This window comes from Talpa europaea (assembly GCF_964194135.1).
Source record: "Talpa europaea genome assembly, chromosome: 9".
NCBI lineage: Eukaryota > Metazoa > Chordata > Mammalia > Eulipotyphla > Talpidae > Talpa > Talpa europaea.
In genome coordinates, this window is record NC_140076.1 from 448617 (window position 1) to 561045 (window position 112429).

At 71.6% G+C, this 112429-nt stretch overlaps 5 protein-coding genes across 8 annotated transcripts; 2 read left to right on the forward strand and 3 right to left on the reverse strand.

Annotated features, from left to right (window-relative positions):
• Window positions 1-21354: 21354 nt before the first annotated feature.
• On the reverse strand, window positions 21355-22894 carry TMEM52 (transmembrane protein 52; the record flags this gene model as incomplete). The annotated part of the gene is made up of 5 exons (XM_084243843.1): window positions 21355-21799; window positions 21899-22077; window positions 22548-22589; window positions 22703-22746; window positions 22826-22894. The coding sequence occupies 5 exons, from the start codon at window positions 22892-22894 to the stop codon at window positions 21621-21623; spliced, it is 513 nt and encodes a 170-aa protein (XP_084099969.1). The 3' UTR covers window positions 21355-21620.
• Window positions 22895-24873: 1979 nt separating this feature from the next.
• CFAP74 (cilia and flagella associated protein 74) lies at window positions 24874-50911 on the reverse strand (the record flags this gene model as incomplete). Its single annotated transcript, XM_084244039.1, has 41 exons — window positions 24874-25202; window positions 25315-25449; window positions 25646-25776; window positions 25976-26108; window positions 26372-26526; window positions 26691-26820; window positions 27145-27300; window positions 27414-27533; window positions 28155-28210; window positions 28300-28409; window positions 28527-28661; window positions 29134-29279; window positions 29720-29911; window positions 30576-30852; window positions 31300-31433; window positions 31778-31951; window positions 32292-32379; window positions 32787-32915; window positions 33517-33638; window positions 34230-34352; window positions 34517-34587; window positions 34906-35065; window positions 35333-35497; window positions 36603-36692; window positions 36765-36831; window positions 37622-37740; window positions 37861-38013; window positions 38512-38802; window positions 39209-39401; window positions 40084-40241; window positions 40357-40459; window positions 40709-40819; window positions 41153-41326; window positions 42413-42517; window positions 42737-42835; window positions 43459-43602; window positions 43702-43774; window positions 44375-44472; window positions 45879-45960; window positions 46042-46180; window positions 50654-50911. The coding sequence occupies 41 exons, from the start codon at window positions 50909-50911 to the stop codon at window positions 25101-25103; spliced, it is 5601 nt and encodes a 1866-aa protein (XP_084100165.1). The 3' UTR covers window positions 24874-25100.
• GABRD (gamma-aminobutyric acid type A receptor subunit delta) lies at window positions 50910-58535 on the forward strand (the record flags this gene model as incomplete). The annotated part of the gene is made up of 9 exons (XM_084242992.1): window positions 50910-50977; window positions 54700-54812; window positions 55013-55080; window positions 55148-55368; window positions 56333-56415; window positions 56892-57029; window positions 57418-57573; window positions 57742-57953; window positions 58125-58535. The coding sequence occupies 9 exons, from the start codon at window positions 50910-50912 to the stop codon at window positions 58422-58424; spliced, it is 1359 nt and encodes a 452-aa protein (XP_084099118.1). The 3' UTR covers window positions 58425-58535.
• Window positions 58536-65752: 7217 nt separating this feature from the next.
• PRKCZ (protein kinase C zeta) lies at window positions 65753-101720 on the forward strand (the record flags this gene model as incomplete). Of its 4 annotated transcripts, XM_084241651.1 has the most annotated exons (18): window positions 65753-65823; window positions 68527-68648; window positions 69313-69402; window positions 70022-70072; window positions 90555-90640; window positions 92332-92463; window positions 92648-92729; window positions 93078-93130; window positions 93541-93729; window positions 94555-94652; window positions 98372-98458; window positions 99160-99295; window positions 99376-99463; window positions 99787-99906; window positions 99993-100072; window positions 100151-100240; window positions 101207-101322; window positions 101412-101720. In XM_084241651.1, 18 exons carry the CDS (start codon window positions 65753-65755, stop codon window positions 101497-101499), a joined length of 1779 nt encoding a protein of 592 aa, XP_084097777.1. In that variant the 3' UTR covers window positions 101500-101720. The 4 variants fall into 4 exon arrangements, with proteins under 4 accessions (XP_084097777.1, XP_084097778.1, XP_084097779.1 ...); XM_084241652.1 differs by lacking the exon at window positions 100151-100240; XM_084241653.1 differs by lacking the exon at window positions 99787-99906.
• Window positions 101721-103447: 1727 nt separating this feature from the next.
• FAAP20 (FA core complex associated protein 20) lies at window positions 103448-105243 on the reverse strand (the record flags this gene model as incomplete). The annotated part of the gene is made up of 4 exons (XM_084244040.1): window positions 103448-103586; window positions 104521-104795; window positions 104938-105076; window positions 105182-105243. The coding sequence occupies 4 exons, from the start codon at window positions 105241-105243 to the stop codon at window positions 103514-103516; spliced, it is 549 nt and encodes a 182-aa protein (XP_084100166.1). The 3' UTR covers window positions 103448-103513.
• Between the last annotated feature and the right edge of the window lie 7186 nt (window positions 105244-112429).

Here is a 112429-nt window from a genome sequence, read left to right on the forward strand (position 1 = left end):
GCCGCCGACTGTGCCTTTCTCCCGCAGAAATCCTAGAAGCACAAGCGTGTTTCCGCCTCGAAGAAGCAAGAGACGGTTTTAAAAGGCGACATGTTCCCCCGCAGTCAAGGAAAGGCCGCGCTCCCAAGACGCGGCAGCTGGAGGCTCGGCCCGCTCCCCACAAACCTGTGTCTCACCCAGAGCCCGGAGCCCGCGGGGGAGGGAGGGGGCCCGCCCGGCGCGAGGCCCGCACAGCCCCCCACGCCGCGCCAGGGTGAGGGCCGCTCACCCAGTTTCCAAGCCCCGGTCAGGGCCAGGTGCGCCCAGAAAGCGGTGCTGCCGGCGGAGGTGGGCACGAGAGCCGGGGGCGGCTTTCAAATGCCCGCGGGCCAGGGTGGCCCGTGTCTGCAGGAGGCTGCCGGGAGGAAGGGGGATGGTCAGAGGCGCCGGGTGCCCCCCCAGCCCAGGCTCTGACCCGCCTCTATTCCTTGGACGGCAGGACCCGACAAGCCTGCGTCCCCCAGCCCCTCGGCGGACAGGGCCCCCGCTAAGGAAGCCACGGTCGCAGAGGGGGGGCGCGGCACGGAGCCCCACCCGAGGACGCCGGGGAGAGGCTCCTCCGGCCCTCCCGAGGGGGCAAGACCCCAACATGACGGTGTCCACCGCTCCCTGCCCCAGGAGGCGCGAGGGAGGGAGGGCCCCTCGCCCGGGGGGAGGGACGGCTCTCCCCAAATGCGCCCCCCTGCCCCGCCCCGCGGGCCCCACCGGCCGCCCCGCTCCACACAGGAGCACCAAGGGACGGGCGGCGCGGGCACGTGGAGAAAGTCAAACACGTCAGCGCCAATCGCCGACTGTCCTGCCGCTCCCGGGACAGCACGGGCCCTGCTGGGGACGGCGACGGCGTGAGTGTCGGGCAGCCCAGCCCAGCGCCGGGAAGCGGGACACCAGCGCCTACACCTCTTGGGAAACGGCTGACGCCAGAAACACAGCGCAGGGCGCCGCGCTCCTGGCCCCCGAGCCCCCCAGAAGCTGAACGCGTCAGCCAGGGCTCTTCTGTGTGCAAGGACGACGCCCTCGCCGGGAAGTCGCGAGGCCTAGCAGGCCGGGCCCGGGACGCGCGTGCTGCTGCAGCCCAGGCGCCGGCACCTTCCCGCGGGCCCAGGGCGCAGCCAGCGGACGGCCCACGACGTCCCCGCCGCTGGGACTCCCGACTCCCTGAGCTGCACCTGCCTCAGGCGCAAAGACAAATGCGCGGCTCCTCCCTCGGACCAGGCCCGCGCCCCAGCGCCCCAGCCCCTGCAGCGCGAGAAGCGGCCACCCGCGGCCCTGACAGGAAGCAAGCCCATTTCCTACCGGCTCTGGGGCCAGCACGACCGCCTGACAGGAAAGGCCGACCTGAGGCGGCAGGAGACAGGCCCTGGGCGGCGACGGCCCGCGCCTGCCCCTCCCGCGCGTCCTCCCCAGCGCCCCGGGGCGCTCATTACTGGGGACCAGAGGCCGGGAGGGGTGGGAGGAGGGGTGGGAGGGGGGGTGGGGGGGCGCATCTAACAAGGCCGCGGGGGACTCCGCCTTGGGCTCCCGGGAGGCTCCCTGGGGATCAGGCGGCAGCTGCGGGTCTAAGGGGCCCGCTCCCCGCCGCCCCACCCGCGAGGAGCCCGCCTGGCTCTTCACCGCAAAACCCCTCGACGCCAAATCCACACAGGCGTCTCCCCTTCCCCAGCACCGGGGTTCCACTCCCTTGTCCGCCTGGGCGCCCCCAGCACTCCCAGCACCGGGGCGTGCAGGGCCCGCCCACCGCGTGCCAGGCCCCCACAGCAGAGGCCCAGGGGCCAGACCCTGCCGGCCCAGCTGCGCGTGCCCTCCGCGCCCTCCTGCCCCGCAACCCGGCGGCTCCTGGCGACCTTTCAAAGTCCCTGTGCACGCGCTGCCAGCCGGACGCCTCCCGCTGCAAAGAGGAAAAAGCCAAACTTGCCACCGAGTGGCCCCGAAACACACTTTCTTCCTCTCTGGCCTCTGCCCGTGCCACCTTGCTCCTTGGTGCCAGGCGCCAGCAGTGCCAGCCGCCCAGCCTCTCAGGAGCTCACCTGGCTCCGCCCCCTCGGCCGTCTCCTCAGGGAGGCCTTGCGCCCCCGCCCCACCGACCAGGGCTGCCGTCCCACGGCCTGCCCGACAGCTGCCTGCCCCGCTAGAACACGGGGCTGTGCTGCCCTCGAGGAAATGGAAATGGGGCGTGACAGTGACATGTGGACTCAGCGTTTTCCCAGTGTCCCCCCCTTGCCCGGCAGTGCACCCCGCTCGGCCCCGCCACATCCCGGGAGGCCCCCGCAGCCCGCCAGGGGTCGGACTCTCCCGGCCCGGGAAGCCCGCCCAGAAGCCCAGACCTCACGGGGCTCCGGCCACAGGGCTCCGGCCGCGGCGCCCACGCCTCCTCCGCCACACGCAAGTCGCAGGGGCCTCACGCTCTGCCACCGGGGCCCCCGGGCCCAGACACGATTCCCGACAGCCCGAGAACAGAGGACGCCCGGAATCCCAACCGAGAACGGCCAGAGACCAAGGCAGGCACACGGGGGCTCTGGGGGGGAAACGGGGCAGAGGACCGCAGGAGAGCCAGGGCTGGGGTGGCCCGGGGACGAGGCTGCGTGGCTGACCATGCGGAGAACAGAATGGGGGCGCTGCTGGCCTTGTACGTAGCAGAGGCTCTCACAGATGAATGGAACGGACACCCCCAAATGCTTTCCCACCCCAGCACCATGCTGGCCAGAAAAGCGCAGCTCTCCCTGAACTTGGTTCTGTGAGACCCGGATGCCCAGCGAGACGGAGGCGGCCCCCTCGCCGCCTGCCCCGGGGCTCCTCGCAGCGAGAACAGGCGGAGCTCCAGGGGCCCAAGTGGGCTGGCTAAAGTGTCCCCCCCCCAATCCAGGTCTGCTTGGAAGCCCTAAATGTCAACGGGAGAAAGAGTCTTCGCAGGTATAATTAGTTACTCTAAAATGAGGTCAGACTGGCTGAGGGTGGCCCCACCCCACCGACCAGTGTCCTCAATAAGAAGAGAGACCCCCGGGGGCAGCGTGTGAAGGCAGAAGCCAGGAGCAGCTGGCACCCCGCAGGTCCCAGAGGGCTACCCTGCCACAGCTGGACAGCAGCCTCCAGACCCCCAGTGCATCCACTCTCGTGAAGCCCCCCAGTCAGGCCCCCGGTGGCCCGGGGCAGTCTCAGGCTGTCACCGCCGTGGCCCGAGTGCGTCCCCCGGTCAGGGAGCTGACCCGCAGGGCACGGCACACCCTGCCTGTCTCCCGCTGCCCCTCAGCAGTGTGTTTCAGGGGACCCGCCTGTTCTGCTCCCCACTGTCTCTGGGGAGTACCCTCACCCCCGCCCCCTGCCCCTCTGGCCTGCACCCCAGCCCTTCCATACAAAAACCCCACAATAATCAGTGTCATAAAGGGAGTATAAAATCCCAAAAACCGAACAGCAATTCCACCAGCGTTCGGACGGATCATCAGGGGGTTACGCCAGGAAGGGAAAGTCTTCTGAGAAAAATGAGGGGCGACATGGACAACAGTGAGGTGCTGAGTGACGGGCTACCTGCGGCGGGTCTGGAAGGGAGGGCGGGCTGCCTGGCCTGCCGCTGCCCCGCACCCCTTCACCCCGTCCCCGACAAGACGCTGTCCCGAGGCAACGCAGAGAGGGAACCGCGAACCCACTGCAGGGAGCAGCCCACGTCCGCCTGGCAGGGCCGGCGCCTCCCGCAGAAGAGGGTACCCGGCCGCTGGCCACCTCTGGCCTCACAACTTGGTGTGTTCTGGTTTCCTGAGCCCGCAGTGGCCTCTGGCGCGCGCATCTAACCAGAAAGGTCCACGGCTTCCAGCCTCGTCACCACGCACGGCAGGCAGCCCGGAGCCTCCCGGTCGCAGCAGCGTGCGCCACGGACAGGGACGGCAGACGGACCCGCGCAACCCCGCAAGGACGCGCTCAGCCAAAGCCCCGCGCGCCTGGCCGAGCCCCAGGGAGCCGCGCTACTGAGCAGGCGCGCTACTGAGCGTGGAGCAGGCGGCTGCGGGATCGCGGCGACCCACACCAGTGGCCAAGGAGGCGCAACTGGACGATCTGAGATCGAGATTGCCCAGAGAACCCTGATGTGGTCGGCGCGGCTCTCGGAACGGCCGCCCCAGAGTTTTAGTTTCAGAGGTCAAACAAGGGAACAGCGTCACTCAAGCCCTCGCTTGCGTGGGGGCCTGTGGAGCGGGCAGCCCAGTGTGCGGCGCTGCCAGCGGCCTGCAGGGCAGAGGCGGAGGCGCCCACTCTCAGCACCCACCACCGGGCAGGGACGGCATCCGCAGGCGGCTCATTTCCAAAGGGGAGGAAACGCGCGGACCGAGACTGGCCTGCTGCGACTCACCACCTTCCCCGGTGGGCTTGTCGCGCTCCCCCCAGCTACGCATGTGCGCACAGACAGCACACACGTACGTGCAAGCACACAGCACACATACGCGTGCAGACACGTGTGCTGGGTACATGCGTGCACACACACATGCCCAGCGTAGTTGCGCACACATGCTCACACCACACAGTGCACGTTCAAACATGACACATGTGCACTCAGCACACGTGGATGCAAACACAGCGCACACGCAAACAGCACACATGCACACAGCGTGCAACACACACACACACAAACCAGCACACAGCACATGCAAACACGTAAGTGCCATGTGTGCCTGGACTGCTTTCTTCCTTCTAATCACACCGCACATCCTGCCGTGGCGGCTCCTCTGCGCACACGCTGGCGCCCGGGTGTTTGTGTCCCGGGCTGCGTTCATGGAACCAAACACCGGCTGAGTCCACTGCGCTGGCAGCTCTGAGCACTCTCAGCGATGCAGGCAAACCTCAAGTCAGAATTAACACCACAGTTAAAAAATTCTAAAACGCCTTGTTCAACGCCTCACGAGCCTGCGCTGAACGGGGTTTCGAGATATCGTGGCGCGCCACGTGGTCAAGCCTGGGCGATGGAAGCCAGAGGATCTAAGAATTTAATCCAATTCAGTGACTGACACGAGCCAAATCCTTTCAACAGAGGAAACCCATCGAAGAGTCTCTAGTCACTGCCAAAGCTACAGCCTAAGACCAAATCTACATTTCGGTTAAAATTAGCAGCCGACAAGACAAGCCAGCCAACGCAGGAGAGGCGACCCACGCCCTGCACCGCTCAGGTGAGTGCAGAGAGGCGTCTCCCCAGCCCCCGGGGCAGGTGCGGAGACCAGAGAGAGAGTGACCCCTCGCAGGCCTGTCCATCTCCCAAGGGGCCGGGGTAACCACTGAGCCGATGCAAGCTGCAAAATCAAAGACGGCCACGTGAAAAGGATGTGAAGACGCTTCGCTATTCAAGAAAGAGTAAAGGGCAACGGGTTATTCTGCGCCTCCCGGGGAGCCTCAGGGTCTCTCTTGAGATCAAGAGCCGACGAGGGGAAAGGTGCGGCAACCCCCCAGCAGCGGGACCCGCCCCTCTCCTGGGGGGCACCTGCCTGGCGCGTCCCTGAGGGGACACGGCTGCTGGAAGTCGGCACCGCTCGCGAGGCCCCGGCCGCGGGTCAGCCCCGGCGACAGCTCCCCTCTGGAAGCGCGGCCCGGCCCTCCCGCGGCGCAGGGCGGCCCCGGGGTGGGCACCGGGCAGGGGCGGGCGCACAGCGCGCCCCCGGCTGCCCCCGACCTCGCGCCCAGGAGCGGCGGGCGAGGCGGGCGCGGCGCTCCCGGCGCGGGCCGCACCCTCGGCGCGTCCCCAGGGCGGCCTCCGGCCCTGCCCGCGGCGGCCCACTTGGCGGCGCCGCCGGCGGCTGCCCCAGTTCGGCCGCGGCCCTCCGAGGCCCGGGCGCTTCCCGGCGGCCGCCCCGGACGGGCGAGGACGAGGAAGCAAAAGAGGAACCGCCGCGCCCGCCCGCGGCCCGCCGGAAGGAGCCGCCCGGGCGCCCCGCGTCCCCGCAGACCCCGCCGGCCGCGGCCTCCGGCGACCGGGCCCGCGGGGAGCGGCGGGGGGGGCGCCCCGCGGGCCGGCGCTGTCCCCGGAGGCCGCCCCCCGCGAGCGCCGGCGCCCCCCAGCGGGGGCAGCACCGGGCCCCGGCGCCCCCCGGCCGCGCCCGCGCCCCGGCGGGCCCGCCGCGCCCGGACGCGCCCCCCGAGGCGGGCGCCGCGGCGGCCCCGGCCCGCGCCCGCCCCGCCCGCCCCGCCGCCCCGCCGCCCCGCCGCCGGCCCCGGCCCGGGGCGCCCCCGGCGCGGACAAAGGCGGCGGCGACGCGCCATCTTGGGGCGCCCGCCGCGGGCCCCATTCATTCCCGCCGCGCGCCCCGCCGCCCCCGGCGCGGCCCGGCCCGCCGCCCGCCCCGCGCGCCGCGCGCCCCGCGCCCCGCGCCCCCGCCCCGCCCCGCCCGCGCGCCGCCCCCCCGCCCCGCCCGCCCGCCCGCGCCCCGCCGGCCCCGCGGCAGGAAGAGCGGCGGTGGGGGCGGGGCGGCCGGCCGGGCGGCCGGGGGCGCGGGCGGGGCGGGGGCGCGGGCGGGGGGCCCGGCGTCCCGGGGCGTCCCGGGGCGCGCGGGGGGCGCGGGGGGCGCGGGCGGGGGCCCGGCCGGCGGGTCGGCTGCGCCCGCCGCGTCCTCACCTCGGCGCCGCGTCCTCCGGCCGCGCGGGCCCCGCCTCACGCTCGGCCGCCCGGGAGGGTCGCGCGGGCGCGGTGCGGCAGGTGGCGGCGACGCTCGTCCGGTCCGCGGCGCCCTCCGCTCCCGCCCGCGCTCGCGCCGCCGCCTCCGTCCGCCCCTCAGACGCCTCCAGCCATCGGGATGGGCGCGGCGGCCCCTGCCCGCAGCCCGGGAAACCCCACGCCGCGTCAGCGCGCACGCCGCGTCAGCGCGCACGCCGCCGCCCCGGCCCGGCGCGGGCGCGAGCGCCTTAAAGGGGCCGCCGCCCGCGGGGCCGGCCCCGCCCGCCCGCTGGGCCGCCCGGGGGCCGGCCGGCCGGGGAGGCGCCGCCCGCGGCCGCGGAGCGCGGGGCCCCGCGGGGGGGCGGGGGCGCGGGCGCGTGTCCCGGAGCCCTCCGGCACGCCCGGGAGCCACGCGGCCCCACCCGCGCCCCCGCCCCGCCCCGCCCCGCCCCGCCGCGGGCCCTTCAGCGCGACACCCCAACCCTCTCCTCGGGGGTGTTCGTGGGCGGAGCCCCCACACCCGGCCCGAGCCCGCCTCTTCCCGCACCCCAGCTGCGCGGGGCCCCGGCCCACTCCGAGACCCCTCGGTCCTCGGGCCTCCAGACCCCGCGCCGGGGCCCCGCTGCGGCCCCACCTCGGCGGGGAACCCCCAGAGCCGGTTCCTCCCAGAGGGGCGGGTGCTCGGAAGCCGGGACCCCCAGAGCCGCAGGGTCTGCGGGTGCGCAGGGCCGCCCGCGTGCGCGGCTGGACCCCGGGGTGCATGGCCCAGCAGGAGACCGGCCCCTCGCTGGCCAGGACCCAGGCCCCTCCACAGGGCAGTTGCTGCACCCCTGGCCAGGCCGCTGGGCTCTGCGGCTCAGACTCGCGGGTCCCGGCCCCACGCTGGCCTTGCCCTGGCGACCGGGGTTGGCCTGGGGGAAGTGGCCCCTGCACCTCGCCCACTGGGTCACTGCCTGGACCACCCCAGGCTCTGGCCTCCTGCTGTCCTTTGCGGAAGACCTGCTGGACAGCGAGGCACCCCGCCCTGCTCTCCTCAGAAACGGTTCCCTGTGGGTGGGAGGGTGGGAGGGTGTGGGCGAAGCCGGGCCGCATTCCTAGTGAGGGGCGGACGGGGCTGTCACTGTCACAAGGAAGGACTCTGCAGGCGGCCTCTCCTCCGGGGCGGCCCGGGGCACGAGGCCGGAAGGAGGGGAGTTCTGGGCCGTGGCAGGTCTCAGACACTGTGGACCAGGACCCCCAGACTCAGCTCAGAAACACCCCCACAGGGCAGGGGGTCTGTGGAAGCCTTCAGCAGCCCTGCGAGGGACTGGGGACTGCAGGAACCGAGTGGGGGGGAGGCGGGAGGGGCCGCCTGCCGCAGGAGGGCAGGGCTGTGGGCAGGGGCTGTGGTCTCCGCAAGGACCTCTGGCTGGGGTCGGCAGGAGGCGAGGGACTCTCAGAATCCCCACCTACCACCCCGAGTCCCCAGATGTCACCGGGGCAAAGGCGGCAGGCGTGACTGGACCACAGGGCCCTGGGCCTCCCGGAGCCTTACACCGGGCCTCAGGGCGGGGCCTCAGGGCAGGGCCACGCACCAGGACACACCTGGTCGCTGCCTGCCCTGGGGGTGGAGGTATTGGGGTGCAAGGTGCCGCGGAGCCATCCCTAGAACTGCCCCCACGGCCGAGCTCCTCCTTTACGTGTTTACGGACAGGCTGTGCAGGGCACAGTTGAAGGGCATGGGGAAGGGATGGGGCAGGACGGAGCCCCCTCCACATTCCAGGCCTGGGCTGCCAGGCCCCTGGCAGCCCCATGAGCTTGCTGGCTCTCCAGGCCGCAGCCCTAGGCCCAGGACAGCTTTTGTCAAGCCCTCAGGAGCCTTCTGGCCTCTAGGCAGGGCCTCCCTTGGACACAAGGGCCAGTCTCCCTCTTCAGCCTTCTGCGGGCTGAAGGAGCTCGGAAACCCTCCCTCTCCTGCCTCCATCCTCAGGCCCAGGCCTTCGGAGGTTTGGGGCTCCTAGCAACTGCCTGGTCTCCTCCTGGCTGGGGCAAAGATCAGGGTTCAGCGCCTTTGGTGGCCCCAGAGCCCCACCACAGCCTCCTGCTCTGGCCGACACCCCTCCCACTGCAGATAAGAGGACTGTGCCTCAGCCGGTGGCCCAGAGTCCAGCACCAAGGCCAGGGGGGCGGGGTGGCAGCCCAGATCTGGCAGGGTGCCAGCCCGCAGCCAAGCCTGGGGGGCGAATGCATAATTCAGATCCCGGCCCATCTGCTCTCCAGCGGGGAAGGGCCTGCCGGGAAAGCAGGGCTTTTGAATCTGAATTATTCAAAGAAGCCAGCATGTGACCCGCACCCACAGCGGGGTCCGGCCTCCAGCTGGCTTCGGAGGGTCTCCCTGCGGGGCGCAGCCCAGGTTTCCCACTCAGGGAGGGCCGGGCCTGGAGGAGTCCACGGGCGTGGCCTCTGCTGGCCCTGACCTGCTCCCTGTCCGCCCGTGGCCTGCCACCACGACCATCCTGTCCTCCCTTCCACTCCCAGGAGGAGGGAGCCGGCCCCTGCCCCCATGCCCAGGGGCCGCCCGGGAGGGGCAGAATGCAGGTAATCCGGAAACGCTAATTAGCTGCCCCAGGCTCTGTGCGAGAACCAGGCCAAGGTTTGGGAGGCCCCCCTCCTCCTGGCTGACTTTCACTGAATGTCCACCGGGTTCCAGAAAGTCCCTCGTCCTGACGAGGGGCTGTCCTCCCCCAAAAGACCCCCAGAAGGCTGTCTGTCCCCCACCAGACCCCTGGTGTGGGGTCTTCTGGGGGGGTCTGGGTGAGGGGCTGGGCAGCTTTATGGGGAGTCCATGTGTGGGGCCGCCTGGGTGCGGGGCAGCGGGCAGGTGGACTCAGAGCCCAGGAGAGGGTGGAGGGTCAAGGCTGAGTGGAGATGAGTGCCCCCCCCCCCAGGCCCGAAGGACCTGGCCCTGGCCGTGTGCTGGGCTGAGCCCTTCTCTCTGGAGCCCGTGGTCCCAGGTCACTCCTGGGGCTGACCTCCAAGGCTGTGGCCCTGGTAGCCACTCACCCTTAGTCATATGGGGCACCACAAAATCAGGAAGAGCCAGGGGAGGGGGACCAGGTTCCAACCAGGCAGCAGGGGCCACCCGAGGGGCAGTGAAGGCTCAGTGCTGTGTGAGGTGGACAGAGGGTGTGTCAGGCTACGTGACCTCACTCCTCTGTGGCAGCTCCTTATTGCAAAGCGGGTGGTCCAGGCCGCCCGGGAGCGGGAGGTGGGGGAAGGGCAGCTTCAGTTACAGCCAGGAAGAGCCAGGGTGATGCTGCGGAGGGGGCAGGGCACAGCAGCAGGCCGTCCTGGGCCTGCTGGCCCTCATCACCGGAGGGTCCTCTCCCCCCCCCCCCCGCACCTGCGTGAGAGTGTGACGCAGAGACAGCGGCTGAGGCCACCGCCTGACAGTGCCCGGCCACATCGCACATCTGACACGCGTGCAGTGGTGCATGTTGGCTGTTTCTCAACAAACTGAGAAAAACAAAAGACCACCAGTCTCTTTATTGGAGGAAGATGCCACCGTGAGGAGGGGCTGGACTCCCCACGCGTTAGCCCAAAACACACAGGCAAGAGAGTCAGTCCGGACTCCAGGTCACAGGTGCCAGAAACCCAGCGTATGTGAAAGAGACATGGGCTGCTTCAGAGGCGGCCAGCGGGAGCCAGGAGTAGGAGGTGGGGCTTCAGGCATGGCTGGATCCAGGTATCAAGTGAGGCTGCTGGGATTCCCCCCCACACAGGGTGCTTTTCTCTCTGCCTGGCAGGGAACAGCTGCCAGCACACCCTTCCTGTTGCCCCCCAGCTCAGCAGACACATGTTCCAAAGCCCCCAGATGTGGATGTTGACGGCGGGAGACTTTGAAAGGGTATGCCAGTGAGGACAGAGGGGGGACAGCGGGGCTGCAGTGGCCCTGCTGTTTCAACGGGAAGCTCAGAGAGCAGAGGCAAGCGCTGTGGCCAGGAGGAGGTGCTGGGCAAGGAGAAGTGTGGGTGTCTGCTCTGCCTTTTGGCTAGGCAGAGCTACTTACACAGGAAACTTGGGGGTGCTGGGTCTGAGGCCCCAGCCTCCAGTCTGAGATTGGACGCTGGGGACAGAGCCAGGCTGAAGGGCTGGGCAGGCCCTGGCCTCCTCCCCCCCCCCCCCACTCCCGCTCTGCTCCCGCCCCGGCCCCCAGCCCCATTTCCTGTCCAGGCTTGGGCGGCTCCCTGGCAGGGAGGTCACAATTGTTCTCCAAGGGGCGCGTCCCCCAGCGGCCAGCAGAAGGCTGGGCAGTCCCCCGCCAGCTTGCAGAGCAGCTGCCAGCAACACCCTTGGGGCCACTGGGCCACCGGGCTGGGAGGAGACAGAGCCGAGGGAGAAAAACGGGGTCCACGGGCCCAGAGACAAAGGGTGTCACGGACCCCAATTCCACGCATGGGGTGGCCAGGCTGGCACTGAGGAAAGGGTCTGGGAGGGGACCCTGGTGAGCAGGACTGGGTCATAGGAGGCTCCCCCAGCCACCCCCTCAGGCCCCTCCCGGATGCAGGCCACGCCTCCCGCCCGCACTCCTGCAGGTGCGCTGGGCGGAGTGCCCAGGGCCTGGGAGGCAGGACAGAGCCCCGTGAAGCTCATACCCCGAGGGCCACCCCGGCTGACTGGGCTGAGACCCACTCGGGGTGACTGAGGCTCCTGCCCACCCACTCCAGCCCTTGCTATGGGAGGGGCAGGGACGGGTGGGGCGGCGCCTTGGAACCAAGCCACTGGCCTAGGGGGCAGCGGAAGGGCCGCCTCAGGGCAGCTGCGTGCCCCCACCTGTCCTCCTGGGGCCCTGTGGGGGGTGCTCCACCACTCTGGGTGTCCGTATCCCTGAACGGGGCACCCTGGGACTCGGCCCTGCTGGTGCCCGCAGGTAGACAGCCTGCACCTGAGGGGAGCAGCGGCGAGGGCGGGCGGCCTGTCCTGGGTGCCTGCCGGGGCTGCAGGAGCGCTGTGTGGGCAAGGCCTTCAGCTGTGTGCTGCTCCCCGGGCCAGGACACGGGCAGCGGAAGCTGGGCCGAACCCTAGACCCGCGTATCCTGGCCTCCCCCCGGGGAGGGGGCCGGGAGGCTGGCTGAGGTCACTGGATACCCAGACGCCCTGTGGGCGCCACGCAGCAGGAAGGCTCCCAGAGGCAGCGTCCCCGGCAGCTGGGACACAGCACACACACTGCCAGTGCGCAGGCCTCGAGGCTACATGCGGCCAGCGCCATGGCCATGCACTTCGGCCAGTGCTGGCCCAGGGCGTGCCTGGCCGGGGCCTTCTCCTGGCGTCCTGTGTCAGGTTACAGCCCTGGGTGACCATACTCTCGGGACCAAGTGCTCCCCCCGCCCCCACCCCGCTGCTTCCCCGTCCAGCAGCTCCGGCCTGAGGCCAGGGCTCTCACATTTGTGGGGCTTTAGTTCAGGGCACCCCACGTTGCCCTCACAGGAGAGGCTGACCCTCTGGTGCCCAGCATAGGGCCCACCTCACCAGCTGTCCTCACCTCAAAAGAAAGCCCCGTCGCAGGGTCATTGATGCTGCCCCAGCCCCACGTGGTCTGGGGACTGGCCAGACCCTCCCGACAAGGCTCACTGCCACCGGCCTTCCCGCCCTGCTCCCCAGGCTGCGTGGCCCTGGCGGCCATCCGCCCCGTGGCCGTCCGGGGACAGTCCTTCGGGCTGTGTCCACGGTTTGGCTGCCAACGTGGCCGGCGCATTTTGTTGGAATAGGTGTTGTCAGTTCTTTTTTTTTTTTTTTTTAAAGATTTATTTATTTATGCACACAAGAGCTGGGGTACAGGCCAGAGATGAGGGGCTGAGAGGATTCACCAGAGACAGAGTGGGGAGCAGAACAGGCAGATCTACTGAAATCCACTGTTGAGGGGAGCAGCGGGGAGACAGGAGGGGTCTGCTGCGCCATGTGGGTTGCTCCCAGGTCGGCCGGGAATCGAACCTGAGCTGCAGAGGCTGTGGACAGTGCTTCATAGTCCAGTGCTTAACCCCTTGTGCCATCAGAGGCCTCCTGTTTTCAGTTCTTATGGGTGTTTACTAAGGAGTAGAATGTCGGGGTCACGAGGGGACTCTTTAACTCGCAGAACTGCCCAGCTCTTCCTGCAGCAGCTGCACGGTTTCCCAGGTGCAGGCCCGGCTTGTCCTCGCGGGCTGCTGGCCAGGAGGGCCTCTGCTGCGGCCTGACCAGCGCCTCCCTGCGGCTAAGGCCTGGGGCTCCTTTCCAGTGCTTTCTGGGCACATGGGTCCTTTCGGCAACGTGCCCTGGAGGCCTGGGCCGGAGGGGGGAGGTAGGAGGCCGGGAGGGCACATTCTGGGCTCTGCCCTTAGTCAGGGTGCAGAAGCTTCCACAGCAGCTTTCTACTCCCTGGAGGGGTCCTGGGCACCACCTGGCTCCTTGCCAGAATCTTGTTTCTTTGTTGCTTGCGCTTCCTGCCTTAAGAGGTTTGGGCTGAAAGTTTAGGGAGCTGTGCTCCCCCTTTTTTCTAGTTGTGTGGTTTTGTTAGGGGGAAGTGATGTCCTGAGTTAATCCCATACAGGCTTTGTGGACTCCACCCCCACTCCAGACTAAAACCATCAGGACATTGGGGAAGACAAATCCCATCACCACCAAGGGGAGGGTGGCTGGGACCTGAGGGTGGAGTTGGGCAGCCAGGTTGGATATAAAAAACCAAACACGTGGGCCTAGGGCTCTCTCTGGCTCGCGATCGCTCGCCTCCCGGCTTCACCGCTCCTGGCTGGCGGCCAGCTCTCAGAGCGCCATTTTGGGGTTCCAGATCGGCGGATCGGGTAGGACTCATTTAAAACTTTGTCTCCCGCTTTTCTCCCAGAGCTGCACATTTCCTCATTCCCCTTCCCTTGTAAATAAACCTTTTATTAACCTTTCACGTGTGCCTGCAGTAGAGCATTGATAAGTCCTTTTAAGCGCGCGGGTGAGGACCCACAGTCAGGCACCCCGTTTTGTATCGGGGTTGCTCTACAACAGTTTTGACTCTTAAACCCAATGCTCTGGTCCTGTGCATGAGGCAGGGCCCCAGGTGGGCCATCTGGAGAGGCTGCCTTCTCCACTGAGTGGTGCTGGCCTTGGCATGGAAAATCAAGACGCGCAGGCCGCTCCCCTGAGATCCTGAAGCCAGTTCCCTGGGCCACACCAGTGCCACACTGTTTTGACTGCTGTAGCTTTGTGTTAACTTTTATTTTTTTTTTTTAAGATTTATTTATTGGGCCTCCCCTTGTGGCGCAGCGGTTGAGCGTTCGGCTGTGAAGCTGCCCGCAGCCTGTGCAGTGCCGGTTCGATCCCCGGCCACGGGTGAGGGTCCCACATGGCGCGCAGACCCCTCCTGCCGCCCGCTGCTCCCCCCAGCAGTGTCTTTGGTCCTTCTGCCTGCTCTGCTCTCCCCTCTGGCTCTGGTGAATTCTCTCGCCCTCCCGCGCTTCTGACTGTACCCAAGTGCTCGTATAAATGAATTAAAAAAAAATTTATTTATTTACGCACACAAGAACTGGGGTACAGGGCAGAGGTGTGGGGGGGTGAGAGGATTCACCAGGGAACAGAACAGGCAGATTGACCGAAGTACTGTTGAGGGGAGCAGCTGAGGGGAGTAGCTGAGGGGACCAGTGGGGAGTCAGGAGGGGTCTGCTGTACCATGTGGGTAGCTCCCTGGCCCAGGATCGAACTCGTGCTGCAGAGGCTGCGGACAGCTTCGCAGGTGTGTCTTAACCCCTTGTGCCACCAGGGAGGCCCTGTGTTAAGTCTTAGGCGGGGACTTACGCGTGGGTCCTCCAGCTTCCCCCTCCTCCCCTGCCCTCTCTGCTGCCTTCCTCACCCCTCCCCCTCCCCTGGGTGTGATGGCAGGAGGATGGGGGTGGAGGAGGCAGGGGTGCCAGGAGCTGGGGGGATGGGGAGGGGCAGCTGGGGCTGTGAGGGGGCCTGTGTCCTAAACCTGGCCCTTGTGGAGGGGAAATGGCACATGGTGTTGTGGGAGCACAGGCCCATGAGGGGGCACTGGGGGTACTCCACACAGCCAGAGCATACTGGGGTGCCAGTGTCCTGCCCGGGGAGACCCAGAGGGACTTCTGCGGAGGTGCGAGGGGGACTTCGCCACAAGAGGGTGGACGTGGCCAGGCCAGCAGAAGCAGCGTGGGCTGTGAACGCATGAACACAGCCAGGAGCCGGGTGGATGGCGGAGGCCTTGCGGGGCCTGGGGCTCAAGAGAGGGAGGTTGACGCTCCAGTCTTAGGCTCCTCTCCAGCGCCCCTGGCCCACAAACCCCAGCCCTGCTGGTGGCCCCGCCCTGCCTCCTGGACAGTGCCCATTGGACAGTGCCCCCTTGTAGGCTAGTCCTGGTGGTCTTGCGGTGTGTGGAGGCCCAGGTGGCTCTGGAGCTGGGGTGGACAGGGCTGGAGGCCCTCACTCCACTGCTCCTGAAGGGGCTAGGGTCCTGCCCCTCTGCGTGCCAGCTCACCCTCCCCTGCTTGGCCTGAGCCCAGCCTGTCCGGTGGATCGAGTTGCCCCGGGACCTGCCTGGGAACCCCAGCTGGGACCCCCGTCCAACGGGATCCAGGCCAACTCAAGCCGCCTTCTGAAGGCGGCAGCTGTGGGAGCGCCTGAGGTCGGCTGTGACCTAGTCAGTGCGGGCAGCAAGGGAGTGAGAGTCCTTCTGATCTGGGCAGGGCACCTCAGCCGGGTACCTCAGCATGTGACCCTGAGGGGTCCCATTGCTGCTGTCTGCCCTGGCCGCAGCATCCCAGCTCAGCCCAGGCACCAGGGCCTCTGGCAGGGGACCTGGGGGTGGGGCTGCTGGCCTCTCCCCTGGGCCTGAGGCTGTTTGTCAAGAGCCCTGCCAGGGGACGCCACCCCCTACCTGGGAGGTGATGCAAGCTGTACCTGGGGCTGGCGAGTAGAGGGACCTGGGCACCCTGGGCCTGGGCAGGGAGTCCGGTAGTGGTCTGGGAGGCCGGGGGCAGGGACCTGGGGAGGTGGGCGAGTGGGTGGGCGGCCCGGGCAGCAGGGTGCGGCTGCAGTGGGTGCGGGCAGGCCCGAGGGCGATCCTCCTGGGAGGCGGGACTGGCTGCTGGGTGTTTTGGAAACCAGCGAGTGGCTGCGCAGTGGGGCCTGGAGCCGGCGGCCCTGGGGCTCGGCTGTGACGTCCCTCTGCGCCCTGGGCCCCGCCGCATCCCCAGGGGCCCCTGTCCAGGCCTGCTCTGGGGCCCCTGCTGGCCCGGGCTCTCTGCTCTGCCTGCTGGTCCCTCAGCAGCCCCTCGGGTGAGAGCGGGGAGGAGGGCGCGGGGCGGGCTGCGGGCCCAGCGGGGTGCTCCCTCCTCCAGCCTCGCTGTCCCGGCCGCAGGGGGCCTGAGCCTTGGGGCACGGAAGACTCGTGCGACCTTCAGACAAAGCGACCCGCTGCGGGCGCCGCTCCGTGCGGGCCGCGGCCCCACCCGCCTCCCCGGCCCGGGCCGCTGCGGCCGGGCCCGCCCGGGGCGCCGGGCTGCGGGGCGGGGCGCACGGGACGCGGGGCCGGCGGCTCCCACCCCTGCCCGGACGGTGACCCCCGCCCCGCTCCCACCCCCGAGGCCCGACTCCGAGCCCCGGACTGCCCGGCCCCCCGCGCCGCCGCGAGCGCCGCCCGGTGGAGCCGCCGGTGGAGCCGCCCGGTGGAGCCGCTTCCGGGCGGGGCGGTCTGGGGGCGTGGCGTGGCGGGGGGCGTGGCGGGGGCGGGGCGTGCCGGGGGCGGGGCGAGCGGCTCCGTGGGCGGGGCTCGAGCGGGGGGGAGCGGCGCCCGGGAAGGCGGGGCGCGCCTGCGAGCTCCGCCCCCTGCGCGCCGCGCTCTCTCCCCTGCTCGCGCGGAGGCCGAGAGGGCGTCTCCCCGCGATCCCGGAGGGCGTTCAGCTAACGGGCAGCCCGCTGCGGAGGCCGCGTCCCCCACGGCTGGGGTGGCCCCGCGCGCGCCCCGCCCCGCGCGCCCCCTGCGCGGTGTGGCCCCGGCCCCGGCTTCTCAGCAGCCCCCGTGTTTGCCTTCGACTTTGGGGTGACGGGCCCCGCCTCGGCCCCCGGCCCTGGGGGCGCCCCGGCCGGCCCACCTGCCTCGGAGGCGCGTCTCTGGGGCGCGGGCCGGGCTGCGGCTCCCCGGGTACCGCGCCCGCGCGGAGGGAGGGGCGGCTCCCCGGTTCTCGCTGCGTGGCGGGCTTTCGGGGGCCGCCGGGCACCCCCACCCTGCTGGGAGACCAGCTCCGCACGACCGTCCGCTCGCGGGCGCGGGCGGCGTCTCTTCCCGGCCAGGCGCCGGCCCCGCCGGGCATGACGGGCAGCCGGGCCCAGCCTGCTCTGCCCGGGCCCTGCTGCTCAGGGGCTGGCGCCGGCCGGCAGGGGCGGCCCTCACTGCCGTCTCCGCTGCGGCCGGGCGCCCCGCGTTCCCGTGGCTGCCCCTTCTGTGAGGCGTGCGCGCCGGTCCCTCCTCTGTCCCGCCGGACCGCGGGACCCAGAGCTGCCTTCCGTGGCGTCCCAGGACTCTCACCCTTCGCGGGCGCCTGGGCTGCCGGCGCTGGCCGTCCTCAGCACAGCCTCCTCCCGTGTCCCCTGGGTGCCAGCTGGTCTTGTCCAGCCAGGGCCCCCAAGTGTTCCCTGAGACAAGGACCAGAGCCGTGGCGGCAGGCGGGGGGCCATGCCCTGGGGGTGCAGGCGGTGAGAGGCCACAGGAGGGGACGCGCCCCCCCGGGCTGTGGCTGTGGCCTGAGGCCCGTCCTCCAGCCTGGTCAGGCGTGTCCCCGCAGCGACGGAGGGACCGCCTTCCCGAGAGCCGGCTGTCGGGGGCCCTCGGCTTTGCATCCCTGGTGACTGGCCACCTCCAGGCCAATGCCCACCCCCCAGCTTCACGGCAAGAGTCACGGCTGTCAAGGAGGAAGCAGCCCGTGTTGTGTTGGCACCACCACACTGGCCCGCGGGCGCCGTGGGCCGGCTGCACAGTGCAGGACGCCGCTGAACGAGCGAGACCCTGGCCTTTATTGATGGATCATCATCTGATCAGTGACGTGGGCAGGAGGGCCAGAAAGATGGGTGAGACTAAAGAACGTGCTTTTGTCATCCGGACCCAGCGCGGTTCCAACCTTATCACCGAGGCGTCCACTGAGCAGCTTCTGGGGCCCCTTGTCACACATCGGTCCTTGGCCCCAGGCGCTCCTCGTGATGCCCACCTTTCCCAGCGTGATTTGAAGGCGCCTTGTAGGGGTGGTGCTCCCGGGGCTTGTTGACCGGGCAGCTCTGACCTCGCGTGGGAACGCAGGCCCGCAGGTGACCGAGATGGCCGCGCTGGCTGCGTACGTCTACCGGACACAAAGGCCCAGACTCTGTCTCAGAGGAGCGGGTCAGGCGGCGCCGCCACACAGGCCAGGCCCCACAGAGAAGCGTTGTGGTCACAGCCCCCCACTGGCAAGCGAGGACACGGCGGTGAACTGGCCGGGCCCAGAGGACACACTGCCTGCTCTGCCCGCTGCACTGCTCAGGGACCCGGGGCGTCACAGTCGGAGGCGGTCACGCTCGGGAGCAGTCATGCTCACGGGCGTCACGTCCGGGCAGCAGGAGAGGCTGGGACTTGGGGGGCTCAAGCCACATTTCTGCTCCACAGGAGCGGCTTGGAGCTGCTGCAGGACAGCCTGCTGACGGCCCACCTCCACACGCTTAGGGGTCCGCGTCAGCTCCGTGTCCCACCCCGCAGAGAGCAGACTAATGGACGGTGGCTCGGCCAGCGCTCCCTCCTCGGGGGACCCATCTCGCCACTGTACTACATGAACAATACACGTCGTCATGGCGATGTCTCGTGTCGGAGTGAACACGTGGCCACAGCCCAGCTCGAGGGATGCTGGAGCCAGCCCTGCCGTGCCTAGGCCCGGGGCCGCCTGCGCTGGCCAAGGCTCTCCAAGCCCGCCGTGTCCAGGCTTCGGGGTGCGCTGCTCCCCCACACTCCTGCCCTTGCGAGCTTTGTGGAGGGGGTGCGAAGATCTCTCCTCACCGCAGAAGCTGAGGCCAAGGGCGGCCAAGGACAGAGGTGGGACGCCCCAAGGCCAGAGTGGGCGTCTCCTCCAGGCCCACTGGCACCTTCCTGCACCTGTCAGCACAGATCACTTGGTCTCAGCAGCTGGCACGGCCTGGACAGGAAGCGTGCCCTGGGCGGGCTGGGCCCCTGCGAGGGCTGTGCTGGAGGCTGAGTCAGGAATATGGGGCACCTCGCCTGCCAGACCGGCCGGATCCTGGCCGCGTGACTCAGGGCCGTGCATGCGGTGGGGGAAGAAGGTGGGGGTCCTCTTGAATATCCCTGGGCAGGGCCGAGGGGGAGCTGCCCTCCACTGTGAGGTCCCACATGAAGCCACAGCTACTGATCAGGGTGGTGCTGAGGGGTCAGCCAGGCCAGGGGCACTGCCAGTGCTCATGGAGCCCGAGGAGGCCCGGTTGAGGAGAGCGGCTGGTGTGGGGCCCTGGTGGGGGGCGGGAGGGGCGAGTGTCATGGCTGAGCAGCGGGCAGCTGTCTCTCCATGCCCATCTGTCCAGACTAGCTTCTAGGCCACCCACCTGAGCTCCCAGGAGCCACCTGTTGTTCTGGGGGAAGGGAGGCCACTCCCCAAGCAGCTCCAGTGTGCCCAGCTTCTCCCTTCCATTGGTGGCTTCCACCCCTCCCCAGGGGCGGGCAGAAGGGCAGAGGGTCCCGAACGCCCCTGCTCCTGCCTGTGGGGCATGCGCCTATGGGGGCAGGGCACTGTGTGTTGGCACAAGTCGAGAATCCACAGCAAAGGGGTGGGGGCACCCAGCTGGTGGCAAGACTCCAAAGCCCCATCACAGGCCGGTCCTTTCCTGCCCTCTGCTTAGGGCCCTCAGTGTCCATCCCTGTGTGGCCCCGGCGACCTGAGGAGGGCCCGGGCTGAAGTGGGGGCGCAAGTCTGCCCTGAGGGCCAGCAGGGCCCCCTAGTCATAAAAGGCCATGGCATCTGCACTTTGGGGACCCCAGGCCGCCAGCCCAGCTGAACGGCAGCTGCCACGGCTGGCCTCGTGCACTAGCTGCACGCTCTGGGGCTGCCCAGCCAAGCCTGCTTGGGTGGCAAACGTGGTAAGGCCAAGCTCGGGGGATCCTGTGTGCTGGGGGGGCCCTGTGGGCAGGGGGGAGGGAGCTGGGAACAGCACCCTGGTGGGGAGAGGGGCAGGGCCCGCAGACACAGGCAAGGGAGCTGTGCCCAGAGGGGCCAGGGCCTTTCTGGGAACCCAAGAAAGACACTCTGGGAGGCTGCTTGGAGGGGGCAGAGTGGAGGGCTGAGGCCTGGTCCCGCTGGCTCCGCGCCGCCCTCCCCCAGGGCCGGTGTGTGGCCAGGCGCCGGGTGACCGGGGCCCTGTGCGCTCCCACGCCCGTCTCGTGCGGGTGGAAGCCCCTGCCCCGGCCTGGCTCTGCCCGCACGGCCCATGGCCTCCTTGCCCAGCCTCGGCCCAGCCGCTGTTTTGGCCGTAGGGCCTGGGCCTGGCCCAACTGGCCTGCAGCCCTGCTGCTCCCCGGGGTGCTGGCCCTGCGGCGCCCCGCCTCTTGGGCCCTTCCCCTTGGTCTGACCAAGTCCTGCTGTCTCCAGGCCCTGCACTTGTGCCCCTTGCCTGGGGCCTGCTCTGGCTGGCAGCCTCCTCTAGGCCCCCAGCCCTCAGGGACTGCGCGCAGGCGGACGGGCGGGTGCCGTGTCCTAGAGCCCCGACTCGCCTGTGCTCAGGGCGGGGACCCCGGTGACGCTGGCCGGCCCGTGCACCGGACCAAGCACCTGGCGGCCTGCAGGCCAAAGAGCACGGGGTGTTCGGTGAGGAGGGGTGGGCAGGTGAGGACGGTGAGCCGGAGCGGCTCACCAGCTTGCTGGGCATCAACCCCACCAGGAGCGAGCTGGTCTCCGTGGCCAAGGAGGTGGGCAGATGGCGAGCTGGCCGAGGCCGGGCGGGGGCCTGCGTGTGCCCGGGGGCAACCTAGCTCACACCCTCTGCTTGCTCCCCACAGACCAGGGGTGCTGGTCGCTTCACCTGCGACAGCGTCCCGGCCTCGACGGGAACTTACTGGGAGAAGCCCAGCCCCAGGAGGCGAGCCAAGGGCGGAGGCTTCATCAACTGGGACACACGGACCTGGCCGGGTGGGCAGAAGGTGGGGAGTCGGGCCCCACAGGCTCCGCGCTCAAGGGCCTCTGCACGAATGTGCTGACCAATGTGGGTGAGCCCCTGGATGAGGAGGAGGCCAAGCAGGTGAGGCGGAGGCTGACAAGGCCGGGCCAGGGCCTAGGGGCTGGGCGGCCAAGCAGCTGGCCTGTCCCTCTGCCCGCAGAGTTCGTGGCCATGATGACCGGGGAGCTGAGTGGGAGCAGCGGCTGCAGCACACTGCCACCCCCGTGCCGCCGGGTCCGCCCTGCCCCGCTCCTGCCCTTGCCATGGACAGTAAACTCTCCAGCCAGATGTGTGCTGCTTCGCTGCCTCCAGCCTGGAGAGGAGACAATGGGATGTGGGTCTGGAGAGGACAGGGTTTTCAGGGCCAGCCTTGGGCATGCCGATCCCGCTGTGGGACACCTGCTCTGGGCTCAGGACAGCCTGCGGGCCAGCTCGGGCGCCCGCCTTGCCCACAGCAGACACCACTTAGATGCGAACTTTATTCTCTCCAAAGCGCTGGGACGGCTCCGCAGGCCCCGAGACCTGAGGCTTTGCCTGTGAGACCTCCTCTGGGACCAGGCCTGCTGGGACTGGGCCAGGGGCCGTCACATAGCAACGAGGCCAGGGCTGCAGCAACGTGCTGGACGGCCGGCCTTGCCTGGGGTCCCTGGCGCCAAGTGTCTCTGCACTGGTCCCCTCAGCACAGAGTGGCTGGCGGTATTGAGAGGCTTGAAGAGTTTCCCTGCACCCCTTTGAGGGGCCCCGGGCTCCCAGAGAGGGGGCGTCTGGGCTACTGGGAGGGGGGCAACTCTTCCTGTCTGGGTTTGGCCATCCTGATGGCCTCATCATAAGAGGGCGGCATCTCCGGAGCGTACAGACTGTAGGCAGGTGGGGTCATGGAGTCCAGGTCCAGCTCCGCAAAGGGCAGGGGCATCCTCAAGCCCAGAGGGTCCTGGACGGAGCTGTAGGCTGCAGGGGACCAGAGTGGGTTTGTGGGGGTCTGGCTTTCCCGCCCCATCTCCCCTGCAGGCGGCAGGCGGGCGCTGGGTGAGGTCTGCAGGCACTCACAGGTGACAGTGCTGTGTGCGGGACTGTCGCTGTCTGCAGGGATGACCGTCAGGTCGCCGGGACGAAGTGCTGGGGACAGGTGTGGCTGGGCGTGCGCCCGCTTCCGGAGGCAGCAGAACCGGACACAGCTGGCTGTGACCCCACACAGCAACAGCAGGACGACAGCAAGCAGGACAAGCCTGGGCGGGGAGGAGCAAGACCCGCCACTGGACTGCCCCTGGCCACGGTCGCTGTCCTTGTGGACAGTCACAGCCCGAGCGCTCCAGAGAGGACAGGGACAGGGAGAAGGTCAGAGGACGCGTCTCCAGACCAAGGCCTCCTTTCTGGCCAGAGCTGGGCCTGAGGACCAGCCGGCCCTGGCCGCCTGCTGCTGTCCCTCCAGGGCTGGCCGCAAGTGGCCTTGGGCTCACTCCCAGGACACACTGTCCCAGGCCTGCTGCACAATCCCGGCCAGACCATGACGTGCTCACAGGGCCCCCGCGAGGGCAAGGAAGGCGGGGGCGGGAGGTGGGCAAGCAGGCCGCAGGGGCCGGGCCTGCCAGGGGGCCGCCTGGAGGCCGGTGCGGGCCCGCGCCCTGGGCCCAGCAGGCGGGAGGGCGTCTGGGGCAGGCGGGCCCTGGGCCGCGAGTGGGCCGCGGCCTCCACTTACCCCACGTGCCACAGGCTGCTCCAGCGGGCCTGGGGCGGGCACCTGCGGGGAGGCGGCACCTGGAGCGCGCGGGCACGGGAGGCCGAGCGCTCCGCCCGCGCCTCCCCTGGGGCGGGGCCCGGCCCGGCCCGGCCCCCCCCCGCCCCCCGACTTACTGCTCCGAGGGGTCGCAGCCGCCCTCCGCAAGGCCCGGCGCCACCTGCGGGGACAGGGTGAGCGGGCGGGGCGCGTCTGGGCGCGGCCCCCCGCGGCGAGCCGGCGCGCGCCCCGCGACCCACCTGCGGCAGCAGCGGCAGCAGCGGCAGCAGCGGCAGGAGCCCGCGGGCGGCCGGCGGCCCCGCGAACATGCTGGGCGGACCGGGAGCCGGGCGGGCCGGGCGCCGCTTTATGGAGGCCCCGCCCCGCCTCGCCCCGCCCCGCCCCGCCCCGCCCCGCCCGGGCCCTCCCCGAGGCCCCGCTCTGCCCGGAGGCCCCGCCCCGCCCCGAGGCCCCGCCCCGCAGCACAGCTCTGCCTGGAGGCCCCGCCCCGAGGCCCCGCTCCGCCAGGAGGCCCCGCCCCGCCGCCCCGAGGCCCCGCCCCGCCCCTCCCCGAGGCCCCGCCCCGCAGCACAGCTCTGCCTGGAGGCCCCGCTCCGCCAGGAGGCCCCGCCCCGCCGCCCCGAGGCCCCGCCCCGCCCCGAGGCCCCGCCCCCAGCGGTCGCTCCGCGACAGCCGCGCTTCCTCGGGACCCCGCCTGGGACCGCGCTCCCCTCGGGACCCCGCCCTCAGGGGTCCGGCCCGCTGGCGAGGGACGCGGGGGCGCCCTCGCGCACAGCCCCCAGCCCGCCGGACCAGGCCTGCCCCTCGGCCGGTCTGGGGGTCGCCCCGGCCTCCCCCGGAGAGCGTGGCCGGGGGCCTGGGCGGGAGGCGACCTCCACACCGCGGGCGGGCGGGGGCTCGCGGCGGGCCGGGCCGGGCTGGGCCCTCGGAGGCCCTTTCTGCGCGTTTGTGGCGCGCGGCCCGGCCCGGGCGCGTGGCCTCGGAGGCCGCGCTGGGTCTCAGCGTCCGCGAGCTGTGGGGAGGCCCCCAGCCCCACCCCCACCCCCCACGGGTGCTCTGCGCCCGCGTCCAGGGGGAGGTGGTGGGCGCGGCGAGCAGCAGGGACGGCAGGAGCAGCGACCGTGGACGCTCTTCCTCACTGCCCTCAGGACATGCGCTGCGTGCCTGTCCCCACCGGGAAGGGGCCAGACCCCCAGGACCCGGCCTCCAGGGCTTCTTAGCTCCCCTGGATCGGCACCTGCGTGGGGGCTTTGCCCCAGAGCTGCCCAGCATCACTCAGGCTCCCACCTCCACCCGCGCAGAGCCTGGTCCTCCTCCTTCCAGCCTGCCGGGGCCGTGTGCGGGAGTTCAGGCAGCCTGGAGTGGGGTGGGCTGGGTCTGGAAGGACGCGGCTGCCCCTCTTGCCAGCTGGCCCCAGGGAGGCAGGTGGCCTCCCTCAGGGGGCACCTCTCTGGGGCCTGAGTGGCTCTGGCTCTGGCTGGCCAACTCTGGGGGTAGCAGGAAGGATGGGGTCTGCCCACCAGACAGGTCCCACCCAGGCACTCTAGGCGCAGCACTGCACATGCCAGGCGGGGAGCGGCTCCAGGCAGCAGAGCTGGGGGGAGGCCACGGCTCAGCTGGTGTCCGAGTCTGCTCCCGGGTAGCTGGGACACCCTTCCACCCCAGGCAGGGGTGCTGTGCTCTCCCACCGGCTCTGGGGGGGGAGGGCTGGGATTGCCTGGTGCTGGCCCAGGAGGGCCACCTGGGGGGACTGCCCAGCCCACTGCTTTCCAGAAAGCTCGGGTAATGGAGGCTGGCAGGCCCAGTGCCAGGCCCAGACTCAATGCGGACAAGAGAAAAGCCAGCCCTGTGCAGGAGGCTGGGGGCACAGAGGGTGTCCCTGATGTGTGCTCACTCTTTTTGGGGGTCTCCAGGCATCAGGGGCTTGGAAGGAGCTCCTCGCCAGCCCCTTCTCCTCCCCGCCCTCCTTGTCAGCCATGCCCCTCTTCCCCGGGCCACCAGCTCTGTGCTCTCCCCCCAACGCCAGCTGTCCCCCCAGTGCCTCCACACCCACCCCAGAAAGCACTTAAACTCCCAGGCAGAGATCAGTCAGAATTTTTGCTTTATGGACAGATGGGTGTGTGCCTGTGTGGGCGAGGTGCTGCCTCCCCAGGCTCTGACCACACCTCACTGGGCTGCCGATGGACTGTGGCTGGCACATGGAGGTCGTATCCCTGTACTCGGCTCAGTTTATTCACAGGCTTGTGAGGCATCTGCCCCGAAGGCCTGGAAAGGCTGCACAGGTGCTGGTGGGGTGGGCTTGTGGGGGCCAGGGAAGGGGTGCTCTTCATCCGGGCTCTCCGTGTCCAGCAGGAAGCGGCTGTGTCTGCGGGCATCCAGGGGGCACGCAGAGAGCTGCGTGTGGTCACCTGCCCAGCAGGGGCCGTCCAAGCCTGGGGTCCAGCCCGGTCCCCCGAGAGGGAAGGCTTTGAGGGTGGGCAGGAGGCGCGAGCGGTGTGGGGGAGACCCCTGGGCTCAGGAGCTGGTGGCCACCTGGGCCACAAAGAGGATCTTGTAGGTCTCCTTCACGTCGCCCCGGAGCTGCAGCAGGGCTGAGGCTGTGAGCGGCTGGTCCGGCTGCGAGGGCAGGGGTGGAGGGGGGGGGCAGCCGTCACTGCTGGCCCTGCTGGACAGCCCCCCAAGCAGCCCTGCCCCCCGCGGGCCCCCGGCAGGCACCCACGGCACCTACATCAAAGTCGGCGGGCGGCACCCAGGAGATGCTGATGGTCCTCGTCTGGCCGCGCTCCACAGAGCCCTTGCAGGGCTCGATGGTGAAGCCCTTATGCTGCAGGGCGGCCACGCTGTCCACGCTGAACTCCACGGTCTGTGGGGTGGGCGGGGGCAGGTGGGGGCCGGTGGGCACAGGGGCCAGCCACCGCCCTTTCCTCCCTGCAGGTGGGCTTCCCACCCGCACCGTGGCGGGAGCCCGTGCCAAGCCCAGGAAGGCCAGCCCAGGCAGCCGGGGCCCAGCTGGGGGAGGCAGCTGGGGCTGAAGCTGAGCCAGGGTGAGCTGTGGTCACCTTCTTGGGAGACAGCTGGGTGGTGCGGATGCAGCCGACCCGCAGCTCCCGGCTGGCAGGCGGAGCCGGCTCATCTGTGTCAAACTGGACGTAGTCCAGGGTCACCAGGATGGTCCTTAGCTCCTCGGCCTCTGGAGACAGGGCAGTTGGGGCTGGCCCGCTGGGAAGGTGTGGCTGGGGGGGCTGTGTGGTGCGGGGCCAGGTGGGGGGGGGGGTGCTGTTCTTCACAAAACCTCTGCTGGCAGCGCCCCCGGGGGGTGGGCTGGAAGGCCGAGGGTGAGGGTGCGGCGGGGAGGGTGCTGACACTGCCCAGTGCCGCCCGTGGCCCACCTTCTCTGTGCTCTGCGTCAAGGGCAGCGGTCACCGCCAGGGACTCCACGGGCACGTCCAGGGGGTCGCCGCCCTCCACGAACATCATGTGCTCTCGGGCGGCGCCTTTCAGGAGGATCTGGTGGGAGATTTTCTGGGAACAGGCAACAGCGGTCTGGGCCCGCCCCCGGGCTGCGGCTCCGGGAGGGGCTTGGCTTGGGGCGGGGGTCTTCTCTGCACCCGCTGGCCCCCAACCGGCGCCGAGGCCCCCCGGCTCAGCGCCCGCGACCACAGCCTGTGGGGCCATCCCTTCTTTCCTGAGTGACCGCGGCCCCCGCAGTGGGGGTGCAGAGAGTGCCGCGGACACGCGGCGGCGGGCAGGGGGCGGGCAGGGCCGGGCGGCCGGCCGAGCCTCACCTTGTCGAAGAGCACGACCCGCAGCCGGTCGGAGAAGTACAGGCTCTCGTGGTCCGGGCTGAAGGTCACCGTGAAGTCCTGCGCCCTGCCGGGGTCCATGACGCCCTGGACCGGGACCACGCTGAACACGCTCTGGCCGCTGAGGTTCTGCGTGCCTGCGGGCGGGCGGGCGGACCCCGACCCTGCGCTGCCGCGGCGAGCCGAAGCACCTGGCCGCAGGCCCCGCCCACCCACGGCCCCGCCCACATGCGCGACCCGCCCACCCCGCGGCCCCGCCCATACGCTTGGCCCCGCCCACCCCGCGGCCCCGCCCACTCACCCACGACCTCCGCCCGCTGCGCGGGCGCCGTGAGGAAGCGGGGCGGCCGCTGCTGGGCCTCGCGCCGGGAGGCGGACAGGCTGTCCAGGTGCACCGAGAACGCGATGGGCAGCGAGGAGTGGTTCTGCAGCTGCCAGGCCAGGCCGTCACCCGCCGGCGCCCGGCGGCCCCCGTCTCTGCGCGCTGCCCGGGGCGGGGCCCTGCCGCGTCCAGCCGGCCCGGGCCGCCTCTCGCTCGTCTTCTCCCCGGCCGGCCCCGGCCCCGCCCGCCCACGGCCCGAGCCTGCCTCCCCAGGTACCGGCAGCCCCGGCGGCCGGGTCCCGCCAGCAGAGCGGCAAAGGCCCTGCGCAGGGGACCCGGCCCAGGAGCGCGGCAGGGCGGGCAGGGACGGGGCTGCCCCGCCCGGCAGCTGCTGCCCTTCGCGCGGGACAGGACGGCGCCCCGCTCGCCCTACCTTGAAGCCCGAGGAGACGGACTCCCGCGCGAGGACGTGGCCCATGCTCAGGACGCCCCCCGCGACGGAGCACGTGACGGTGGACGCCACGCCGGTGCCCCTGAGCGTCAGGGCGAGCGTGCCCCGCTGGGTGACGATGTCCAGCGTCTCCTGGGCCTGCGGGGGTCACGGCCCTCATGGGGGCGGCGCGCGCCACGGGGGGGGCCGAGGCGGGCGGCGCGGAGGCGGGTCGGGGCGCGGGCCGCGGCCGGCTTCAGGGCCGGGCTCACCAGGACGCTCTCGCGGGGCGCGAAGGACAGCGCCAGCACGTGGGCCTGGCCCGCCGACAGCCTGTTGACGGGGTTCAGCAGGACGAAGGGGCCATTGGGGTTCAGCACGGAGAACGCCAGCTGAGGACGCCCCGTCAAGGAGCAGGTGGCGGGCGTGGGGCCGCAGCCCCGCCCCGCAGCCCCAGCCCCGCCCACCCACGCCCCACAGCCCCGCCCTCAGCGCCCCGCAACCCCGCCCACCATGCCCTGCAGCTCCGCCCCTCAGCCCACCCACTCCCGCCCGAAGCCCCGCCCCGCCCGCTCAGAATCCCCGCCCACCCACGCCCCGCAGCCCCGCCCTCAGCTCCACGCAACCCGGCCCCGCAGCCCCACCGACACCGCCCCCTCAGCCCGCCCACAGCCCCGCCCACCCACGCCCCACAGCCCCGCCCTCAGCGCCCCACAACCCCGCCCACCATGCCCTGCAGCTCCGCCCCTCAGCCCACCGGCCCCGCCCCTCAGCCCCACCGACACCGCCCCCTCAGCCCGCCCACAGCCCCGCCCACCCACCAGAAGCCCCACCCAACCCGCCCCGCAGCCCCGCCCGCCATGCCCCTCAGCCCCACCCAACCCCGCCCCTCAACCCGCCCACTCCCTCCCCGAAGCCCCGCCCCACCCGCTCCGAAGCCCCGCCCACCCACACCCCGAAGCCCCGCCCGCAGCCCCACCGACCCCGCCCCCCACGCCCGCGCGGCGGGATACGGCCAGGTCCTCCCGGGCTGCGTTCTGAATGGAGATCTTCTTCAAGCCGCAGTGTCCTGAAAGGGCTGGGGCGTCAGGTCACCCCCCAGGCCCGGCAGGAGGCGAGGGGAGGCCGCGCGCAGGGCTGGGCCCCACCGGGGCTCACCCACAGCGACGTGGCCAAAGTTGGAGACGGTCCTGCCTCTGTCGGACGTGACTATGATGGACGGCGCCACGGAGGGACACCACAGCTCCAGGTACAGGGTGTTGTGGGGGCTGAAGGGGAGGGGAGCGTTGAGGGCCTGGCGTGGCAGCCACCTGCCCCGCCCGCCCCGGCCCCACGCCCCCGCCAGGTGTGCGGCCGAGAGGCTGACCACCCGCCGGCCAGCGCACCTGAAGCTCAGGGGCCCTGCGCCCTTCCTGTCTGTCACGTCCCCACTGGCAACGACACAGGGGACCACGAGCTTGTCGAACTTGCCCTTGAAAGACCGGGTGAGGGCTAACAGCGCAGCCTGGTACTCGTCGGAGCTGGAGTGAGCCGGCAAAGAGCACTCAGTCCTGCCCCTTCGGGCCACCCCCAAGGCGGTCCTGTGGGGTGAGGGTCAGCTCCCCCCAGGTTCTGCTCAGACACAGGCACCAGGCGCCTTTGGCAGCTCAACAGACAGTTTTGCCTCCGGGGCAGCCCGGAAAGGCCCAGGCAGCAGGCAGCTCAGGTCACCACAGTTCTCTGGGGCTTGGGCTGCACCCCAAGGGGTCTGGGGGTTCTGATCTTGGGCGTCGGCATCCCCCCCTGCCCATGGGGTGGGGCCGTTCACAGTGACACGGGGGGCCAGGGCAATGGGGTGGGCAGGTAGGTGCTCGAGAAGTAGGACCTGAGGAACCTGGAAGCAGAACCTGCATCCAGCTGCACCTGAAGCCTGCACAACCCCAGGCTTCCAATCACATAGCTCAAGACAGGCGGTCTGTGGGGCCAGGGAGGGCCTCCTTCTCCTGGACACACCTGCACTTGAACTCCTGCCTCTGCAGCTCCAGGCCATGGGAAGAGGAGACCCGGCCCGCGGGGTCTTGGTCTGGGTCCTGCAGCAGCAGCGTGGAGGTGGACAGCTTCTGCGGGTCCCTCCTTGGGGCCGCTGTGTCCTTACGCGTCTATGGGAGAGGCTGGCTGAGGGCTGCCCCTCAGGGGCAGGCACAGGTTTGGAAACCCTAAATGCCACAGAAACAAGGGAGCGTCTGGGGGCACACGAGCCTCCAGTGCGAGACCTGGGCCTGTGCACGACTGTGAGGTCAGCCTTCACCGGTGAGGAAGCCGAGACACCAGCAGGGGAGGGCAGAGCCGGCCGGGCCAGGCCCACGTGCCCCGTCTCCTGCCGGCTGCGGGCAGCAGCCAGCCTCACGCGTGGGCCTCGGTGGCACCCGGCTGCGTGGGCTCCACCTCGGGGGCTGGAGGGGCAGGCCTGTCCCCATGGGGCTTGTCCCTGGCCAGGGTGCCGCCTTCTGTCCAGTTTTCATTCTGCAGGCCTCCTCCGGGCTCGCTGTGACTGCTCCCCTCCCTTGGCCCAGAGGGCCTGCGGCCACCTCCCAGGGACCCGCAGAGCCTGCCAGGGCAGGAGGGAGGCACCTCGCCAGCACAGCACTGCGGGGCCAGCAGCAGGCCCTCCCCTGCGAGGGCCCCCACGCACCCACTTGGCCTCCATTTCTTTGGTCTGGGCCTGGAGGACTTCCTCGCAGATGAGCTCGCTGGGCAGCGTGGGCCGGAAGGCCACCTGGACTAGGCACCTCTGCAGGGAGAGTAGGTGGCCCTGGGTATTGGGGCTGCCCCCGTGCTGAGAGCACCCCTGTCCACAGCTGCCTGGCTCCTGCAGTCCCACCTGACACTTCTCTTTGGAGCTCAGCCTAGCAGGCTTCCCCCAGGAGGGCCTCCCTGGCCACTGTGCCGGGGAGGGGGGCTTCAGGGCATCATTACCCGGCTCACACTGTCGTCTGGGTGGGGGTTGCGTGATGGAGGCCCAAGATGGCCAAGACCCTGCCCCTGCCCTCTGGCATGAGCAAGAGGCAGGGGAGGGGAGGGGGAAGCAGGGCAGGGGGCGGGGCGCGGGGCCGCGGGAGAGGACCCGGCGGCCATAACGGCCTCTGTTAAGGCCCCGGGTGGTAAAGGCCCTCTGCCCGCGGGTGTCTGAGCTTTGCCAGGTGAAGGGCTCCGTCGGCAGCGGGTGAGGGTGTCCTCCCCGCTGGTGCCCCTCTGCTGGGAGGTCCCTGCTGCGCACCCTGTCAGGCCAGGGTGCCCGTCCCCCATGGGGTGCTGGGTCCCCTCCCGCCTGCACCTGGCCACCGACGCTTTGGGCTCCGTTCTGGCAAGGGTTGGGCAGAGGCCACATCTGCTGTTGGGGGATCCCTGTGGTCGGGGCACGCCTAGCCGGCGCCTGGGCGGCCTGCGACACCCACCTTTCCAGGCAGCACGGTGCCCACCGATGGGGAGATGGTGATGGGCGCGGCCGGGGGCAGCAGGAACTCGAAGGACGTGGGCCCCACAGGGAAGGCGTCCTCCGTGCCCACGCGGGGCAGCGAGTGCGTGAGCGAGTTCATGCTCTGGTGGGTGTTGATGACATAGAGCGCGGCCACCGCTGTGTCGGCCAGGGCGGTGGCCGGGAACTTGATCTGGTGGTGGGACAGCTCCAGGGGCGGGTGCACGCCCACCGCGCGGCACAGCAGCCGGAAGCACCTGCAGCGGCTCGGCTCAGCCGCCAGCCCCGGCCCGCCCTGCCCGGCCCCAGCCCGGCCTCGGTGCCGCCCCCGCCACCCCACCCCCCGCCCCGCCCCGCCCCGCCCACATGCTGCGTGAACACCCTCCCTCGCACACCCACACGCTCGCACGTGTGCACAGCACACACATGTACCACACAGCACACTTGCATGGCACAGCTCAAGCCCCCAGGCACAGCCACGCATGGGCACGCGTGCACACACCCCACGCACACGAGATTGCACAGGAGCACGCCACAGCCCACGCGCAGACCACACGCACACACTCACGGGTACCACGCGCACACAGCTGTGGGCCTGGCGCTGTTCTGCGTGGGCGGCCGCTGGGGATGGCCGGGCGCCTGACCGGCCGGGCCCCACCCCCACAGCTCACTGGTGGACACCCCCACCCCCACCCCTGGCTCACCGGTTGATCTCCGACTTGCAGACCAGCTCGAAGCTGTATTCCTTGGCCCTGCTGGGCTGGAAGATCACGTCCAGCTGCAGGGTCTCCAGGGGCAGGATGGTCCCGAAGCCGTCCCCGGGCTGGATGTCCACAAACTGTTGGGCAGGCCCCACCGTGCCAAAGGGGCCGGAGCCCAGGGAGGGCCGGGGAGCAACGTGAGCGCGTCTGGGGGGCACGGGTGCTTGGGCAGGGTGCGTGAGGGAGAGGGACCGCCCCCAGGGCCGTGGGCAGGGTGGGGGAAGGTGGGGCAGCGGGTGCGGGGAGCAGCAGTCAGAGAGGGAGACCAGGACAGAGAGGCAGGCCCAGGGCTGACCCCACGCAGGACAGGATGGGGGGAGGGGGAGGGGCTGCAGGCCAAGGCGCCTGGACGGTGTGGGGCCCGCGGCCCAGGGCGGCAGCCTCCTGCCCCCCTATTCACCCGCCCCTCACCCCGAGGCACCTTGGGGAGTCCCACGAAGCCAAACTCCTGCGGCAGGAGGGAGTGGTTGCACAGGCTGATCTGGGTCCTCACAGCCTCGTAGATGGTGCAGTAGCCAAAGTCCACCAGGGGCGGCCTGAGCTCCAGATCCGAGGTGGTGACCACAGCGTGGACGGTGAACTCCACCGGCTTGATCTGCAGCACAGGGCAGCGGCCGTCACTCCCCGCAGCGGCGGCAAATGTGCCCCACGCGGCGGGGGCAGCCAGCGCGGTGCTGGGCCTCGAGCATCCACTGCCCGCTGTCCAGCAGGGAGGGCGGGACAGCTGCCGCCACCAGGGTGTGTCCCCAGCGTGTGGCGGGCTGCTGGGGTTCAGAGGGCCCCACTCACCCACAGCCCTTCACGTAGGGGCAGCTGCAGGGGCCAGTTCGCTGTCCAAGCCCTGGGATGCAGCACTGGACGGCTCCGGGGAACCCCCAGTGCAGAGCCAGCTGCCGAGCTGCCCGCTGCCCAGGGTGCCCGGCGCCCCCACACACCTGATCAGCCACTCGGATTGTCATCGGGGCCTCCAGGACCCGGGTCTCCTTGTCAAAGTACATCCCCGCGTCCTCCGGGAGCGAGTGCCTGCGGGCAGACGCTCGTCAACCCGCCCGGCGCGGCCGGCCAGCGGCGGGGCTTGGGGCGCCCAGGGGTGACCCCCGCGCCCGGCTCTGCGGGGCAGCCCCCGCCGCCGTCTCAGCCGGGAGACGCCCGGCAGCCGGCCATCGTGAGGGCGGGGCCCGGCGGGGGCTGAAGCGTCCATCACCCGAGACCGCACTTGGTCACAGCAGGGACCGGCCGCCGCCGGGGGCAGCAGGGCAAGGCCAGGGGCAGCAGGGTCGTGGCCCGGGCTGGTTCCCGCTGTCCCGCGCGCCCTGGGGCGGGGCTGGGCCGCTGGCGGAGGGTGGCTTGGGGCCAGCATGGAGCCTCTGTGGCACGAACGGGAGCCGCTGGCAGAGGCCAGGCCGGGCCGGGGGGCGGCGCCCACTCACCGGGGCAGGAACTTGAGCTGCACCGAGCAGGACGCCAAGGCCTGGATGTAGCTGGTCTCCGGCAGCAGCTCCATGTGGCCCCGCAGCTCCTTGCACACCTCCAGCTGGAGGCGCAGGGCCACCTTGGACCTGCCCCCGACAGAGGCGCTGACCCTCCCGCCGCCCCCCCGCCGCCCCCGAGGTGAACTCTGAGGGGGGCGTGGGCAGAGCAAGGCGGGGAGGCGCGGCTGGCAGGAGGCTCCGGGCCGGTGCCGGTGGGGCCAGGGCTCTGCGCGGGGAGAGTGGCCGCCGGCCCCGCCCCCCGCGCACAGGGGCTCCTGCCGCACCCCAGGGCCCAGGGTCCTCTAGACGCCTTTGCTCTTTGAATCGCAGGGTGCCGGGTCCCGGCCGCTGCCCCCACCCCAGGGGACAGCCTGAGCCGAGGTTTCTGGGGTTGGGGGTTCCCGCTGCCTCTGCGTCCCTAAAGCCGTCCTGGTCAGCCCACCGAGGAGTGACCGGGCCCACTTTCCCGTCCCTCTGCCGCTCCCGCCACGCCCCGGAGCACTTTGCACACGGAGAGCAGCCGCCCGGCCCCACGGAGCCCCAGCTGTCCCTCGCACCCAGCTCACAGGGCTGGGGCTGGCGTGGCCCCGGCTTACCCCGGCCGCCGTGCCACCCCGCTGCGGCCAGCCGGGACCCCGTCTCCGCGCCCCTCCGCACCCCCGGGGCCCGGGCTGCCCTCGCGGCTCACCGGGTGCAGATCACGACCGAGTCCTGGTACAGCCGGTCGTACATGCAGGTCTTCAGGTCCACGCAGGGCCGCGGCACCCAGACCGGCAAGTCCACGGCGGTGCCCACGACGCTGAAATACAGCTGGGCGGGCAGCGGGTCGGCGGGGCACGGTGAGGGGCTAGTGGGGTCCAGCAGGGGCCGGGCTGCTGGCCAGATGCCCCCCCTCGGGGCCCCGTGGGGTTTCTCACGCCGTGCGATGAAAGGCCCTTTCAATGACCCAACTTTCCAGACCCAGCCGGGCAGACCGGGCAGGGGGCGGCGCGTCCCCGACGCCTCCCGGGGGCGACTCCCGATCCCCACCACGCAGCGGGCCCCGCCGGGCCCTGTCACGCGTGCAAAGTCAGCGTTGCCTTTGCTCACAGAAAACTTTCAACAAGATAAAAATGTGCAACGTTTATAAATAAGCGATGAAACTGAAGAATGAAAACTTGAGCTCCCTGGAAATGGGGAACGCTGTCTCCGGGCACTCGTGCCAGGGGGCTGGGGGCGTGTGCACGGGCTGGTGAGGGTGCGGGCTGCGGTGCCAGCCACCGCCCCCGCGGCCCACGGCCCCCCGCGGTCCACCATCCCCCCGCGGTCCAGCCCCCCCCCCCCCCGCCGTCGGCCGGTCCCCCGCGTGGGCACGAGACCCGCAGGGCAGGCCACCCTCGGCGGGAAGCCGGCGACGCTCACCGTCGGGCACTGCGGGTTCCTGAACACCACTTTGAAGCGGGCGTGGGCCGCCCCCGGGATGGCCGGGGCGAAGACGACGGGCACCCTGACGGAGGAGAAGGGGCCGATCTCGCCCTCGGTCACCTGCAGAGGGAGACGACCGGCCTGGCCGCGGGCCCGCGCTGGGGGTGGCGTGGGGGCAGCTGGGCCCACAGGCCCCGACCTGAGCGGTGCAGGGCAGAGGGCCGCGACCGCTCCCCAGCCTGCGGGACTCGCCCCACGGCTGCCGGGGGTCGCGCGGGGCCCACCTCTCCCAGCGAGATCTCAGGCTGCTCCTCCTCGGGCGGCGCTGGCGCCACGCTGGCCGCGGCCTCCGGCTCTGGACGGGAAGGCGGAGCTGGGAGGGCGGCAGGGGCCGGGGCCGCCCCGCACGCCGCCCTCCCACCCTTGCCCCCTCCCCTCCTGCACGAACCCCGTGGCACCCCGGGCAGGGATGAGGCAGGCGGCCCTCCCCAGCCCGCCCTCAGCCAGTTTCCCTCCGGCCTCCGACGCCGACAGCGCTGGACGTCACCACCGCGGGCCGGTGTCCTCGCCTTCCCCCGAAGCCGCGGCCCCGGACGCCCTGCACCTGCACCTGGCCCGCGCGGCTGGCGGGGCCCTGGGGCCCCGGGGGCTGGGCGCTCGGTGTGGGCCTCACCTGTGGCGCCCGGCTCCCCCGGCTCGCCATCGTCGGGCCTCCAGGGCTGCTCCTGGCTCCCCGTGTCCTCGGGCGAGGGCTGCGGGCCCCCCAGCTGCTCAGAAAAGCTGGGCGCCACTCTCTCCAGCGAGCCCGTGTCTTCGTAAGCGAGGAAGTTGCTCTGCAGAGGGGAGCCCGGCAGAGCTCACTGGCCTCCTCCGGTCAGGGCCCGGCCCAGCCTGCAGGCCTGACCTGTGGCCTGGCCGAGCCGCCTCCGGCCCCGCCCCGCTTGCGCCTGTGCCGGCGCCCAGCTCCCTCGGCGGGCGGGGCTGGGGGTGGCCGCCCTCCCGGGCCTCTGGCCCTGCGCGCCCGGCCGCAGGCTCCCGGGTAGTGGCCTGGGGGACGCCTGGACACAGCGGACGGCCGCACCGGAGAGGCGGCAACCCACCAGTTTCAGGGGCGATGAGGAGGTGTTTGTGTCCTCGGCCTCTGACTCCCGGAGAAACCTGAACCAGGTGCCCAGGCCCCCGCCATTGGCCAGCGTGACGGAGCGGGAGGCCGACTCGCCCACCACGTAGCTGCCGAAGTCGATGAGCTCCTTGTCCAGGGACAGCTGCCGAGAGACCCGCGTGAGCTGGGGGCCGGGCCCCGAGCCCACCTGCGAGGTGCGGAGCCGAGGCCTCGGAACCGCCCGGCTCACCACGGCCCGGGCAGGCGGGCCCGGCCCCCGGCAGGAAGGCCAGCGTCTCGCTGTGACGGAGCTTCCCCGTGGGACAGCCGTCCAGCGGAGCCCGCAGGGCAGACCCGGGCGGGGGGGGGGGACCACGCCAAGGCTGCCATAGCTGAGGACCTTCCCCCACCCCCCTCGGGGGGCAGCGCAGCCCAGGGGGCCGGGCACTCAGGGCAGGTGAGTGTCCTGCGTCCTCTGACCCGAGCAGGGCGAGGTGCGGAGACCAGCAAGGGAGCAAACAGGGGCCCCACGACGGGGCGGGAATGAGCCCGTGTCAGCCGAGGGCCCGAGACCGAGCGGCAGGGGCCACCCTGAGACGGGCGCCGGGCAGCACAGCCCAGCACGCCACGCAGCCACGCAGCCACGCAGCCACGCAGCCCGGGGCGGGAGGGCCGGAGGGCAGGCGCGACGGGGAGCCCGAGGCCGGTGCGGGTCTGCCAGGACCACCGTGGGGACGCCGCCGGCTTGAGGGGCGGGGAGGGCGCCGCGGGAAACGCGAGGATGGAGCCTGCCTGTGCCCACAGGCCTCCCGCTGGCCTTGACCCAGGGGAAATAAAACGGCACCTCGGTAGACAGCGCAGCCCCGAGCCCACGCGGCCGTGGGCACCCTGGGAGGCCCCTTGGCCAGGAGGCGCGACCCCCCTGCTGACCGCCGCAGCGGGGGCGGGATGCGGGGGGTGCCGCGTGTCCTGCTCTGGACGACGCCTGAAGGAGCAGGACCTAGAGGGGAGCTCGGGGTTCCCAGAGCGGCCGGGGAGCGCGCAGAGGGGCGAGGGGGCCCGACGCACACGCGGGTGGGGTGGGGGCCCTGGGGAGGGTGCCCCGGAGCTGCTGGAGGCAGGATTCCTCCGGCCCGGCACCGGGAGCCCTTCAGTCCGTGCTGTCCAGTGCGGGAGCCTTGACTGCCCGGCGCTGGTGCGCGTGCGCCCATGGCCCCTGTGCCCCCCAGAGACCCTCCCGGCCGCCCCCCCCCCCCCCCCCGGCTCACTGAGCACTTCTTGGTTGAGCACTTCAGGGGGACAGAAAACTCGCCCGTCTGGGCCAGAAAGGAGATGCTGCCTTCCATGTCTCTGTCCACCTGCAGGACACACCCCGGTCAGCGCGCGGCCGACCCCACCCCCTCAGGGCCCGGCCCCGCGGCCGCGCTCACCAGGGGCTTGAAGGTGACCAGCGCCTGGCAGGACATCCCGGCGGGCAGGGGGCCCGGGGGGTCGAAGCTGCAGGGGGGGAGCGGCGGCCGAGGGGGGCGGGCAGAGAAAGAGAAAGCGGCGCCCCGTGGTCAGCGCGGGAGGGGGCTGCCCCGACTGGTGCCCCCCAGGGCGCGGGCAGGGGTGGGGCAGGCGGGGTGGGAGCCGGGTGGGGGAAGGGGGGACGCCAGGGCCTGGGGGGCGGGGCGGGTGTGGGGGGGCGGTCCTGGGGGCGGGGCGGGCCCCCGGGGGGGCGGGGCGGTCCCGGGGGCCTGGGGGCGGGGCGGTCCTGGGGGCGGGGCGGGGCGGCCCCGGGGGCGGGGCGGTCCCGGGGGCGGAGCGAGGCGGTCCTGGGGGCGGGGCGGTCCCGGGGGCGGGGCGGCCCCGGGGGCGGGGCGGCCCCGGGGGGGCGGGGCGGTCCCGGGGGCGGTCCTCGGGGCGGGGCGGGGCGGGGCGGTCCCGGGGGGCGGGGCGGTCCCGGGGGCGGGGCGGTCCCGGGGGGCGGGGTGGGGCGGTCCCGGGGCGGCGGGGCGGGGCGGTCCCGGGGGCGGGCCTCGGGGCGGGGCGGTCCCGGGGGCGGGGCGGGGCGGGGCGGTCCCGGGGGGCGGGGCGGTCCCGGGGGCGGGCCTAGGGGCGGGGCGGGGCGGTCCCGGGGGCGGGGCGGGGCGGTCCTGGGGGTGGGGCGGGCCGGGGGGGCGGGGCGGGCCGGGGGCGGGGCGGTCCCGGGGGCGGGCCTCGGGGCGGGGCGGGGCGGTCCCGGGGGCGGGGCGGGGTGGTCCGGGGGGGCGGTCCCGGGGCCCGGGGCCGGGCGCGCGCCCACCGGACGCGGACGAAGTCCCGCAGCGGCCCCCGCACGCCCAGCAGCCGGCAGGAGCGGGCGCCGCGCGCGGCGTTCACCAGCGTCAGCGTCTTCCTGTACTCCGCGCCCACGTCGAAGTCCTGGGGCGGCCACAACGGGGCTCGCGACGGGCCCGGGGAGGGGCGCGGCCGGGCGGGGGAGGCCCCGAGCCGCGCCCCCGCCCCCCGCCCCCCGCCCCCCGCCCCCGCGCCGCGGCGCACCTTGAAGAGCAGGCGCGCGGGCTTGCTGTGGAAGGGCGGCGCCCCCTGCCCGCCGCCGGCCGCGCCGCGCGGCCGCTGCCCCTCGCGGCGCTCGGCGTCCCGGGCCGCTGCTGTCCCGCCCGCGGGCTCGCGGGCCGCCGCCTCCCGGGGCTCCTGGGGGCGGGGCGGGCGCTCGGCGCGGGCGGGGGCGGGGGGGGCGGGGGGCCGGGGGGGCGGGGGGGGCCGCGGGGGCCGCAGGTCACGGCCAGCCCCTGCGCAGGGCCCCGGGGCCCTTGGTCTGCGGCGGGGAAGCCGGCACGGCCCCCGCCCCCCACCTGTGCCCGCTGGGCAGCGACCACCCGCCCCAGCCGGCCCGGCCTGCCCGCGCCGGTGCTGCCGCCCGCGCCTCCCGGAGCCAGCGGAGCGCGGGCTGCGCCGCCGCGAAGGCCCCCCAGGCGCGGGCGAGGCGCGGGGCGGGCAGGCACCCCCCAACCCCGGGGCCGCCCTCGGGGCGCGGCGGGCGCCCCTGCTCGCTGGTGGGCGACCGCCCGGCCGTGCAAGGGAGGCTCCAGCGCCGCCTGCCCGGGGGCGCCTGCTCCCCGCAGACCACCCCAGGCTCGGCGCCCCCGGTGGCCCGCGGGGAGGCGGCGGGTCCCGCCCCCGGGGACCCACCTGGCCGCCCGGGGGGTCTTCGCTCCAGAGCCCCGCGATCTCGGGCTCAGCCAGCGTCTCCTCGTCGGAGCTGGGGAGCCCGACAAGGCCCTGGACAGACTCGCTGGACACCACGTTTATCAGGCAGGGGTCCTGGGCGGGCGTGAGCTCCTTCTGCTGCGGGGAGAGGGGCGCGGCCGCCTCAGGGGGCGGAGACGGGGCCTGCGGCCAGGCCGTGGCTGCCCGCAGGGTGCAGGGATGGAGCACGGACCCCAAAGGGGGAGGGTGCCACCCTGGCCCCCGCCCTGGCCGCTGCAGCCATCATGGTGACCGAGGCCCCGCAGCCCATGGGCGGTCAGGCCAGGCCCACACCCCGGCCCGCCTCAGCCGGCTCGGAGGGGGAGCGTGGCCATGGGGGGCCGCAGGCGGTGCGGAGGGCAGGGCAGGGGAAGGATGATGGTGGCAGTCCCCCTTCCCTTGCGCATGGCACGCTGGGACAGTGGGCAAAGGAGGGCCTGGCCAGCTGACCACGAAGGGGGGGCCTGGCGGGGGGAGCCGCGAGACCCCACATGACGCCGAGTCATAAACTGTCCAAAGTTGAACACGCACATCAGAAGGAAAGCGCTGGGCTAAAGATTTTTTAAAACCGGCGCCTTGTGCCCAGCGGCCTCCTGCAGGGCCCCTCCCTAAGCTCCAGAGCCCCCCGGGGCCCGCTCACCAGCGGCTGGGTGGGGGGCTCCGCCCTGCCCCCCTCGCAGCTGGCCACGTGCGCCCAGGTCCTGTGCCTCACGGTGGCCGGGGCCCGGGCTGGGGGGTGCTGTCTCTGCCTCCTGGCCTCCTCCTCCAGGCCCTCCCTCAGGATCCTGGCCACGATCTCCTGCTTCCGGAGCGTCTGCTCCTCCTCGAAGGCCCTGGGGAGGCGGGGTCCTGAGCGCACGGCGGGCTCCTGAGCACACGGCGGCCAGGCCAGGGACTCGGCCTCCGCTGGCCCGGCCGAAGCTCCTGGGAAGCCAGGGATGAGAGTCCCTGGCCCGCCTGGCCCACAGCGGGGGCTGGGGCGGGGAGCGCAGCGTGAGAGAACACACTGTGGCCAGACACCCCTGTCAGGCGGGCGCGGCACAGCAATGCAGCAGGAAGGGCAGCAGGGGTGGGGAGTGGCCTTGGCGCTGGGATGCCCGCTCCTGCCAGGACCCTGGGGTGGGGGCCCCACGGGGACCTGGTGTCTCGGGGGAGCTGTTTTGAGCCCTGCAGACCAAGGAGGATCTCCCGGGGGTGCTGGGGGCAGGGGCCGAGAGGTGGCTCTGGGCACAGGTCGAAGGAGACCAGAGGAGCGCTGGGCCCGGCGTGCGCTGGGGCCGGGCGGGCAGCCGGGGCCAGCGCTGGGCGTCCAGAGGGGAGCCGCCGGAGACGACACTCCACTGGATGGCCAGCGTGCGGGGCGAGGGCTCGGGGACGGCGGAGTAAGAGAAGAGGTGTGGGGCGGGGAGCTGCAGGGGCAGGGCCCCTGGGGCATGGGGGGCTGCGGGATGGAGGTGGGGGCGCAGCACGCTGGGGTCGGGAGCCCCTTCCCGCCGCGCCCGCGCCCACCCTCACCGCCGCTGGGCCTGCATCTCCTGGCGCCGGCGCTGGTGCAGGAGGAGCCTGAAGGCGTCCCCGCCCTGGGCCAGAACCCCCTCCTGCTCGGCCTGGGCCTCCCGCGCCGCCCGCTGGGCCCTGGTCTGGCCCCATGCTTGAAACTTGCGCAGCGTTTCCTTGGGAGCAGAGCGAGGGGTCACGCAGCCGTGGGGGCGCCTGGCCGGGCCCCGCAGGCCTCACCGCCCACCCTACCCGGGCCCCGCGTGGACGGCCTGGGCCGCAGCCGCCCACCCTGTTGGCCGAGATGCTGCTCTTCAAGGCCAGCACGGCGTCCATGCGTCTCTGCAGGTGCTCCTGGCACGCCAGCTCCTCCCGCCTCTTCTGCTCTTGGATCCTGGAGGAGCACAGGCCGTGCAGCTGTGGCGGGCCGGGGGCTCAGGGGGCCGGGGGGTTGAGGGACTGGGGGGTCCAGGGGGCCGGGGGGCGGCTGGGTCAGCACAGGACCGCAAGGGGCTCAGCGGGGCCGGCGAGGCCTCTGCGGCAGGTGGTCGCAGCTGGCACTGCCCTCCCTTCGGGTGGGTGACGCGTTAGCGAGGACACCGGCCCTGGGAAGGAAGGGGTGTGGGACCTGGCGCGGGCTCACCTGCCCAGCGAGGCCTTCAGGAACCTGACGGCCGCCCTGTGGCTCCTCTGAGCGTCCTCCACCAGCCGCTGGTGCCGGAGTCCGAGCTCCTTCTGCAGCGCCGAGGACTTCCTGCGTGGGAGGGCAGCGTGGGCAGCTGCTCCAGCTGGCTGGCCCCACCTAAGCCCCTCTCCTGAGCACCCCAGGTGCGGGCTCATCCGGGGCAGGGGCCGCTGGGTAGGCTGGCGCTGGGAGGCCAGGCAGGGGCGGGGCCAGGCCCAGCGAGGGCCCAGGGCTCTGGGCAGCACGGTAGGTCTGGCAAAGGGCGGCCCTGGGCAGGACGGCGCCAGCGGTGAGATGGGGTGGGGGGTGCGCGTGGGGCCCCAGGTGGGGAGTGGCGGGACCGCCTGGGGAGGGGGCCGCCCAGGGTGGGGAGGGCAGTGGCCAGGGGACAGCTGCCCTGACCTGACTCGCAGCAAACGGCCCCTCTCTGCCCTGCCCAGGGCCTCTCTCTCCTTGCGGAGCCTCTCGGCCGCCCGGTCCCTGTGGCAGCGCTGGGCAGCTGTGCGTTCCTCCTCGGCGGACTTCCGGACGTCCTCCAGCTGCCCCCTCTGGAGCTCCAGGTGCCACAGGGCGTTCCTGCGGACGGAGGCGCCTGCTCACCTCGGCCAGGGCTGGGGGGCTGAGGCCGGGCACCGGCACCCCCGGGTGGGAACACCGAGAGGACACTGGACACCACCGAAGGGTCAGCTCCCCCCAGTGTCCTCCGGGGCACAGCCACCAGATGTGGGGATCCCCCTCTGCAGCCCCATCTCTGGCGGCCCAGTCTGCTGGTTCAGTTCTGCACCCACCATGCAGCCGGCACCCCCTGCACCGTCCCGCCGGGGAGGGGGCTGTGGCACCTGATATCTGCAGGGGCCCTGTGGGGGCACCACTGCAAGGGGCCTGCTGCATGGGCGGTCCTGGGCCTGCTGCCCTGGGGGGAGGCAGTCCTGGTTGAGGGCCAGTCATCCCGGCTGGGGACAGAGCAGCTCCAGGTGGCCCCAAATGATCCCCTCTTGCTGCCAAGGGCACCTCTGGGGCCACCGCAGCCGGGGCACAGGCCTCCCCGCAGCCGTCCCTGCGCCCATTTCAAATTTAGTTTTCTTTAAGTGAGCAGCTGCCGGCAGGGGCGGCCCGGGGCGCGGCAGACACCCTGTCCCCTGCCCTGCCCCGCCAGACTCAGGGCTGTAGGGTCGGCGTCCGGACTGAGCCCCCGGGACGCAGGCAGGCAGGGCTGTGACTGGACCCTAAGCGTCAGGGGCCACTGCGGCTGGGCCCTGGGGAGGGGAGGGACCCGCCGCACCCTCCTTACACCTCCCGCCCGCATCTGTCTGGCCGAGGGGCGTGGGGCTCAGGCAGGGCGAGGGCGGGGCCCGCAGCCAGTCCCGGTGGGGGTGAAGCCCCTTCCTGAGGGCCTGTGCTGGGCAGTGACTCCCGGGCCAGCCCAGCTGGGCGGCCTTCAGCGGGTCAGACCCCCGTGAGCCCCTCGTGCTTCAGCTGACCGGAGGCGCCTCTGACGCGCACGGCCACACCCCAGCCGGCAGGGAGTGTGCGGGGGGCTCTGCCGGCGCCTTCCCAGCTGTTGGGCCCGGGGCTGGCAGCTCTGCCGCCCACACGGCAACATTCAGTCCAGGAAAGGCCGGTGCCGGGCCGCGGTCCCCGAGTGACCTCTCGCGCGCTCACTCGCTCTCCTGCAGCGCGGCCTGGAGTGTGTCCTGCAGGGCCTGCTCCTGGTCCAGCTCCGCGCACAGGCGTCTGGCCGCGGCCTGGAGGCGGCCCACGGCCGCGCTGGGGGCAGACACAGAGGACACGCTCACTGCCCGCCCAGAAGCCCTGCAGGGGACCGGGCCCGACCTCACGGCCATGGTTCTCGCCCCAGGGTCATCTAGGCGGTGTCTGCTCCCGCCCGCCCGCAGCAGGTGCTTGGAACCGCCCGGGTTTGGTGGCCCAGTGCCCCCTGAGCTCCAGCTGGACCAGCCCCTGCCCCTGCCCAGAGTGGACACCTACATGTTCTTGGCCCCCGTCTCTTCGGCCACTTCGGCCGCCAGCCTCTCCTGCTGGCCCCTGATGCGCTCCGTCCGCTGGCGGCTGGCCAGCAGCTCGGCCCTGGGGAAGCGGAATCCGGCTGGTGCCTGCTCCCCTGCCCCGGGGGCTGCAGACCCTTCATCTCTCCAGGTGGTTTCTAGCCGCGGTGCACAGAGGGCGCCCACTGCTCCCCAGATGCCCTGCGGCGGGCGGGCGGGGCAGCTGCGAGACCCCAGCCCCAAGGGGATGTGAGAACAGCCCAAGGCTTGTGGGGCCTGGGTGGGGAGCAAGATGCAAGTCGCTCGCGCTTTCCCCAGACGCGCGTCCTGGGGGCAGGCCACTGGCGTCCAGCAGGGCAGTGAGCAGGGCTCGGGAGTCTGGGGGGCAGGAGGTGCTGTGATGGGCGGACGGGCGCTGGCGTCGAGGCGGGGCCAGGTCGGCTCCTCCTGGCCAGTGGCAGGGAAGAGTCCCGCTGTCTGCGGCCCTTCCAGGAGCTGCCCTGAGCCGCAGACGGGGCGGGGGTGGCGGCAGCGGTTCTGGGGGCTGGTGGTCGGTGCCAGCCGTGCCTCACCCCAGCTTCTCCGTGTGGCCCTCAGATGCTCCGGGGCCTCTGTTGGGGCTGGTGCCGACCGGCTGCGGTGGGCGTGGGCAGGGTGACAGCGGTGGGGCAGGGCGGGCAGCTGGGGCAGGCCCCGGCCCCTCACCTGGTCTCCTGGATGAAAAGCCCCTTCTCCTCGTGCAGCTGGTCCAGGCGGCCCAGGCTCCTGCGCAGCTGCCAGGTCTGGAGCTGACCTCGCACGTCGGTCCTCCCCCGCTGGGCGGCATCCGCGGCCTGCCCCGTCCCTGGGCTTCACACAGAGCAGCCCGCTGTCCTCCAGGCTGCCCTCGCCCAGCCCAGGGCGGGGCTGCGGTGCAAGGCAGGAGCCGCTGCCCCTCCCTCTCCTCACCAGCTGTCCACCTCCTTCTCCGCGGCCGCAGGGGGACACTCAGCCTCGAGCTCCAGGTACCGCTCATCTCTGCCTGGGAGCCGAGAGCCAACAGCCAGTGTGGGCAGTGGGCATGGGCCCTCCCGGGCCAGGTGCGGGGCCCCGCGGGGCAGGGTTCTCAGATAGCACCAGCGGCCCCAGGGCCTCACGACAGGCGCCCCTGCTCGCCGCTGTCCCCAGCCTTGTTCCTGGCGCACTGGGCCGCGAGGGACAGACCGTGAGAGCCATTGGGTCATGGGTCTGTTTTGAGCATGTCAAGGGCCCTTCAGGGCACCCGCGCCCGGCGGGACAGGCAGAGGGGCCTCCCGACTGGCCTCCGCCAGGTGTCTGCGTGGGCATTGCCAGGGCCGCCCCCAGAACCGAGAAGGCGGGCGGTGCGGGGGCCGGGGGCGCCACGCTCGCTGGGACCCCGCGGGGCTGGGCCAGGAGGTGCCCCGGTGGGGGCTGTCCGGCCCTCGGCCCTGCCACCCGGGGACGGCTGGGCGGGCCGGCTCCGGGGAGGAGGAGCGGGCGGCGGCCAGAGGGCGGCAGAAGGGCCCGGGCGCCGGGTCCCGCTCCCAGCAGCCCCCCTGCTTTCAACGAGACCCCGAACAAAGCGCGGGCGTGAGGCAGAGGCTCCTGGGGAGGCCCCGACCTCCGGCTCCGGCTCCGGCTCCCATGGGTGGCGGGCAGTCCGGGCGCTGCTCCCCGCGGGGCGGGGCCGGGCCCGCCTGTCCCTCCATGCGGCGCTGTCTGCGGAAGCGGCAGAGGAAAGGGCGCGGATCACCGATAAGCCCAGAAATGGAATTTCGCGACAGCGCGTGGTGTGGAGGGACCGAGGTGAGGAGACGGCCCGCCGGCCCGAGGGTGTCGCCGGCCTCGCGGACACACTGGCCTGACCCGGGGGCCGCGGGGACCCGGGGGCAGCAGGGCCGGGGGGCCGTGTCTCCCCTCGGCTCCTGCCACACGGCCCAGCGGTCCCTCCTCGCGCGTCTCCCCAGGGAGCAAAGCCACGTCCGCAGAGTGGCCTGGGCGCCCACCCCTGTCCCCTGCCCACCCAGGCAGGCCCCGGGGTGGCCCCAGCAGTGCGGCCGGCCCTCCCTGCAGGGCAAGCGCAGCCGGGGCCGGGCGGGCGGGCGAGCTGGGGCTCCGCGCGTCTGGGTCTGAGGCGCCGGGGCACAGGGTCCCGGGGCGGTGAGGACGCGGGGTGTCCGGTCGCGGGGTGTCCTGTCACGACACCCGCTCAGCCAGGGCGGCCTGCGGGGCGGCGCCTGCTGGGTTTCCCGCCAGGTAGGTGTGTCCACCCCAAAGGGCGGTCCCGTCCCGTCCCGGGGAGGCCAGGGCCGGCGGGCGCGGGGCGGGGGTGCAGAGGGGCTGGGGGCGGCCCCAGGGCGTCGCGCGGGGCTGGGGGGGCTGGGGCCGGCGTGTCTGGCTGTTTTAGGTGCATTTCAGGCAAACCCGGGATTGCGCCCCGCGTTCAAACAGGAGTTTCGTCCGTCAAGTTCCCCGGGCGCCGGGGCGGGGAGGGGCGACAGGTGCGCCCCGAAGGCGCGGGAGGGGGCGGGGCGGGCGCGAGGCCGGGGGGCTGGGGCGCACCCCGAGAGCCCCCCTCTCGCCTCCGGGAGCGGCAGGGCCGGGGCGGCGCCCGGACCCGCCGCGGGGGACCCACCTGGCCTCGGCCCGGGGACCCCGCCGCTCTCCGCCGTGCTCGGGTGCCGGCCGCGCCGGGCGGCTCCATGGAGACGCGGGGGGGGGGGGGTCCCCCTCGCGGGGCGGCGCAGGCGCAGTGGAGAGGCGGCGCCTGGGCCCAGGCGGGGCGGCTTCGCCAACGGCGGATCTCGGGGCCTCGCGTCAAGTCGGGATTTCCCGGACCCCGCGCAGAGCGCGCGCCCCTCCCCAGCGCCCGCGAGCAGGGACACCCCGCGCGCCCCCCGCCCCCCGCCCCCCTGCGGCGCCCCCGTCGTCGCCCGCGGCCCCGCGACGGCCCAGCCCCACCCGAGGGCCCTGCCAGGGGACCTGAGCGCTGGCCCCGGCGGCGCTGCCCGGCGGCTCCCCACGGCGGGCGGGGGAGCCTCGCGGGGGCGCCCGCAGGGCTGCGGCAGCCAGGCTGGCCCCGGCCTCGCCCAGGCCCCCGGGGACCCCCAGAGGGGGACGCTCACCCCTCGCCCCGACGAGGGCGCAGGCTGCCCACCACGCCCGGGACCAAGTCCAGCAAACGGGCGGGTTCCCGAGGACTGGGAGCTGCAAACCCGGGTGTCAGGTGGGGGCTTCTCTGCGAGCCTGAGCTCACGCGCTGCGCACCCCCAGACCAGCACTGCGCACCCCCAGACCAGCCGCGCCGGCGCCAACAGCTGCACAGAAGCCGCAGCTGATGCGGGTGGTCGGTCCGGGCAGCGGTGCCCAGGCGGCGGCCCAGCGGCTTGGGGGACGACCAGACGGCCAGCTGGCGAGCGGGCCGGGCCTGGTGGAGGAGACAGACTGTCAGCTGGGGGGGCTGGAGGGAACATTAGGAGGGGGGCCTGTCCTCCTGGGCTGGGTGGCGGCCTGGGAGAATTAATATGGCTTCCTTTTTCTATTCTATTATTTCTTTTAAGATTGATTTATTGGGCCTCCCCGGTGGCGCAGCGGTTGAGCGCTGGGTTGAGAAGCTGCCCGCGGCCTCTGCGGCGCCGGTTCGGTCCCCGGCTGCTCCCCGGCCACCGGAGGAGGGTCCCACATGGCGCGCAGACCTCTCCTGCCGCCCGCTGCTCCCCTCAGCGGTGTGCTTCGGTCCTTCTGCCTGCTCTGCTCCCCGCTCTGGTCTGGTGAATTCTCTCACCCTCCCGCGCTTCTGACTGTACCCAGTGCTTGTGTAAATAAATAAATAAATCTTTAAAAAAAAAAAAAGATTGATTCATTTATGCATTCAAGAACTGGGGTGCAGGAGGTCGTCTTTCTGCCCACCTGTGACTGTGCAGGTGCTTTCTTTCCCCTGCAGGGCAGCAGCCTCCTGCCTGCCTGTGCCCTGTACCTGCCGGGCCTTCTCTTCACTGACCTCCCTCGGCGGAGGCCGCTCTCCTCAAGGCCGCCCGCCTGCAACCACGCAGGCCTCTCTCAGCAAACCTGTCTCTTCTGGGACAGCCCTTCCTGACCGCCGGTGTCTATGCAAGTGTCTTTTACTCTCCTGTCCCTTTCTCTAATAAACCTGCTCTTTAAATTAAAAAAAAAAAAGCCAAAAGAGTACAGTCCAGAGGTGTTGGGGGTGACAGGAGTCCTCAGAGACAGAGCGGGGAACAGAACAGGCAGATTGATGAAATACACCACTGAGGGGAGCAGCGGGGAGACAGGAGGGGTCTGCCGTGCCCTGGGGGTAGCTCCCTGGCCGGCTGGGAATCGAACCCATGCTGCAGAGGTTGCGGACAGCTTCACAGCACGGTGCTCAACCGCCTGCACCACCAGGGAGGCCCCTGAGTTCCTCTTTTTAAACGTACTTCTTAGCTTGTGCCCCGAGGAGCGCCTGGGCTGGCTGGTGTGCTGGCCTGTGCGAATCTAAGAGCAGATTGAAATTTAAGACCTGGGGCCTTCCTGGTGGCGCAAGGGGTTGGGACGCAACCTATGAAGCTGTCCACAGCCTCTGCAGCACAAGTTCGATTCCCGGCCGGGAGCTGCCCACATGGCACAGGAGACCTCTCCTGTCTCCCCGCTGCTCCCCTCAGCAGTGGTTTTCAGTGGATCCAGCTGTTCTGCTCCCCACTCTGTCTCTGGTGAATCCTCCCACCCCCGCACCTCTGGCCTGCACCCCAGTCTTGTATGCATAAATAAATAAATCTTTAAAAAAAAAAAGAAATTTAAGACCTGAAGAAATATTTGTGGACCAGTGTTCACAGCAGCCCCCCTCACAGTGAGCAGACGTGGAAAAGCCCAGTGCAAACCATGCCACGTCCATTCAATGGAGTATCACTCAGCCCTGAAAAGGAATGAGGTTCAGACAAGAGGCACCAGGAGGAGCCTTGGAGGTGTTCTGCTGAGTGGAGTTAGCCAGGCAGAAAGAAACAAATGCTGGTTTTGCATCAAACTATGTACTTATAATTAGTGAACTCTGCCTGTAAACTGTATCTCAGCAGAGCTACTTAATAATAAAATGAAATGAAACCTAGGCTCATGGCCACACCTCCGGGGGGGTGTGGCCTGGCCCCGGCAGGCCTCCCTGCTCCCCCCTGCACCAAGCCCACACAGCCCGCTCTTGCTCCTTGGGATTCCCAGTTTGTTGCTGCCGTGGAGCCTTTGGGGGGGGGGGGGTCTTCTCTGCCTGGCTCTCGCGGTAACTGGCGTGTTCTCCAGACGGGGTGGGACGCTCTGTGAGTCTCAGCTCGATGTTCCCTCCCAAAAGGTCTGCGCCAGCTGCTGTACGCCCCCCCCCCAGCACACTCCCTGTTTGCTCTTGCTCAGACCCCTGCGCGTGTGAGCTGCGTCTCCTGTTTCCTTTCTCGTCTCTGCCTTCCAGCAGGTGAGGCCGCGGGCAGGGACGGCCAGCCCTTAGTTGCAACACTCCACACACATGGGGGGCGCGGGGCCCCTAAGTGTGAGGGAGGGAGGTTGGCAATTGCAGCCAGCGCCCAATAGGAAAGAGCCCGTCAGGCCTGCCTCCATGCTTGCAGCACCCGGCTGCAGCGCGAGGCCGGACCCACAGCCCTGCCCGCGGGTCCCAGCCCTGTGCCCCCCCACCCCCAGGCCTCGCGGGGCTGCCGTCCTGCCCCCTGCAGGGAGCGAGTTATCTGGTTTGGGCGACAGCCCTTTTGGCAGAAGTCTTGATTTGTGTTTACCGTTCTCTGCCGCGTGAAAGCATTGGAGGCGCCGCTGAGAAAAGCACAAAGCCTGAGAACGGGCCCCGCGCGTGCACCAGCTGGCCGCCTGCACGCCCGCTCCCCGGGGGCAGCTGCATCTGGGGCCAAGCAGGTGCATGGCCCAGGCCGGGGACTGAGAGCCACGAGGCTCACCTGCCCCCAGCGAGCCCCCCAGGGCGCCCACACGTGACCGCTGCCAAGCCCTGCTCTCTCCAAGGGGGCGGCTCCGCCTGAAGCCAGAGGCCTCATAACCACACTCTCAGCTCGATGAGCCTCTTCTCTTTGTCACTGCCATTCTGTTTGGTGCATTTTCCAAGGAAAATAACAAAGTGACCTCACAGGCCAGGCCGGCATTTAAATTTAGCCTGTGCCGTCCCCCGCCGGGTCCCGGTGACTCACCTCTGCCTCCCAGGGCCGCCTGCTGCCGCCGCGGGCCCCAGCCAGCTCCCAGCCCGGCTGTGCGCACTGCCAGCCCGTGCCGCAGGGTGCCGTGCCTGGGAAGACAGGCTGACCCCCGCAGGCCTGCTGACCGCAGCCCCGGGCGGCTCAGGCGCGCGTGGCGGGGGTGGGGAAGCCCCGTGAAGGCCTTCCGGGGCCGCGGGCCTGCACCCTGCTCGGTGCCCGCGGGGAGAGAAGGCCAGTGGCCTTGACTAGCGCCAGCCGAGCCAAACGCCACGGTCTTCCACGTGAGACAGCAAAAAACAGACACCACGGGCCACTCGGCTGGACACGGAGGGTCCACCTGGGTGGCGTTGGGGCTTCCTCATGGCTGCTCCTTCCGGGGCGGGCCAGTCCCTTCTGGGTGACGGCAGCACCCAGGCCGGGGGCGGGGGGCCCCAGCGTCTGCCCGAGGCACAGACCTGCACAGACACTGCCCTTGGATAGCGGGGTCTCTCCGAACCCCCAGGACAGGCCGAGCCAGGGCAGCAGAGGCGTCCAGACCAGCCCTGCAGGGCGCACGCGGTCTCCAGCCTGGTCAAGGAGAGAGATGCCCTTTCATCCGCCCTCTCATGCAGCGCTGCGCTCGGGCCCCAGGCCCAGCGGCGGTGGCTGTGTGGCCGCAGCCTCCGTCAGTGGCCGGAAGGGGCACCGAGAAAGGCTCCCCAGGTCAGGGGCTGGGCTGGGGCTCCCGGGCATGGCCGCTCCTGTGGAGGAGGGGAACCTCCCTTTCACAGGTGAGGATCCTGCCGCTCAGGGGTTGCCCGTCCTCACCCTAGACCTGCTCAGGCGGTGGAAGGAATCGCCAGGGACCCCAGCAGCACTGGGTGCCCTGCTGGGCGCAGAGACCCAGCTTCAGGCCGGCCCGGGTGAGGAGCCGAGCGCGCGCACTGCACTGCTGGCCGCGCCCGCTGTGCCTGCCCTGGCGGCTTCAGGCCTGCGGACCCCGAACCCGACATTCTTAAGCACCCGTTAGAGCCAGAGGCCGAGGGGGGAGGTGGCGTGGGGAGCAGGCAGAGGAGTGCTGCTCCTGGGGACCTGGGCCCCTGGGTCTCTTTCACGGTGACCCCCCAGCTCCCCGGAAGTCTGTGGAGGCCTGGGGGGGGGTGGCCGCGGCCGGAGAGACAGGCACAGGCCGCCTGAGCCAGCATGACCGCACCAGGCGGGGCGCGGCTCCAGCCCGGACTGGCCTCCAGGGCCCCTCACTGGCTTTGGGGCTTCTTGGGCCGCGGAAGCCCGGGCACCCCCGCCCCGCCGCACCCCGGCCCACTGCCCGCCCCCCAGGGCAGGTCCAGGACGGCGGGGGTGTTCGCACGGGCCGCCCCTGCCGCCCCCGACAGTGCGGCCGAGACCAGAGGAGGCCGCACGGGATGAAAGCCCCGGCCGGGGTGTTTGAGGGAAACTTCTGCGCAACTTTCATGTTCAAAGGAATTAAAATAGACGCGCGGCGCTGGCTGGCCCTGGACACGCCGGGCGCGGGGGGGGGGGGGGGCGAGCGGGCTCCGGCGGCAGGGTGGGAGCAGGGCCGCGGGCGCCCCCCAGTTGAGAGTGGCCGCGGGGCCCTGCTCCACAGGGCGGGGGGCTGCAGGGGGCGTGGGCGCCCCCCCCACGCGGGCTGCAGGGCTGCACCTCCCGCCCCCCCAGCCAGCCCCGCCTGCGGCCACCGCGCACACCGGCCAGCGGGGCCTCCGCCGCGGGGGGGCGGGGGGCCGGGGCCGCCGATGCGGGGGCGCGGGTCGTTGCTGGGGCGCGCGGCCGCGGGCGGCGCGGCGGGCTCGGGGGCGGCTCCGCGCTCCGTCCTCCCTCGCGCCCGCGCCCGCGCCCGCGCCCTGCGCTCCCGCCCTCGCGCCGCTGCGGCGGCCGCCGGGAAGCAACTTCGCGAGCGCCGCGGCCGCCGGACTCCCGCGCCCGCCGCCCCCGCCGGAGGCCATGGACGCGCTGGCCCGGCTGCTGCCGCCGCTGCTGCTGCTGAGCGCGCGGCTCCCCCGCGGCGCCAGGTGAGCGGCGCGGCCGCCTCGCGGGACCCCCCAGTCCCGGCTGCATCCCGCCCCCGCGCCCCCCTCCAGCGCCCCCCGCGCCCCCCTCCAGCGCCCCCCCGCGCCCCCGCGCGCCCCTCCAGCGCCCCCCAGCGCCCCCCTCCCGCGCCCCCGCACCCCCCTCCCGCAGCCCGGCTGGGGCCCTCGGCGCTGTCCGCCTCCCGGTGCTGACCCGCCTGCGGCTGGAGGGGCGCTGCCCGCCGCTGCCCGTTCCTGCCGGGGCGGCTCAGGCCCGGAGCTCCCGCCTCCCCTGCCGGCTCCGGGCTGGCCCTGCCCGCAGGCGCGCGCGCCCCTCCGGCCAACTGAGGTGCAGGCCGGAGGAGGGGGAGAGCCTAGAAAGGGGTGGGGGTGCCCCCTTCCTGCGGGGGGCGCCTCTGGGGCCGCGGGCGTCTGCCTCGCGCCGCGTGGGGTGCTTGCAGGGTGGCCCGGGCGCGGGGCTCCCCTTCCAGAAGCCACCCCAGCTGGCACCCACAGAACCCCGGTGCAGGTGGGAGGTGGCAGGGCCCCGCCGTGTCTAAGCGCCCGGAGGGCCCCCCCAGAGCAGGGGCTGAGACCGGCGGCTTCCGGGCCGTGGGCCTGCCTCGCTCTGCTCAGCCTGGGTGGGCGCCGGGTCCGCGTCTTGCGCTCTGGGCCTGGCCGGGCCGCAGCAGCTGCGCGGGGCCTGTTGGACGAGCATCGGCCCAAGGGCTGCAGGAAACCCGAGGACACCAGGCGCCCAGCGTCCCCACCCCGGGTGCCCAGCTGCGGCCCAGGTCAGGGCCTGACGTCAGCCTGCACCTGCCGAGGGCTGAGGCCCAAGCACAGGCACGCGTGTGGGCAGAGGGGCCTGTCGGGGCAGGGACAGGCCGGGAGGCCTGGGTCTCCAGATGCGGTCGGGCAGCATCCAGGGCAGCACAGAAGCGGCCCTGCCCTCGCTGGCCTTGGGCCTCCCGCCAGGCCGATGGCCCTCCTCTCCCTCCTTCAGGGTCGCAGGAGGGCTGAGAGCTGGGGCAGCAGGAGTGCAGGGGGTCACGTGGCGGTGCCTCTCGGGCCCCGGGCAGGTTAAGTTCCATACCCAGCTCAGCCGTCCAGGCCGCAGGGCCTCAGGGCTCATCGCGCATTTCCTGCGGGACGTTTCCAAGGCCCCCAAGCCCACATGTACCCCGGGTTGCCTTCTGAAGTCTGAAACAGCCTGGCTCTCAGCTAGCCCCTGGGTGCTGGGTGGGCGCCCCGGCTCAGGGTGTGTGGCCTCCCAGAGAGCAGTGCTGTTCTTCCGGGGCCCCCTGGAAGCCAGAGTCCAGCTGCCCCTCCCTGGTGTCCGCTCCCTCACCCTGGGCTGCCTGGGGGGACAGGGGTGCACAGGAGGCTCTGTCCCTGCTGCCACTGCCCAGTTGGCTGCACCCCAAGGGCGGTGGGGAGTCTTGTAGGGGGAGAGGCTGCAGTGCCTGTGGCTGGGGCAAGGCCCTGCCCTCCCCGAGCCTGAAGACTGGCTCCCCACAGGCACCAAGCCTGCTGGCCCCCTGCCCCCCCACCCCGAGGTGGCCCCCTGCTGGGCCCGCTTCTCCCTGAAGCCGTGGCGGCCCCAGTGGCCAGGCCCTCTCTGCTGGGTGGAGGAGCTGCGCGTGGCTGGTGCTGCAGGAGCGGAGCTGGCTCCGGGGCTGGGCTGGCGGCAGGCGGGGGAGGGGTGGCTTGCTCAGCGCCCACCTCCCTCCCAGTCTCCAGGACACGCGGCCGTCGGCCGTCCGCCTCTCTGTGTTCCGAGCGGCCAGAGGCCTGCTGGCGCCCCAGTGGCAGCGCCTGTGAGCCCAGCCCAGCGCCTGTGAGCGGCCTCCGCTTCCATCTGTCCACCCCAAGGGCCCCAGCCCCGTGAGCCGGGCTGTCAGGCGGCCGGGGGGGGGTCTCTCCCGCCACATTCTGGCCACCCACACTCCCCCCACCTGCCCGAGGAGGGGGCCCGGCCCCAGCCACAGGCCGTCCTGGGGAGCGCTCTGCTCCCTCCTGGCCTCCGGGCCACAAAGCCAGACTCTCAGGGCCTGCCCCGGCCACCGGAGCGGGCACAGCCCTGGGGGAGGGGCCGCGGGGGGACGGCAGCTGCTGGCCTCCTCCTGGGCGCCGGCCAAGCTCAGCCCAAGATGCAGCTGGCTCGGGTCCTTCCTCGACCTTCAGGCAACCTCCATCTCTCGGGGCCGGGACTCCACTTAACTCTTTCTTGTTCTTCGTTACCCAAACCGCCCTGTGCCCCGCCTGGGCAGGGTGGCCCTCCAGGGCAGGGTGCCCGGCAGGGCTGGGGTGGGCCTGCAAGTTCATTCTCTCAGGCTTCAGATTCCACCTTTTTCAAAAAGCCAGTGATGTGAACACGGCCTGGTTCCCTGCTGGGGCCTCCCCACCCTAGGCAGCCCCCTTGGGGGCTCCAACCCCCTGAGCGTGCAGGCCGGCCCTGCCCCCCCCGTGGGCCTCGCTGCCCTGCCACCGCCGGCCACCCCATGGCTGCCCCTTCCCGAGCGGCCCTCCCCATGCCGCCGCCGCACCGTGTTGCAATGGGGAGGCCAGTTCTCATTCAAAGCCAGGTCCACCCTTTGCCCCGGAGGAGCTCGAGACTGATCTCCCCTCAACTCTTCAAGAGGCAGCCTGCCCCCTCCAGTCCCCACCCAAAGCCCCACTATGCAGCACCCTCATTTGGACAGAGGGGTGGGGGGTGGGGGGTGGGGGATGGACGGAAGGACGGAAGGGGGGATGGGTGTGTACGTGCCTGATTGGAAACGACGTCCTCGAGAGGCTCTGGGAGGACAAGGGAAGGTGGAGATCAGCACACAGACGGGGGGCCAGGCTGGCCTTAGAGGAAGGTGGGGTGGAGGGCGGAGGACGTGGCGGGACAACAGGTATGTGAGGGGGGCACTGAAGGGGGGCGGTCAGGGCCCGTTGCCACAGGCCCGGGGACAGGTGTGGGGGCGCTTGCCAAGAGGGAGGGTCCGTGTGAAGAAGGGATGGAGACAGAGTCCCAAAGGCAGGAAGGGGCACCTGGGGGTGCAGGGGCAGGCGGTGGGGAGTGAAGGGAGGGAATGGACCGAGCCAACTGGGGCCCTGGGACAGGCTGTAGACGGGCAGGAGGCAGTCTCTGGGGGTCAGGAGGTCAGGGGCGCCTGGGGCGCCTGGGTGTGGCTCCTGCCGCAGGCAGGGAGAGCGGCCAGAGTGCAGCAGGTCCACAGGGGACAGCAGTCTGGTTGCGGGGGCCCGCGAGGGTGTGCGGCTGACCTGGGCAGGGTCTGTCCTGGAGAGAGCGAGGCATGACTTTGGGGGTCCTGCGGTCACCGTGCCCAGGTGCTGGCCCTCCGCGCTCCCGCATCTGCCCTTGTCTCACAAGGATGTGGCCAGGGTGACGGCCCCTCATGGCCTCCATGAAACGGGTGACACCCTGAGGTCTCGGGGTGTGCGGAGCTGTTTGGGGGCTGCAGGGCCACCCGTGGGCCTGGCCTGGCCAGCTCGGGTTTGGGCCAGCACCCTCCCCAGGCTCACGGCCTTCTCTCTGGTCACCTCCTGCAGAACGCTTCACCCAGAACTTTGAGGGGAGGTCACATGCCTGGGTGGGGTCCTCTGAGGCCTGTCCTTGGAGGGAGCTGGGGTGGGGGCCTTGTGGAGGCCGCACCTGCGCACCAGGGTGCCCAGTGCCTGCCTCAGGCGTGTGACCAGTGGCCTTGCGTTCCCAGGGCCGTGAGCGACATCGGGGACTATGTCGGCTCCAACCTGGAGATATCTTGGCTCCCCAACCTGGATGGCTTGGTGGAGGGCTACGCCCGCAACTTCCGGCCCGGCATCGGAGGTGAGCAGGGCTCGTGGGTCCGGCCGCCGTGCTGGGGAGGAGGTCACCCCAGTCCTCAAGGCCCAGCACTAGCCCCCGGTGCCCCCGGGCCTTCTTGGGCCTCATTTTGCGTGGACCCCTGGTGGCCCCTGGCGTCCAGAGGTCCCCTGCCCCGGGGCGGGCTCCACGGCCTCACGCCTCAACCCCGCTCTTCCCCGCAGGGCCCCCAGTGAACGTGGCCCTGGCCCTCGAGGTGGCCAGCATCGACCACATCTCGGAGGCAAACATGGTAGGCAGGCCAGCACCCCCCACGCGGGCCGGGCCCGGGGGCCGGGGCTGACGCCGCCTCCCCGCAGGAGTACACCATGACCGTGTTCCTGCACCAGAGCTGGCGGGACGGCCGGCTCTCCTACAACCACACCAACGAGACTCTGGGCCTGGACAGCCGCTTCGTGGACAAGCTCTGGCTCCCGGACACCTTCATCGTGAACGCCAAGTCCGCCTGGTTCCACGACGTGACCGTGGAGAACAAGCTGATCCGGCTGCAGCCCGACGGGGTCATCCTGTACAGCATCCGGTGCGGGCGCCGAGGCGGGCGGGCGCCGAGGCAGGCGGGGGTGGGGCTGAGGGGCGGAGAGGCGCGGGGTAGCACAGCTTTTTGGCCCAAATGGTGTCTTCTGGCTTTTTGGGTTCACGTCACATGGAACGGGCCCTTCCGAAGTGAACCGTGGCCCGTGCCGTCCCGTTGTGGCTACAAACACCCCAGCCCTGGCAGTCAAGCCCCCCGCCCCGCACCCCAGGGCCCCGGTGCTGCCTGCCTGGTGGGGCCGCTGCCCACTCTGGGAAGGGGCCACAGGGCGGGCCTGGGGGCAGCTCCGGGGCTGCTGTTCTCGCTCCGCCTGGGGACGGCGCACATGGACGGTGGCGGGTCAGCACCTCCCTTGCTGCCCCGGGTGTGCGGCTGGCTGCCCACCGTCCCAGGCGGCGGCTGTGAACAAGCATGTCCTGACCCGGCCCTGCAGGGGTGATTGGCCCGGGGCCAGTGCCCAGCGGGGGCCGCCTCACAGAGCGGGCGACATGGGCTGCCAGGCGTGGGGCAGCGGGGCCGTGCCGGGCGGTCACCTTGCACACAGCTGCAGCCTCTTGTGCCTGGAACCGGCTGCACATTCGAGGGCCTTGCTCCCCACAACGCCACCACGGGGCCTGCAGCAGCCCAGCCTTCGCTGCCCAGCCCCGTGACGTGCACCAGGCCTTGGGCCTGGCCGCCCTGGGCTGGGGCTGGTGAGCTGCGAGCGTCCCGGTTCTCTAGGTGCGGGTGTCTCCCTGGGCCAGGCCGGGCCTTCTCGCCCCAGCGTAGCTCTGGCCAGAGCCTGGGGGAGGTGGGCGAGGCGCTGCTCCTGCTCCCAGCAGACAGCCCACGCGGAACCGACATGGCGGCTTCGGCGGGGCATCTGCGCCTGGGCTGGGCGGCTTCGGCCCCTCCCTGCTGTGCGGGCACCACTGGGCTGCCTCGTGGCCTCACGGGCGTGTTGTCTGGGCAGGATCACGTCCACGGTGGCTTGTGACATGGACCTGGCCAAGTACCCCATGGACGAGCAGGAGTGCATGCTGCACCTGGAGAGCTGTGAGTGGGCGGGGCTGGGCGGGGACAGGGCCAGGGACAGGGCCAGGGGTGGGGCCAGGGGGTGGGGGTGGGGGGCTGCTGCAGCCTCTGCTGGGCTGGCCATGCTGGCTTCCTGGCGACTGTGGGGGCAGGGACTAGACTGCCAGTGACCTCCTTCGCTGGCCTGCCTGGGGGCAAGAGGCATCTGGAAGGGGTGTCCTCAAGGGCAAGAAGTCTGGTCGGGAAGGTCGGAGAACCTGGCCCTCGCGGGGGCCTGGGCCGTGGGCTGCCCGGCAGGAGTGTGCCGTGGGCCCACGCAGGGCCCGATCCCCACCTGGCCGTGGTAGCCTATGGTCCCGCCAGCTCTCCTGGCTCTGCCCACCTGCCACGGAGCGAGGGGCAGCCAAGGTCCTCCCCGGCCGGCGCCCCACAGAGACAGGCGCCCTGCGGGTCGCCCAGGCAGGCCACGAGTGGCTGCCCACCTGTGAACCCCGCAGACGGCTACTCGTCGGAGGACATCGTGTACTACTGGTCGGAAAGCCAGGAGCAGATCCACGGGCTGGACAAGCTGCAGCTGGCCCAGTTCACCATCACCAACTACCGTTTCACCACGGAGCTGATGAACTTCAAGTCGGGTAACTGGCCCCCGCCGGGGCCCCTGGCGCCCGGGCCTGAGGACGCAGTGGACGCTGCTGGCATGGGGGCAGAGCTGCGGGGGCGGGGCGGCCTTCTCCATCTGCTCCCTCGGTCTCTCTCGGCCTCTTGGGGTTTGGGCTGAAGGCTGCGGGGGCTCTCGGGCCACGCCCCCAGGGCTGCCCGGCCGCCCAGCCCCTCCTGCCCCTTCGGCTCCTGCTGTCCTGCATCGAGCCAGCGTCGGGCGCAGAGGGGCCGCAGGGAGGCACGGACCCTCGTGGGGCCTCCCCATGGAATCCTTGGTCCCCTTCCCCGGGGCCCTGCGGCCGGCCAGCCTCTCTCCCCGGGCCAGACCCGCAGGAGCCCGTCCCAACGGCGCCTGTCCCGCAGCCGGCCAGTTCCCGCGGCTCAGCCTGCACTTCCACCTGCGGAGGAACCGCGGGGTCTACATCATCCAGTCCTACATGCCCTCCGTCCTGCTGGTCGCCATGTCCTGGGTCTCCTTCTGGATCAGCCAGGCCGCCGTGCCCGCCAGGGTGTCTCTGGGTATGGGGCTGGGGGGCGGGAGGCCGGAGCGGCCCCGCCTGGCCCGCCTGAGCCAGGACTGGCCCTTCAGCCCCTGGCCCGCTGCCCTCGGCAGGAGCGGCAGCCTGGTCGGCGGGGCTGGCCCACCTGGGGCCGGGCAGGCCGGGGCATGATGCCGCTGTCCTCCAGGGATCACCACGGTGCTGACGATGACCACGCTGATGGTCAGTGCGCGCTCCTCCCTCCCCCGGGCCTCGGCCATCAAGGCCCTGGACGTGTACTTCTGGATCTGCTACGTCTTCGTGTTCGCGGCGCTGGTGGAGTACGCCTTCGCCCACTTCAACGCCGACTACAGGAAGAAGCAGAAGGCCAAGGCCAAGGCCACGCCGCGGAGGGCAGAGGTGAGGGGCAGCGACCCCGGGACCACCCCCAGGCCCGCCCAGGGTCGCTGCGGCTGTGGGCTGTGGAGGGCGCTGGGCTCAGTCCCCACTCTGGGCCGGGCCGCGGGCTGGGGGCCGGTGGGGCGGGGCGGTCCGGGGCTGTTGGGCGCCCCTCAGCGTGCTGCCCCCCAGGTGGACGTGAAGAACGCCATCGTGCTGTTCTCCCTGTCGGCCGCCGGCGTGACCCAGGAGCTGGCCGCCACCCGCAGGCAGTGCTGCGTGTCGGGCAACCTCATGGGCTCCTACCGGTCGGTGGAGGTGGAGACAGGGGAGACAAAGAAGCAGGGGGGGCCCCTGCCGGGCGGCCGGGGGGGCCTCCGAGCGCTCCTCAAGCCCATCGACGCGGACACCATCGACATCTACGCCCGCGCCGTGTTCCCGGCGGCCTTCGCCGCGGTCAACGTGGTGTACTGGGCCGCCTACACCATGTGAGCCCCGCCCGTCTCCCGGGGCACCCGCCGCCTGCGCCCGCGCACCCCAGCAGCCCTGCCGGGCAGGCCTGGCCGCCGAGGGCCCTGGAGGGAGGATCTGGTGCAGGAGACGAGCCGGACCCCGGGACTTTGCTCTGCGGGGGCTGGGGGGTGGGGGGGAGCTCACGTCTCGGGATTCGGTGGACAGGACGAAATAAAGCACCGTCCCTGCTCCGAGCCTCGGCCCGAGTCTGGCCCTGCGGCCTGGCACCCCCTCCCGCCCGGCCTTGGTGCGCTTGGGGCAGAGGGCTTCAGGGACGGGGTTCGGACCTCGGAGCAGGCAGAGGAGCTCGTCTGTGGCCAGCTGGCTGACCCTGTGGCCACCTCCGCGGCATCAGCAGGGGGCGCGGGGGGTCAGGTGCCCTGGAGGGCTCGAGGAATCAGGGCAAGGAAGGAGGGCAGAGGCCCCGTGGCCCGCAGCCACGCCAGCCTCCTGCCTCTCCGCGGCCCGGGTGGTGATGGCCGTCGCCGAGACCCCATGGGCAGCTCCGAGTCCGGGGTCCGACTCTGGCACGCTGGTCCCCACGCCTGGAAGAGAATAGCCACACGACGGTGGGGCCGGCCGGGGCCAGCCCCTCCAGGGGAGCATGGTGACGCGTGCCCGAGGGGTGCCCGCGGGCCCATCTGTCCTCGTCGCACCGCCTGCCCGGACAGGCCAAGGGCCTGGCTGCTGGCTCTGGCTACAGCGTTTGGGCCGCGGGCCAGGGTCACAGGAGCCCGAGGCCGGGGGGGCACAGGCGGCCGGGACAGACTCACACCGCCTGCCAGCGCAGCCCCTCACTTCCCCAGAGGCCGAGGCCGCAGGGCTGGTCAGCCCGGGGGGGACAGTCAGGGCTGGGGCTCTCGCACTGCTGCAGGGTGGGGGGCGGGGCTGAGGAGCCGCAGAGCCTCCATCTGCTCAGTCTGGGCTCTGGGCCTCTTCTGGCCAGCAGGGCGGCAGCCAGGCTGGCCAGCACCAAGGCCCTCGCTCTCACCCCTCCCTCCCTCCCTCCAACCCAGGGGCTCATGCACCCCCTTCCATGGAGGGGGGAGCACCCGGGGTGGGGCACAAGCCTTGGAAGGGCTACTGAAGCTGCCGGCCGCCCACCAGGCACTGAGGTGAGGGAGAGCCCAGGCCCAGGAGCGGCAGGGTCCACTGGGCCCAGAGTGGGTGGCGGCCCCTCCCCGTCGCCTGCCATTCCCACGGGGACCTATTTAGGGTTGGCCTTTGGGGGCCCGGGGCACCCACGTGGGGCCGCCATCTGCTCGGTGGCCGCCTGCCCGTGGGACAGGCCAGGAGGAGACCGGCTTCGTGAAAGTGGCGTCTGTTCCGGGCGGGTGACTGGGCAGACGCCGGAAGGCCGGCGGGTGGGCTGGTGGGGACGAGGCCTTCCACACGGCTCTGCAAGGCCTTGTTGGCCCTCACCCCCACCCCCGCTCCTGGGGTGCCCCGCTGTGCCGAGTTGGATAGGCGCCCACAAATCCAGGTCCACACAAAGCAGGACATGACCTCGTTTGGAAACAGCCTTGGCAGCTGCAGGCGTGTGGACGGCACCTGGAGGTGTGCTGGGGGACGAGCGGTGGTGGGCGCTGCCCCGGCCTGGCAGGGGCTCTGCAGGGCTGAGGGGCAGGCGCCGGACCTGCTGGGCCCACGTCCGTTGGGTCCTGTGGTCACTGTCACGGCCACCTTGGGAGGGGGTCTGCGGTGCGGAGAGCCCAAGACCGTTGCTGAGGTCATTGTCTCTCGCCCTGCCCAGTCCCTGCCCAGTCCCTGCCCAGTGTGGCTGCTGCTCGTCCTTCGGGGCCCAGACCCTGATCCCCGGATCCTTGGTCACCTGGCCCTGGCCAGGCTGTGGTGGCACTCGCAGGGGGTGCAGAGGCCTCGAGAGGCGAGTCCTCTGGCGCAGCCTTCTCCCGCCTCCCAGCCAGTCACTCCTGGCATGGACCTTGCTGCCCTGGCTCCCCAGCGCCTGGTACGTGGGGTCCAGCGGCACCCCCACCCCTAGTGAGCGGGGTCCAGGCAGGCCGGCAGCATTCACACCTGCTGTCTCCAGGGAGATGTGAGTCCCTGAGCTGGGGAGGAGGCGCAGGAGCCAGTGTCCCTGGGGGTCTGTGGAGGGGCCTGAGCAGGAGTGTGTGGGCCCCGGGGAGGGTGCAGTCCTGGCCCGTCCGGGCTCCCGGCCTTGGCCTCTGGGTCCCTCCTCCCCAGGCTGCCAGAGCAGAGGAGGGGGCTCCCTGCAGCCAGCTCAGAGGGCTCCTACCAGCCAGGGCCCCAGGGCTTGGCTTCTGCCCACAGGACAGCACCTGCTGCTGCCCGCTGAGCTCAGCCAGGCCAGCGCGCCCACGTCACCCCCACCTCCGGGGGGCGCACGGACGGTCGTGCAGCTCCTGGCTGCCCGGCCCAGCAGAGGAGGCCGGGGCACTGTCCTGGAGGGACCCCGCACTGGAGGGGGGCGCTGGCGCCTCTGCTGGGCAGGCTGTCCACCTCGGCTTGCGGGCCGCCTGGCCGGTGGCAGCCTGGAGCCCGGTCTTCAGCCGGCGCAGGAGGTGGAGCCAGCCGGGCCTCCCGAGGGCGCGGCTTCCCCCTCCGGACTGCGGGCCCCCAAGGGCCGCCTCAAAGGCTGACTCAGCGCGCGGCCGGGACCGAGCAGCGCCCGGCCCTGGCCCCCGTCCCTCCCCGGCTGAAACCCCGACGCGCGGCGGGCAGCGGCGGCACCCGCGCTGGCCTGCCCCGCCCGAGGGCCGCGCCGCAGACCTGTTGCCATGGGCCCGGCAGCGCCGTCCGCGCCCCCGCGGCGCCCCCGCGTTGCCATGGCGACCGCGCGGGGCGCTGCCTCCCCGAGGCCCGAGGCCCGGGGTTTAAATATCCTCGGGGGGGGGGGCGCGGAGGCGCCTGCGCGGAGCCTCAGCCCCGCCGGCCCCACTCGGCGCCCCGGCCGGCCCCGCCGCCCCTCGCCTCCCGGGGCGCTGCCCCCCCCCGCGGGGCGCGCACGGCCGCCCGGGCCGCGGACGGGACGCAGGCCGGGCGCGCGCACCGGGCGCAGCCCCCGGGCCGTCCGCGGGTCGGCAGCGGCGCGGCGGGTCCCAGCGGGCGCGGGGCGGGGCGGGGGCGCGGGCGGGGCGGGGCGGGGGCGGGGGCGGGGCGGGGCGGGGCGGGGGCGCGGGCGGGGCGGGGCGCGGGCGGGGCGGGGCGGGGGCGCGGGCGCTGCCCCCCTCCACGGGGCGGGGCGCGGCCGGTCCCGCGGGCGCCCCCTGCCGGCCGGGCCGGGTCACGCCTCCCGCGCCTGACCGCGAGCCTCGGCCCCGACGGCGCGGGAGGGGCCGGGAAGCAGCCCCAGCGCCGCCGCGGGCGGAGGGGGCAGCGGGGCGGGGGCGGCGCGTCGCTGGGCGCCGCGGACACGCGCAGGCGGACCCGGCCCAGGCCCGGCCCTCGCCCCGACGGGATCGCAGGCGCGGGCGGCCGCTGCTCCGAGAGGTCCAGCTTGGGGCGCCCCACCCCCCCTGCCCCGCCCCGGCCCCCGGGGTTCTGCGCTCCCGCCACCCCGCCCTCTGCCCGTGCTGCCCTCAGCCCGGCCTGCCCCGGGGACACGGGCCTTGGCCCCACCCTGCCCCGGGGACACGGGCCTTGGCCCCACCCCTCGCCCCTGGCCCTGCACCTCAGACTGCAGACCCCGCCTCTCTTCTGGGGCCGGTCAGGCCTCTGGCCCCCACGGGGCTGCGGAGTCTGGGGGGCCCAGCCGGGGTCCCCGGGCAGGATCGGGAGGGGCGGCTGGCTGACACCCGTCCTGGCCCGGCTCCCGGCCGGCCGTCCACATCCGCGGAAAGAGCGGGCAGCGTGACGCGCGGCCGCTGGCCTCCCGGCCGGAGGAAACATCTGCGGCCGCGGCCTGGCGCCGTGTGGCTGAGCGCCCGGGAGCTTCACCAGAGACGCGGGGCAGGTGCCGGGGAAGGGACGCCGGCCCGCCCGACACCAGCACTCCCGCTGCGGGGAAGGGGGGCCTCCGCGCCCCACCTCGGGTCTGAGCGCGCCCGGCGCGGCTTCCCGTGGAGGTAGCGGGTCCTGGCCGGGCAGCCACTGGCCCGGGAGGCACCCCGGCCCCGCCAGGGACGCCCGCAGCCACCGCGTCCAGGCAGCCGGAGAGGGACGTCCCGGTGCTGGGCGCCCACGGGCCGCGGCCCTCTGCGTCCTCACCCTCTGGTCCTCCCTCGCGGGCGCGGGCACTCTCGCGAGCGGGCACCCAGGAGCCCACCCTGCAGGAGGAAGGGCACGGAGGGGCACTCGGGAGCCTCCCAGGCAGGGCTCACCCCAAGACCCGCCCCGGCTGGTGCCATCTCGGGTGGGGGAGGTTCAGGGCTCCTGCCCGCCTGGGCCTGCGGAGAGGGGGTTGGCTGGGGGAGGCCTGGGGAGAGCAGGGGGAGCTGGGACGTGTGAGGAAGAAGCCGTTAGGGCTTCTAGGGGGGCTGGGGACTAGGGGGCCATGGAAGGACAGAGCCAGAAAGGACAGAGCCCCTCGGGGAGGTGGCAGGGCGGCCCGCACACAGACCGGGGCTCTGATTTTGCTGCTGTCCTCCCCACTCCCACGCCCCTCCCCATCCTGTGCGCCTCCCCCAGGCCTGTGGTCCCGCCAGCAGGTGCGGTGCAGTGGGCCGGGCTTCGGGGCGCTCGATGGCCCCGCTTTGGGCTGACCCTGGTGGGCTGGGCATTACCCACTGCGGCGGGGGAGACTGGGTGTTTCATGGGGAGACTCATCCTCCCTCCTCTCTGTGCACCAAGTTCCTTCTGGTAAAGGCCTTGTGTATGAAGTGCGAGTTTTGTCTTTCTTTTTAAAAAGATTTATTTATTTATGCACACAAGAGCTGGGGTGCAGGCCAGAGGTGGGGCGGGGTGAGAGGACTCACCAGAGACAGAGGGGAACAGAACAGGCAGACTGAGGAAACCCACTGCTGAGGGGAGCAGCGGGGAGACGGGAGAGGTCTGCTGCGCCCTGTGGGCAGCTCCCTGGCCGGGGGCCGAACTCGTGCTGCAGAGACTGCGGACAGCTTCATAGGTTGCGTCTTCACCCCTTGTGCCACCAGGGAGGCCCGCGTGTTTTGTTGTTATGGGGCAGATGGCAGAACCTATTCATAGCAGGCAGGTTTGGGGGTCCTTCCTGCTAACACCCCCACCTTCCAGCCAGTGGGGCCGGGAGCGGACTTGACCTCTCCTGGAGCAGCCCCAGCCTATCCTGTGGGCTGACCACTGGGCCCCTCACCAGCTCCAGGACCGAGGACCCCAGTGGCGGGTCAGGTCTGCAGGCCGGCCCAACCCTTGGGCTCCCTGGGACGTGGGCCCAGCCAGGGGGATGCTGGGTGGCCGGGGTGCTGTGTCCGTGGGCTGGGGCGTGTCTGACGGCCAGGACCAGGAGACCGCACCCCCCAGCCTGCCTGCGGGCATCAGCCTGAACTCGCCACGGCCCTCCCTGGCCTGACCAGGCTTTGAGGCAGGACCGAGGTGCCAGAGGCCCCGGCAGGCACGGCCCCCACCCCCCATGCCAGGCCAGGCCCCCAGCGAGGCCCTTGGGTGACGGTGCAGCTGGGGCCAGCACGGTGCTTGATCTCCCACACTGGCTTCTGGGGTCACACTCACAGTGCAGCTCCCGCTTGTCCCTTCGCGCCCCCTGCGCCCCTCCCAGCCCCCTCAGGCCTGTGGGACAGCCTGGGGCTCTGCACGGCTCAGGGGTGGCCTGGAGGAGTCACTGGGAAGGGCCCTGGGGTGCTCGGGGCCCAGGGCAAGGAGCTCCCGGGAGAAGAAAGCAGGGGCTGCGGGTTGAGGACGGTGGGAGGGCGGGCAGGCAGGGGCCAGGTCCTGTGGGCCGTGGTGGGCTGCTCCTGGGAGTGCCGGGCAGCGGGGCGTGGCGCTGGGGTCTGCGACCAGGTGAAGGCTAAAGGCTGCTGACCGGAGGGAGCGGGGCAGCGAGGCAGACAGGAGCCCATCAAAGGTGCAGTGACTGTGGCCGGCAGGGCAGCCTGCAGGAGCCCTGGGGGTGGCACTGCAGTGGGGGGGGCTGTCACCGGCTGGGGTGGGTGTGGTGCTGGGCTCTGGAAGGTCGTGCCCCCCTCTGGTGGATGGGGGGAGGCACTGGCTTCTCCTGCCATCTCCAGGGGAGGGTGGCGTCTGCGACCATCTGGGCGGTGCCCATTTGGCTACCCAGGTCACCTGGTGTCTGGCACCAAGGAGGCGCCAGGAGGCATGTGTGGAATGAGTGACTGGGCTAACCTGACCGCTGGCCAGGCGGGGGTGGCAGCGGGCGCTTCGGGAGGGCAGGCGGCTGGGGGCAGGGCAAGGAGGCCACAGGGGCGGCCCGTTGGCAGAGGGGCAGGGCCGAGGGCGCTGCAGACCGGGCCTGGGGCGCCTGCCTGGCGCCCAGGTGAGGCCCGCCAGCAGCCGACCTGGGCCCCAGACCCCAGGCACCTCTCAGGGGCGGGGTCCAGGTGCCGGAGCGCACCGACTGGGCCACGGGGTGAGAAACGGGCCGGACACCCCCGCCAAGCCGGCTCCCAGCCCGGGACGGGGCCCGCGGGCGGGCGGCGCGCCCGGCGAGTGCGGACAGGCCCCGCCGCGGGGGGATCTCGGGTCGGCGGGGCGGGAGAACCAGCCGGGCGGACCGGCCGGCGCGCGGCACCTGTCGGCGGGGGCGAGGGCGCGGCGCGCTGGCCGGTCGGGGCCCCGCGGGCTGCCCGCCCCCGCCGCCGAGGGCCCCGCCCGCCTCGGGAGTCAGAGTCCGGCCCGGGCCGGGCGCGCCCCCCGCCGTTCCCGGGGCGCGGCCGCGGCCTGTGCGCCGAGGGGTCGCGCGTTGCCGGGCAGGGCCGGGCCGCGCGCGCCCATTGGCCGCAGGTGGGGCCGCGCCCGCCCGACAGGTAGTGCGCCCCGCGCGCGCCATTGGGCCGCGGCCCGGGTCCCCGAGGATTGGCCCAGGTGGCGGCCCCGCCTCGCCCTCATTGGCCGCAGGTGCCGCCACCCCCGCCCGGCACCGCCCGCCGGGGCGATTGGCCGCCGGCTGGGCCTCGGGTCGGCCATGTTCGGGCCCCTCGGGGCCTGGCGCGCGGGACCCGGGCGCGCCCCCGCCCGCGCGCCCCCGCGCGCCCCGCCCGCCCCGCCCGCCCCGCCCGCGCGCCCGCGCGCCGGCCACTTCCCCGAGCCGACGGCCGCGGCCCCGGCGCCCGCGCCGCGCTGCCCCCGCCTCCGCCGCCCGCCTCGCCCGGCGCCCCGGCCCGGCGCGGCCCCAGGGCGCTGGCCCCCGCGGCGCGGCGCTGACCGGGCCGGAGCGCGCCATGCCCAGCAGGACCGGCGCCAAGATGGACGGGAGCGGCGGCCGCGTCCGCCTGAAGGCGCACTACGGCGGGTGAGCCCGCGGGGAGGGCGCCGCCGTCGCGGCCGTCGGGGCCGTCGGGGCCGTCGGGGGCCGGTCGCCCTCCCGCGGGCGTCCCGGCCGGGCGCGACGCGGGGGCACTGCGAGGCGCCTCCGGGCCCGGGCGTCGGGGGGGGGGGCCCGAGGTGCCGGGGCCCGCGGGGACGTCGCCGCGGGCATCTCGCGGCCGGGGTCGGGTCCCGGGCCTGCGGGGGGCGCGGGGCGCGGGGGGACGGCGCGGGCGTGGAGGGCGAGCGCAGACCTGCGAGCACCGGGGGTGCCCACGACGGTGCCTTTTAAATAGAAAAATCCGGGGTCGCCCCCTCCCCGTCCCTGCTGGGGGGGGGACGGGGGGCGCAGGCGAAGGGAAGGTGGCGCCCCTGCGCGGCTGGGGATGGGGAAGGCCGGGGCTCCTTGGCGCTCAGCCCGGGGAGGGCCTGCCCGCCCCCGCATGTGCCTGGCCCCCCTGCACACACCCCCCCTCCTGCTCCCCCTGCAACTCCCAACCCCCCCCACTCCGCCGCCACGCCCCTGCACGCGCTTGTACACGCACCCCGCCCCCTGGCCCCCACTCCCTCCCCCCCCACTGCTCCCCTCTCCCGTGCCCCCCTCCCCTCCCCTGCGGGGGGGGGGGGGCCCTTGCCTGGAGATGGGGGAGGGGTTGGTGCCGGCTGGCCGTGGCCTGGAGGGCTGGACCCTGGTGGCCACTGATGTCTGGGGGGGCGAAGGTGCAGCACGAGGGGCTCTGGCGGCTCCTTGGGGTGTGGAAGGGGAGCCGGACCCCGGCTGGCGCTGGGAGCTGACCCCCCCCCCCCCCGCGGGGCAGGGGGCAGGGACAGGCCGCAGCCCCAGGGGTGAGCGTGGCCACTGGGCATTCCGGCCCGGTCAGGCGTTCTCCGCCAGAGGAGGAGCGGCCCAGCCTGTGAGTGCCGGCTGTTGGGGCTCCCCAGCCCACTCCTGCGCCCCGTGATGCTCAGGCGGCCCCTGGGAGGGGCCCTGGCCTGGGGTGGGCCAGTGAGGGTTCTGGGGGCGGCCCTCTGCCCTCTGGGCAGCCCCTGGGGTTCCCGCCCGGCCAAGGCGACCCTGAGCCCAGGAAGGCCGAGCCCCAGTGGCTGGGGAGTCCGCTGCGGCTCCTCTGGGCCCGGGTGGGGGTCGGGGACCAGGTGGCACGGGCGGGAGGGAGGCAGCGTTCCACGGAGGCAAGGTGGGGAGCCCGGGGCCCCCACCCCACCCCACCCCACCCCGGCCCTGGAAGGCTGGGGTCACCGGGCCGGCAGCCTCCCTCCTGCCCCCAGTGTTTCCTGGGCAGGCGGCCCCCTCCCTTCCTTCCTGTCCCTCCGCGCCAGGCCCCTCCCTGCCCTGCTCATCCCCCCGCCCCCCCCCGCCCCCCCTGCCCCTCCCGGGCCTCTCCCTCAGCTTCATCTTCCTTCCTCCCCCCCCACCTCTGCTCCTCCCACCCCACCTCTCCCCCCTCCCCGCCCCCACCTCTCTCCTCACCTCTCCCCCCAACCCCGCCTCCCCCCTCTCCCCCCCACACCCCTCCTCCTTTCTGCCCCAAGCACCCAGGTTCCCCCTAATCCCAGCACCTCTCTCCCTCCCGTGGGTGCTTTTCCCAAGCGCCCCTGCCCGGTGCCCAGACCCCTGCGGCCTGTTGGTCCTTGGGCACAGCCGCCGGCTCCTGAAACCTCCTGCTGGTCCCCGTGTAGCTTCCCCTTGTCCCGTGAGGCCCTTCAAGGCTGGAGACCCGGGCGCCCCACTTAGCCGGCCTCAAAGGGTGCGCGGTCGCCCCCGGGCTCCCCACGCCTGAGCAAAGGGGCACCTCCCGCAGGACAGGAGCCTGCCCGGAGGGGCCCGCCGCGCCTGCGGTCCCTGGGCTTCACGGGCGCGCCCGCCTGGCCTCGGGGGGCGTGAGGGTTGCTGGGGGAGCCAGGAGCGGCTGGGAGTGGTCCGGGTGGGCGGCTGCGGCGCAGGGCTGGCTGCCCCCACTCCAGAGCGCCTGTGGCCAGGGGCTGGCGGGGGCCGGGCGGGAGCGCCAGGTCAGGAGTGCGGCTGCCACACCCCGGGAGCCCGCTGGGGGGCTGCGTGGCCCCTCTGTGACTGTCTCCCTTCCGCTGAGACAGGACAGGCTGGGGTACGCCCTGGAGAACCGGGGGTCTGGGAGCAGCAGTGGTTGGTTCTAGTGGCCAGGGTGAGGCCTGTGGGCCGGCCGGCTGCTGTGCCAGGGCCAAGGTGGGCACCCAGTGGGCAGCGCCTGCAGCCAGATGGCCCTGGGTGTGTTGCCTGGACAGGATTTCCCGCTTAAGCCCGCGTAAGGGCTCAGACACCTGCGGGGAAGCAGCTGCCCGGCACCCCCACCTCCAGGGCTCGGGGCGGCTCCGCTCGGGCAGCTGTGGCCGTCACTCTGCCCCCAGCCCTGTCCTGCGGGAGGCGGCCCCTTCCCTCCGGCATGGGGAGCTTGGTGGCGTGCAGGGCTCGAGCTGAGCCACGGGGTCCCCCACGCCTCCCCGGGATCAGGACCTGGTGCCTGCGAGGTGCTTCCTACCGCCGCCCCTTTCAGCGCCGTCTGGGAAGGCCCAGCCACCGCGGTGGCCTCGGGAAGCTGTGGCCAGTGCTCTGGGGAGGGCCGCGTGTTTTCTTGGGGAGAAGGGGGGTGAGCGGGCTCAACGTGCGGGTGAGCGTCTGCTCCTTTCTGCCCAGGGACCTCCTGGTCACCAGCCTGGACCCCGCGACCACCTTCGAGGAGCTGTGCGGGGAGGTACGAGACATGTGCGGGCTGCACACCGGGCACCCGCTCACCCTCAAGTGGGTGGACAACGAAGGTACGTGCCCAGCCCAGCTTCCGGCCCGGCCGGCGGCAGCGCCGCACAGTCTCCTGCAGGGACGCGTGCTTGGGGCAGGGGGGAGCACCTGCCCTGCCCGCTCAGTTCCGGCGCCGCTGCTCAGTGTTGGGGGCCAGCTCCTCTTCACCTTCTCAGGGCAGTGGGTGGTCAGTAGGCCAGACCGGGGCATCCCCAGTCCCGTCCCCACCACCCCCAGTCAGACACGCATCCATGAAAACCAGGGGACAGGAGGTAGTGCCAGAGAGACCCCCCTCCCATGTGGCTGACCAGTAGCCAGGGCCGGGGCGGGACGGCGGGGTCAGGGCTGGGGTTGGGGTGGCCAGCACTGGGGGGACCAGGCAGCAGCCAGGCTGAGACTGGTGGCCAGAGCACCGCTTCTGTGCCACCCCCCGCTGTCTCGGACAGACTAAGAACGTCCTTGTGCCCACGCCAGGAGGTCCACCTGCTGGGACCACTGACCCTGCTGGGGGCTGGACTGGCCTCATACCCCTCAGGGCTTGCTTCTGACATGGACCTGGTGCTGGGGGCGGCCTGACCCAGCCGGCCCGGCTCACCTGCCCCCCCGCGGGGGCTGACACTCCGGTGGGCCCGCCTTGGACGTCTGGCCTCAGCCAGGGGCCTTAGCGAGTCTCTTCCTGCCTAGGTGACCCCTGCACCGTGTCCTCCCAGATGGAGCTGGAGGAGGCCTTCCGCCTGGCCTGCCAGCGCCGGCACGAGGGGCTCGTGGTCCATGGTGAGGGGCTCACGGGGCGCACAGGGCGGGGTGCGGGACAAGCGGGGCGTGCGGCGGGGCGGGGGCAGGGCGGCCGGGCCGGCGTGTCCTGCTCGAGCTCGGCGGAGTCTCCGGACCGTGGTCGTCCGGTCCTCGAACGGGGGCGCTCGCTCTGCCAGGCCTGGGGCCGGCCCCCCAGCCACGCCTGCTCCCACCCTGAGCTGCCAGCCTGTGTGACCTGACAGCGGCCGCCCGAGCTCCAGGCCACCTCGGCTGGGTGTGGTCATCGCTCTCCCAGGCGCAGGGCAGAACCGCACAATTTGGGGAGCCCTTTATGGAAGCCTGGCGCTTTCGAATTTGCAGCATCTTCTAGATGAAGAAGAGCCGCGGTAGCTACACCAGCCCTTCCCGAGCCGTGTGCCCCGGAGGCGCCGCCCGACCCGGGGCCTCCAAAGACTGCGCCCATCCTGGCGGCGAGGAAGTGGGGTGCCCTTAGCGGCTTCAGGGTCCTCGTGGGCCTCTCACATGCCCTTTACCTGCTTAAAACGAGCCCGGGCCTGTGGCCGCACCCCGACCCCCGCTTTAGCGCAGGGCGCCTCCCGGGAGGCCCCGGCCACTGACCCGCCCGCTCTCTCCTCAGTGTTCCCGAGCATCCCTGCGCAGCCCGGCCTGCCCTGCCCCGGAGAGGACAGTGAGTGTCCCTGGCGCCTGCCCTGGGGGGGGGGGCAGAGTGGGGGGCGGCTGGGGGCGTGGTCGATGGAGTTGGGGGCGGGGCTACCAGGGGTCCCCGCATCCGCCGTGACACGGCAGACGCCTGTGCCCGTCCACGTGTGCTTCTGACTTGTGCTGCCTGTGGGGGTCACCAGGAAACACTGCGCCCCCCAGAGCACTGCCCCCAGCCCTACGCCAGCTGTGGTCACCCAGACCTGGTCATCTGCTGTCCCCAGTTCAGACTGGCCCTTTGGTCTGCACGGTGCGGCTGGTGGCCCCTGGCCGGGCTGCCCCACGCCGTCTTCCAGGCAGGACCCTGGCGGTCCAGGCGCCTCTCAGGCTGGCCAGCGCCAACCATCTCCTGGGCCCCAGCCAGCGGGCTTCGGGGAGGGCCGCCCCCTTCCCGCAGGGGCCTGGTGGGCGCCTGTCGCCACTCCTGGGTCAGGTCCTTGCCGGCCTTGAGGATGGTGGCACTGCCCGGTAGGGCTGCGTGGGGAGGTGGGGCCTGCCTGGAGACTCAGAGTGGGCCAGCGGGAGCAGACCCTGGGACTGGGCACTCCGCGGAGCTGCGGCCACTGGAGAGGTCCGGGACCCAGGACAGGGCTTTGTTTCTGGCCATTTCCACCGTGTCTTCAGGACCCGCGACAAAGTGGGGCGGGCTTCTGCGCGGTGCTGGGTGCCGGGTTCGTGGTGGCACCTGTGCCCCCTCCTGGTGAGGCTGACCCTCCCGGGCCAGTGGGCGGGCAGGAGGGAGGGCGCTGCCGGCCTCTGGCCCTGGGGGGGGCACCAGCGCTCAGGGCCTTGGGGAGGGGTGGGTGTGTCCGGGGAATGCAGAGAATGTGGGGAGCTGGCAGTGTGCTGGGCGCGGCAGTGCCCTCGAAACGCTCTCCAGGGCGTCTGGGCAGGGTGGACCCCCCGAGAGCCGGGAACACTCCACCGCACTGTGGGGCTGCCGGGGCTCTGCGCTGTTCGCTGACCTCCCTGACCTCACCGGGTGATGGCTCTCCGGGGCGCTGCCAGCGAGCTCCCCGGGGCCTGGGGCGGCTCTCCGGCCTTTCTCCCTCAGGCTCAGTGCCAGCGCTGGCCGTGGCCACTGTGGGCAGGCCCTTCAGCTCGCCAAGGGCTTCCCTGGTCCGCACGTGACCTCTCACAGTGCGGCCACCGCCGTGCGCAGAGCCGGGGTGGGGGGTGCAGGGGCGGGGGCGTGCAAGCAGCAGCCTCCGGCGCCTGGGGGTCACAAGAGGCCTGGACAGGACCCGGGCCCTGACCAGAGATGGGCGGGTGCCAGGAGTGGGAGTTGGGGACATGGGTGTCGGGCTGGAAGGGGCCCGGCCCGGCTGCGTTCACTTTCACCAAACCCTTCCAGCACATTCCGTGCAGGCTGTCAGTGCTGTGGGGCAACAATTCTGCAAAGTGCACGTAATTCAGTGTCACGTTTTGCCGGCTTTAAAGAGGGCGACTGACCGCAGCGGGCACACTGCAGGGCTCCTGGGGGCCCCAGCCCGGGCCTGCCTCTGCGCGGTGGTCCTGACGTCCGTCCGCAGCGCCTTGCTGGGGCCCCGCTCCCTCTCCCCCACTTTCTCACTGCGCCCAGCTGGCGAGTCGCTCTCCTAGCCGTTTCGATGTTGCGGTTCCCTGACGTTGCGTGTTGCGGGGTGGCCGTGCGGCCCCTCCCAGCTCTACCCCGGCAGGGCTCCCTGCCCTGCTCCTGGCCTGGCCTCCTGCGGTGACTCCTGGTGGGGCTGGTGTGGGGTCTGTGGCCTGGGCTGCAGCCAGCAGATTCGGGGCTGCCCTATGGGTGCGGGCCGGGGAGCCCCCTCGGGTGCCCTCGTGATGTCCCACTGTGTGCATGGCGACTGGCGGCCTCCGCCTTGGGGCTGCTGGGAAGGAAGGGCCTGGACACGGGCCACTGGGCTTTCCCCTGCCTGCGCGGGTCTCTAGCGATCTCCCGTCTGGGCGGCGGCTGCCCTCACAGGTGTGAGTCGGAGGCTCGTGTCTCCGTCGGCTCCTGGCGATGGCGATGCTGAGTGTCCACCAGTGCTCATGCGTCCCCACCCCCGTGCACGTCAGGCTGCTCCGCCCTTGGGCTTCAGTTCCTGGGCGTCGTGCGGTGACCCCTCAGCCAAGGGACGTGCGCTTTCTCCCGCCTGCTGACCCTTTCTGGACCTGACTTGGCCTCCAGGCACCTGCCAGGCGGTGGCTTTGGGGACCATGGGCCGGCGGTGGGGATTGGCCACGGGAGCAGCACCCCAGCAGGCATCCTGGGAGGGGAGATGTGGTGTCAGGCAACGGTGGGAGTCCAGGCTGCGGCCGTGCTCCACCAGTGGGACCCTGATCGTGGCTGCTGATGCACAAAATCTAAACTTGTCCTTGAGGTCCAGTTGGTCATTCTTTGTTGCCTGTGCACGTCCAAGAACAGAGCCGCCCCACAGATCTCTCGTGCTATGTTGTCTTCCAAGGGGCCTCATAGTTTCAGATCTTACCTTCGGATCCTTGAGCTGCTTCGAGTTGATTTTGTGTGGGGTCTCAGTGAGGGCCCAGCTTTGTTCTTTGCACGTGGAGTCCAGTTTCCCCAGCACCGCCGGGGGGAGAGACTGTCCTTTCCCCAGTGGGTGGTCTGGGCACCTTGTCAGAAACCCTCTGACCCTCTCGTGAGGGCATTGCTGGACGCTTCCGTGCCACAGTCTGTCTGCCAGTACCACGCGGTTTTGATTACTGTAACTTGGTGGTGGGTTTTAAAGTCAGGAAATGTGAGTTCTCCAGCTTGGTTGTTTTTCAAGAAGGACCCTTTGAGATTTCAGATGAATTCTGGATCTGTTTTTCTACTTCCGTGAAGAAATCATGGGAGTTCGATCGGGACCACGCTGCCTCTGTCCATGGCGTTGGGCAGCATGGATGACTCAGCAGTTTGCCTTGATGCGGAGACGGAACGTCTCCCTTTATTTATGTTCTCAGTTTCTTCCAGCACCGTACAGTTCCCATGTGCGGAATTTACCTTTTTAGGTTTATTTATTTATTTATTTTAAAAATTTAAAAAAGATTTATTTATTTACACAAGCACTGGGTACAGTCAGAAGCGCGGGAAGGTGAGAGAATCCACCAGAGCCAGAGCGGGGAGCAGAGCAGGCAGAAGGACCGAAGGACACTGCCGAGGGGAGCAGCGGGCGGCAGGAGAGGTCTCCGCGCCATGTGGGACCCTCCTCCGTTGGCCGGGGAGCAGCCGGGGATCGAACCGGCGCTGCAGAGGCTGCGGGCAGCTTCGCAGCCCAACGCTCCACCGCTGCGCCCCCGGGGAGGCCCCCTGGCAGGTTTATTTTTATTTTTATTTTTTAAAGAGGCCTGTATTTTATTTATTTCTTTATTTCTTGTTTATTTGTTTGTTTACACAAGCACTGGGCACAGTCAGAAGCGCGGGAGGGTGAGAGAATTCACCAGAGCCAGAGCGGGGAGCAGAGCAGGCAGAAGGACCGAAGGACACTGCTGAGGGGAGCAGCGGGCGGCAGGAGAGGTCTGCGCGCCATGTGGGACCCTCCTCCGGTGGCCGGGGAGCAGCCGGGGATCGAACCGGCGCCGCAGCGGCCGCGGGCAGCTTCGCCACCCAGCGCTCAACCGCTGCGCCACCAGGGAGGCCCATGGCAGGTTTATTTTTAAGCGTGTTATTCTTTTTGCTGCTGTGGTAGATAGCACCGTTCTCCTCATTTTCTTTTTTGCGTGTTTGCTGCTCCTGTTTAGAAATGCAACTGGCTTTTGTGGACCGGCTTGTTACCTTGCTGTTGTGCAGAATTCGTATATTTGTGCTGGCAACTTTTTTTTGTGGAGTCACAAGTGTTTTTTTATATCACCTGTGAAGAGAGCGCATTTTATTTATTCTTTTCCAATTTAATACTCTTTCTTCCTTTTCCTGCCTGATGGTTCTGGCCGGCTCTCCCGCGGCTGTGCCGGGCCGGAGCAGCCGTCACAGGCATCCCCGCTGGTTCCAGACCTTGGGGGACACTTTCGTTCCTCCCCCGGGTGTGTTTGCTGCGGGTCTCCACTTCCTACTTTTATTAAGGTGACAGTTTCCTCCTGTGACCTGATGATAAGCTTAGATGTCTTGGTCCCTGCTGCCGTCATGGGGCTGCTAAGCCCTTGGCATTCACATGCGGTGGCGGGGTCTCCTGTCATCAGTAGGAGTCTTCTCAGACCAGTTGATGCTGACGAGGTGACCAGAGGGCCCTCAGGCTGGGGCTGGCCACTGCAGAGTCCCAGTGACCGAGGCTCGAGCTTCGGTCCCGGCCCCACCTTGACCACCATTTGCTTTGAGAACCGCCCTCCAGCCACACGTGGCCTGTGCTCCAGTTGGCGCCCCTCCCCAACAGCTGACCCTTTCTGGACCTGACTTGGCCTCCAGGCACCTGCCAGGCGGTGGCTTTGGGGACCATGGGCCGGCGGCGGGGATTGGCCACGGGAGCAACACCCCAGCAGGCATCCTGGGAGGGGAGATGTGGTGTCAGTCCAGGCTGCGGCCGTGCTCCACCAGTGGGACCCTGTCCAGCATCTGGAAGCCTGTGGCCAGCTAGCCACTCCCTTCCCTTATCTGCAGAGCAGGAGGCTGGGGGTGTGACCACACCTGGAGCGGATGGGCATCCGTGTGCCTGCGGGATGGTCGCTGGCGCGGCAGGGAGGGGAGAGCCCCCCGGTCCTGGCCCTCACGCTCCACCAGCGAGTCAGGGCATCCATGGCTGCGGTGCTCAGGGACAGGTGTGGGAAGGAGGCTGCAGGGTCCTCTCCAGGGCCCCCGAGCCTGCCCTAGCCCTGACGGCACGGCCTGCCTGGTTCTGGGGCCAGTGGAGCAAATGTATATCCTGAGGTCGGCGTGTCCAGGCCCCGGCGCTGGGGCAGCAGCTCCAGGTACCCATGTGGGGCAGGTTCGGGCTGCCGGTGGGGGTGGCCCCTGCCCAGCCTGCTGCTGGCCCTCCGTGAGCGGCACCCCCTGCTGCAGCAGCCTCTGTGCCACTGGTGCAGCCTGTTGCTGCTTCTGGGGCTGGGGCCCAGTACCTGGGCCAGGACCCTCTGGGGGCAGGAGGGACTGGGTCAGAACCCGTGAGGCCGGGACCCTCTGCAGCCTCACCGGGTCTGGTCAGCTGTGAGAGAGCGTCCTGGGGAGGGAGAGCATCCTGGGCTGCTCTGGCTGCAGCTGTGTCCCCGGCCTGGCCACAGGGCGGGGGTGACAGGCCGTCCCTGCTCGCAACTTGGGGCTCCACCTTGGCGCAGAGGAGGTCTCCAGCCGCTGGGACGTCCAAGCAGGTGCGGGATGGCGATGAGGGAGCGGGCGGACGGCAGCTCTGCCTCCGTTTCCCCTGTGGCAGGGGTGTGGCTCAGAGAGCTCGGGGTGTGCTAGTGCCCGCTGGCCACCTCCCCTGCGCCCGGCTGGTGGCCCCTGGGGGTCAGCACCCGCCCCCGTGGCCCCCTCCAGCCCCTCACCTGGGAGTGGAAGGGAGTGAGGGGAGGGGCTCGGGGTGACCAGCAGAGGCCTGTTGGGCTGCAGGGGTCCGGCCTGGGTCCACCTGCAGACCCACTGGCTGGTGCCCATGCACCTTTCCCCGGCCGCTGGGCCCGGCCCTCCCAGGGCCGTGTGTGTCTCACAGAGGGTCCTGTTTCATCCAGCTTTGTCTCGAATTCTCCACAACAAGCTGGAAAAGCTAGTTTTCCACCTAAAACAGGCTTTTGATAAAAATGGCCCGTGCAGCCTGGTGTCGAGTCCCGCAGAGGCCCGAGCAGGCAGGATGGGCTGGAGGGAGGGGTGCTGGGAGGGGCTGGCCTCAGAGCCGGGGCTCTGTGCCCACTGGGGCCAGCGACTCTGCAAGGCCAGAGGACAGTGCTCCGGGCGAGGGCAGCGGGGCCGTGTGTGGGTCCCTGAACTGCTTCATGCGCGGGGGGCCTCTGGTGGGGCCGGCACTCCCACTGGGAGACGCTGGTCCTGAGGTGGAGGGGCCCCCGCTCCAGGAGCGACTCAGGCCCCGATGGGCCGGATTCGAACCCGGGCCTTGGCGCCAGAGCACGGGCTGAGTGGACCGGCCGGCCGGTGTGGAGCGCCCCCACCTGAGCCCGCACGGGCAGGGCCAAGGTGCTGCCATCACCCCCGTGTCTTTCAGACACGGGGTGGGGGATGGGATTAGCCGCTGTTCAGGGGACTGAGGGGGGCTGCGTTTGGGGGAGCCGGGGTGGGTGTCTGTCGGGTGCCTCCACCTGCTGGGGCCTCCGCCTGGGGCTGCAGGTGCCCATCCTGGCCCCCCCACCTGCTCCCCACGTGGGGGTGCTTCATCGGCCCTCCCCAACCTGCCCTCCTGTGCCCCGCCCAGAGCCGGGTCAGGCTCTGCTGGGTCTGTGCCGGCTCTTGCCTCGGTGGGCACCGCGCCCCGCCCGGCCGGCTGGGGCTGCCGCCGTCCTGCCGCCGGCCGCCCCTTCCGTGACGTCAGCGCCCGGTATCCAGGCCGTGTTTTAGTCGGCGCCTCAGCTGCCGGCTGCAGCCTCGGGGGAGCTCGCTGGGCCGGAGACATGAGGAGGCAGGGATGTGAGCGCGGGGGTCGGGCCGGCTAGCCTCCCTGTGAAGCCTGCCCGGGAGGGCCGCTGCAGGCGGCAGCCAGCGTGTGCGAGGCAGGAGATGCCCCCCCTGGCGCCCGGCGCGCCGTAGGGCGGGGGCCGCTGCCGAGGAGCCGGAGGGAGCGGTGAGTGGCGATGTCTCCGCGCCCCTGGCGGGGATGCAGGCCCGGCCGGTGTCCGTCCCCATCCCATCCCGGCCCCGGTGGCCCTGCTGGCCAGCGCTGGCCTCGTCTTCCCGGCGCGGCCGCCGCTGCAGGCACGGGCTGGGGCTGTCACGGGGTGGGGGCGAGCAGCCTCCGGTCTGGGCTGACAGGTCTCCAGAAAAACACGCCCTGGAGCGCGTGTGCACGAGCCATGCGGCCGCGGGGGCTTCGGGCAGCACCCGTGTCCCGAGGGAGGACGGGCGCGGGCCGGGAGGGGGCCGTTCCCTTCCCTGCTCCTGGCCCCGGCTGGTGGGTGTTCTGCTGCGGCTTTTACGCGCATCTGTGGGGTCGCTGCGGGGCCAGGCCCTGCACCTGCTCCCCACTCCGGGCCGCGGGCAGGCGCTGGCCCGTCCGCTCCGCCCCTGCTGCCTGCTGTGCCGCCGGCCGCCGGTCTAGGTGTCCTGACGAGCGAGGCCCGGCCGGCCCTGCGCCGAGATGGTTGGAGGTAGCCGGGACACGGCTGGTCTGCGGCCGCTGCGGGGGTGGGGGGTGGGGGTGCTCTCCTGACGTCCATTTTGCAAGGTGTTTTTGTAAAAGAGGAAAACAACAGCATGCGGCCCCTCCCCCAGGCTGGCGGGCGGTGGCGGGTGGCTGCTGGGGGGCTGCCCGGGGGTCGCTGGGGCCAGGGCTGCTGGGGCAGCACGGCTGCCAGGACTGCCGTCTGCCAGGGCCCATGAGCGGCAGGACGTGTGCAGGGGCGCCGAGATGGAGGGGTGTGGGCTCATGTGGGTCTCCCCGGGAGCAGAATCAGCTGTGTCACGGCTCCTCCGGGGGCGGGGGTCTGGGCCCCCCCCGTGAGCAGGCGTGGGACCCAGACCCTGCAGACACACACACCGAGGCCTGGGCGCAGCTGGCCAGCCTCTGGGGTTTCAGGCCTCGAGCCTCAGTAGGGTTCAGTCAGTGCCATAAAGGGGGACCGGCTGGGAGAGCTGCCCCTCAAGACTCCCACTTAGTGCTGATGTATCTGGCAGGGTCTGCGTCCGGCGGGGTCCATGTGCAGTGGGGATGGTTATTGTCCAGCAGGGTCCGCGTCCAGCCAGGGTCCACATGCAGCTGGGGCTGTGTCCAGCAGGGTCCATGACCAGTGGGGTCTGTGTCCAGCGGAATCTGTGCAGTGGGATGGTTCCAGTCCAGTGGGGTGTGCGTCTAGCTGGGGGTCAGTGTCTGGCTGGGATCCATGTCCAGCCGGGGTCCGTGTCCATCTGGGTCCATGTCCAGCCAGGTCTGCGTGTGGCGGGGTCCCCATCCAGCGGGGTCCATGTTCAGTGGGGATGGTTCCAGTCCAGCGGGATCCGTGTCCAGCTGGGGTCTGCATCCAGCCGGGGTCCATGTCCAGGCGAGTCCGTGTCTGGCGGGGTCCACATCTGGTGGGGTTCTCATCCAGTGGGGTCCATGTCCACTGGGGATGGTTCCAGTCCAGCAGGGTCTGTGTCCAGCTGGGTCCGCGTCCAGCTCAGAGGCACGTGGAGCTGCTGCTTCCTGCCTTGGCCACTCCAGCCTTTAGCCAAGTGCCTCCTTTCTGTCTCACGAAGCTGGGAGCCACTGGGGGTTGCCAGAGCCCTGGACTCGAGCCCACCCGGCCTCCCAGTCTCTCCTGGGCCCAGGTGCCTCTTCGTCAGTCCTGGGCAGCCGGGAGCCCCGGCGTGTGCAGCCTCTGGGTCAGGGGTGGGGAGCCCCATCCAGGCTGGGTGGGGCGTGCGTCTCTGCCACAGGCCCTTTCTACTGTTCCCTGCACAGCTGGCCGCAGGGCTGGCCTCGGGGTCTCTGTGCTGCTTCGAGCTGTGCATGGTGGGTCACGGGGCACCCTGAGCTCTGCAGAGCCAGGGCCGGTGGCACCCCGTCCTGTTGCTGAGTGGCCCATCCCAGGCTGGCGTCTCCTCCAGGCTATGCGCTCGCTCGTTCATGGGAGCTGGCCCGGCAGCCTTTCCCCAGCTGCCTGCAGCCTCGCGCCCACTGCCCACTGGGCCCCGCGACGTGTGGTTGCATGTGCTGCTGGGGCTCACGGGGCTGCTTCCGCCCAGGCCTGGCGCCCAGCGTGTCGGTGGCTCCGGGGCCCTTGCCAGCAGCCTTGGGGCTGGCCCCGGGGACGGAGGGTGCTGTGGCAGCCACAGGCTGGCCACACGTCCGTGGCGTGGAGGTGCCCTCTTTCCAGGGCCATGCTGGGGAGGAGGGGATGCCTGGTTCGTGCTGCGTGCTCTTCCCGTGAGTGTCCTCAGGCCTCGGGGCTCCCCAGCCCGGGGCAGGGCCGCGCCCTGCTGTCCCTGGCTGGCCAGGGGCTCTCGCATGGCCTTGCTGCCCCAAGACGCTCGTCTGCAGCCCGCCTCTGGGGCAGTCCTGACTTCGCTTTCTGTGCGCTGGGATCTGCACGAGGCTGGCCTTCACTTCTTTCTGTGGGGAGTTTTGAGAGATTTGATTTGCAGGAAGAGCAGGCCTCCCGGGGCGAGGGCGCACGGTGGGGGTGACCTCTCCCCTCACTCATGACATATTTGCCTGGAGTGAGGGTGTGAGGGCAGAACAAGGCTGGGCCTGTGTCACCTCAGGGAACCGGCTGCTGGTGCTTGGGCGTCACGCTCACACGCTGCCCCTATGCTCCAAGCTTGGCTGTGCAGGTCTGCGTGTCAGGCCATGTGATGGTCGGTGTGGCCTGCAGAGACCAAGGCCACCTTCAGACCCCTTCCTCTGGGGAGTGGCTGCCTCCCGCCTCCCGCCTCCCGCGCAGGGTCAGGTCTCCGTTTATTGTTTGATCCTGGCATGTTTACATTATTTGGGCTCATGAATATTCATGAGCCACTGGGACTGCTGTTCCTTTCTGGTCCAACTTCCAGCTTGTCATGGCGTCAGTGCTCGTCTTGCCGAGACGTTTCCTCAAATTTGCCTCTGTTTTCCTGTCAGACTCCCCCCACCTCCGGCCCCTCCTCCCGGTTCCCGGGCCTTCGCCCACAGTGACTGGCTGAGAACCGGAGCCGACGACCCGTGGGCCGGACTGAAAGGCTTTGTTGTGGTAGCCCAGCTGGGTATAGAAGCTCCGCCTCTGCCTCGGATGTCCACGCCTCCTGGAGCGTTTGGGGCTGCCGCGGTGGCGCTCCTGAGTCAGGGTGATGCAGCGGGACACCCCCCTCCCCTGTCTGGGGCCTTTAGTGTGGGCCCAGGGACGTCTGCTGCGTTTTTCTGCTGGTTTAGCCCCCACAACCCCCATCTTCCTCCAGAGCTTCTCTGTTCTCTTAGGGCTCTGACCCAGGCCCTGATTCTCTGTCCCATTTTCAGCTGTTGCCCTCTGCAGAGAGAGAGCATCTGTTTCCCTCGTCCAAGTCATTGGTCAAGTTTGTTTTCTTTCTTTTTTTTTTTTTTTAATTTTCTAGAGGCATGTCTTATTTATTTATTTATTATTTGTTTGTTTGTTTGGTTTATACAAGCACCGGGTACAGTCAGAAGCGCGGGAGGGTGAGAGAATCCACCAGAGCCAGAGCGGGGAGCAGAGCAGGCAGAAGGACCGAAGGACACTGCTGAGGGGAGCAGCGGGCGGCAGGAGAGGTCTGCGCCATGGGGGACCCTCCTCCGGTGGCCGGGGAGCAGCCGGGGATCGAATCGGCGCTGCAGAGGCTGCGGGCAGCTTCGCAACCCAGCGCTCAACCGCTGCGCCACTGGGGAGGCCCTCTTTCTTTTTTTTTTTTAGGATTTATTTATGAGTACAAGAGCTGGGGTGCAGGCCAGAGGTGTGGGGGGTGAGAGGACTCACCAGAGACAGAGTGGGGAGCAGAACAGGTGGATCCACTGAAACACACTGCTGAGGGGAGCAGCGGGGAGACAGGAGGGGTCTGCTGCGCCCTGTGGGCAGCTCCCTGGCCGGGGGCCGAACTCGTGCTGCAGAGACTGCGGACAGCTTCATAGGTTGCGTCTTAACCCCTCGCGCCACCAGGGAGGCCCTCGTTTGTTTTCTTGATTTTATTTTTAATCCCCAAGTACCCTGTGTCTCCCGAAGGCTCCTTTCTCAGACAGCGCCCACTGTCATCAGAGGCAGTGGCTGCTCTGAGGTTACTAACCAGCCGGGAGGTGCCACACGCTGTAGCCGCAGGCGCGCTTGGGCACTTTCACAGGTCGGGCTTCATGTGCGTGAATTCACAGGCCCCTGATGCCCCGCGGGCTGGGGGTGGCAGGGCATCAGGGCAGGCATGTGGTGGGCGGCCCTGTGCCCAGCTGTGCATCTGTGCTGGCCACGTGCCGCTCTGCGGGTCTGCACATGGGTAACAGACTCCAGCACATGGGAAATGCCATCCCCCGGTCCTTAGGCCGCCCATGGGCACCTCACTGCCCACCGGCCCTCGTCCCCTGAGGCCCCTGCCTGGCCCCCTGCAGCCATGTCCTGGCTCCCGGTCGGGCTCTGCAGGCTTCTCAGCGGGTGCATAGGGTGGTTCAGAGGTGTGTGTGGAGCGTTTGGGCTGGTCTGGCATTTCCTGCAGGACTGTGGCGTGAGGGGACCCAGCGGTGGGTGCCGCCTCATCTTGTCAGCAGGCCCCGTGCTAGGCCAGTCCTCTGGAGGGGTGACCTCACGGCTGAGCCCCTCCCACACTTCCCACCCATCCTGTCCAGGGGCCATGCTGCCCGGCTGCCCTCTGGGGGGTGAAGCTCATCCAGTGGGTTCGCCTGCTATCTGGGGACCCTCCTGCTGGACGCCCGCCTCTGCTCCCTTTGTGTGCTGCCTGTGGTGGTCCGGGCCCTCCCGGCTGCGGGGCTGGCAAAGACGCGGGGCCCAGTTCAGAGCGGTGTGGGGCTGCCGGTCCTGCTGCCCCACTGGCAGGGCAGTGACTGACTCAGAAGTAAGAGCTGGACCATGGCAGCCCCGGCCCGGCCCCGCCCCCACTCCAGCCTTGTCCCCCTCCTTGCTGTGGGGGCCGTGTGGACACCCCGTCCTGGCTGACTCACCTCTCCCCTGGTGTGAGCGTGCGTGTCATTTAGGATGGCGTAGAAACCACAGCAAGCAGGTCGTGCTAAATACCGGCCGTGTCAGAAAAACAGAAAAACGGCGTCGCCAAGACGCGCCAGAGTCTGCCCCTGTGGTCTGCCCGGGACCGTGGCTCCGGCCCACCCGGACGCGCAGCCTTTCCTGCAGGAGCCGTGGCCTCCCGGTAGCGGACGGACCAAGTACTGCCAGGCCGTCTGGGGGTCGCCCTCGCCCTCCCGGGCTCATCCCGTCACCGTTCCAGGCCTGTGTGCCGATCTGGGGGCCCCTTGTGTGTCTGGCTGAGCTGAGCCTGGTCCTGCCAGCCCTGTGGGACGCGTTCTGGGGTGTCTGGGAGGCCGGGCCGGGCCGGCCTTGCCCCGCGGCACGGCCCCTTCGCCCAGGCGTGGTTTCCCTCACGGCGGTGGCTCCTTACCTGCCCGGTCCTCAGACCCGGCCTGGGCCTCAGTGACCTTGAGCAAGACAGGGCTGGCCTGGCGGGAAATCCAGGCCGGGGCGGTGGCCGCGGGTGGCATGGGGAGGGTGAGCGGGGTGCATGGGGTGCGCGAGGCGGGGTGGGGTGTGGGGTGCTGTGCGGGGCCGGGGTCCCTCTCCTTTGTCTGCTTTTTTGTTGGTTGTGGTGAAAGTCAGCTGGTAGAAAATTGCCATCTGACCCTGCTGTGATTCTTGCCTTACGATTTTGTTGATGCACAGTAGCTTTAGGGTCCCAGCGGTGCAGAGCGGCAGGTGTAGACTCCGGGGCCTCCCACCGCGCGCCGCCCCGCGGCACGCCCCGGCCCTGCCCCAGGACCCCTCCGCTGTCCGGCCTGTGGGCAGGAGGGGGCAGGGCAGCCGAGCGCCTGGCCGCAGGCCTTGTCTTGTACATCTCGGCTCCCCCCACCCCCGGGCTTGGAGCCGCTTTGGGGGGCTGCAGCAAGGCACCCCAGCATGTGTCTCATGTCATCAGTTATTGTGGGAGAAGTTCACTCAGCGAGTCCTTTCTTAAAAACTCAGCTCTTCTTCTCACACCAGCATCCAGGTGGGGTGCAGCGGCGTCCACACGTGTCTGCTGGTCCCCGCCAGAGGGGGTGCTGTTGCCACTGGCCACGGGATGTGGGGTCCCGCGGGCCTCGGCCGGCCACCGCGTCTGGGGGCCCTCCCGGGCCGGTGGGGTGGGGCGGGCAGCCGGGCCGCTGGTGACTGGTGCGCCTGGGCCCCTGGACCCGGCCTTGAGGGCATCCTTTGTTCTGCCCAGTGCCAGCCGGTTCTGAAGGCGGCTTTCTCCAGCTGCCCGCCGGCGAGGAGAGCGCCCGGCTCCGGTCTGGGCTCCGCTGCCTCCCTCATGGGCCACTCAGGTCGCTTACCCCTCGCCTGCTCCTGCCCAGCCCCCGTCTCTGCGAGGCCAGCGGGGCTGCCATGTGGCGTCTCCTCACCTGCCTGCGGCTGTGGCAGAGCTGCCCTCACGGGCCACCCCCCCGGCGTGGCCTCATCCAGGGCAGCCTGAGCTTTGTCTGGGGCCTGTCCTCAGGGCCGACCTGGCCCTGGACCAGAGCAGCACTGGCCTCGTGGCTCAGTGGTCACCTCTGCGCTGCCCGGCCGGGCCTCTGTGGCCCATGGACACGGAGCCCAGGCCCTGCGCCCCTCGCCCACTCAGAGGACAGGGTGGCCGAGTGGAAGGAGTGGGACAGGGGGCTTCTCCCAGGCGCAGTCCCGGCTGTAGAGACAGCACAGGGTGACGGGAGGCTTTGAGGTAGACCGTCCAGTGCGGGGGGAGCCAGCCCCCCGGGCTCTGCAGGGTGCCCTCCGTCCCTTCCAGTCTGGTGCTTTTTGCCTTGGAGACACCGCCACGGTGGCTGGTGGCCACCATCCCGCCCCACCTCGGGCCGCCCAGCCCTTTCCTGCCTGCGGGTCCCTTGTGGCCCTTGCAAGGGGCTCTGCGCCCAGGCCCCGAGGGACTCATTTCGGGGGTGGCTCCTGCCGAGCAGCATGTGTGGCTGCCCCTGAGGCCAGGCATTGGTGCACAGGCCAGGCTGGCCCGGAGTGTGATGTCCTCCCAGAAGTGACCATGTCTTCAAGTTGTTTGACAGGATGAGGAGGGGCAAGTGTCCGCCGGGCACTCGCAGCGGGGAGCCTGACACCAGGCTCTGGGTGTTGGTCACTGGCCGCTGTCGCCGCGTGTCCAGGCCCAGGCGCCTGCCGAGCAGTGGGACGAGTGGTGGGCAGCGGGAGGTGGGCAGGTCGGCTGGACAGAGGTGCGCGGCCAGTCCCACGCCTGGTCCCCTTGGAGGGCCAGGCAGCTGCGGGGTGGGCCGGCCGCGCTGGCCGAGGCAGGGGTGTGAGGACAGCGCCGTGCTGGCGCCTCTCACCGGGTCTCCTGGCCGGAGGGGCATCTGGATGAGCTGCTGCTGTGCGGTGCCGGCCTGCTCCGGGCCCAGGGGCCAGGGAGTCCTCCTGGAAAGCAGGCCCCTCTGCAGCCCGAGCGGCTGGCCGGTTTGCTGCTGAAGGGGGTTGGGGCAGATGCCAGCCCACGGCCAGAGCCGGACAAAGCGCACCGTGGCTGCCCCAAAGCACCGACGCGGGGGCCGGAGCAGCCACAGGACTTGGCCCCCTCCGGCTCCGAGGCGCTGTGCTCGCCCGCTCCGGGACGAAGGCTCCCCATTCACGGGGACCGATCCGGGGACCCCGCAGCTGGAGGTGAGGGGCCCCCTGTGCAGCAGGGCCCTTGCCCCTGTGTGCTCAGCCCCCCGCCGGCGAGGCGGCCCAGCCCGGACGGGTGCTGGCAGGCGGGGCTCACGCGGGCGCCTGACCCCCGAGGGTGGACGGCCATTCCAGGTGCAAGTTGTCACGGACGCGGGTGTCCGGCTGGCGGAGCCCAGGTCAACCGCGGGGGCGGGCGGGGTGAGCGGCCTGCGAGGTGGGGCCGAGCAGGGGGCCGGGCCGGGGAGGGCCGGGCGGGGCACTCCAGGTGTCCCAAGGCTGGGGGCGGGCGCAGGGCCTGGACACCTGGCTTCCCCCTCGGCTGTGCCTTCTGAGAGCCGCCGAGGAGTGAGCGGCGCGGGCGCCGTGACCCAGTTCCTGCTCCAGTTAGGCTGCGCGCCGCGGCCCTGGCCCCGGAAGTCAGATTACTGGACAGGAGCAGAGAAATCTGGAAAGACATTTTCCTTGACTGCTTGGGGGCGTCGACGTTGGTGCCCCCCCCGCCCCCCCCTCACCACCAGGGCCCCCTGCCAGGCAGCTCCCGTTTGACTGGGGGTGGCTCGGGAAGGCCACCGGGCGCACCCGCGGGGCCTCAACCAGCAGCCGGCGGCGTCCCCTTCTCTCCCCCTCCCCAGTGCCCCGGGTCCCCGGGAGCTGGCCGGCGCCCCAGCCCCTTTCTCTCTCTGCCCTTGACTGCGTGGAAGCCCGGGTCCCCTTGGGGGCCCCGATGCAACCCGCGGCCTCTCCCGCCTCCCTCCCTCCTGCTTCCCGCTGGGGCAGGACCAGGGGGCAGGCAGCCTCAGGGCCAGGTGAAGGGCCAGGATGGCCTCGGGAGCCAGACTGACTCGGAGCCCACGTGGGCGCTGCCCTGCCGGCCCCCGGCCCTGCCGTCCGTCCCCTGCGAGGGCACGCCTCCCGGCACCGGCCGGAGTGTTCCTCTTCGGGAACAGCCTCCCACGCGCAGCAGGCGGTGGTGGCCACGCGGTGGCTGCCGCTGGGGACTCGTCTAGGGGAGGATACTGGCAGACAGGCCGAGACGGCAGGCCCGGAGCAGACACCTGCTGGGCGGCGAGACACTTGGTGGCCACTGGGCTCGCAGCGGGGGCAGCAGGCACAGGGACTCCTGGCAGACACGGACCCCTGCCTAGCTGCAGCGCAGACCAGGGCCACGCTGGCCGACGGCAAAGGGGACGTCTTGCTGGCCTGCCCCGCTGGCCCCTCGCGCCCCGCTGGACACAGAGGCCACCTTTCCTCGGGGGCAGGGTGTCCCAGCAGCCAGACCCTGCCCTGCCCCGGCCAGCCAGTCTTAGGCGGGTTTTCCATTGCTCTTGTTGTTTGGGGCAACTGTCCACTCCCGCAAGTGTCCGTCCTGTTCGCCTCTTTATTTCAGAAAAGCAGCCGAGAGGGAGCCCATCGGGCAGTGGCCGCCCGGCCCCCTGGTTCTCAAGTCTCCCCCTCATAGCTGGCTGCGGATCCCCTGCTCAGCTGCACCACGACCCCTGGCCCCACCGCCTCCTCGGGGAGTCCTGTCCGGGGATGGTGGGGATGGACGCAGGCAGGTGGGGGGGGGCGCGGGGATCCCAGGGGCGTCAGATACTGCCCAAAAGTTGCAGTGACGTGGGAAAACAATTACCTTATTAAAAATACACGAGGAGCCCCGTCCAGGAAGCTCCTGCAGTGGGGGGTGGACCCACAGTTCGCCTTCGGGGTCCCTTCTAGGACAAGGCGAGGCGGAGATCCTGGACCTTGGCGCTTTGTCCATCTCGTGCATTCATCACGGGCGGCGTCTGGGCCAGCAACAGGCACGGGGAGAGGCTGCACAGGGGCCTGGGGCATGGGTGGGGCGCGGGGGGGGCCTGTGCCTGCCACCCCTCCCCTCACACTGTGTCTCCCAGTCTGCATTCCAGGCTCCCGCGGCAGTGACTAGGTCCTCTCCCTCTCCCTGCCCGGTCAGGGCTGCAGCCACCAGGCCAACCGCCCCCCAAGCTCGCCACACCCGGGCCACCGTGGGCTCAGCGTACAGGGACACCCACCAGGCTGGATCCGGGGAGGGCGCCTGAGCCCAGAGTGATTCACTCTCTACTTGGTGGGCGCTCCACCCCCATGTCCCCCACACCCGGCACCCCCCACCCCTGCGTGCCCACACCCTGCTGCTGGGGACGCCCCTGGCCCTGCTCTCTGGCCCCCGCCGTGCCCTGTGCCTGCACCAGGAAGCCCCACCCCAGGGCGCTCCTCCATGCCGGGGCTGTGTGGGCGCTGGGCCCCGGGCCCAGGGGCGGGGTGTCCCTGACAGGGCTGAGCACCTGCCTGGCTGCCCGACACGCTGGCCCCGGCCCTGCGCGACGCGCATCTGCGCCCCTTCAAGTGCCTCTTTGGGCCCGACGCTGCCCAGGAACCCCACAGCCCCAGTGAGTGAGGGTGCGGCTTGCGGCCACGGTGAGGGCCCTTCCCGGGAGCTTGCGCTTGCTGCTCGTTGAAGTGGCGCCGCCCCCGTGGTCTGTCTTCTGCGCGTGGAGAAACGCGCTGGCCCTCTGGGCTGGCCTCCTGGCCCGCGGGGCCTGGGCCCTCAGTCTGCGCTGGCCAGCCGCGCCCCACCCGCGCCGGCCTCCCCCTCGGGCCTGCTGCGAAGTCTCCTGAGCAGCCGCTGGCCTCGCATCCAGTCCGGTCAACAACCAGGCTTCCCTGGAGCGTCGTGCCCTTGGTTTAGGGTGAACGGGTGGGCGAGCTCAGGTGTCTGCGCCCGGTCCCGCCCCTTCCCGCCTTCCCTCCTCCATGTCCTGTCACCGCCATCCCCGCGCGAGCTCCGCGTCTGCGCCCGAGCCGCCTCGGAAGGTGCCCCTCAGGTCCTGCTGTTTCCCGGGTGAGCTGAGCCCGGCCTGCTCCTCCGCGGCCTGGGGTCAGGCGTCCACTCTGAGCCCCGCAGGCGATGGTGTGTGCCCCCCTCCTCACCCCTCGCTCTTCCCCCTGCCTGCTGGTGCCCTCTGCACTCCCGCCCTGCCCTGCCCGAGTTCCACTGTCCAGCGAGCAGCCCCGAGCGACGCGCGCCCGCACCCAGGCCCCCCCCCCGCTGTGGACTGCTGGACCCAGGCCGTCGCGGCGTCTGGGGCCGTTTCCTGAGGGCGGTCTCACGTGTCCGGGTCGGCCTCTGCGGGCTGCGGGCCGGCCACATGGTCTGGGCCGGGATGGGACACTGCGGGCCGAGCGGCCATGGGGCCTGGCATGGGGCTTGCCATGGGGGCCGGAGAGGGTCCGGGTCGCCTCCGTGGGCTCCCGGTGCCCCGTGCGCCCGGCCCAGAGCTGCAGGGCGCGCCGTGGTTGTTCTGAGCAGCGGCCTTTAGATGATGCCTCCGTCGTCAGGGCCTCCAGCATGCTGGGCGCCATGGAAACCGCGTCGGCTGCCATCCCTGCAGCGCCCTAATTATAGAATTTCAAAGACAAGCAGAGAGCGTGGTACGGGGCGTTGGGAGGATAAGAGAAGCAGCCCACGCTCCAGGAGCTGCCAGGAGCTGCCGCTTCTCCACCGTCGTCCGCCGTGGCTCCCGCCACGTGAGCCACGTGGTGACGAAGGCGCCCGGGCACGCCCCAAGAACGCCCCCAGCCCCGTGGGGCGGACGCGTGGCCAGCTGTTGGGGGGTACACGTGGGTGCAGGTGGGGCCCTGCTGTGCCCCCATGCCCACCACCTGGCTTGTCCTCCGACCCTGTGCCTGCAGGGTCCCCTGTCAGGGCGGGGCTGTGGGGGCCGGCTGGGGCGCCCACCTTCTGAAGACACGTGTCTTCGTGGCTTCGCCTGGGCCCAGGGGCAGGGTGTCCCTGACAGAGGTCCAGGGGCAAAGCCATGAGCCCACGGCCCGGGGGCGAAGGCCCAGCTGGGTGGGAAGGGGCCATTTGGGGCTCAGGATGCAGATGGGTGGGGCGGGTGTGCAAGGGAGACTTCTGGTGGGAAGTCCAGCCCCAAAAGTTCTGGGGAGCGGTGGCCACATGGGCGTGGGTTTTTCAAGGAAAGCGATCCCACCTTCAGGTCGGAGGCCATCACCCCCTCTGGGCGGGCCCCTTGCAGGGCCACACAGCACTGGGCACTGCCCCAGCGGGGCGCCCAGGAGGCAGGGTGGGGGCCCCCGGGGGTGTCAGGGGAGGCCCAGGGCCCCCCAGCGGCCTGCAGCTCGGTTCTGAGGTGGCCGCGCTGCATGCGCTGTGAGCCCTTGGAGCCAGGGCCGCCTGGGGTCGGTCGGCCCCGCAGCACCTCCGGGACCCACACTGCTCTCAGATGTGGGGGGGCTCTCTGAGCCAGAGGCCCTGTGCCGGGCGGCCGGGACTTTGCAGACCCCCCGGGGGAACCGCGTCCTGGGCCGGGGGCTCTGCTGGTTTCCTGCAGACCTAAGGACACGTCAAGGTGAAGGGGGTGTCCCAAGGGAGGGACTGCTGTCCTCGAGGCGTCCGTGGTGGCCCTGCTTTCCAGGTCGTGGCACGGCCACATGGGACACCCGGGCGCCAAGCCTGGGTGGAGCCCGGGGTCCCGCCCCACAGCCCTTTGGTCTGGCCTGGCAGCTGAGGTGGGGGTGGTGCGTTCCCAGAGACGCCAGCAGGCACTGCGAAGCCAGGTCCTCCAGCGGCGCAAGGCGGTGGGGCGTCGGGGGTCCAGTGCGGGCCTGGTGGGGGGTGCCCTGAGTGTCAAGCCCAGAGCCCGCTGCTGTCGAAGCCCCTCCTCCTGAGGGCGGCCGCGGCTCTGGTCAGCCGGGGGGGCCCGTGGCGCGGGGCGGCTCGCTCTCCCACTGCCCCCTGGCCCGCGCCTGCCCGGCTCCCCAGAAGGCAGCCAGGCCGTCCGCCAGCTGTCAGGGGCACAGCCTTCCGATTTGGGGCTCGCGGGGCCGGCCCTGGTGTGCAGGTTCGGGGTCAGAAGGTCACCGTCCTGTTCCCCCTTTGGCCAGCGCGTCCCTGTCTCTGTCCTCATTGCCCCGGAGGGTCCGCCTCGTCCTGCCTGTGTCCCGCTCAGACGTCCTCCCCGAGCCTCCTCCCCGTGACAGGACCTGTCCCGGAGTCTCCCCCGGCGCTGGCAGGACCCGCCTGTGCGCCCTCAACTCCTCACGTCCTGACCGCTGTTTGTTGAGGGCACCAAGCTGGGTCCGGCCGGCCGGCGGTCACTCTGGGGGTCTCCTCCTGGCCTGCAGGCGCTGTCCTCTCGCTGCCCCCGGTCCGGCCAGCACGGCCACCCCTTGACCTGGAGTCCTCCTTGGGGGCCTGTCCCCAGGTGCGGCCATGCGGGGGGTCCCTGACCTTCCGCCCCGACAACAGGGAGTGGGATTTTCTCGCTGGGGGTATGGGGCGTTGCCCTGCACCCCATCTCAGACCGCGCTCTGTTGGTCCCCTGGGGCTCGCGGGGAGGGGGCCCTGGCGAAGCTGTGCGGTGGCGCGGACCCCACTCTTGGCCTTCCCGGGGTGTCTGTGCCGCTTGCCCCACGCGGCCTCGGGAGCTGCTCCCACTCCTGCCCCAGGACTCCGGAGGCGGTGGGCGCCGCCAGTCACGTCCGCGGGGTGTTTGGGGGAGCAAAGTTAGAAGCAGCTTTAAGGACCACTCGAAGCAACACCACTGCCCTGGGGGGCCGCAAGGCGGGGCTGGGTTCGGGCCTCGGGGGACGGGAGGGGCGGGGCCTGTAGGAGGGACGGGGCCCCACCGGTCAGGTCAGGGCGTGGGGACCACAGGGGGCCAGGGGGACGGGCAGTGGGTCGGGGTCCGCAAGGCAGCCCCAGCGTCGACTGCGTGTGGTGAAAGCGTGTTGGGTGACGCGGTGGGCGCCGCGCGGGAGCCCTCGCTCAGGGCTGACAACAGGCTGGGGCAGGGGCCTCCCTCAGCGGCCCGACCTCACCACGCGTCCTGCTGCCCAGCAGCCGCGCCAGCCCCCTGCCCAGCCCCGCCCCATCTCGGAGGATGCCCCAGCCCCGGGGCCCTGCTCCCCCCCCACCCTGGCGCACCCAGGCCCCCTGCAGGAGGAGGGGCGGGCCAGCTGCCCCCACGAGCTGTGTCTCTGACCTTCCTCGGCTGCTCTAGAGTCCATCTACCGCCGTGGAGCCAGAAGATGGAGGAAGCTGTACCGCGCCAACGGCCACCTCTTCCAAGCCAAGCGTTTTAACAGGGTGAGTATGGCCAGACAGCGCTCCCTGCAGTGGACACACTGGCGGCCCTCCAGGCTGCAGTGGCCCACGGCCTCAGGTCAGGGCCGGGGGGCTGCGTGGAGTGCTGTGGGTCGGACCCTCCAGAGCTCGGCTCCAGGCCCGGCCTGTCCACGCAGCTCACGGGCCGAGCTCCCCGTGGCAGGGTCTTCTGACCCCAAGGCCCCACGGCCTGTGGTCACTGCCCTGCCTGCTGCCTCCCCTGGCCGTTTCCAGACCTTTAGTCCCACTGCGTCCCCCACGATGCCCGTGGGGCCTGCTCCATGCACAGTGGGGCGCCCGGGGCGTGCAGTGCCCAGGGCTGCTGTGACGGAGCCCCACAGACCGGGGGTTCAAAGCGGGGAGGGACTTGTGGCCCTGGCAGCTGTGGCAGCCCCTCCTGGCCAGCCACCCAGCCAGATGTGCCGGGCGCAAGGGAGAGGCCGCTTCCCCCTGAAGGCGGGGCGAGGAGAGCCGGCCTCGTGATGGCGGAGCAGGCCGCAGCGGGCTGGACGCCATGGACGTGGGGGGCCACGGGTGGGACGTGCCCGTGGATGTCGCTGTCCTCCGAGGCGGCTGCAACTGGGCGCTTGGAGGCACCATCTGCAGGAGGAATGGTCAGGGCCGCGCACAAGGGCAGGTTGAGGGTCAAGTGAGAGGCCCCTACCTGGCGTGAAGCCAGGTGAAGGACAGCGGAGGGAGCAGCACACCGAGGCCACAGCCCACGCGGCCCTGCCCGGCCCCCGCCCGGCCAGATGCTCCTGGTGACAGGCACAGCAGACGGTTTCCCCTTCGACCGGGCTCTGCAGCCGACCCCGCATAGCCAGGCCGCGGCCCTTGGGCAGCAGTAGCTGGGCAGGGACTAGGACCAACACCTGAGCGGCCGGGGGCGGGAGCAGGGCCCCAGCGCCTGAACATCGCTCTGCCCCAGCCCCGAGAGTCCCAGCTCGGGTTTTAGGTTTTGTCTCAGTGAAACGTTTCCTGAGCCCGTGGCTGCCACGGCCTGCCCCGCTGCTGGACACCAGTGTCCACACCGCATGGCTGCCCCACTGCCGAGTCCACCCAGCCCCGGTGCTGGCAGCCGGCCTGTCCCCTCCGGCCAGCCGAGACCCTGCGGGCACAAACCTGTTAGAGGCGCGAGGGGCTAAGAGGCAGCGGGGGTCGCGACAGATGCGCTTCTGCGGGGACCGGCGAGGGGGACGGGGGTGGGGGGGTGGGCGGGGAGGTGCCTCGGTGGAAGGTGCTGGGGTCACCGCCAGGGGCGCCGGCTCGTCCTGGGATGCCCTCAGCCACATGGTGACCGTCACTGGGGTCACCTCATGAGCCGGTGACCGTTTAAAGTTGCTCAGAGGCTGAAAGAAGAAAGAAACCAGCACAGGGGCTGTCCTGGGCTCTCGCTCGGACCCCCGGCTGCTCCCGAGGGCCCCAGGGTGGGGCTCCCCCCCCCCGAGGGGCCCCACTGCACTGTCTGCACACGGCTGCCTGAGCAGCGAGGGGCCGGCCCGGGCCTCCCCTTGCGCCCCGAGGAGCAGGACCGCACCCCAGGGCCCCGAGCCTGGTGGTGGTGATGGGTGCCCCGACCGCGTCCAGGGGCAGAGTGGGCGCTGCCCAGGGCTCCGAGTGCGTGCGGAGGGCGGGGCCCGGGCCCGCTGCTGACCGCCGTCCCTGCCCCGCAGAGAGCGTCCTGCGGCCAGTGCAGCGAAAGGATATGGGGGCTCGCGCGGCAGGGCTACCGCTGCGTCCACTGCAGGCTGCTGGTGCATAGACGCTGCCTCGTGCTCGTCCCGCCGAGCTGCAGAAGGCATATGGTGAGGCCGGCCGGGCGGGCCGGGCTGGGGAGGGACTACCGCGCCTCACGCCCAGACTCCCCTTTCACAAGGCGCCTGCGCTGGGGTGTCAGGCCGGCCCCGCGCCGGGCAGTGGGCAGAGGGTACGGGGCCGGCGCCCTTGGTGCTGCCCGCGTGTGCCCACGCGCCTGCCCTCCGGCTGCAGGATTCTGTCATGCCTTCCCAAGAGCCTCCCGCGGACGGCAAGGATGACGGCGTGGGCCTCGCCCCCGAGGAGACCGACGGAAGTAGGTGCCGACCCCTCGCCCGTGTGGCCAGGCTGGCCGCCCCGCTGCGGGACAGGACTGCCCGGCGGCCCCATCCCTGGGGCTGTCCCCGTGCCGGCGGCCCAGCACCCCTGAGCCCACGCATCCTCCACCACACCCAGAGCCCCTCACGGCCGACGCCGGGTCTCAGGCCGGTCGCGGGAGAGGCACGCATCCCCGGAGGCATCACGCCTGCCCCCCGGCCCGCCCCGGGGCTCAGAGCGGCAGGTCTGGGGTGTAGGAGTTGCACGTCCTCTGTCCAGCTGGGCCAGCCTGGCCGCTCGGCAGAACCCCCCAGGCGCCTGCAGCCGGCATCTCCTCTCTCCCCAGTTGCCTACATTTCTTCAACCCGGAAACACGACGGCATCAAAGATGACTCTGAGGTGAGTGCCCTGCGCTGGCCGTGCTCTGGGCTGTCGGTGGCGCCCTCTGCCGTGTCGCGGCTTCTGGAGCTTAGGGGCTGCCGCGCCCTCGCCCACTGGGTGGGGGGCTGTGCCGGGGCCCATGCAGCCGGTCAGGCCTGGGCAGGGTCCTCTTCCGCCCAGCAGGTGAAGGGGCAGCTCTTGGCCTGTGCGCGGGGCCTGCCGTGGCCTCCGATCCTGAGCGGTTGCCGGTCACGGGCATGGCGGGCCACGAAGCCCCGGCCGCGGGCGCCTCCGCAGGGCACAGCCTTGGTGCAGCCGATGCCCACGTCGGGCCAGTGGGTGCAGGCGGCGGAGTGGGGCCGAGTGCGGGTGGGGCGCCCCGGGCCCTGTGCGCCCCCACCCCGCTCCACCTGCTCTGTGTCCCCCAGGACCTCAAGCCAGTCATTGACGGAATGGACGGGGTCAAGATCTCCCCGGGGCTGGGGCTGCAGGACTTCGACCTGATCAGGGTCATCGGGCGCGGCAGCTACGCCAAGGTGCTCCTGGTGCGGCTGAAGAAGAACGACCAGGTCTACGCCATGAAGGTGGTGAAGAAGGAGCTGGTGCACGACGACGAGGTGGGCGGGGCGCACGGGGTATAGGCGGGCAGCGCGGGCACCCGGCTGCAGTGGACACCGTGGGTTTCGGGCTGCGGTCAGGTCCATGCATGAGCGATGGTCTTAGGGCCAGGAGCGCCCCAGAGCTGAGTCGGGGGCCCACCCCCTGGGTCAGGGTGCCACCGCAGCAGGAGCTCGGGCATGGACCTGACTCACAGGCTGGGGCCCTCACCCCCGCAGCCTGTACCCTGTACCTGCTTCTCTGTGAGGCAACACGTGACACAGCCCTGCCCCACGGCATTCACCATGCTGTGCCCGCACCACCTCTACCTGGGCTGGGGCCATCTCCTCCCCTCCGCGTCACTCCCCCCCCCAGCCCCCAGCGGCCACCCACCGGCCTCTGGCTCGGCCTGCTTGTCCGGCCCTGGGCACCCCCTCCCGCGCCAGCCTCTCCCTCAGCTCCGAGCCCGCTGCTGGTCCTGTGTGAGCTCCCCGTATCTGTTCTTGGGGTGAAGCAGAGCCAGAGTGTGCGGCCCTACCAGCCCCGAGGACGGCCTGAGGTTGCACTGCCCCTGCGCCCAGCAGGCGCAGGAGGGGCGGCAGTGACCTGCCTCACCGCCACCCTGTTCCTTGGGCCTCTAAGTGGGGGTGACAGTACCGGCCTGCCGGGGAGGCCCTAAGACAGGGCCTGGGGGGCCCAGAGACCCGCACGCGGCTGGTGGTGGTGGCTTTGGTGGTGGCGGTGGCGATGCGGCTCCCGCGGGGGTTCCCTGCTCCCCGGGGCGTCTTCCTGGAAGCAGAGCACGGGCCCCTCCCGGGCGGCGCTCACGCTGCTGCTCCCTCCAGGACGTGGACTGGGTGCAGACGGAGAAGCACGTGTTCGAGCAGGCGTCCAGCAGCCCCTTCCTGGTCGGCCTGCACTCCTGCTTCCAGACGACCAGCCGGTAAGGGGCTCCGCGTCTGCCGGCCCTGACGTGGGCGCGAGGGCCGCGCTGGCCTGAGGGGTGCGGGGGCGGCCGTGGCCCCGGGTGCAGCTTTGGGGCTGGTTTCTCCCGGCTCATCAGCCCGGCAGGGACTTCAGCGGGTCACGCCCACCCGAGGCCCCGGGAGCGCCTGGCGGGCGGAGGTGAGTGCCCCGAGGCCCCTGCCCGAGTGGTCGCCCCGAGTGGAGTGGCGGTACAGGCTTCGCGCCCCCTGGGGGGTCATATGACCCGGGCCGGGCAGGCAGGCGCCCCCCCACCCACTGGGCCCAGAGCCCATGGGATGCTGCCGTGGGGCAGGGCTGGGGCAGCAGGGGTGGGAGGTGCTGAGGGGCCCTAACGCTCCGGACCTGCCGGCCGGCAGGGGTCCAGCTGAGCTGCGGCCTTCTTAGCTGCAGGTCACCCCACATGCCGCCCCCTCCTGGGCTTGGGGCCCTGTCCCTGCCGCACCTGCCCCAGGCCTGGGCTGCTCCCTGGCTGCCAACTTGGCCGCCGGCTCCCCATCTTCGTCCAGCCTGGTCCTCTGCAGCTGTCCCCTGGCTCGCCGGCTGCCCCCTCGCTCCTGCCTGAACCCCAGCACAGCCTCTGGGGGATCTGTCAGCGGCTCCAGTGCCCTGGCACTGCTGTCCCAGTGGGCTGGTCTGGGGCTGGTCCCGGCTGCCCGGACACTGCTGTGCTGTCCCTCCCTCGCCGCGCCCCCTGTGGCCGCCGGACGGCCCCACCTTGCCAGCCATCGAGCGCTGGCCCCGGAGAGGGCGCGCCCGGCCAGGCTTCCTGAACGGGTTTCTGAGAAGACCCTTGCTTTGATGAACTTCTCGCTTAATTGTACAGCAGCCGTGGAGCAGGGAGCTGCCCGAGGCCCACACCCCCGCGTAACACCTTTCAGAGTGGCGTCGGAAGGTGTGGGAGGCCACACCCGCCGGCCAGCGCCCATGTTCAGACGTGGTCGGTGGACAGGCCGGGCGCCCCTGCCTGTGGCCTTGAGGCGGGGCCGCTGGTGTCTGCGCCGGGCGCTTGTGCCACACCCAGCGTGGGCACCCAGGCCGCAGGCCCCTCCGCGGGCATCTGGGACAGATAGAAAGTGAGCGCGTTGGGCGCCAGGCGGTGCAGGGCAGGGCGACGTCTTGCTGTCGAAGCTGAGGCCCAGCAGAGGGTGCACCTGCCGTGTCCTGGGGTGCGGGGAGCGGGTTCCCTGCGGGTTCCTGTGCGAGGCGTCAAGCGCGGGTGCCCCAGGTCTCAGGACAGGCGATGCCCCCAGAGCCCGGGCACATGAGCCCGATGCCGCACCAGTGCTCCACGCGCACGGGCGGCGGGAGATCCGCGGGGCAGGATGTGGATGGGGCTGGGAAGGGGAGGTTTCTGCCCCCACACCCGGCAGCCACCCTCCCGGGGCGAGCCCCATGGCAGGGCTCAGCAGTGATCCCCCAGAACACACTCAGGCGGGGAGAGACCGCGGGGCCGTGAGCACGGAGCAGTCTGCCACGGGAACGAGACTCCCGTCCACACAGGCGGTGCCTCCTCTTCCGGCGACGGCGGGACGGTCAGCGCGAGGGCTGGAAACCGGGAAAGCCTCCCTGGTTGTGGAGGCCAGGCAGCTCCGGGGTGTCGGCCCCCCTTCTGCTCCACCCTGCAGGTCGGGGCGCTGCCCCGCTGTGCTGGAGGAGTCCTGTGGCCACAGCAGGACGTGCTTGTGGGAGCCGCGCCCACTCGCGCACCGGCCTTGAGCTGCAGCGAGACTCTGGAGCTGCAGGGGCAGGGCCAGTGAGTGGGGCCACCCAGGGCTAGGGAGCTCCAGAGGGACGCTGGCAGGTCAGGAAGGGGCTCCCGAAGCCCTGAGGCGGCGCTCGGGGGTCTGCTGCACCGAGGCCAGTGGCCCCCAGAGCGTGGGGCGCTGAAGGTGTGGGCACCAGACCAGCACTGTGGGGGCCTCAGAGCAGCGGCGAGGCCAGTGTGCGCCCCGACCCAGGAGAGCGGGGTAACCGAGTGCCCCGGAGCTGCTGGGATGCCCCCCTCCGCACACACATGCAAGCGCGCTGGGCAGGCGGGGGCCCTCTGGGGATGTGGGCGCGGGGGGGTGGGCAAGAGCAGGCAGGAGAGGGCGAGGCAGCCGTGGGAGGCGCAAGGGCGGCGTGGTCAGCGGGGCTGGGCGGGCGAGGCCTGCCCCCCAAGTGCCCGCACCTCCCACCTGCTCCCCGCAAAGGAGGGAGCCGCAGCCAGGGCTGGGGCGACGTGACCTCGGCTGGAGCCCTCGGGGCCCCAAGGGGGCCGCTGCGTCCCCCGAGAACGTGAGTCACTGCGCGTGGGAAACACGAGCCGAGTCACGCGCCCGGAAGAGCAGGCGCGGAGCCGAGCGGGCACGTGGGCTCGTCCTCAGCCGTTGTTGTCCTGACACGCGGGCTGGGCCGGCTCTGCTCGCGTTCCCTGCCCGTTGCCTCAAACGTGAGGAAGCGCCCCGAGCCCAGGCTCCCCGCTCCGGCGCCGGGCAGCGCGAGAGGGCAGCACTCCTCAGCCCACGCGAATGGGGACCCGCCGGCCCTCACTGGGAGGCGTTTCGGGGGCTCGTGCCCGTCAAGTGCGGGCGACTGTCCTGTCCTTGGGAGCTCTGGACAGCGAGGGCCTCCCAGAGCACCCGGCCTCCTGCCGCGAGCCCTGGCAGGGAGGCCCGGCCCAGCCAGCCCGTGCCCTCAGCACAGAGCCCGGCGGCGGCCTCGGGGGCTACTCTGGGGACGTGGCCGCCGCGCTGGGCCCCCTGCTCTTGCCAACGACCGCGCGCAATAACATTAACAGCCTCTGCAGCGCGACCTCGTCCGGGTTTGAAATGGAAGGAAGCGGCTCCCCACGCCCGTTTCACCGTGTCCCGCTGCTGGCGTTGACACTGGGGCGTTGGCATAAAACCGGCGGACGGCGGCGTCCAGTGCCCGGTTGTAAGTCCTCGCGAGGACTTAACCGACACCTGGCCGGACAGCCCGCCAGCCCGCGGGGGCGCCCCTCTGACGGCGGTGCGGGGACGGGACACGCCCGGTGTGGCCCCCGCCGCTGCCCAGCTCCACGCGCACAGAACCGCTCCCGTGGGCGGCGGGCCTCCAGCGGGCCGTGGAGGGGACAGCGTGGCCGCGGAAGGTGTCCCCGGACACCCGTGTGGTGGGCGTGGCCGCACCCAGGACAGCATCATCTCCAAAAGCGGGGGGTCAGCGCCTCTGCAGGCAGCGACTGAGTGAGGGCGGGGGAGGAGCCACCTGCGGGGAGCCCCCAGGCCCGCTCCCCCATTCCCCGCACCCGGACGCCCCAGGAGCCGTGACCCAAAACTCCAGGCGGCGCCTCAGCAGGGTGTTTCTGGAAAGCGGGAGTTCGGTTTTGACAGCGGGAGCTCGTTCGAGGGAGGCGGCCCTGTGGGCACGCAGGCGCGAGGCCAGCCGTCGGGGCTCTGGACAGGCCGCGCCCCTTCCGGCCCCCGGGCTGTCCGCAGCCCTTGGCCTCCCCGGGAAGCCTGCACAGGTCCACCCCCGCGGCCTCTGGCTGAGCTGGGCCTGTGGCTGCCGCGAGCTCGAGCTGGCTGCTCAGCGCCCCGAGTCACCAGCCAGCGTCTGGCCGCACGGGGCCCGGCCCCGCCCCGAGGCGGGGACCCCGGCCCGACCCGGTGCCGGCCACCACCTCCCTCCATCCCACGAGCGCCCTCCCCGCAGGCTGTTCCTGGTCATAGAGTACGTGAACGGCGGCGACCTCATGTTCCACATGCAGAGGCAGCGGAAGCTCCCGGAGGAGCACGCCAGGTGGGGGGGCGCGGGGGCGGCTCTCCCGGGAGGCCCGGTCCGCAGGGTCTGGGGCGGGGTGGTCGCCTCCTGTCGGCCCCGGAGCATCAGCTGCTCTGCTCAGGGAGGAGCGCCCAGCCCTGGGCCGCCCCGCAGGGTGGTCAGCGCCTGCCTCTGCTGCCCAGGGCCCTTTCCTCATTCCCAAGAGGCCAGCATGTGTGGCCGGTCAGCGTGACCCCCTAAACCCAGACATGCGCTCGGTTTTCATTTTCACCTGTGGTGAGACGCAGCGCAAGCCGCCCGCTCCCCAGAGCCCTCCCTCCCCTGCGGAACTGCCCTGGCGCCCACCCCCTCCCGGCTGGAGGTGACGGCCCCGGGGGCATCCCGAGCCTGGCGGGTCCACCTGGGCTTCGCAGGGAGCACACATGCGGTCCCTGTCCCGGCCCACTGCCACCCGGGACAGCTGGGGGTCAAGCCTCGCTGACCTGTTGTGCCCCGCTCTGCTCGAGTCCCTGCTCCAGTTATTTGGGGTGCACACCCGAGGTGTGGGTGCCTGGCCACAGTGCTGTGTGACCCTCAGGGTCGCCCAGCCTCCGCTCCCCCGCGCCTGTTGTCCCCGCGGCTGGTCTGGCTGGCCCCGGGCAGCGTCCGTGTGCCCAGCGCCCGCCCGCAGGTGGTTGCGTGGGCCTCTGCCGAGACCTCCGGCCCCCGCTGGCCCCCAGGTTCTACGCGGCCGAGATATGCGTCGCTCTCAACTTCTTGCACGAGCGAGGGATCATCTACCGGGACCTGAAGCTGGACAACGTGCTCCTGGACGCGGATGGCCACATCAAGCTGACGGACTACGGCATGTGCAAGGTGAGCGCCCGCCCCGCGGGTGTCCTCTGGCCTGGGGTCCTGGGGCTCCTCCCTCCCAGCAGATGGCTCTGTCCCCACAGGAAGGCCTGGGTCCCGGTGACACCACCAGCACCTTCTGTGGCACCCCGAACTACATCGCCCCAGAAATCCTGCGAGGGGAGGAATACGGTGAGCCGGGCGGGTTGGGCTTCCCTGCGCCTCTGCTCCTGCGCGGGGCCGGGGGTGCCGTGCAGGCCCCCACCATGTCCCTGGAGGCCTCGCCGCCCAGCATGGGGGCGCAGCACGGGACAAAGACGCCCCCGCACCCTAGCCGAGGAGCAGGCGGCCCCGGGCCAGGCGCCGTCTCTGTGGGTGTGAGCGGACGGGGTGCTGTGCGCACACGCCGCCCCCTGCCCTTGGACGAGGCTGATGCCGCCGCCTTCTTCTGGGGCCTAGCGGGGCGCGGGGTGGAGGGGGCCGCGCCTCGAGCCACGGGTGACTGCGCTCCCCAGGGTTCAGCGTGGACTGGTGGGCGCTGGGCGTGCTGATGTTCGAGATGATGGCGGGGCGCTCCCCCTTCGACATCATCGCCGACAACCCCGACATGAACACAGAGGACTACCTTTTCCAAGGTGTGTGGCCGCCCTCCCGCGGGAGGGCAGGGCGGGCAGGGCGGCCGGGCGGGCGGGCGGCCGGAGCTCACAGCGCCCGTCCACAGTCATCCTGGAGAAGCCCATCCGCATCCCGCGCTTCCTGTCCGTCAAAGCCTCCCACGTCCTGAAAGGGTTCCTCAACAAGGTGAGTCTGGGCGCAGCCCCCCACGCCCCCGCTGCCCTGGCCAGGCTGCAGCCCACCTGCCGTGACCTCTGACCCTAGGACCCCAAAGAGAGGCTGGGCTGCCGGCCACAGACCGGGTTCTCGGACATCAGGTCGCACGCCTTCTTCCGCAGCGTCGACTGGGACCTGGTAAGGCCCCGCGCACACGCGTGTGCACACCCTGCAGGCACGCGTGCAGCACCCACACGCCAAGCCCTTGGGGTGACGAGCCCCACAATGCAGAACCGGGGCCCGTGGGCGAGGGGCCTGGGAGGCCTTGGCCACGTCCCTGAGGTTTTTGCCCCGGAGCAGCCGCGGACTGACTGCGCCAGGCAGGGTGTCGCCTGGGTTTCCCGGGGGTCACCCACCTTGGGGCACAGTCAGTGACCGAGGTCAAGGCCGCGGGCTTTGGCGCCACGGCTTGGGGTCTCGAGGAAAACCAATCCGGCTCTGGTGTGGGGTCGGCACCAAGCTGCTGAGGCAGAAGCCCGGAGTCCGCTCTTTAGAGTAAGAGCGGCAGGACGTGCAGGGGGCAGCCATGGCCCGGGCACCCCCCTCCGGCCCTCCCGGCAGCGAGGCCTCGGCCACTCCCTCACCGGCCCTCCCGGCAGCGAGGCCTCGGCCACTCCCTCACCGGCCAGCTCTCTGGCCACCATGGCCTGCCTTCTGTGGGGCAGCCCTCCCAGGGTGGGACCGTGGGGAGAAGGGTACGGCCTTGCCAGTCCCAGCCGCACAACGTTGGGGACGGCTGCCGAGCACGGGGAGCAGCTGTGGTGTCCACCAGTCCCCGAGCAGCACAGCCCACAGCCTGGCACCCCGTACCTGCGGCCGGTGGCTGCACCCATGCGCCCAGCTGGGGTTCCACTGTGTGCCTGGGCAGCCCCTCGGCAGACACAAGGCGCCTGACGCCTGGGCGTGCGTTGGAGGGCCTGGCGCCACGGGTGTGACCACAGTGGGCGCCTCGCCCGGCGTTGCCCAGCTCTCGTGGCTGGCCCCGGCCCTGCGAATCTCCTCCTGGACGCTGAGTTTTGAGGGGGATAAAAACACAAGGGGCATTGGGGGGTGGAGGGGGTCTGAGCACTGCACCCCAACCCCCCGACTGTGCCGTCCTTGCAGCTGGAGAAGAAGCAGGCCCTGCCGCCCTTCCAGCCGCAGATCACCGACGACTACGGGCTGGACAACTTCGACGCGCAGTTCACCAGCGAGCCTGTGCAGCTGACCCCGGACGACGAGTAGGCGGGGGCGGGTCCAGCGAGCCCGGGGCGGGCGGGCGGGGCCGGGCGGCGGGGCCCGGGGCACCCACACGAGCCTGTGCTTGCAGGGACGTCATCAAGAGGATCGACCAGTCCGAGTTCGAAGGCTTCGAGTACATCAACCCGCTGCTGCTGTCCACCGAGGAGTCCGTGTGAGCGCCTCCCGCGGCCTCGTCTGCGAGCGCCCCGAACTCTGCCCCCACCGCGCATGCATGCGGGCCGCGGCGCCGGCGCAGGAGGGACAGGCCGGCGGGCCGGGCGGCAGAGCCGGGCAGCCGCGCGGGCCCTGGCGCCGAGGGCGGGCCGGCAGCCCGTGGAGGGAGGCTGCCAGGACGCGGCCGGGGCCGTCCGCACGGACCTCGCAGGGGCGGTCGGGAATAAACGGCTGGTGTGGCGCTCCCTGTCCGACGCTTCCTTGGGAGCCGCGCCCCGGGATTTTTACAAACCTGGACCGTTTTCTAAGTCGTGGTAAGTTCCCGTTGTCGATATTTCACGCGCATTTCCCGGCCGCACGAGCGCAGCCGCCGGAGCCCGAGGCGCGGGCAGCGGCCTGGAGGGGCCCGCGGCGCCAGACCCCGCGCCCAGAGAGTTTCACAAAATATATTTCTGAAAACGCTAAGCCCCGCCCGCGTGAGCCCGTGTGTTGCGCGCTGCCGTTTCGGGAAATCCTTGCATCAGGACGGCGCCCGCCCCGCCCCGCGCGGACGGCCAGGAGGCGCTCCAGGGAGCGGGCAGGTGCCCAGCTGAGGCCTCTCGTGCTGGGCCGGGCTGGCCCCTCTGGACACCTGGCCCAGACCTCCCTGTGCGTGACGACGACGCAGCCCCGGGACAGGCGTGTGCAACCGGCCATGCTCACTCGGGACCTCAGGACGCCAGGCCCCGCGTGCCCAGCCGCCTCCCAGGAACTTGGGGAGCGTCTACCAGCCCCCACGGTGGCCAGAAGGCCTTGCCTCGGAGACTGAAGGCGGGTGCTGGGCATGGGCGTGCCCTGAAGGCGTGAGCACGCAGGAAGGCACAAGTGCGCCCTGAGGCTGCGGCGTCGGGCAGTGACCGGTGCCCATCTGGGCCCAGGCCCAGGCAGAACGTTTACATCAACGTCGCCAACGCTTCTGGCCCTGCTGGCTGCTCGTGTCCAGGAGGCGGGGCCCAGGCGCACCTGCACGGCCCTCACGGGCGCCTGCCGACTGAAGCAGGAGGGACGGGAACGTGGGAGCAGGTGAAGACACTGATGGCTGCCGCTGCGCTGCCCTGGGGCTCGTGGGAGCGCCGGCTGGCGCCGGGGTCCAGAGCTGTTCCCAGGGGGCCGTGCGGGAGGGCCGCCCGTGGCGGGAGGGCAGCCCGTGGTGACGCGGGCCCCGGCGCCCACAGACGCGCTCGGCGCCTTGCTGCTCGTTACAGGGAGGTGTTCCAACCAGCACCGCTTTCCAGCCGTTGTTTTAAAAAATACTTGTTTAGGGCAGTTTCGGGGTCCAAGCAACACTGAGGGGCAGAGGCAGGAACTCCTGGGCCCACCCCCATCCCCCAGCAGAGGGGCCAGTGGGGACCATGGGCAGAGGCCCACACTCTGGCTGCTGTTCACACCCAAATGCTGCCACCCCCCAACGCCCCTGGAACTGGATCCACCCGGCGGGCAGCCTTCCCAGACCCCCTTCTCCCGCGGAGGACACAAGGGGCCCCCTGTCTGTGTGAGGCCATCTTTGAAAGAAAAAGCGCTGACAAATTATGGAAGTTAACGTGGCCGCCCTTCTACCCCCACCACCCAGTGAGACCACAGGCCTGGGGCCGCCCGGTGGGAAGAGCCACCGCGGCTGGGGCCACCCGCAGCTTCTAGGCCGGAGGGGCAGCTGCTCGAAGCCCCTGCAGTGGAGGACGCGGTGGCCACAGCAGGACACCTGCACCCGACAGTGACCACAACCCTGCAGCAGACGGGCTCCCGAGCGGCGTAGCTACTGCACGTGTGGGGGACATGCTCCCTGCCCCGCGCCCAACGACAGCGTCCAGAACAAGGCCAGTTCACTCAGCTGTCTGCTCCCCCGGCCAGGCGCTGACCAGTAGCTCTGTCCACCCAGCTCGTGGCGGCCTGCGCAGCACCGCGGGGGACGGGGCTCCGACGCCTGTGTTGTGCTGCTCCGGTCTCTCCGCTGATGGGCGCAGCCCAGGCGCCAGCTGCTCACCACACCACGTCCTCTGTGCTCTCCGCCAGGCACTGGGCCAGGTGGCTGTCCACCTCCAGCGGGGTCAGCCTGCGGGGAGAGGAGAGCCAGTCACCCAGGAGAAGCATGTCGGCCACACCCATGCCAGCACCTCCTGCATCCCCTGCCCGCACCCCCGGCCATGACAGGATGGGAGGCCCAGAGAGGCCCCCCAACAGCCTCCAGGCCGCCAGAGGGCAGGTCCCCCGGAATTGGGTCCCCAGTACCCCTGCACAGTGGCCAGCACAGCCCACGCCGGGCACCTGCTCAGTTGCAAGCCCAAGGCTCCCCGCTGTGCTGATGCCGGAGCCAGGGGGTCCCCCCAGCCACAGGGCAGCACAGGGCCCCCGTGGCCTGGCCGCCAGCTCTCCCCAGGCCCACCTGCGAAGCAGGGGTGCCGCCACCGCCACCAGACGCTGTGCTCCCTCTCGCCCACCCAGCACCCCACACCAGGCCGAGCCCAGGGTGCCGGCGGGGGGCGCAGCGGGTCTGACCCAGAGGGCCTCCGGGGCGCGCAGAGGCTGGCCGAGGCCGAGAGGAGAGCCGCTCGCCAGGCCCGCCCAGGCCCTGCCCCGCCAAGGTGGCTGTCTCGGCCGCTCCGCTGGCCACACCTTTCCAGGATCCTGCGTGACGGAGCCCAAGCTGGACGGCGCTGCCCTCCCTGTGGGGGGCTCGCCACCTGCCAGCTGTGCCCCCCCCCCAGTTAAATCCCGCACCCACCGGGGAGGGTCCTGCCCCGCCACCGCTGCAGCCCGGGCGGGGCAGTCCCGAGGGGCCGGCGCGGTGGACCCTGAACCCACAGCCCTGCACCCCCAGGCCCCGCGGGGGTCACCGGGCTCCCCAACTCTCCCTGGGGAGATGCTGCTCTCAAGGGTCAAAGGCCCGCTCGGGTCCCTAAAACTGACGCGGTTTCAAGGGGCTGGGCCTGGGGTCGGGGGCGGCAGGGGGGGGTGTGAGGGGGGCGGGGGGGCCCCGGGGCGCTCACCCGGGGGCGAAGTCGGCCTGGCACAGGGGGCAGCTCCGCAGCGCAGGTGCCGCCTCCCCGGCGCGCGGCTCCTCGGCGCTGGGGCCCCCGCGCGGCCCGGGCTCGGGGCGGGGTGGCGCGGGGGCCCCCGGGCGCCCCGGGGCCGCGCGGAGCACCCGGTACGAGCGGCGGCGGCCCCGCGCGGGGGGGGGCGGGAGCGGCGTCCAGGAGAAGGTCTCGCCTCCCGCCGCGAAGGTCTCGGGGGTCGGGGCGCGCGGGGGGTCGCGCCGGGGCTCCTGCGACACGGGGCGTGGGCCGAGCAGCCGAGGCGCCCCAGCCCCGCCCCCCCAACCCGGGCCCGCCCCGCCCCCGCCCCCGCCCCCGCCCCCGCCCCGACCCCCCCGCCCCCGCCCCGACCCCCCCCCGGCCGGCGCGCACCTGCGCGGGGAAGGCGGGCAGCGGCGGCGCCTCCCCGTCGGGGCTCGGGTCCGCCCGCACCGCGCGCAGCAGCAGCGCCCACGGCCCCGCGCTCCCGCCGTCGGGCTCCGGCAGCGGGCGGGGGCGGCCGTCGGGGGCCCTGGGGGCGGCGCGGGTCAGCGGGGCGGGCGGGCGGGCGGGGGGCCCGAGGGCCGCGGGGTGCGGAGCGGGAAGGCTGGGACCCCCGCCGCCCCGCCCGCCTCACCCGTCCCGCGGGGGCGGCCTCCGCCGGCTCAGCCTCAGCCGCGGCCTCCGCGCCGCCTCCATGGCCGCCTCCATGGTCGCCAACATGGCCGCCTCCACGGCCGAGCCGGCGGAAGTGAGCGCGCGGCCCCGCCCCGCCCCGCCCCTGTGCTCAGGCCCCGCCCCCGCACGCAGGCCCGCCCCTGTGCTCAGGCCCCGCCCCGCACGCACGGCCCGCCCCGCCCCCGTGCTCAGGCCCCGCCCCGCACGCACGCCCCGCCCCTGGCTCAGGCCCCGCCCCGGCCCGGCCCGGCCCGGGCGGGACCCCCAGCCCACGTGGGCCCTCAGCCCGGCCCCCCGCCGGGACCCCGCGGCCCAGGTGGCCCCACCCCCACCTCCACCCCAGGCCGACACCCCCCGACGGGCCCACGCTCTCGCTGAGCGTCCCCGCGACGCCGCCCGCGGCGCTCCAGCCCCGCCCGGCGCCAGCCGCGACCCTGGCCCCGCCCACCCCGAGCCCTCGGGGCCCGGCCGCCCCGCCGCGGCCCGCGGGAGCCCCGGGTCCCCGCCCGACAGGGCCCCTCGGCCGCCCGGGCGGGGCGCCCGACCGCGCTGTCCTGTGGGGACACGGGCCAGGCCCCCTTCCCCGCCCGCGCCTCTCGCGGGCTCGGCGTCCTCGGGAAACGCGCGGCGCGGCCCGGCCGAGGCGCGGGGGGCGGGGGGGCGGGGGGGCGGGGGGGCGGGGGGCGGGGGCCGGGGCGGGGGGGGCGGGAAGGGGCCGCCCGACGCCCACGCCCGTCGCCGCTGGGGGGCAGCAGAGGCCGCGGCTCGGCCCTGGCCTGGGCGGCCGGGTGGGGCCGCGCCTCCCGCGCCCCGCGCCCCGGGCTGCTGTCCACTCCGCCCCCCGCCCCCCGCCGGGGCCCCCCAGTCCCGCCCCCCGCCAGCCCGTCCTGTGCGCCCCCTTCCCCCTCAGAAAGGGAGCTGCTGCCGGGCGCGGTCTGGGGTTCCGCAGCCGCGACAGCCCCGGGCCGGCCCCACAGGCTCAGGCCCCGACCCGGCGCCCGGAGGAAGCAGGCGGGGCTGCTGCGGCCCGACGGCCGCCCCCCACCGGGCCTCCCCGCCGCACTGCGCCCCCACGGGCGCCGAGCTCGGGGATCCCCGCCAGGGGCCGAGCAGCCGGTCCCGAGGGCTCCGCCCCAGGACACCCTCGTGCCGAGCGGAGTCGAGGAAGACTCGGGGGCTTGGGGTGCTGGATGACGCCCGGGCTCCCCGGGAAAGGTCCCCGCGGATGCCCGAGCTCACTCCGCGGCCGGGCTCAGGGCCCTCTGCCCGCGCTGCCTGCAGGGGCACAGGTGCAGGGCAGAGGCCCGGGCGGGGCAGCAGCCGGGGGTGCGGAGCGGGAGGCCCTGGGCCGGCGGCAGACAGGAGCCTCAGAGCCTCCGCGTGGCCGCTGCTCTGGCTTCCGCAGTAAGCCCAGGAACGTCCAGCCCCTGGCACCGCCGATCACCCAGCCCGCCCGCCACCCGCAGGCCCTGACCTCCCCTCCCCGCCCAGCACCCGCAGGCCTGTGGCACTGGGCCCTGGTCCCCGGGCACCAGCGCCCCACGTGAACCCTGAGCCGACACTCGGGCTCCGGTCTCCTTGCAGGGAGTGGGCAGTCCAGACACGGCCTCCAGTGCCCGACCCTCGGGAGACAGAGGCCTTCGCCTTGCACAAGGGAGCCTCAGCCCACCGCACGGACGCCGGGGCCAGCTCTGGGGGCAGCCGACAGCAGTGGAGGAGGCGTGGGTGGGGGTCAGCATGGCGAGGAGGGCTGCCTCCTCCCTCCTACCCCTGAGCATCAAGCTCCTGGGGTGATTGTATGCACCCCAAGTCGTGCTGCAGATCCAGCAGTGCCCAGAATCAGGGGTCGCAGCCTGAGACGGGGGCGGAGGGGAGCACCCAGCACTGGCGAGCGTGTGTCCAGCTCCACTCGCAGGCCAGCAGCAGGCTGCTTGGGAGGCCAGTCCAACTGTGCGGCCCTCAGCCTGGCCCCAGAGACTGCCAGCCCCCTTGCCTGGGCCTGAGCTGCCCCTGACCCACTGCCCTGAGACCCGTCCCCAGCAGCAACCCCAGGCAGAGGGCAGCCCTGGGGCCCAAGGGTCCAGTTGGGGGCTGCCGGCCACTGGGAGCCGTGAGAGCTGCCCAGTGGGCCCACGTCCTGCCTAGCTGGCTGGCAGCTCAAGCAAGCTGGACGCCGACAAGAGGCTGGCAGTCCACCTGGGAGGGCTCCTGCCCACTGGGCCTCTCTGGGCTCTCAGCCCTTGCCCGCGCCCTGCAGGCCCACCCTGGCCCCTGGCCCGCCCCTGGCTGGGTCCTGGAGGGCAGGCCTGGAGCCCGGGCCCCACACAGGGCCAGACCCCGGGGAAGCCGCTGTAACTTCAGCAAGGGGGCGGGACGGGGTTCACTCCCGGCTCCCCACCTGAACGAGAGCCCCCGGCTGTAGCTCCTCCTAGGGGTGAAGGTGCGGACCCCGGGCACAGCCGCAGACGGCAAAGCGGGGTGGAGGAAGGGGCCATGTTCCCCTGGGAGCCGCGGTGGGAACCAGGACCTGTGCAGAGCCAGGCGGGCGGGCGGGCGGCTGTCCATCGGGCATGCCCGACCGCGGTCCCATGCAGCGGCCCCTCAGAGGCGGCAGACGGCCGGCGTGGGCACCGGTGGGCACTGGAGGGCAGGCCCGCGGCAGGTGGGCGGGGGAGGGCCCCTGGGCGTGGCACGTGTTGTGTCCACACGTGTGTCCCGCTGGTTGTGTGTGTAGCCCGTGATGTGTGCATCCGTGCATGTCGTGTGCACGTGTTTTCGTGCTCTGTGTGTGCATGTTTGGTGCTCGCGCATGTGTACTTGAGTGTGGTGTGGGTGTCTCTGTGCATCAGTGTGTGGGGGCATGTGTGCACACGTCAGTGTGTGTGTGCACGTGTCCCCGTGTGTATGCGTACAGGTGTGTGCACGCACATAGCCCTGCACTGGCGTGTTTGCATGTGCACACAGCTCATGTACACACATGCGCAGGCAGGTGGTGTTTGTGTGTTGCACACACATGTACATGTGTGGTGGTGTGCATGTGTCTGAATCTGTGCGTGTGCATCCGTGTGCACACGTGTCTTGTGTTTTCTGCCCCAGGCTTGGATCCCGCCTGGGCAGCTCCCCCAGGGAAACGGAGTCGGGGCTCAGGCAGGGCCCAGGCACGTCCTCAGCAGCTCCGGCTCTGGCCTGGGTCAGCCCTGCCAGCGCCAGGCCGCTCCTCCTTCGGGGCCTGGCCCAGCGTGCACGGAGACAGGCCGGGCCCCTCCAGGAGACCCTCCTCCTCCCAGCGCGCCTGCCCCCCACCCCGGCCACCCCGCGCTCGCGGCCAGCACACCTCACCCGGCCTTGCCCGGGCCCCTGAGGCCGCCACCAGTCCTCCAAGTTAAACATCGCCCTGGAGCTGTGCGTCCTCCGGGCCGCGCTGCCGGCGGAGGTCTGTGGACGGGGCTGGGCAGCGGCCAGCGCCGGCTCAAGGCTCGGGGGCCTCCTGCGGTGTCTGCAGGCCGGCGACTGAGCAGCCGCAGCCCCACTCTCTGCAGCCACCTGTTTGCTTGTCCCTGCCCCGTCCGGCCTGAGCCCGGGCAGTGGGCCGTGGGTCCCTGGGCAGGGTGGGGAGGGCCACTCGGGGGCCCCAGTGGGGCCTCCTCGACCATAGGGGCCTCCCCTCGCCACAGAGCCTGGCGCCCGGCAGAGCAGGCCGGGAAAAGGCTGGCTGAGCCGCCCGGCGTCCGGCCTGGGTTCCAGCGCAGCGGACGCCCCGGAGGCTGCTGCCGAGCTCCTGTCTGCCTCCGGGGAGCCCCGAGGCCGTGAGGCCCACGAGCCCAGCCCCCCAGCCCCCCGTGTCCGCGCGGCTTGCGGGGGCTCCCAGGCTCAGGGCAGGCCCCCGAGTCCTGTGCACACGGGCCTCGAGTCCCGGCCGGCGCCTCACTTCCTCCCCGGCCGGCCCTCCCCGCGCAGACCCCGGGGGACGCAGCCGCCCGCTGGCCCTGGCCCAGCAGCCGCGCCCCGCCCCTCGCGGGCTTGCCGGGAGGAGCCGCCTGAGAAGCCCCTCAGCTCGCACCCACCCTGCCGAGAGCACCCCGCCCGACGCAGGCCGCGTGGACTCGCGGGGGACAAAGCCCCTCCGCCCCGGGCCTGGCGGGCCCTGGACCCGGCCCAGGCAGGACGAGCCTGAGCCCCAGCGGGCGCCCCGGGAGGGCTGCAGGAGCGGGCAGGGCCGGGCCGGAGCCCCGCTGACACGTGCGCGCCGTGCCGAGAGGCCAGAGGACGGCGCTCAAAGTCCAGCCCGCTCCCGAGGCCGGGGCGCCCCCACTCGCTGCGGGGGGAGAGCCGCTCCCCGAACGTCACGCCCTCGCGCGAAGGGTGCCCACGGCCCCTCCGCCCCTCCGGCCCGGGGCCGCGCCCTCCCGCCGCAACCCTCCGTGGGCCGTGGCCTCCCGCCCGCCGCCACCCGCCGAGCCCACCGGAGCAGGTGCGCCGTGAGAGCCGTGGACGCAGCCGCCGCCGCGCCGGCCCGGCCTCCCCTGCACCTGGGCAGGGAGCCCCGAGCCCGCGCCCCCTCTGCGCGGGGCTCCCGAGACGGCCGCCCACCTGCCCGCCCGTGCCTGGGCCTGCGCCTGCCCGAGTCGGCAGGCGAGTCCGGACTTCGTACCGGGGAGGAATGTGGGCCTGGAGCCTCCCGTGCGCGCCGCAGCCGGGGGCGTCGCGCCTGTCTGCCCTCCGGAGGCGGCGGGCGGGTGTGGCCCTGACCCCGAGCGGGCCCAGCACCCCCCTTCTGCCGGCCCCTCCGGGGGCTGGACCCCCCCCCACCTCCCGCTGGGGCTGCGGTCAGCTCCCCGCAGGTGGGGGGCAGGGCGGGCCTCGGGGGCCTCGGGGTGATGAGGGGGTGCAGGATCTGTGCCGGGACCCAGGACCCCATCTCACTGGCCCCTGGCAGGCCTCTGCGCGCCCAGGGCTGGGCCGGGCGGGCCTGACTCCTCGGGGCGGGAAAGGTCTTTCTGACGATTTCCCTAAGCAGCGCCGCACGCGGGGGCTGCCAAGACTTCTTGGTCGTTCACACAATTGTCTGGGTGCAGAACCCCGGGCCGGGGCGGGCCCCCTCGCCCCAGGCCCTGAGCTCCCCCTCGGTTTGGGTTGGCCGTGGCGCGGAAACCAGCCGCCGGCGGAGGGCACCAGCCCCAGGCCCAAGGGGCAGAGACCGGTGGGGACCCATCGCCCAGGGGGCCCGGCTACAGGCCTGCTGGGGCGCCCCTGGCCCGAGCCAGGCAGCCGCTATGGCCGGGGTGGCCGCACCACGTGCCGGCCCTGCCCTCGGGGGCGCCAGCCTCCTCTGAGGGCCGTGGGCCGCGGCTGCAGCCACTGGTTTCTGATGCAGGGACCGCGGGGGGCTGGGGGCTTCCTGGGCCAGCCGGGCTGCTGCCCATTTGGCCATCGCGCCCGCGCCCCTGCCCCTTCCTGCCCGCCCGGGCAGCCGCATGGCGGGGATCCCAGAGCGGGAGGGGGTGCCCTGGCCCAGGCCCTGCGCGCTGAGGGGCAGGAGGAGGCCGGGGGAGCCTGGGCAGCCCGGCCCTGTAGCCACGGCCGCGCCTCGAGGCCTGGTGGCAGGAAAGGGAAAGCTGACGTCATCGCGCCTGGAATCTGCTGTTTGGAGGCGTCGCCATGGAGACCGGAAGGCTCAGGGTGGGTAAAAATAGCAAACCCAAGAGGGTGTGAGCTCCAAGAACGAGAGTCTGAAAAGAAAGGAATCCAGGTCTTGTTTCTGGGAGGACAGGCCGTGAGGCTGGCGGGAGGGGCCAACGCTTCACAGCCACACGCTGCCACACGCTTCCCCGGGGTCCCTGCACCCCAGCTTTGTCCCCATCAGGGCGTGGCTGGGAGAGCCCGGAAGCCCGGACACTCGGAGAGCCTGGCACGTGGGACCCAGGGAGAGGCGGCGAGGGCCGCCCGGCCTGGGCCCTGGTCCTGGCCCGCAGGGGCTGGCGGCCTGCGAGGGTGGCCGTGGGGCCCCCGCCTGCCATGCACGCCCCTCAGGATTCCCTCCAGGGAGCAGCGGGCCTCCGCCCGCCCCAGGCCAGGGGGACAGTCACCCCAAGTGCCCGGCACGCGCCGTCTATGCGCTGTCTGCTCGCCCCCCCCACCGTGGGCCCACAGCCACAGGGACCCCCGTCCCATCCCAGGGGCTCGAGGCGGGACCCGGAAAGGCCCCTGAAGCCTGAGGGAGGTGCTCTGGCTGGTGCCCACCTGGAGGAAGTGGGGCTGCCCTGCGGGGCCCCCCTTCCTAGAGGTGCCCCCGGGCCCACAGTGGCGTCTGGTTGCCGGCCTCCTGCTGGAAACTCGCCGTCCCCGAGGGCCCCAGACGTGCCCGGCCACAGATGCGGGGCGCCTGGTGGGGCCCCAGCGAGAGAAGCCCCGCCCCTCCGGGGCCAGGGCTCAGCAACAGCCTGAGGGGACCCTGCCTTCTGCCCACTGACCCCCAAGAGCGTGACTCCCTGGGGTATCTGGAAGGGGTTGCAGCCTCTCCCTTCAGCAGACACCCCTGCTGGGGGACGGGGGTGGGGGGCCTGGGGCCGGGGCCTCGCCTCGCCTCTTCAGCCCCCGCCTGCTGGAGAGGGAGCGGGGAGCCGGAGCCCCAAGCAGGGGGAGCTCGTTCCCCCAAGAAATAGCTCACATGCCTTATGTAACGCGTGAGCTCACTCCGCGGCCTGCCAGGGATGACGGCGGCGGAGGGGCCTGCTCGGGAACCCAGCGCGGCTCCAATTTACAAACGGGGGGGGGCCTGCCTCCAGAGGAGGGGGCACCAGCGCTCTGCAGCAGGGGGGCTGCCCCCCAGGGGCGACTGGGAGGCACAGGCCTGGGGTCCCCGGGGTGGGGGGCTCAGCAGGGCCCGGGAGCTGTGGCCAGGCCGGGGTGCAGGGTGTGGCCAGAGGACCTCAGACCCAGATCCGCCCTGCTCCCCCACCAGCCCGGCGCCGGCAGAGCCGTGAGGTCAGAGCGAGGGCCCCTCCCCGGCCACCCGGGACCCTCTGGGAGCAGCGTGGAGAGGGCACGAGCTGCCCTCCGGCCTCCTGCCCCCGTCCGGGGCCGCTGCTCTGAGGCGGCTCCCCTTCTTCCTTCCCTGTGGGAGCCCGGCCCTGCCCCTGCGGCCCGTCCCCTCTGGGGTGCGCGGTGTCCCCCATCGTCTTCTGCGACGGCCCAAACCCCAGCCGTC